Source organism: Ceratotherium simum, chromosome X (genome assembly GCF_057802395.1).
Source record: "Ceratotherium simum simum isolate JZ-2026a chromosome X, ASM5780239v1, whole genome shotgun sequence".
NCBI classification, from domain to species: domain Eukaryota; kingdom Metazoa; phylum Chordata; class Mammalia; order Perissodactyla; family Rhinocerotidae; genus Ceratotherium; species Ceratotherium simum.
In genome coordinates this window covers 2,682,311-2,801,096 of record NC_141940.1, presented here as the reverse complement: position 1 = coordinate 2,801,096, position 118,786 = coordinate 2,682,311, and the positions used below count along the sequence as shown (strand labels likewise).

The following is a 118,786-nucleotide window of genomic DNA, read 5'->3' as shown; positions in this document are numbered from 1 at the left end:
GACCATGTGTGACCCAAAATGGGGAGGGGAGAGGTGTCCCCCCATGGCAGGACCACTCCCAGCCCCAGCCCCAGCCCCAACCCCTGCCAACTCAGGCAGCCAACCTGGGAGATCCCCTGAGTGGCAGCCCTAGCCTAGGTGAGGGACGCCTGAAAATGGCTGCCACCTGCACTGGCCTGGGTGACGTTACGTATCATCTCAAGTTTGCCAGCCACCTGGGCCTCCCGAGAGCGGGACACCTATTCACCGACCCCTGGGACAGGCTGCTCCCTGTTCTGGGAACCCTACTTTTCTCTCTGTAGGCCCCGTAGTGGCCCACATGGCCTGGAGTGAGAGGACATTGCCAGCATCCAGCATCCTGGCAAGAGGGTGATCGTGCTGCCCCCAGGAAGGGAGACTATGGCGGGAGGGCTGCAGCATGGGGGGCAGCTGAGGCACCTCATTTGGGACCCCAGGAGGAGGGTTGGGGCCCGAAGACCTACAGGCTGTAGTGGTCATTAGAACTTCCTCTCTGTTTTGTCATTCCCTTCTCTTGAATGGTTTCAGTAAATGGTTCTCTTTAATAAATTTCATTGAATGTTTCAGCTGAGTGTCACCTTTGCTGTGGGCAATTGAGGGAAGGGTCTGTTGGGAGTCAAGTGGGGAGGCCATAAGAGGATTCCTGCTCAGCATCCATGGGAGACGTCTCCAGTGAGAGGCTAGCATAGGCACTTTGGCAGACTAGGACATGATGAGGGCTTTTCTTCCATTTAATAGGTGAATTATAAAGTTTTGGGGTTCTGTTGGTTCTCATCTTGGGATGGTCCTGTCCCATTGGTCTTTTGAAAATGGGTGGGAGTGATCTTGGTTTTCTCCTTAACTGTGGGGAAGGCACCACTGGCATCCAGTGCCCGGGATTCAGGACTGCTAAATGTGGAAGATGCATGGAGTGGGGCCACGCAACAAAGAACTGTCATGCCCAAGAGGCCCCTAGGATCCTTCATGAGAAAGCCAGTATTGGACTGATAGGGTTTTTGAAAAAATCTGAAATGTATTTTAATTTGAGGTATCTTGAAATGTGAAAATATCACCATGGAACAACAATGACAACACTTACTGAGCAACTGTAAATCTCTAGACACTTGTGGGGTTTCTGGGAGAATGGGCACAAAGATATCCATACCACCTCCACCTGCAGACTTGCTCTCAAGCAAAAGAAAAAGACCAGGCTAGTGAGATGCACGATGAAGGAGGACCCACAATAGCTGGGGAAGGGGGAGGAGGTGGTGCTCTATGAAGGGGTAGTGTTGAGGGATGAGGGGAGTCGAGTTTCATGCTAAGGGCAGGGGGAAGGTGTTGGACCTTTTAGGAAGGCCTGGTAGACTCTGCTCATTCCTTCTGTCCTGGGAAGCTGCCACTCTATGAGGCTGAACCCACCTCCAACAAGAAGACCAGAAAACGCCAGGTGTGCGCTCTCCAAGCTTCCCTCACAACTAGGGTGCGGGCACATGACCTACCCCACCATTCAGATGCACCTGCTGCCAACTGAATCTGGGGCCAGAGCTGGGAAGAAGCAGGGGCCACACAGATTCCACTTGGGCGGGCGGGTGGCAGCAGGGGCCGTGAACTCTGCTTTCTGAGGAGCTGTGGCAGCCATGGTTCTCACGGCAGCACTTGCGTCCCACACTGTTGTTCCAAACCACGGTGTTTGTGCCCAGTCGTGGGAGGGAGCCACAGGGGTGCCTTCACCAGTCCAGCACAGTGGTGCGATTCAGACCCTTGTCCCTCTCTGCAAAGCCTCCAAGCCTGGCTCTCCAGCCCTTCCCAAATGCCCGTGAGACACCCGCCATCCTTCACTAATTCCCTTCCTGCTTCCATCGGCCAGTCTGCTGTTGTGTGCAACTAGGAACCGTGACGGCCTAGGTTTCTGCAGTGGCTGTCTGATCTCCCACTGCATTAAGTGCTCCTGGCCTGGGGCTCAGGGATGCCACGTGCTCTTGCAACTTGGCAGCTCTTTACACAGTCCTATTCTGGCTCCTGTTACTCCATCCTTCCTTTAACATTGGTGTTTGTTAATAGTTATGAATATTCAGAAGCTTCATATTACTTGGAAGATAGATCAATAGAAATAATCCATTCTGAGAAACTGAGAGGAAAAAGATTTAAAAAAAAATAAAGAAGAAGAAGAACAGAGCCTCAGTGAGCTGTGGGACAATACAGAAAGGTCCGAGACATGTGTATCCGGGATCCCAGGAGAAAAGAGAGAATGGGGAAGAAAAGCTACTTCAAGAAATAATGACTGACATTTTCAAAATTGGGAGCTAGACGTAATTTACAGATTCAAGAAGTTCTGTGAAGCCCAAGGAGGGTAAATACAAAGAAAAGCCACATGTAGGGGCAGTGTAGTCAAACGACTGAACAAAGTATAAAGAGAAAATCTTGCAGGCGGTCCGAGTTAGACAAAGCACTACATCTAGCAGAACATTGACAAGAATAGTCACTGAAGTCTCATCAGAAAGAATGGAAACCAGAAGACAGGGGAAGGGCATTTTAAAGTGCTGAACGACAATAAGTGAAAACAACTTTCAACCCAGAACTCTCTGTCTCTAACCAGGGAAAAGATCCCTCAAGAATGAAGGGGAAAGAAGGACCTTTTGAGATTTGTGAAAGCTAAGAGAATTCATCAACAGACCTACGCTAAAAGAAATGCCAAAGCAGGTCTTTCAATCAGAAGAAACATGATAGTAGAGGGAAGCCTTGATCTTTGCGTGGAGACGAAGAACCGCAGAAATGGTAAATGTGTGGGTAAATATTCAAGAATACTTATTTGCTCTTAATTTTCTTACAGTACACATGACTATTTTCTAAAATAAAAATTTTAATAGCGTGTTGTAGGTTTTGTAACATCTGTAGGCGTAATACATATGGTGACTACAGCATAAAGGATGGGGTAGATGGGGAATGAATCTGTATGGTGGAAAGGTTCTTACACTTATGTGAAGTGGTACAATATTAACCACAAGTGGACAGTGAAAAGTTAAGGAAATATAATCTCTCGAGCAACCACTACAAACCAATTCAAAGTGATAATTGCCTAAAAAGGCATTAATAAGTTAAAATGGAATTTAAAACGTTTTTGATTATCTCAGGCAGGAAAAGGGGAACACAGGAAGAAAAAGAGATGGACAGACAGTGCTATACTCTGAATGTCTGTGTGCTCCCCCAAATTCACACATTACGTGGTACCCCACAATGTGATGGTATTAGGAGGTGGAGCCTTTGAGGTGATCAGTTCATGGGGGTGGAGCCCTCAGGAATGGGATTAGTGACCTTATAAAAGAGACCCTGGAGAGCTAGCTCCCTGACCCGCTTCTGCCGTGTGAGGACATGGTGAGAAGATGTCTGTCTATGAACTAGGAAGCAGGCTCTCACCAGACACAGAATCCACCAGTACCTTGATTTTGGACTCCTCGGCCTCCAGAACTGTGAGAAATAAATGTTTGCTGTTTATGAAATACCACCCAGTCTATGGTGTTTTTTTTTTTTTTATAGTAGCCTGAACAGACTAAGACAGATGGTAAAAGGGTAGACCTAAATCCAGCCATAATCCAAAATCACACTCGATGTTAACGGGTTAAATACTCCAATTAAAAGGCAGAGATTGTCAGAATGAAGAAAAGAGCAAGGCTTTTGCTGTCTACAGGAGCTGCAATTGAAAAATAAAGACTCAGATGAGTTGATAGTAAGAGGATGCAAAATGGTATACCATAGAAAGAGCAAGCATAAGGAAGTAGGAACCACTGTATTACTAGTGGACAAAGTAGAGTTCAAGACAAAGGCTATTACCCGAGAATCAAGGGAAGAATGATGTAAGGGTCAATGAATCAGGAACCCCCAGATTTCATAAATGTGTTTGCGTCCACTGACAGAGCTTTAAAATACATGAAATAACATTTGACAGGATAAAGGGAGAAACAGACATTTCCACAACTCTAGCTGGAGATTTTAACACTCCTGCCTCAGCAACGGGTCAACTAGATGAGAAATCAGTAAAAATATAGACATCTTTACGACATGACCAGCCACAACAGAAAACAAACTATAAAGAAAACTTGCCCAATTTGCCACAACGGGTGCTCCATGTGCAAGGTTACTCTTGCAAGTCCACTGCCTTGTTGGTAGGCTGTTTCATTGGTGGCACGTCCACAAGCCACGCTTTTTGCTTCCGGACGCTCCAAGCCTTGCGATGACGCCGTGAAGCCTTTACCACTCAGCGCCCCCTCACGTGCTCTTCCGAGCCAATCATCTGCCCTGCACATCTGCCCTGCACAGAGCCGCCTGGAACTTTCTGTCCGCTCTGCCTGGCGGGGGCTTCTGGGAGAAGCGGGAAGCTCACGTGGCCTCAGCACAGAGCGCCTGGGAGCCGTGCCCCACAGTCCCCGGCTGTGCGGCTGAGGCGAGGTCTTCAGCCCCTTCTGAGTGGGACCGCGGAACTGTCCACCGAGTCGGCGAAAGTGAGCAGACGGGCAGGGCTTTGCTGGGCCTGGACTCGGGGGTCGCCTGGAGTCCTGGGTCGGGGCCCCTGAGCGCCCGGGCAGGGGGTGGAGGTGGGCGGCTGGGCTCCCGGCTGCGGGTGTGGGGGCTGCGGGAGTGGAAGGCTCCCAGCTGCGGGGGGCAGGGGGGCTCCCTGGTGAGGGGAGAGCTGAGGGGAGGGCTAACTTTGGGGGTGGGGGTGAGGGGGGGCGAGCGGAGGGCGCCCGGCCAAAGGGAGGGCTGAGGGCAGGGTTCCCCGGTGTGGGGGCTGAGGGGAGGCGGGGTGGGGGGGCGCTGTGGTGTGCGGAGGCCGGAGGGTGGGGCTAGTGGCTCAGCGTGTGTGGGGGGCGTGGGAAGGGCGGGCTCCCTGGTGCCGGAGGCCAGAGGGGAGGGCGCCCAGCTGGGGAGAGGGCTCCTGGCTGAGGAGGGGGCAATGGGAGGAGGACTCCCGGGTGCGGGTGGCGGGAGGGGAGCGACCCGCTGTGCGTGTGAGACGGGGTGGGCAGGGCAGACGCCGCTGGCTGCTCAGGGCAGGGAGGGGGGCTCCGCTCCCTCGCCGCCCCGGGGTGTGGGGAGGTGAGAGGGCGGGCTACCAGCTCTGCGTCTGGGGGCCGCGGGAGGGGAGAGCTCCCGGCTGTGGGCGCTAGGGGGAGGACTCCAGGGCGTGGGCAGGCCGGAGGGGCCGCCACCGACCGTCTAAGCCGGTGCGGGCACGCGCGCTGATGGAGGGGCTACCGCGGAGTGCACCTGGCTTCTGGGGTCACGGGGAAGGGTGACTGGCTGCAGGTGTGGAGGCCGGGGGAGGGGACGGCTCCCCGGTGTGGGGAGGCCAGAGAGGAAGGCTAACGTCCAAGCATCGTGGGGCGCCCTGCTTCCAGGGGCTGGAGCAGAGTGCTCCCAGCTGAGCGGGGTCGCAGAATGGGAGTGCACTCGGCAGGCAGGGGGAGGATGGCACCCGGGTGCGGGGCGGGGGGTGGGCTGGAAGGTAGGGCCGCCGGCTGAGGGTGTGGGGGGTGCGGGAGAGGAGCAGCCTGGCTGCGTGGGGTGCAGATGATGGTGTGGGGGCGCTGGGGCGGCTGTGATCTGCAGGAGGTGTCACCCTGGCCAGTGGAGTGGGGAGGGTTCGGGAGGGCTCTGGCGCCCTGCACGTGGCATCTGAGAGGTTCCAGGTGGCCTCTGTGGAGGGTGGCCTAGGGATCGTAGATGTGGATAGGCAGGGCCTTGGCCTCCACGGAAACTATAGCTTCTCTCGAAGGCTGCTCTGTACCGTCAGCGGGATACACCATACTTCAGGCCTTAAGAAGGTTTCCATCCATTTAAAAGGATTGCACTTTTACAGAATCAGTTCTCTGATCACAGGGGAATTTTATTTGATGTTAATAACGATAACACATCTCTAAATATTTGGAAACACATAGATCAAAGAAGAAATCACAAAGGAACTTAGAAAAGATTTCAAAGTGCATAATAAAAAAGTACAACTTCCCCAAAGTAGTGGGAGGCAGCTCAAGAAGCGATCGGAGGAAAACGTGCTGCTCTACATGCTCACCTTAGGAAAGGAGAAGGAGGTGAAATCAGTGCCCTGATGGCCCATTGAAGGAAGCTAGAAAGAGAAGAGCAGAGGGAACCCAAAGTGGCCCACTGAAGAGACGACAGCGCCCAGAGAGGAGGTCAGTGAGAGACAGCGGGGCAGAGGGACAGAGACAGCTCTCCCCAGGCTCCTCTTACACAGCACAGAACTAGGGATGGAGCCCCGGCAAGAGCGATGCACAAGACAGGGAGGACATGAATCACCTGGGTCGTGTTGGGAGGGAACTAGGGCTGTCACTGCACATCAGACAGACATCCAGAAGAGTGGGAGGGAATATCATGGGAAAATTTGTGCCTCAAATTGGAAAAGGTGACAAATTCCTTGGGGAACCAGGCGACTTCCCTAAAACTGCTGCTAGAAAAATAAAAAATACTACTAGCCCTATATCTTGTGAATAAATGTAATTTATTATCACAAAAGCTTCCTAAAGTCAAACAGAGCAAACAGGGAGAGGAGGTGCTGAAGGCCACGCTGTGAGGGGCACGAGGCTCTGGCTGGGGCTGTGGGGTGGGCTGTGTGGCACAAACACGTCTCTCTCCCTGTTGCACCCGCAGGCCGAGGCCCACACTGCGACAGTCTGTGTACTCCCATCCAGTCGCTTCTCCCCACCCACAGGACCTCAGCAATGGCAATGGCACTGGCAATCCTGCGGGACTGGTGCAAGTGGAGAGGCATGAACGCACAGCGCTCCCTGCTCATCCTGGGCATCCCGGACGACTGCGAGGACCAGGTATTCCAGGAGGCCGTGCGGGCTGCCCTGTGGCCCCTGGGCAGGTACCGAGTGCTGGGCAAGGTCTTCAGAAAGGAGCTGGGGACCAGCGTGGCCCTGGTGGAGTTTGCTGAGTATTTAAATCAAAGTTTGATCCCCCAACAAATACCAGGCAAGGGGGGACCCTGGGATGTGGTCTTCCTGCCCCAGGCCCCTGATTCTGAGTCACAAGATAGACTCAATTTCCCTGCACAGCCTCAGAGGCAAGCAGTGCCTGGCAGGGCAGGTGACGCAGCAGCTGCAGATGTGGCAGGAGCTCCAGGTGAGGAAGGAGCTGCTGGTGAGGAAGGAGCTCCAGGTGAGGGAGGATCTGAAGGTGAGACAGGATGTGAAGGTGAGGAAGGAGCTGCAGGTGAGGAGGGGGATGCTGGTGAGGAAGGCTCTGAAGGTGAGGGAGGATGTGAAGGTGAGGCAGGATGTGAAGGTGAGGGAGGATGTGAAGGTGAGGCAGGATGTGAAGGTGAGGAGGGGGATGCTGGTGAGGAAGGCTCTGAAGGTGAGGGAGGATGTGAAGGTGAGGCAGGATGTGAAGGTGAGGCAGGATCTGCAGGTGAGACAGGATGTGAAGGTGAGGAAGGAACTGCAGATGAGGAGGGAGCGGCAGGTGAGGAGGGAGCCCCACGTGAGGCAGGAGCCCCAGGTGAGGAAGGAGCCCTAGGTGAGGTGGGAGCCTCACGTGAGGCAGGAGGCGCTGGTGAGGAGAGAGCTCCAGGTGAGGAGGGAGCCCCAGGTGAGGTGGGAGCCTCCGGTGAGGAGGGAGCTACAGGTGAGGTAGGAGCCGCAGGTGAGGAAGAAGGTGCAGGTGAGGAGGGAGCCGCAGGTGATGAGAGACCTGCAGATGATGAGAGAGCTGCAGGTGATGAGAGAGCTGCAGGTGAGGCAGGAGCAACAGCTGAGGCTGGAGCTGCAGGTGAGGAGGGAGCTACAGTTGAGGCTGGAGCTGCAGGTGAACAGGGAGCTGCAGGTGAGGAAGAGACTGCAGATACAGCAGGAGCTGCAGGTATGTCAAAATCCCGAGGTGAGGCAGAAGCTGAAGATGTGGCAGGAACTCCAGGTGCGGCAGGAGCCGCAGGTGAGGAAGAAGGTACAGTTGAGGAGGGAGCTGCAGGTGAGGAGGAAGTTGCTGATGTGGCAAGAGCTGCAGGTGAGGAAGAAGCCGCAGGTGAGGAAGAAGCCGCAGGTGAGGAGGGAGCTGCAGGTGAGGAGGGAGCTGCAGGTGAAGAAGAAGCCGAGGGGGAGGTAGGAGCCCCAGGGGAGGCAGGAGCCCTGGGGGAGGCAGGAGCTGAAGATGAAGCAGGAGCGTCAGATGAAGAGGGAGCAGCAGGTGACACAGGAGTTGCAGGTGTGGCAGGATCTGTGACAGTGGCAGGAGCTGCAGGTGAGGCAGAGGCTCCAGGTGAGGAAGAGGCTGCAGGTGTGGCAAGAGCCATGGATGAGGCAGGAGGCTGGACCCAGCAATGGCGGGAGACCTTGCAGCCTCTGCTCGACAGCATGGCCTACCAGGAACTGAGACCCTTTTCTGGGTCGGAAGAGCCACGCTGTGGAGAAGATTCTTTTGAGAGCTGGCTGGACCATACCAACGACATGCTGTACCTGTGGCGCCACATATCGGAATGGGAGAGGAGGAGGAGGCTGGTGGAGAGCTTGGGTGGCCCCGCGCTGGATTTCATGTGCAGCCTCCTGGAAGAAAATCCCGACATCCCTGCACAGGACTGCCTGGCCGCGCTGGTGCAAGCGTTTGGTAACAAGGATGCCCAGATGACCGCACGGCTGAAGTTCCTGACTTGTGCCCAGAGGCCCCAGGAGACTCTCTTTAACTACGTGATGCGCCTGGAGGGCCTGCTGCAGGCAGCCATGGTTAAGGGGGCCATCCAGGCCGCCATCGCAGACCAGCTGCGCACCAGGCAGGTGCTGATGCGGGCCCGCCCCAACGAGACGCTCCAGAACAAGCTGAGGAGGATGCGTCTGGAGAGGAGACCGCCTGGCTTCCTGGGGATGCTGCAGCTCATTCAGGAGACCGAGGCGTGGGAGGCCGCCCCAGGTACAAGTGAGCAGTTCCAAGTGGAAGAAGGGGCCCATGTGGACATTGGAGACCTAGTCGCCTCTCAGGCTGCCCCAGCCTGTGAATATGGTGCCGCGGTCTCCTCAGCCAGTGAAGATGCTGCCCAGGCTTCCCCGGCCCGCGAAGGTGCTGCCCGGGCTGCCCCACCCAGTCAAGGTGCTGCCTGGGCCACCCGCGAAGATGCTGGCCAGGCTGCCCCAGTCAGTGAAGGTGCTGCCAAGGTCTCCCCAGGCCGGGAAGATTCTGCCCAGGGTGCCCCAGCCACTGAAGATGCTGTTCAGGGTGCCCTAGCCAGTGAAGATGCTGCCCAGCGTGGCTCAGCCAACGAGGTCATCGCCGAGTGCACCCCTGCCACTGCAGAAGAAGCCAAGGCCTCCTCAGGTAACAAAGATACCGCCGAAGCTGCCCTTTCCAAGGAATACACTGCAGAGGCCGTCCCGGCCAATGAAGAGGCCGATGAGGCAGTTCCTGGCACAGTCGACCCTGGAGAGACTGCTTCTGACACCCGTGATGCTGCCAGGGCAGCCCCTGACCGTGAGAAGACCACCAAGGCCTCCCCTGCCACTCAGGATGATGAAAATGCTCCCGCCCCTGCCAGCCTAGGTCAGGTGGGACCCTCAGAGGCCCCCAGGGGCCCCACCCTGGCCCAGATGGGCAGTGTTTCTGGGGCAGGCCCAGGAGGTCCTGGCATTGAGCCAGAGGGCATTGCCCCGGCAGGAGACCAGGAGACCCAGGAGGCCCCTGAGGAGGAGTTCAAGCCCATCCAGGAGGAGTCAGGAAACAAGGACGGGGCTGGGGAGATGAGCCCCCCCAAGTCCTCCTTGGGCTAATAGGCTCAGAAGGCCCAGGGCCCTCTCTCCTCTTGGGCAGCAGAGCCCTGGAGGCAGGGGGAGGCCAGGCCAGGGCAGCCACGTAACCCCACATGGGGAGCGGGGCCAAGGAGGGGCCCGCTCAGCCCAAACCCAGCTCCTGGGCCCCCACAATCCCCAAGGGTCCCTGACCACCACTATCAGCCCTTCCAAGTGAGCGAGATGACCATGTGTGACCCCAAATGGGGAGGGGAGAGGTGTCTCCCCATGGCAGGACCACACCCAGCCCCAGCCCCAGCCCCAAACCCTGCTGACTAGGGAAGCCAGCCTGGTGGCTCCCCTGAGCAGTGGGTTTGGGCTAGTTCAGGGACACGTGAAGACGTCTGCCACCTGCACTGGCCTGGCAGATGTTAGGGATCATCTCAAGAGTGCCAGCCACCTGGGCCTCCTGAGAGGGGGACCCATATTCACTGACACCTGGGGCAGGCTGCTCCCTGTTCTGTGAAGCCCACTTGTGTCTCTGCAGGCCCTATGGTGACCCATATGTCAAGTAATCACCTCTCATCCCACACACACACACGCCATCATTTCTGTGCAGCACTGTGAGGCATGCGTGAACCCTGGCTGGCTGTCCTGGCCTATGGGGATAGCTCCCTCTCAGCCCCAGCATGTGCTGTGAGCTTCAGTACCAGCCAAAGCCCTGCTCGCTCTCGGCCAGTGCCATGAGCTCAACTCTGCTTTCTCCGTGTAGATTCAGGCCAACTGCTGCCTGTTCTTGTGGAGATGTGTGTGTGCTTATCTGAGCAGTTCCCCCACTACCCCACCCCAGAGATCCCCGAGCCCAGGCCCAGGAGATGCCGAGAAGGACTGACACAGGAGAGCGTGGCCGGTGCTCACCTCATGACCTCGGGAAGGAAGAACTGGAGAAGGGACACTGAGGGGGGCTGCAGGAGGCTCCACTGGGACTGTGCTCTGATGTGCCAACCTGTTCTTGTGGCTCAGTTTCCCGGGCTTGGTGGAGTGTCCGCTGCTCTGTTTTCCAGCGTCCTGTGACTGTCCTGTGTGGGCCATTGGGCAGGGCCCGGCCCCAGCATGTCAGCCAGAGGGGGAGGGGGATGCCCTGGAGTGAGAGGACGTTGCCAGCATCCATTGTTCTGGCAAGAGGCTGATAGTGGGGCCCCCAAGAAGGGAGGCTATGGGGGGCAGCTGATGCACCTGTTAGGCACTCTGGGATGGGGGGGACCCGAGACCTGTGGGCTGTAGTGGCTGTTACAGGTTTCTCTTTGTGTTGTCATTCCCTTCTCTTCAATGGTTTCAGTAAATGGTTCTCTTTAATAAATTTCATTGACTGTTTCATCTAAGTGTCACCTCTGTTCTGCACAATTGAGGTGCATGTCTGCTGGGGGTGGGAGTGGGGGGGCTGCAGTGACCTGGTACCCCATGTTGGCATTAGGGTAATGTGGCAGCAGGGTCCTAGAGGGACGGTGGCATGTCTTAATTGCAAAAAGTGGTCAGTTCCCAGTCCAGGGAACACTGGCTTATGTACGCAGGAAAGGAACTGAGCTGAGTAGGCTGGATGGTACCCATCAGTAGGACGCTGGTGGGTGCAGGCAATGGCTCGTTGGGTCTCCAGGGCATACCCTGTATGCCCCAGAAATAAGTGGGTAAGAGACTGAAAGGAGAAGAAGGGACAGCAGGCAGGATCGAGTCCTGGGCTGACGCTCCGGCATAGGTATCTTTTTAATAGCTCCCCAGTTTATTGTGATGCCTGTTCAGTGTCCGGAACTATTGTCGTAGATCTTTCACGATCTCCGTGGGGAGCCAGGAGACTCTGGATTGGGAAGAAAGAGGGGTAGGACAGATCCCACTTGTCTTCCAGGGATCTGGGCAGCGGGCGCAGAACATGTGCGCGTGCGCCTGCTCCCGTGCGCCCCCGACTCGCGCGCACCTCGCCGCGTTTGCGCCTAGTCGGGTGTGAGACCGGCCTGTATGCGCCTGCGTGTGTATACCCCGGGCTCGTGCGCACTTGCGTCCGGCGTGTGTGCGCCTGCGCGCGCCGCCATTTCCTGCAGCCGCGAGCTGGGGTCGCAGTGCGTGTCGGGAAATGCGACCGTTTACAGAACGAAATGGCTGATCCGCGTGAGCGGGGCCTCAGCGCCTCTTCTTCTGCGGCCGTGCCCGCGCCTGCCGCCAGATGGCGTTCGAGGATCACAAATGGGCCAGGCTGCTCATTTCTGGCCGCTCCGGGCTCCTGCTGTCCTTCCCCTGCTGGGCCCACTGGCCTTGGGGTGAAGCAGGTCCCCTGACCGCGTTCGGACCATCGCCATAGTCCAGACGCAGGCGGGAGAGAGGAAGGGAGCTGGGTGCTCGCAAGGAGCCGAAAGGGGCTCCTGAGGCCCGAGCCTGTTGGGCAGGGTACCCTGGCCTCAGTCGTGTCTGGACACTGGTCTTCAGAGCTGCCCGAGGGCAGGGCCTGTGGACACCGAGCCCTCCAACCGCGAGGGACCCCCGGGTGGGCCTGCCTGTCCGGGTTCTGGGGCTCCGTGGAGAGGGGCTTAGTTCCTAAGAGTTGGGTGAAGAAGGGTGTGGGGGCTGGGCCGGGAGATCCTGCAGAGCAGTAGAGCCTTACTTTTCCTAGCTCCAGAGATCTTGGAACGTTTCCCTGTTCTGTGGTAGAAACCGAGTGCAAGGAAAATGAGGGGGTTGCACTGGTCACAGAGTTGCAGAATAGGCTTCTTAAGTCTGGTATCTGTGCTCATTATATTACACTATACTGCTTCCAGTTCGTGGGTAGCTCCTGCTGCCAAGGCCTTGGTGTGTCTGGTGGGCATGTTGCTCTGTCAGTGCAAACGTGAGGGAGGGATGGGCTAAGACTGGACGGTTCTCCAAGTGTCTCCTGAACTGTCCTTTTTGTTATCTTACCTCCTGCCTCCCAGAGGCTTGTGATAGTGCTCCAGCTCTTATATTTAGAAATCTGCCATTACTCTTCATGCCCAGAGAGACCCTCTGTATCGTTGAACTAAAGCTCAACTGTGAAACTTGGGGTAACATCATGGTTGTGACTCTCCTGTTATCTCCATCCCGATGGTATCTTCCTGGTCTATTGACACTAAGGCAAGTCGTTTCTGTGCTAGCATTGGTACCAAGCAGCTGATAGGGCCCAATGTCATTTCCCTTTCCAGTCAGGTTCTGCCTTTCAGCCTTATTTGATTTTTATTCTTTCTAGCAAAACCTTTCCCTGATGCAGGCCATTTTGAGGTTTATCTTTCAAGTCCTAAGAGCCTCCATTTCCCACACCACCAGTAGTTCAGGGAGGAGCACTGCACCCAGCCCTTATTCCCCCTAGAAACTGGCCTCTCATTTTCAGCTAGCCTTCCCTCTTCCCCTTGGGCTCCATCTCTGGACAAGCTGGTAAGAAAGCCTGGGTGCTCCATCCGTTGATGCCAGAGGGAAATTCAAACCATGCATGCCCTGCCCACATGTGAGAACTCTCATCTCGGTCACACCTCTTCATCACGGTAAAACCCCAGGCCACTCTCTTCCCTGCTCTCACAAACCATTTTGCAACTGCTTGAGGGTCCTGTCCTGCTCTCCTGAGAAACCTAATTACGTAAGTAATGAAACTTTCCTTGCCCTTTTGGTGTCTGTGTGCTGTCATCAGTCTCGACATCCAAACCAAATTTTAAGTGGGGATCTGTCTCTCTCTTGGGCAACCATAGCATTGGTGAAAGCCATGTGGAAGTCTGTGAAACCGCACCCCACACACACTCACACACAGGAGGCATGGCAGAGATTATGGCCACTCTTAAAGATCTAAGGGATGTAGGGGTGGTGGTCCCCATCATATCTCCATTTGTTTTGCCAGTCTGTTCACTGCAGGAATTGGATGAATTCTGGAGAATGACTGTATACTACCCCAGGCTTCACCAATTTGTAATCCCAGTTGTGGATGCTGTATGCTGGACATGGTATTATTGCTCAAGCAGATTAAGAGGACCTTAGGTACTTAGTATGTGTCCATTGATTTGATGAATGCATTCCTTTCTATTCCATCCAATCAAGAAAAGAGGATAAGATGCAGTTCACAATCATGTGGACAAACATCTTTATTTACAGTTTGTTCCACAACCATGTTAACTCTCCTGGCCTATGTCATACTTGTCCTCTCTCGTAATATAGTACAAAGATATGTGGATCGTCTAGACAGCCCGTAGAACATCACTCAGATCCATTACACTGACACCATCATACTGATTGGACAGGATGAGTAAGAGGCTTCTGTAAGACACCTGTGCTCCAGAGCGTGGGACATAAACCCTATGAAGATTCAGGGACCTGTCAGTTCAATGAAGTTTTTAGGAGTCCAGTAGTCAGAGGCATGCCAGGATGCCCCCTCCAAAATAAAAAAGAAATCATTGCATCTTGAATCCTCCACCACAAAGGAGGAAGTAGTGTACCTGGTAGGCCTCTTTGGGTTCTTGGGACAGAACATCTCACCCCCAGGATTATTGCTCCAGTCCATATATCTGGTAACATGGAAGGCTGAGAGCTATGAGAAAGGCAGGGAGCAAGAGAGGAATCTGCAGCAGGTCCAGGTTGCAGTGCAAGCAGCCACTCGAACCATCTCATCTGACAGACCCCATGGTGTCAGAGGTATCAGTTATGGGCAAGGACACAGTGTAGAGTTCAAGGCCAGCCCCTGTAGGAGAATGACCACACAGGCCCCTGGGGTTCTGAAGTAGGGCCATGCCATCCAGATCAGATAATTATATGCCTCCCTAGAAACAGCTTTTGGTGTGCTTCTAGGCCCTGGTAGAGACAAACTGCTTGACTGTGGGACGCCAAGTGACTGTGATACAGGTCCAAAGCAAGGTTGACATGAGGGAAGCCATATTGTAACTTAGAATAACCTCTAACCAACCCACCCAGCTGTATATGTTTTAACTTACACGTAGCCTAGGTGATAAATAGCTACCCTCCAGGAAATATGCACACTCTGTAGATTTATAATCCTGGCTGTTGCATAGTGATAGATGACAACTTTGTTCTGTTGAGTTTCTTAGGAACATAATGACCTCCTCAGAGAAGAACATCTATGCTGGCATCCATCACTGATGACAACTGAAAGACCTGGTGTGGTGCCTCCAGTCACCGATGCCAGAAAGTCAACATACTTGAGCCCCTCCTTCATAGCCCACTAGCCCTATATGACTGCTTGAACTTTGTGCTTGTTTAAGACGGACTTTGGGATATGAGTCCACCATCTTCCAATTTTTCTGGCTAATCAAATAAATACCTTTCTCGACCACCAACTTGTCTTGTAATTGATTGGCTTTAGTGTTGTGACAAACAGAATGAGCCCTTGCTCGATTACAACTGTGTGTCTGGAGGTTCCCATTATAAGCTGGGTCCTGTCACACTCATCAATTCAAAGTCAGATGGCCCATCAGCAGTTCATTGTAGGATGGAAGTGGTATATCTGGAATACAGCCTGGGCAGGGGCAGGGTGTAAGTAAGCTCTGTGAGCAATAGCCCAGAGCCTCATGTTATCCATCGCAGTTACATCATAGCCCCTCCCTTATCTCACACCTATGGCCACACAGTCCCATATGGTCAGATGAAGGAGGAGGAAAAGGCTTAACCTTGGCTTTTGGATGGATTGGCTTGGTATTTGGGTATAAGTGGGATGGCAGCTGTATTCCAGCCACACCCAGGGATGTCCCTGAAAGACAATGGAGAGGGAAAATCTTCCCAATGGGTGGAGCTACAAGGGAGGTACTTCATTATCCTTTTTGTGGAAGGAGAAGTGGGCAGGGTGAGAATATATACATATTCCTGAGCAGTGGTCAATGGCCTAGCCAGGGGTCTAGAAGGAAAAGGACTGGAAGATTGGCAACAAGGGGGTCTGGGTAGAGGACTATGGATAGACATATGGGAGTGAGAACAAAAGGAGAAAACTTTTATTCACGTACTAATACCCACCAAAAAGCAGCAACAATTGAAGAGGAACCTAATAGCCAAGTAGAAAAAATGACGTGGCAAGTTGATGTTAGCCACTTTTCATCATCAGCCAGTCCAGAACTGACACAATGGGTGTATTAATGGAGTGGCCACAGTAGGAGAGATGGAGAATGCTCATGGGGCCTAACAGCGTGGAATCCTATTTACCAAGGCCTATATTGCTACTGCTGGCTCTGAATGTCCAATCTGCCAGCAACAGAGACCAATGTTGAGATCCCAATATGGCACCATTCCTCCATGTTGACTACATTTGGGCCTCTTCTATCTTGGAAGGGACATTAAGTTCTTTCTTACAAGACCAGACACCTATTCTGAGAATGAGTTTGCCTTTCCTGCTGGCAGAGCTTCAGCCAGCATCACTATCCAGGGGCTTCTAGAGTGCATTATCTGCAGGTCTGGAATCCCTCACAAGATAGTATACTACCAGAGGATATACTTCAGAGTGAAGAATGTGTGTGAGTGGTCCCATAAGCATGGGATCCTCTGATATGACACACTACATCACCCAGAAGCTGCTAGCTTGATAGTGTGTCAGAATGTTCTGCTGAAGGTGCAGCTGAAGTACAAACTTAGGGGCAATACTCTGCAAGGATGGGGTACCATCCTCCAGGATGTGGTATATACACTGAATCTAAGACCTTCATGTGGCACTGTGTCCCCAATAGGAAGAATACACGGATCTGGGAGCCAAGGGGTGGAAGCCAGTGTGGCCCCACTTTCCATCTTTCCTAGTGACCTACTCAGGGATGGACATTGTGCTTCCTATCTTCTCAACTCTAGATTATGCAGGGGTAGAGGCTCTGGTCCCTAAAGAGAGTGCACTCTCACCAGGAGATACAGCCAGAGTCCTATTGTGCTTATAGATATGACTGCTGCCTGGGCATTTTTGGTTCCCTGTATCCAGAGACCAGCAGGCAGGAAGAATCACCATTTTGACAGGGGTAATTGACACTTATCAAGGAAGAGGTAGAGCTGCTATTACAATAGGGGCATGGAGGAATATATGGGGAACCCAGATGATCTGTTTGGGTGACTCTTGGTACTCCCTTGCCTGATTGTGACTGTGAATAGCCAAGTGCAGCAATTCTGGCCTGAGAAAGGTATAGATACCAGGGACTCAGACTCCTCACGGATGAAGAAAAGTCACCAAGACTGCAGAGATGATAGCTGAGGGTGAGAGAAACCTAGAATGGGTAGTGAAGGAGGAAGATAATGAGAACCTGTTGCAACTGCAAGACCAACTGCATCAATGGGGTTGTACTTTGTCCCACCAGCTTCTCTCTTCTAAGTTTGCCCTCAGGAAGAGATGCCCATGGGAACCATGGAGAAACTGCTCCCTGAACATATATGGAGTAGTGGATCTGTGTAGCACAAGGGATGGACTGTGGCAGCTGTGGAAGTTCACCACTTAGATGTCACTTTAAGAGAGGAGTGCAGTCAGCTGACAGCATCCAGGTGCAATGCCTTTAAGATCCATTGCAGCATTTGAGCAGAAACCATGCTATTCCTAGGCAGCTCCCAGTCAATTACTTAGCACAGAAGGGCTACTCGAGTCATTTATACTCAATGTGGGACTCATCTATGGGCCATCTTTGCAGCAGAGCTCCCAGTTGGGCTGACCAAGGCTTTCTCAAAGCTGCACTACAGTCTGAGGCTCTTCCTTCCAGTCCTGTTTTCATCTCCCTCTCCTTTCACAGGCATCAGACCTTCATTGTGGTCTGAAGGCTTTTCTTGCCCTTTCCTGTTCCCTCTCCTCTTTATCTTTCTCAATAAATCTTTTGCACTTCTAACTCCATCTTGGCTTCCTGGAGAACCCGAACTGACACATTTGATTTGGAGGTAGAGAGAACCCTTCCTTCTCCTCCCTCATGGGGATGGTAAGACAAAAGCCAAAACACTCTTTCCTCCTGCAAATTCCCTTTAAAAATCACCTTTGAAATATTTAATCTTCTCTTAAATAGCCTTGATGGGATGGTACTTGCTGAAGTGGCTTTTGCCATATTTTACTAAATTCAGCACTGTAGGGAGTTTGTTTGAGGGATTTAGGGGCTGCTCAAGGAAAAATATACGACCACAAGAGGCAGTCACACACAGCAAGCTTTATTTGGCAGCACTTAGGGTTGCAGGTCCTTCATAGCATGAGACCATCCAGAGGCTTATGGATTGGCTAGGAGGCCACCACCCAGAAGAGGAGGAGGGCAAGGTAACTCCAAAGGGAGAGAGGATCAGAGAAGGACCTTAGGGTTCTTGGTGATGGCAGTCAGCAGCATGGCAGGGAGTCTCTGGATCAGAGAATTTTGAAGGGCAGCAGTGATTTGGGGTCTTATAACCACAGGCTCTATCTTATAAATGGCCAGCAGATGCAGGGTAAGGTGTCCTGGGATATGCAAAGCAGGTAGACCCTAATTGGTTAAAAATCTACTTGTTTGGGCTATTTTTAAAATACAGTCATGCACCCCATAATTACGTCTCAGTCAACAATGGACCACATAACGTCATAGCGCAATACATTACTTACATGTTTGTGATGCTGGTGTAAGCAAACCTACTGTGCTGCCAGTCTTTTAAAAGTATAGCACATACAATTAAGTACAGTACATAATACTTGATAATGACAATAAACTACTATGTTACTGGTTTATGTATTTACTACACTTTTTATTCGTTATTTTGGAGTGTACTCTTTCCACTTATAAAAACAGTTTACTGTAAAACAATATGCCGTGTCATGCCAGCAGCAGCCTCATACATCTTATGTTTACCACATCTCTTGATTGCATCATTTTCTATTGTGCTTGATTTAATCTCGTGTTGTTTTGTTCATCATGGCCCCTAAGTGTACAAATTCCACTGCTAATGTTGCCAGTAAGATGTCACATCCAGCGACTGACCTGGAAACAAAATTGAAAGTGATTAGGAACTATGAAGGTGGAAAACTAGTGAGGGTTACTGCTCACCAGTCAGGCATGTCCCATTCTACCATAGCTATGATCTTGAAGAACAAGAACAAAGTGACGGAAGCCATTAAAGGATCTGCTTCATTTAAGGCAATGAGACTAAGAAAAATTGGAGAAGGGCCACTATCAGACATGGAGAAACTTCTAATGACCTGGATGAAGAAGATCAGACACAGAAGTGTGTCTCTCTCAGCGCCATGACAATCACAGCCAAAGCAAAAAATTTGTTTGCAATGTTGAAAGAAAAGGCTGTATACAGCTATGATGTTGAATTTACTGCTAGCTCTGGGTGGTTTACACGATTCAAGAATCATTATTGATTACATAACGTGAAAGTGAGTGGTGAGTCTGTGAGCGCTGATGTGAAGGCAGCTGAAGAATTTTTGGAAACTCTAGATAAGCTGATTGTGGAAGAAAATTACACGCCAGAGAAAGTATCCAATATAGATGGAGACTTCCTATTCTGGAAACAGATGCTTAAAAGTACTTCATCCATAAGAGACCAAGTCAATGCCAGGTTTCAAGGCTTTTAAGGACGAGATAACAGTCTTGCTTGGGAGCACTGTTGCAGGCTACAAATGGAAACCCTTCATGATGTGGCACAGTGAGAATCTCAGGGCCTTCAAGTATATCAGTTAGCACACACTGCCAGTGTACTACAGGAGCAATAAGAAGACATGGGTGACCCAGCTCCTTTTCCAAGATGCCCTCCTGAATTGCTATGTCAGCAAAATGGAGAAGTACTGTTTGGAAAATAACATACTTTTCAAGATTTTGCTTATTGTTGATAATGCTCCAGGACATACTCTTTTTATTGGTGATCTTCATTCCAATAACAAAGTGGCGTTTCTCCCTCCAAACACCGCCTCTTTGATCCAAACAATGGATCAAAGAGTTATAAGCAGCTTTTAAAGCCTAACACCTGAGGAGGACCTTTGCCCAGGCTACTGCTGCAACTGAGGAAGACATTGTGAAATATGAAACAAAATGGGGTGACTTATGTCCAAGGGCTTTAAAATGGAGCCAAGAGGCCATTAAGGAAATGGGTCTTATGCACATCCTTATTGGGCAGAACATGAACTTTAGAACCAAGTCAAGACACAAATATTCTGAGAACACTGCAAGAACACCTGCAACTCGTCATAGTGATGGACTTTTGTCTCCCTCTAGGGACAGCCTTAGCAATCAATTATTTTTAGCCAAGGTTAGCTTTCTGCCACCAATCCAATTAACACTTTTTTTTTGTAATGCAAACCTCCCTTTTCCTTTAAAAGTCCCTGACTTTTACTCCCTAGCAGGACACTATTTGGGTTTCCACCTGAATCTGTGCTCCCTGAATTGCAATTCTTTGATTCCAAATAATTGCCTCTCTGTCTCTCATTTTAGATCTTTATTTTTAGGTTAACAACACTGAGAAGACACTGATGCAATTCTGGAAGGATTACAACATCTATGACTGTATCAAGAACCTTGCTTGGGCTTGGGGTGATGTCACCAAGGAGTGTATGAATGGCATCTGGAAAAAGACATTCAAGAGGTTCATGTATGGCTTCAAAGCATTTGCCAAGGATGTGGAGGTTGCAAAAATCAACAAGGCTGTGGTTGTGATGGAAAACAACTTTAAGCTGGGTATGGATGAGGATGACATTGAGGAGCTCCTAGAGGTGATTCCTGAGGAAGTGACTAATGAGGAGTTGTTGGAACTGGAACAGGAATGCAAAGCTGAAGAAGAGGCAAGAAAAAAGGAAACTGCAAGAGAAGAAAAACAAGAACATCCTCAGGAAAATTAACAGTGAAGGGTTTAGCAGAAGCTTTTGCAGACCTCAACAAGCTCCTTAAAACGTTTGGAAACATGGACCCCGACACCAAAAGGTTTTCATTAATAGAGAGGAATGTTCATGGTGCCTTATCTGCTTACAAGCAAATCTATCATGGAAAAAAGAAACAAGCCAAGCAAACCACTATGGATATATTTCTGAAAAGAGTGACACCTCCTCAAGAAGAGCCTCAGGCAGGTCCTTCAGGAGGTATTCCAGAAGAAGGCATTGTTATCACAGGAGATGACCGCTCCATGCATGTCACTGCTCCTGAAGACCTGCCAGTGGGACAAGATGTGGAGGTGGAAGACAGTGATACTGATGATCCTGACTCTGTAGGCCTAGGCTAATGTGTGTGTTTGTGTCTTAGTTTTCAACAAAAAAAGTTTAAAAAGTAAAAAAAATTGAAAATAGAAGAAAGCTTATAGAAAAAGGATAAAAAGAAAGAAGATTTTTTTGTACAGCTGTACAATGTGTTTGTGTTTTTAGCTGTGTTATTACAAGAGTCAAAAAGTTTAAAAAATTTTAGAAGTTTATTTAGTGAAAAATTTACAGTAAGATAAGGTTAATTTGTTATTGAAGAAAGAAAAATACTTTTTTATAAATTTAGTGTAGCCTAAATGTCCAGGGTTGATCAAGTCTACAGTCGTGTCCAGTGATGTCCTAGGCCTTCGCATTCACTCACCACTCACTCACTGACTCACCCAGAGCAACTTCCAGTCCTGCAAGGTCGATTCATGGTACGTGAGTGCCCTATACAGATGTACCATTTTTAATGTTTTATACCATATTTTTACTGTACCTTTTCTATGTTTAGATAGGTTTAGATACACAGATACTTACCATAGTGTTACAATTGCCTACGGTATTCAGTACAGTAACATGCTCTACAGTGTTGTAGCCTAGGAGCAATAGGCTATACCATATAGCCTAGGTGTGTAGTAGGCTATACAATTGAGGTTTGTGTAAGTACACTCTATGATGTTCACACAACGACGAAATCACCTAATGATGCATTTCTCAGAATGTATCCCCGTCGTTAAGTGATGCATGACTATAATTAAATGTGTAAAAATTTGAGTTTGGCAACAGTGGGCTTTTGAGCTAATGGGTCTCAGCCTGCAGTGAAGAAATAAAAAACCTAGTGCCAATACACAGAGGCCATCTTAGGCCAATTTATATAACAAGCATTTTGTTGTTTCCATTGAGGCTGGAGGCTGTGCAGAGACTTAGCACCTCCTGTGCTTGTATTTGGGCTAAAATTCTGTGGAAATAGGCAACATTCCATTTAACATTCTGTTACATATTCAATGAATACCGAAGAGCTATGCTGTGCCATGCCTTGCCCCAGGTGGTAGGGATACAATGGCCAGCAAAATCACTGGTGGTTCCTGCTGTCAAGGAGAGCTTTGAATTGCTGAAGGAATTGCACAAATGTAATTACTGTATGTAATTACATTGTTAAGTGCTTAGGAAGGGTGAGTACTACAAGAGTGGTACAAGAGAGTGTTAGAGAAGGACCTAACTCAGATGGGGTGGGGGCGTCAGGCAAGGTGCCCTCGGTGAAGGGGCATGAATGCTGAGACATAAAGGATGAGTAGGAGCTGGCCAGGCAAAGAGTGAGGGAGATCGTGCTCGGGCAAAAACAGCAGAACGTGCAATGGGCACAAAAGTGACCTGTACCTCAGGAACACATCTCCATTCTCACACCCCAGGCTTTGTCACCTTCTGTAACTGCCCCATATCAGGAATCAGTGATTTAAGCATCCCACTCTCTGACCAGAGACTCTCCACTATGATCATTTTCCAACCTCTTTCGGGCCTTCAGACATTGACTCCTTTGTTTCTTCCAATCTATCAGCCCTCTCCTTTTTAACCTAATCTCTTTATTTAAATAATTTTATTCAAGTATAATTGACATGCAAATATTTAAAGTGCATAATTTGATAAATGTCGATATATGTACACACCCGTGAAACTATCATCACAATCAAGATAATAAACATTTCCATCTCCCCAAAGCTTCCTCATACCCTTTTGCAATCCCTCCCTCCTTGTATCCCACAGCCTTGCTAAACTCATTACTTCTAGTAGCCTTTGGGGTAGATTCTATGAGATTTTCTACATAGAAAACATCGTCTGCAGATAAAGAAAGTTTTACTTCTTCTTTTCCGATAATGAATGCCTTTTATTTCTTGCCATGAGACAGTCAAAAACTTCTCTGTCTTAGAAAGGCTTTCTGCTTAGCTCCTTAGCTTGTTACTGCACACAACTTCATAACTCAGCATGGGTCTTAAGGGGAAAGCCAACAGTGTGACAGATTCAATCCTCCGCCTCTTCCTTCTCATTGCAATCTTGGCTCTTTAAGTCTCCATTTTTATCTTCTAGCCCTGTGAAACCGCTGAAAGCTGTGCTGGTTTTTTGGTCCCCAGCTGTGGCTGTCTACCTGGGTGAAGCCTTGATTCTCAGCCTCTTGCCCTGCACCCAGAATTGGAAAATGCCCCCAGGGCAAAATGTCAGGCTAGTGGCGGGAGGGTGGACTAGGACTGAATATAAATGAAGAGGGTCAAGGGGCCTCTGTATCTGAAGCTCACTTGCATGGTGGATTCATGGTGTCAGGTTTTCTATTATTCCTTAAACTGTTAATATACATGATACACATCTTTCTTTGTATATATTTAACAATAAAAACATTTTTAAATAGTAAAAACAAAAAAAGTGACAAAAAGATCAGTATAAAGACATTGAACGGCCACTGAAGTGATCAGGACTTAAGGGGCCAACGTGCAGGGCCTGTCTGGCTGAGGGGAGGGACTCGGTCTGAGGCTCTGGACTCAGGTCAGCTGAGGCAGGATCCCAGGCCCTGGCACGGTGAGGACTGAGGGAACTCCCACCCACACACTCAGCAGGACGCATGGAGCCCAGGCCTGCCCTACCCTTCTGTCAGCCATGGGGAGACCCGGGATCGGGGAATGGATTGATTCTCCCTCACTTCCTCTTCCTGTGTCTTCGGGAGACGAGGCCTTTGCCTAAGGAGGGTGGCCTCAGGTCAACAGAAGGAGTTGTCCCAGGCCCTGCAGGGTGTCAAGGTGAAGACTGAGCAGACCATCCATCCCAGGACACATGGATCCCACAGAGTTTGGCCACCCCTTGTTGTCCCTTGGTGCCTCCTGTTAGCCCTTGGGCAGGTGTGGCCTGATGTGGGGCCCCCTCACTTCCTTCTGTGCAGTCTCAGGGGTGTGTGGTCTCGATCTGAGAGTTTTGTCTCAGGGCAGCAGAGGGATGGGGCCCAGGGACTGCCAGGGGAAAGGTGAGGACCTTGAGTGAGCACACAGGGGACCACGCTCCCCAGAACAGTGGGGACCTCACAGAGTCCGGCCCGCCCCTCCTGTCAGCACTGGGGGCCCAGGGCTCTGCTTGCAGTCTGCACCCTGACGTGCTCCCTTGTTTCCTCTTACAGGAGCTCCAGGAACCTGCAGGTGAAGGCCTTGCTCTGAGGCTCGTGACCTCAGGTCACAGAGCAGAGGAGGCCCAGGCAGCGCCAGGAGTCAAGGTGAGGTACACACCCTGAACGTGGTCCCAGGGTCTCCCCCATGCCAGAACTGAGAAGACCCCGCAGTGCCCAAGCCCACCCCACCCCACTGTTGTCCCCAGAACCTCAGGCTGTGCTGGGTGCACCCTGAAGAGCCGTCTCACTTCCTCCTTCAGGTTCTTAGGTCACAGGCTGCCCAGGAGGACAAAGCCCTGCGAAGCCGAGAGCACCCCTAAAGAGGACACCTGTAAGTCGTCTTTGTCAGAACCGCCAAGGGTGCCTGTAAAAATTAACATGCTCTTGACTGTGAGTACCAAAAATGTGACTCAATGTCAGCCATGTGAGTGAGCCATCTTAGATGTCCAGCACAGTTGAGCCTTCAGATCATTAAATTCCCAGCTCACATCTGCAACCACATGAGAAACTTCAAGAGAGAACTGCTCAGCTAAACCTTCCCCCAATTCCTGACTCACAAAGCTGAGAACAGAATAAAATGGTTGTTGTAAACCAGGACAGGTAATTGGTTTCACAGCAATAGTAACTTAACAGGAAGAAGTATTCAGATTACATAAAGAACTCCTATGAAACATAAAAAAGGAGAAACTTCCCAACTAAGAAATGGGAAAAAAAAACATTATTAAGAATTTCAAACAAAAGAAATCAGAAATGGCCCCCTAAATAAGGTATTAAACCTCATTTATAATCAGAGAAATTCAACATAAATGCACAATGAAATCACAATTGACATCCCTCTGAATTGGCAATGTTTAAGTCACATGATATGAAATATTGGTGATGATGTGGGGATTGGCGGAGGTATAAATTGGTACAGCAACCTGTAAAACAATTTGGCAGTATCTCTTAAAACTGAAGATAGTTTTTGACCCAGCAATGCCACTGTTAGGTACATACCCTAGTGAAACTCTCAAAGAACAGTTAGAGCAGCATTGTTTGTGATAATTAAAAATGGGAAACAGCTTACATATCTGTTAATGGGAAAATTGATAAACAAATTTTGGTACACAAACATACTCCCATAATGGGATACTACACAGAAGTGAAAATTGATGAACTATACTTGCACGTATCAAAATGGTGATTCTGACAAACATAATGATTAGTTAATAAAGCACATGAATATGGAGAATATGATACCATATACATAAAGTTTAAAGCATGAGAACACAATACTACTAATTGTTTAAGGATATATTTATTTGCACTGGAAGTACAAAGAAATGCAAGTGCAGAACAGTGCTTCCCTCTATGGGGCAGAGAATGGGAGACAATTGGGAAGGAGTACACGAAGGAGTTAACTTCTTTGGCAGTGTTTTATGTCTTAGGTACTAAGTATAGAAGTATTGGTTGCACTTTTCTTTATGCCTTTGTGTATGTTAAATATTACAGAATGTATTTTTAAAAGTATTTACTGAAAGTTCTTGTAAAAAATTCCCAGGCTTGTCTCAGACCCATCGGATCAGACTCTCCAGAGGTGGGGCTGAGGAATCTGCCCCCTGGGTGACCCTGACACTACTGGTCTATGCCAGGGGAAGGCCACCCCAGTGGAGGTGGCCTCTTTCATGTTCTTTATGAGTGACGTTTATCCATCAGTTCCCTAATGTTGGTGCCTTTGTGCTAGCTACCATGCAAGGCGAGGGGGACATAAAACAAAATAAGACATTTTTACTGGCTTCAAGGGTCTTCTATTTGAGTGGAGGAGAAAATATTCTTCACTATCCTTTGGGCACAGAGTGGAGGAACCCCTAAACCAGGGAAAAGGTTAACTCCAATTACAAAAGAGTTCAAAAACTTTCAAACTGAACATATTAAAATCTATCAGCTGGTGTCCCCAAATCCTTCTTTCCTGACATCCAGAGCATCCACATATCTGCTTTACTGCACCTGGCTGGAACCTCTACATGCCTCTTCCCAGAGAAATTCTGGGTGCTCCCCTCTGCCTTGGCTACACTGAGCATCTCCACTTGACTTCTCATAACTTTACCATTTACTCACTGTGCAACTTTGGGCTGGTTGTGTCCCTTCTCTGAGCCTCACTTTCTGCCTCTGTAAGTTGAGCAGATGGTTGGGCCCTCAGAAAGACAAAACTGGGACCAGGATGTGGCCCTCCTGATCACTATGCTGTTTCATTGCCTTTCTAAGATCACAAAGAGCTGATTCAGAAGTTAGCAACCAAGTATTTTTATAAAAGAGTTGGATTCTGAGTAACCTCTTTGTTGTTTTTCAGGAAAAAGACACACATGGTAGACTTTCAAAGCACTCCTGACAAGGTTCTATTCCATATGCCATGGAAAGTGAATCACTACTTTTGGAGGAAGACACCTTTAGAGAATTTTGCCATTTCCCCACAAGACTGAGCAGAAGGAAACCTACAAATCTAAAGTTGAGCCAATTTCCTCTCTAGTAAATGTGAGGAGGATTTTTCCTCCTCACAGGGATTGTGAGTGGACAGAAATAAGGGAAGTAATTTGTAATGTGGATAAAGCAATCAGGGGAGAAATGGTCCCAATTCTACTCAAAGGCCTATGGGGATCAATTTAGGATCCAATTTCTGCTCTACCTGCAATAAGGTGCATGACCTTGAACATGTCCCTTAACTTCTCTGAGCCTCATGAGTCAAATAAGGATGTTAATATCCACCTCTCTGGTGAGGGGTAAATGAAATAACCCCTATGAAGACATTGTAGGGTGATAATCCAGTTTGACCTGGGAAAAGCCTTTAGGGGTCACTGCTACTTGGTCCCTGACAACAGGCAGGCAGGCAAGCAGAATGCACCATCACAATGTGGCACAGGAGCACACGTGGACAGTTCTATGTCACACCCAGTACAAAGTGGCTTCCCAGACCTGTCTTGGTGGGTGAGCCCCGCCTGCGCATCAACCACAAGCCCCTCCTTGTGTGGCTGGGGAGAATTCAGCCTACAGGAGGTGAGGATGTAGTTGGCAGAGCAGGCGGGAGCACACAGACCACCCGGCCTGAAGGGCAGTCATTCCCTCCCTCCTTCCCATACCGCCTGGGACCCGACTGATACAGCTCAACCCACACAGCCCACTGCCCACAGGGAAAGGCAAGGCCTGGGGATTGTACTCCAAGTGGAGAAAGCAGTTTCTCCAGAAACTGGACTTGCAGCGTGTAAAACAGGAAAGGCCTGGGAAAACCTGGAGACTGGGTCACCCTCTTTGGGGTTGACCACTAGCACTGGGGCAGCGAAGTACCTTGGCGCTTTGTGCACCATCAGCAGCCAAGGCCTATGGACCGCGACCACAAAATGAGTTGTGGGCAGTGCCAGGCATGATGTGTATGAGCACGCATGTGGCTTGTGGCATCTACTCCACGAAATCGCACCTGGATGAGGTGCTTCTCGCCTAGCCTTGGGATAGGACCAGCCCTGGGTGGAGAGAGTGATGGGGAGAGCAGGTGAAGAAGCTCCAGAGGGCCCCTCCACACACCCCTGGTCCCCATGGCTGGTCAGAACGCAGCGCCGGCGGGCGCAACTCCGGCCTGTCCAGCTGCTGTCCAGTGGGCACCCCACGGTGTAGACCCCTCGCCACGCTGGTGCCCCAAGGGCACGTTCCAGGAGAGGCGGAGGACAAGGCAGGGTCCCAGATGGGGGCACTGATTCACGGACCCCAGGGGTCCCCACCTGTGCCAGTGCCCCCTCGGGGGCGGGGGAAGGAGCGGGTGACGTCACCCGCGGTCCCCGGGCGCCCGCGGCGGCGGCGACAGCCTGGCCGCGTGACCCGCCCGCACCAATGGACTGGCGGTCTCCGGGGCGACGCGCAGGGTCTGCGCTCTGCCGCCACTACGCCCCCGCCCCGAGTCCGCACTGCAGAGACCGGTGGCGAGCAGGCGCCGGCGCGCTGGCCCACGTGCCGCGCTGAGAGAGGGACAGGGAGAGAAAGGGGAAGAGGAGAGGGAGCGAGAGCGTGCAGGGGGAAAGAGGGGCGCCCGACCCCGCGGCCGCTCCGCGAAGCCCCGCGCGCCTCCTGCTGGGACCTCGACCAGAAAGCATCCCGACCCAGAAGGAGGTACCAGACCCGGGGAGAGTGCGCTTGGCCCCGGGAGACCCCGCCGCCCTCTGCCCGCCCTGGCAGGACTGCTGCTGCCCGCGGGGTCGGGGGCGGTGTGGGGAGGGGGCCGCAGCCCCCGGGAGCCGGCGGGGGGCGGGGCGCGGGTCGAGCCTGGGCCCTGGACTGCAGAGGCGCCGCTGGAGGAGGGGCAGCTGGTGGTGGGCAGGCGGGGGGTCGGCATTAACCTCACTCTCGCCCGTTCCCATTCACAGGCTCTGGAGACCTGCTCCCGCCCTAATTCATCCCCGCCCCCCCCCCCCGCCGTCCCCTGGCAGCCTGGTCTGTGCCAGGATCCGTTTCCTGCCCCTGGTGTTAGATCCGCACCAGAGGAAATAGCGGGCGATGGCGGTGACGATGCTGCAGGACTGGTGCAGGTGGATGGGCGTCAGCGCTCGCAAGGGACTGCTCATCCTGGGCATCCCAGAGGACTGTGATGAAGCCGAACTCCAAGAGTCTCTGGAGGCTGCCCTGTGGCCCATGGGCCACTTTACTGTGCTGGGCAAAGTGTTTCGAGAGGAGGATAATGCCACTGCGGCCCTGGTCGAGCTGGGACCAGGTGACCTGGGAAGTCAGCTATGCTTTGGTCCCCAGGGAAATCTCAGGCACCGGGGGTCCCTGGAACATGGTCTTTGTGCCCCATTGCTCAGGTGAGGAGTTTCTCGGTCATGTGTTCCACTTCCTGGAGCAACAGGGGCAGACGGTGGAGAGCGTGGACGGCGCCCTGGGGCTGGGGCTGCGCAGGGTGTGCTGGCTCTGATTGGTCATTCAGGCGGTCCGGCCTTGGGTGGAGACCATGGGATACCAGCGCCTGGGCGTGTTTTCCGGGAGGGACCAGGCGGCCCCCGGGGGGAAGAGTCCTTTGAGGCCTGGCTCGACCACACGGCTGACATGCTGCATGTGTGGCAGGGGGTCTCTGAAAGGGAGAGGAGGAGGAGGCTGATGGAAGGCCTTGAGGGACTGCCCTGCAGCTCGTGCAGGGCCTCCTGGCGGAGAATCCTGCCAGGACAGCACAGGACTGCCTGGCGGCCCTGATCCAGGTGTTTGTAGACAGCGAGTCCCAGGCGACCATCCAGGTGAAGTGTCTGACCGCTCAGCAGCGGTCAGGCGAGCGTCTCTCTGCTTTCGTGTTGAGGCTGGGAGTCCTGCTGCAGAAAGCCATCGAGAAAGGGCCTGGCCGGGCCTCAGCCGACCACGTGCGCCTGAGGCAGGTGCTCACCAGGGCCAACCTTATTGAGCTGCTGGATGAAGCGCTGAGGAAGCTGAGAATGGTTGGGAGGTCTCCAAGTTTCCTGGAGATGCTGGGGCTCGTTCGGGACTCTGAGGCATCAGAGGCCAGTCTAGCCAGGAGCAAGAGAGCCCAGGCAGAGGAAGGGGCTGGTGCCCGGGCCAATGCCCAGGCTGATGCTGGAGCCAATGCTAAGGCAGAGGATGACAAGGTGGAGGAGAAGGAGCAGGAGGAGCCGGAGGAGGAGGACGGTGACAACCATGACCCCGCCCCTTCAGGCCTACCTCAGGCAGGACCCTCAGAGGCCCCCGGGGGCCCCACCCCCACCCAGATGGGCAGTGCTTCCGGGGCGGGCCCAGGAGGTCCTGGCAGTGAGCCAGAGGGCCGCACCCAGGCAGGAGAACAGGAGGCCAAGAAGCCCCCCGAGGAGGGGCTCAAGCCCATCCAGGAGGAGTTGGGAAGCAAGGACGGGGCTGGGGAGATGAGCCCCTCCAAGTCCTCTCCTCTTACAATGCCTTTGTCTGTTTTTTGTATAGGGCTAATGTTTGACTCATAGATTGCCAAGGTACAATGTATTTGGAACAAACTATTATCTGTTAGGTCAATTAAGAATCAGAAATATAAAAGGTTTTTATTTTACATTCACACTCAGAACTACATTAAGAAGCATTGGAGCATAAAGAGCATTGGAAAAGGACATTTCTTTCAAGGCAGGTCTACTGGGAACAAATTCCTTCAATTTTTGTTTGTCTGAGAAAGTCTTTATCTCTCCTTCACTTTTGAAGGACAATTTCACAGGGTACAGAATTCTAGGTTGATGGGTTTTTTCTCTCAACACTTTAAATATTTCACTCCACTGTCTTCTTGCTTGCATGGTTTCTGAGCAGAAGTCAGTTGTAATTCTTATCTTTGCTCCTCCATAGGTTGTTTTTTTTTCCTCTGGCTTCTTTCAGGAGTCTGTCTTTATTTTTGATTTTCTGTAATTTTAAAGTGATATGCCTAGTTATGGTTTTGTTTTGTTTGTCTATTTTACCTTTAGCCTGCTTGATGTTCTCTGAGTTTCCTCAATCTGTGGTGAGATGTCTGACATTAATTTGGGGCAAGAAAAGAAAACTACAGACCTAACCCATCATCTATGTAGAAAATCTGAAAAAATTGGAGAAAAAGAAAAAGAAAAACCCTGGAATTAATAAGCGATTAATGCAAGGTTGCAGGATACAAGCTGTTACACAAAAGTCAATTGCTTTCCTATATACCAATGATGAACAAGTAGAATTTGAAATTACAAACACGACACCATTTACATTAGCACACTCGCCCCCCAAAAAGAGATACTTAGGTATAAATCTTAACAAAATATATACAAGATCTATATGAGGAAAACTACCAGACTCTCATGAACAAAATCAAAGAACTACTAAATACATGCAGAGATTTTCAATGTTCGTGGATAGGAAGACTCAACATTGTCAAGATGTCGTGAGGGCCGTGCCTACATCCTCCTTAGTCCGATGGGGCTTGGCTGATCCTCCAGGTGTGTCTCACTGTGCTGTGGGCTACTGCGGTTGCAAGGATAGCTGCTGCTCTAGGGCTCCCTTCCACTCTACGGTTGACCTGGCCGCGTCTGAACTGGGCCTTCAACAGACACTGAGGTAGTTTGGGTTTCATGCCATGGGGTCAAGGACCATGTTGCATCTTGAGTAGGGCAAGAGTGGCTCCACTGTGGGATGCTTGGGCTGGTCCCCCCAGTATTTCCTCCCCACTGGCAAGGCATAAGCACTGTGGAAACCTCACCTGGCCCACCCTCCATCCCTTAGCCATCACACACCCCCAGGTCCCCAAAAGTCCCTCAGTGGCTAGACAGAGGCCGGCCACTTGTTGGCTGGCAGGGGTAGGCTGATCATGGGTGGGTGGGCAAACACCCCTGACCCCGGACTTCTGCACCCAGTTCCTGGCAGGGGCGTCTGACCTCACGCCCGGGCCCTTCTGTGGCCGGCTGGTCTCCGGGATGGCACATGTGACCACTCTGACCCACCCGAGCTCCTATGGCGTTGCCAGGGATCCTGGAGCCTTAGACCCTGCATGTTGTCCATCCCCCTCCCTTCAAAGTCTGACCTAATTATTCCTGAGGGCACAGGGAGTTTCCTGGGGACCCAACCAGCCACTGTCCATGCTCACAAGTTCCTGTCACCTGGCTCCATTGAGCCCAGGGGACCACACAGCCCCTCTTGGACCCTGCCCTGATCATACCCCAAGGCCGACTCCGGAACCAGGCCACTGTTGCCCCCCAACCCACACCCCCAGCACACCCTTCCCTCAAATGCCCACAGCAGAGGCAACACTCAGCTGAAACAGTCAATGAAATTTATTGAAGAGAATCCTTTACTGAAACCATTGAAGAGAAGTGAATGACAACACAGAGAGGAACTTGTAACGGCCTAAACAGTCCATAGGTCTCGGAGCCACCCCCATCCCGGGGTCACTAACAGGTGCATCAGCTACCCTGCAGGCTTCGGCCCTCCCACCATAGTCTCCCTTTTTGGGGGCCACACGATCAGCCTCTTGCCAGGACGATGGATGCTGGCAATGTCCTCTCACTCCAGGGCACCCCCTCCCACTCTGGCTGACATGCTGGGGCGGGGCCCTGCCCTATGGCCCATGCCGGACAGTCACAGGACGCTGGAAAACACGGTAGGGGACACTCCACCAAGCCCAGGAAACTGAGCTACAAGAACAACAGGTTGGCACATCAGAGCACAGTCCCAGTGGAGCCTCCTACAGCCTCCCTCCGTGCCCCTGCTCCTTTTCTTCCTTCCCGAAGTCACGGGGTGAGCGCCGGCAGAGCCCTCCTCTGTCCATCCTTCCCGGCATCTCCTGGGCCTGGGCTCGGGGGTCTCTGGGGTGGGGTGGTGGGGGAACTGCTCAGATAAGCACACACACATCTCCACGAGAACAAGCAGCGGTTGGCCTGAATCTACACCAAGAAAGCAGAGTTGAGCTCACGGCACTGGACGAGAGCGCACAGGGCCTTGGCAGGCACTGAAGCTCACAGCACGTGCTGGGGCTGAGAGGGGGCTGGCCCAGTAGGCCAGGACACCCAGCCCAGGTTCACGCACGCCTCACAGTGCTGCACAGAAATGATGGCGAGTGTTGGGATGGGGGTGTCGGAGGGGATTACTTGTCACCTGGCTCACCAGAGGGTGGTGAGCCCAGAGACACAAGTGGGCTACCCAGAACAGGGAGCAGCCTGCCCCAGGGGACGGTGAATAGGGGTCTCCCTCTCGGGAGGCCCAGGTGGCTGGCACCCTTGAGATGACCCCTAACGTCTCCTAGGCCAGTGCAGATGGCAGTCGTCTTCAGGTGCTCCTCACCTAACCCAGGGCCGCCGCTCGGGGGATCTTCCAGGCCAGGTGCCTGAGTTGGCAGGGGTTGGGGTTGGGGCTGGGGCTGGAAGTGGTCCTGCCATGGGGGGACACCTCTCCCCTCCCCATTTGGGGTCACACATGGTCATCTAGCTCACTTGGAATGGCTGATAGTGGTGGTCAGGGACCCTTGGGGATTGTTGGGGGCCGGGGGCTTGGTTTGGGCGGAGCGGGCCCCTCCCTTGGCCCCGCTCCCCATGTAGGGTACTGTGGCTGCCCTGGCCTGGCCTCCCCCTGCCTCCAGGGCTCTGCTGCCCAAGAGGAGAGAGGGCCCTGGGCCTTCTGAGCCTATCAGCCCAAGGAGGACTTGGAGGGGCTCATCTCCCCAGCCCCGTCCTTGCTTCCCAACTCCTCCTGGATGGGCTTGAGCCCCTCCTCGGGGGGCTTCTTGGCCTCCTGTTCTCCTGCCTGGGTGCGGCCCTCTGGCTCACTGCCAGGACCTCCTGGGCCCGCCCCGGAAGCACTGCCCATCTGGGTGGGGGTGGGGCCCCCGGGGGCCTCTGAGGGTCCTGCCTGAGGTAGGCCTGAAGGGGCGGGGTCATGGTTGTCACCGTCCTCCTCCTCCGGCTCCTCCTGCTCCTTCTCCTCCACCTTGTCATCCTCTGCCTTAGCATTGGCTCCAGCATCAGCCTGGGCATTGGCCCGGGCACCAGCCCCTTCCTCTGCCTGGGCTCTCTTGCTCCTGGCTAGACTGGCCTCTGATGCCTCAGAGTCCCGAACGAGCCCCAGCATCTCCAGGAAACTTGGAGACCTCCCAACCATTCTCAGCTTCCTCAGCGCTTCATCCAGCAGCTCAATAAGGTTGGCCCTGGTGAGCACCTGCCTCAGGCGCACGTGGTCGGCTGAGGCTCCGGCCAGGCCCCCTTTCTCGATGGCTTTCTGCAGCAGGACTTCCAGCCTCAACACGAAAGCAGAGAGACGCTCGCCTGACCGCTGCTGAGCGGTCAGACACTTCACCTGGATGGTCGCCTGGGACTCGCTGTCTACAAACACCTGGATCAGGGCCGCCAGGCAGTCCTGTGCTGTCCTGGCAGGATTCTCCGCCAGGAGGCCCTGCACGAGCTGCAGGGCAGTCCCTCGAAGGCCTTCCATCAGCCTCCTCCTCCTCTCCCTTTCAGAGACCCCCTGCCACACATGCAGCATGTCAGCCGTGTGGTCGAGCCAGGCCTCAAAGGACTCTTCCCCCCGGGGGCCGCCTGGTCCCTCCCGGAAAACACGCCCAGGCGCTGGTATCCCATGGTCTCCACCCAAGGCCGGACCGCCTGAATGACCAATCAGAGCCAGCACACCCTGCGCAGCCCCAGCCCCAGGGCGCCGTCCACGCTCTCCACCGTCTGCCCCTGTTGCTCCAGGAAGTGGAACACATGACCGAGAAACTCCTCACCTGAGCAATGGGGCACAAAGACCATGTTCCAGGGACCCCCGGTGCCTGAGATTTCCCTGGGGACCAAAGCATAGCTGACTTCCCAGGTCACCTGGTCCCAGCTCGACCAGGGCCGCAGTGGCATTATCCTCCTCTCGAAACACTTTGCCCAGCACAGTAAAGTGGCCCATGGGCCACAGGGCAGCCTCCAGAGACTCTTGGAGTTCGGCTTCATCACAGTCCTCTGGGATGCCCAGGATGAGCAGTCCCTTGCGAGCGCTGACGCCCATCCACCTGCACCAGTCCTGCAGCATCGTCACCGCCATCGCCCGCTATTTCCTCTGGTGCGGATCTAACACCAGGGGCAGGAAACGGATCCTGGCACAGACCAGGCTGCCAGGGGACGGCGGGGGGCGGGGGGGGGGGCGGGGATGAATTAGGGCGGGAGCAGGTCTCCAGAGCCTGTGAATGGGAACGGGCGAGAGTGAGGTTAATGCCGACCCCCCGCCTGCCCACCACCAGCTGCCCCTCCTCCAGCGGCGCCTCTGCAGTCCAGGGCCCAGGCTCGACCCGCGCCCTGCCCTCTGCCGGCTCACAGGGGCTGCGGCCCCCTCCCCACACCGCCCCCGACCCCCGCGGGCAGCAGCAGTCCTGCCAGGGCGGGCAGAGGGCGGCGGGGTCTCCCGGGGCCAAGCGCACTCTCCCCGGGTCTGGTACCTCCTTCTGGGTCGGGATGCTTTCTGGTCGAGGTCCCAGCAGGAGGCGCGCGGGGCTTCGCGGAGCGGCCGCGGGGTCGGGCGCCCCTCTTTCCCCCTGCACGCTCTCGCTCCCTCTCCTCTTCCCCTTTCTCTCCCTGTCCCTCTCTCAGCGCGGCACGTGGGCCAGCGCGCCGGCGCCTGCTCGCCACCGGTCTCTGCAGTGCGGACTCGGGGCGGGGGCGTAGTGGCGGCAGAGCGCAGCCCCTGCGCGCCGCCCCGGAGCCCGCCAGTCCATTGGTGCGGGCGGGCCACGCGGCCAGGCTGTCGCCGCCGCCGCGGGCGCCCGGGGACCGCGGGTGACGTCACCCGCTCCTTCCCCCGCCCCCGAGGGGGCACTGGCACAGGTGGGGACCCCTGGGGTCCGTGAATCAGTGCCCCCATCTGGGACCCTGCCTTGTCCTCCGCCTCTCCTGGAACGTGCCCTTGGGGCACCAGCGTGGCGAGGGGTCTACACCGTGGGGTGCCCACTGGACAGCAGCTGGACAGGCCGGAGTTGCGCCCGCCGGCGCTGCGTTCTGACCAGCCATGGGGACCAGGGGTGTGTGGAGGGGCCCTCTGGAGCTTCTTCACCTGCTCTCCCCATCACTCTCTCCACTCAGGGCTGGTCCTATCCCAAGGCTAGGCGAGAAGCACCTCATCCAGGTGCGATTTCGTGGAGTAGATGCCACAAACGCACATGCGCGCTCACACACACACCACCCAAATGGCGGTGTGCAATCCCCATGCTGCCCGCTGGGCTGGCGACGGAGGAGGGAGCCGGGAGCCGCAGGCCTTGCCCGCCTGGGTGCAGGACAGGCCAAGACACTTCGCTGCCTCAGTACTAGTGGCCACCCCCAAGGAGGGTGCCAGGGCCTTTCCCGTTTTGCTGGCTGCAAGCCCCAATCCCAAGAATGGGCTTCTGCTACTTAGAGCTCAACCCTTTGGACCTGTATCTTACTGTATGTCCTTGGGCAAGTCCTTGCCCCTTCTCCTGGCCTCAGTGGAAGGACAGAATTGAGGTCTCTACCTGAGGTTGTGTATGGGAGAGCTGGTCTGCTGGGAGTGGGGTGCTCAATGTGTCCCCTGCCCCCTGTGCCCCTGCCATCCTTATGGGCTCTGGGACATTGCTCTCTTGGCCCCTGAAGGCAGCATGGGTGTTGTGCCTCCCCAGAGACCTCCACCTGTCTGGCCCCGAGTCAGCCTTCTTCCATAGGTCCTTTCCCCCTCCTCTGCCACCTAGGCTAGACACTGCACCAGGGCACTGCTGCCTCCCATTGAAACAGAGCTCCAGTCCCTGTGGGTCTCACCACCCTGCTCTTGTCCCATTACAGGAGTCTGGGGCCATGTGGACAGCCTCTCCACCAGTCAAATGGCAAGCAGTTTCCCTCAGGGTCGCACCTCCGGCTGTTGTTGCCTGCCCGGCCCTTCTCTTTCCTTGCCTGGCATCCGACCAGAGATCCTCTTCTGCGGCCTGCTTTTCCCACTTGAGCTTTACTGGTCAAGGTTTCCCTCGCTCATGCTCCTTGTTGAATCACAGCCCCAGTTTATTTGTCTGTGACCCTATGGATGGGCATTCGGGCTCTTCCCAGGCTCTGCCCATTACAGACACTGCTGACACCAGCACCCTGCGCGTGCCTGTCTGAGCCGCCGTTGGCATGACAGGCTCTGGCACGTATACCAAGAAGTGGTTTTGCTGGGACTTGAGCTGTGCCCATCGCTGCCATGACCAGGTGTTGCTAATCTGTTATCTCCCTTGAGAGGCTGAACCCTTGTTCACTCCCACCAGCAGCATGGAAGCAGTCCTGTGTGTCCCACAGCCTGAGCAGCCTTTGGTCTTGTCCAGCCTTGACCATCTGCCCACCCCATGGGGAGATGCCCTACCTTGTCACTGTGTGCCTTGCATTTCCCTGGTCTGCAGTGAGGTTGGGCATCCTCTCGTAAGTTTGTCGGCCGTTCCTGATTCCTCTTCTGTGAGTCTCCTTTGCTCATTTCCTCCCCACCGCTGAGAAGCGTTGTTGGCCTGTTTCTAGGAGAAAGTTCCCAGCCTCGAGGTCAAAGCCACTCTCACTTTTTTTTGCACTCATCCATCGCCCAGAAGCAGGCCACATTGGAGTTGGTCTCACAGGTGGACCTTGGCTTGCCCGTATAGTCTTACTCTCCCAGCTTTCCTTCCTCCCAGGTGGTAAACACTGGATAAATGAAGAAACACGGATGGTCTGTCACAAACCAGCTTGCCCAGTTGACCTCATGCGTGGACTCCCTCCCCTTCTCCCCGTTGAGGGCCAAGACTACCTGTTCTAATACAGGCGAACTGCTGCTCCTAACACCCACCGGGAGAATTTCTGTCCACCGAACCTCTGCATTAGTCCTGCTATAGCTTGCACCCAATGTTGTCCTCTTTCTTGGTTTCCGCCATGATTTGTCAGAGAGGGCGCTCTCTGGGGAATATGTGTGAGTCCCGTGTTGCCAACTGGCCAGCTGGCCTGCAGGCCAACTGTCAACTCATTTCCCTTGTTTTCAGCCTCACCTCTTCCTACTCCTCTCCTTCCTGCTGACTTCAAGCCCAGGACTCTCCGGCTCTGCCTTGGGGCACCCATTCCACCCTCTGCCAGGGCTGGGCTGTGATGCCTCGACTGCCTTTCCTTTGTCACCTCTCGGCCCTCATTTTGCTCCACCTCTCAGCACAGTTGACCCTCCTTCCTTCTCAAAACCCTTTCCTTTTTTGGCTTCTGTAACTCCTCCACCTTCGGGCTGACCTCCTTCCTCTCTGCCTGCCTATCCTTGGAACTCCCTCCTCCTCCTCCTTTGCTCAAGCTCAGCATGGTGGAGGTGGGCTCTCTTGGTGCACTCTCTGATGCCACACTCATCCGAGGTCCTCTCATCCGAGGGATGAGTTATCTGCCTGCTGATGTCTCCAAGGGTCCAATCTCTTGGTGAGACCTCTTCCCCGAGCTCCACACGTGCTCATCAAACTACTCACTGGGATGCCCCATGGGAATTTCAGAAGGAAGGTGTCCAAACCAGAGCAATTCATCCTCCTCAGCATGCTTGCTTCTTCCCCAGGCTTCCCCCAAAGGCTCCCTCCGCCTTCCACCTGGTTGCTCAAGCAAAGATGCCAAGATTCTTTCCCCCCTCTCCTTTGATCCTCTCCCCATAGTCTAACCCATCTTTGGGTTTTATCGACTCTAGTTGGTGACTGCTGCCCCTCTCCACGTCTCCATGGTCCCTGGCCCCATCTCCTGCTCTCCCTGCCTCCACTCTGGCCCTTCTCTCTAACCCATTCCCACTCCCACGGCAGCTAGGGCAAATTCTTTGCAACACCACCAGACCCCACTTCTCCCCGGTGACAGGTCCTCTCTGTGGCTCCCCATCTCCTTAGAGTATATTCCAAAGTTCCCTCCCTGGCCAATAGGGTCCCCCTGGGAGCTGACTTCCTCTTCTGCTCTTCTTCCTGTGCCACCTGCCCCGCCCCTGGCCCCTCTCACCAGACTCCTGCTGCATTGGCCTTCTCTGCTGGCCCCAGAGCACACCCAGCCCGTTCCCACCTATGGCCTTTGACTTCCCACCTCCTCTGTGTGGGACAACCCACCCGAAGAACTTCCCGTGGTGGCCTCCTCCTCCTCCTCCTCATTCAAATCTCAGCTGAAACGTCCCCTCCTCCTGGGGGCCTCCTCTGCCTGGCCACCCACATCAAAAGTAGACCCCAGAAAACACTCTGTTTATGTTCACATTAGCGGCATTAATTTATATGTCATCACATGATAGATGCTGGTTTGAGTCCTTGCTTTTGGGCATCAGTGCCTCTCTCCCCAGATGATAAGCCCCCGAGGTGGAGGGGCCTTGCCCATGTTTCTCACCCCGGGATCTCCAGTACCTAGAACAGACCATGGCCCAGTGGAGGCCCTTGGTGCCTTCTTTCGAGCAAGCACCTGCATCTGTCAGCCTGCTCCCATCTGCCAGGGGTCTGGGACCTTTATCCTGAGGGCTGTGGGTAGGCCTGATGGGTTTGAAGCTAAGGGATAGCAAGGATCAGACCTGCTGTGTGGTGAACTGAGCGGCAGGGAGGCAAGCCTGGAGCAGAGAGGGCCTTCTGCGGTAGTCCAGGCCAGACGGTGGTGGTCTGGGCCTCCTCTGGCAGAAGAGTTTAAGAGAAAGGGGAAGATACAGGCTCCAGAGAGGGAGAAGGCACAGGGAGTGCTCAAGCAGGGTCCCAGGCTTCTCATTTGTGTGTGGACTCAGAGGATGGGAGGGCTCCTCTCTGACACGGGAATTGCACCAGCAGTTGTCTTTCCTCTCGCCTTTTGTGAGAGGAGGTGTTGAGAAGTGGGGTGACAGGGGTGGGCATGAGTTTCTGTGGCCACGTTTGCATTTAAGAGTCCTGTGTGACACTCAGCTAGATACACACTCTGCCCTCTTCCTCCCTCCAACCCCCAGCACCCCAGCACCACCCCCACCCCCACCCAGGCCCTGTGGGCAGCTAGGCTCCCTGGTAGAGGTAAAGGAATTGTAATTGTGCCACCTGCTTGGTTCAGCCCCCATGGTCTTCTGTCTTTTGGCTTAGGCCCCCTGATTGCCAGCACTGTGCCCCACACAGAGGCGGCGCTTGGCAGATGTTGACCACACGGAGGAATAAACACAGAAGCACTTCACTGTGAGGTGGTGCGGAGATGCTTCAGTCAAGTTTCACAGAGGCCCTGGCCCGCCAGGTGATGGGACGCTTCCATAGCACACCTCCTCTAGTACTAGCTGTTAGGAATAAAGTCCGGAGGACAGCCAGCCTAGCTGAGCACATAGAACAAGGGCATGGCAGCAGAGGGGGAGCCTCAGTGTTTCTCTCCACTTGGCTGCCTCCTAGCTGAGTGACCTCGGCTAAGTGTCCCTTAACCTCCATGGGTTGAGTGGGAGCATTGTCTGCTCACAACCCAGGAAGGGCTTCTCTGCTTTGCACCAGAATCACCGAGGGCCCAAGCTCTGCACAGACAGACAGGCCCCTCCTGTCTCCTCCAGGGAGAGCCTAGCGCTCCCGCCTACCTTCCTACCAGGCAGTGCCTGCTCATACTTCCTAAATTGTGGCTGCAGACCAGCTCCCCACCAGCCACAGCCTGCTCTGGCTGCTCAACAGCCCTCTTCCTCCACTGCCCCCTCTGCTCCTGCTGTCAGCCTCCGAGAGCTCCCAGCCCTGCCCCAAACCCTCCACAGGTCCTTGGGCGGCCAGGTGGGCTCCCTCCTCTCCTTTGTGAACCTGCCATTCCCTCACTGGCCGCTCCTACCAGGGGAACAGTACCTCCTTAGTTTCTTCCTGGCTGCCAGCCCCCTCTGCATGCACCTGCCCACTGCAACCTCACAGGTGCAGGTGGCTCCTTTCAGGCTCACATGGCCTTTCTGAGCATCACTCCAACACAGCACTCATGTTTCCCTGATTTGGGGTCCTGCTGGACTGGGTAAGTGTCAGCATGTCCTCGATCGGTCCTTTGCAGACCTGGTTGCCTGTAGCACACTCCCTAACTCATGGCAGTCCCTCTGGAGGAGCTGGGTGGCGGTGAGCTCGGTACAGATGTGGGACTCGGGGTGTGGCCTAATAGGTAGCCGGCCTTTCTTTGCCTTGGGTCGGGGTCGGGATGGTCCTCATGTCGAGAATTGCTGACGGGAGTGTAAATTGTCACAACAGCTTTGGACATCTGCCTGGAGTCGTTTTAAATAAATCATCCACCTACCTTGTGACCCAGCCTTGGCACTCTTACTTATATACCCAAGAGGATGGAACACACATATCCACAAAGAGACTCACTCAAGGACATTCCCAACAGCTTTCATCATAATATCCCCACACAGGAACCAACCCAAGTGCCCATCAGCAGGAGAAGGGATGAGGGACTTGCTGTGACTCCCTACCCTGTAGCGATCCTACACAGCAGTGAAAACCAGTGGACAGCTGACCCTCGCAACCACATGGGTGTGTCTCACAGACAATATGCTAAGTGAGAGAAGTTAGAGAGCAGAGTGTGACACCGTATGAGTCCATTGGCATGGAATGCAAGAGCAGACAAAACGAGTCTGTGGTGAAGGAGATTCAGAGGGCAGCTGTCTCCAGGGAGGTAGGAGCGACTGGCAAGGGGGTCGAGGGTACCTTCTGGGAAGATGTAAGTGTTTTGTATCTCGACAGGGGGCTGGGTTAGTTACTGGGTGGGTGCAATTTTCAAAATGCATTGAACTGTACACTCTGAACAGAGGCGGCATTGAAATGAACCATGTTCTCTGAGGCTCTGTTATGGAGCACCTGGTCCTATGGACTGAATTTTGTCTCCTCAACATTCGTATGCTGAAGCCCTAACCCCCAATGTGACTGTATTTGGAGATAAGGCCTATAAGGAGGTAGTTAAGATTAAATGTCCTTCTGAGAAGAGGCACCAGAGAGCTGTCTCTTGCACTCTCTCTCTCCCTCCCTCCCCTCCCCTACCCCAAACGCACAAAGAAGAGGTTGCAAGTGAGCACACAAATAGATGGCAGCCACCTACAAGTCGGGAAGAGTGCTCTCGACAGAAACCGACCATGCTGGCACCCTGATCTCCGACTTCCAGGCTCCAGAACTGTGAGAAAATCAAGGTCTGTTGTTTAAGCCGCCCAGTCTGTGGTATTTTGTTATGGCAGCCTGAACTGACTAAGACGCTGGGTTCCATTGTGTTTGCCTGGGGAAGTCGCTCTTCCTTGGAGAACCCCTATTTCCTCATCTGTCAGCTGTCTGCCTGGCTCACTGGGAGGCCGTGAGAATCCCCTGTGGGAGTATATGTGGTAGTGTTTGGAAGATTCCAAGTTCCAGCATTCTCCTGAGGTGATATTGTGTTTCCTGCCATGATGAGTACAGCACCCCTATCCAGGCTCTGCCTCCTGTAAGGTGCAGGATGAGCGGTCAGGGTGAGAGTCCCAGTGAGGGAGGGGATAGTGGAAACTCAGGAGCCTTTAGTCATGAAGACTCTGGGAATGGTAGTTTCCAGGCTGCGGAGTTGGGCTACTGCAAGGCAGGCCTGGCCTGGTGTTCTCCGGCTTGATCTTCCTCTCCCAGCCCTGCCTCTTCCAAACCTAGCCATTTCCATTTCCTAGGAGCAAAGTCCAAGAGAGGAGGGCAGGTCTGTCTCTCCTGACCTGCCACCTCCTTGCCTGGAATAAGGGTGTGTCTTGGCCTATAACACCTTGACCCTGGTGACTGAGTCCACTTCCTCCCTCAGGAGCCCAGCCCAGCCTGGTCCAATGGGCGCTCAGTGAGCTCTGAAGGCTCTGCTTGTCTACTTGTCTATGGATCTCCTTCCTGGGCCCTCTCTCTCCTGACTGACCTCCAGCCCTCTCCAAATGCAAGTGCTCCTTTAGCCTCCACAGGGGCAGGTGTGAAGGGGATTTCCTGTCCCTCTCCCTTGGGAAGGAAAGATATGCTTTATCTTTTCTCTCCTCCCTCCCCACAAGATAGGAAATTCCACCCCTTTGAACTTGGGGAGCTCCCAAGGCCTTCGCCAGACAAAATGAGGACCTTCTTTAATTCACCTAACAAAGAATTAAGCTGTACCCACCATGTTCCACTCATTATAGTATGTGCTGAGCCTACGCCTGTGGGCCAGAGCAGAAATAGACCCTGTCCTAACTCAGTGCATGGTCTAAGGGGGGATCACAGACTGTAAGGAAATTACCCTTCAAGCAAATGCTGCAGGATAAACTCTGCCATATCCATCAAGGGGATCCACTGCACCCCACCCCAGTGTCCTAGCATCCATTCAGGTGGCAGCAAAAGCTCTTTATGTGCGTTTTCTGCCAGGAATGTATGGTACAGAGATGCAAAGGACCAACCAATATTCACTGGGTGCTTGTTTCAAATTAAGTACAGGTCTAAAGTTCAGGGATCTGAGCAGTGAGCACAATAGGAAAAGTCCAAAGAGAACAAAGGGTGTAACTCTTGGCTTTTTTTTTTACTTCTGTGGAGCCTAGCAAAGACAATCCTCATGAAAATCATGAGTCTTGGTTGTCGGAGCCAGGTGCTTGAAACAGAAAAGTGTCCCCTTTTAGTGTCAAGAGTCGTCAAGTGTGAAGAACTCAGACCATGGACAGTGCCCTGGAAACTAGTGTGGGGAGGAAGCGAGGGAGGCCAAGGAGCTGTTCTCTCATTCAAAAGTAACCGAGAGTTTGACCTGTGGATGGGATGGGAATGCATGTGGAGGGGCTGGAATTTTGATTTTTTTTTTTAAATCACTCCCGAGTCTTTGTGGATCTTCTTTAAGTATCAACCTGATAATACATATAAAATGGCAAATATGACCAGTGCTATGAAGGAAAGGAACACAGTGCTATGTGAGAACTCTCTAGGGGGATAAGAATTAGTCTGGAAAGTCAAACAAGTCTTTCCTAAGGAAATGGCACTGGTGCTGAGACCTGAAAGACATGTAGGAGATACCTACAGGAAGGAGGAAGGCAAGAGCATTCCAGGCCAAGGGTACAGCAATGCTCAAACGTCCAGTGGTGGGGACAATATTACCTAAGAGAGACTGAATACGGCAGATCAAGCAAGGGTGGAAGGCTGCTTAGAGATCATCGTTATTGGCAGACACGTATCAGACCTCTCAGGCTGTGTAAACCAGGTTAAGGATTTTAGCCCTAATTCAAAGCACGATGGCAAGTCATTGAAGGATTTCTAAGCAAGGGATTAATGTGATCAGATTTGCATCTTAAGAGATCACTCTTGCTGCAGTGTGGAGAAAGTTTTGGAAGGGGCAGGGTGGTCTTTCGGAAGACCAGTGAGTGGGCTACTGCAGAATCCTAGCCGGCAGAGGAGGACAGCTTAGATGTAGTCTAAGTAGTCAGTTTTTGTTCAAAAACCCCCTAAAATAATTCTGAGAAACTCTGTATCCCCTCACACACGGAAGTTGACATCTAAAACATTTCACTTTAAGTAGTTGTAAATAGGTCATTTGTGCTATATTGTAAATGTTGAAATTTTAAAATAAAACTTTAACACCACTATTTTGATGGTATTCAATGAAATCTAAATACCCTGCCAATTTGATACCCATCATCATCTATTTAAAAATACATGAAAAAGCTCTCCTTTAAGTTGGAAAATCGGCATCCGTGTTTCATCTCCTTGAACTCGTATTTACATCCCTCTTCCCCCACATAATTTTATCTGAATGTGATCTATCTTTTATCCTCGACGTCTTTTATGGAACCCCATGGTGTTTCTCTGCAACAAAAATATATAAACAAATCGAAATCCTATGTTATTCATTGTGATCCAAAGACTCTAAATTTTTAAAACTTTCTATCACTACAATTATTAATCGTAGTGCCCAGTTGCTCAGAATAACAAAGATCATAAAATTTTTGATAAATAATTATTCAACATGAAAAGTAAAATTTGGTTGGAAATGAATCTTTAGAAGAGATGAATGAGATTCCCCCCTGCCCCCACGAATTAGTGTTTTCATGGACAACACCGAGGTGTGCAAATATGAGGCAGGATCCTGCTTTAATTGTAATCCTACTTACCTTTTTTTATCTAAAGAAGCAGATGGGAGCAAAAAGAAGATTTAATATAGTACGTCATCTCCTTCTTTGAATTCCTTCCATGAGGTCTGCCAACAATGACACAATGATCTCTCATCAAAAATTGTATTTAAGGACCTATCATTCAGCTGACAACTCAATGAAGTCCCTTTGCAAAGCACTGGTAACCACCTGACCTGCAAAAGGATTGGTCCCCCACTCATTAGAGTCCTTTGTTTCGCAATTTCTGAGAAATATACCAAAACGTCTTTGCAAAGACATGGCTATGAAGTCTATCTCTTACTCTTTCACTTAGAAGTACTCTGTTTCATCTTATTTACTCGGAAAAGTCTGGGCATACTGAATATTAATTTAAACACAATTTTGACAACAATAGTTTTGGATAAAAATGCTCTTACCTGATCCATGTCTTCAACGTATTGCCGTCAAAACCTTAAAGTTGCAGATCTAGCTCATTCAATATATGGGAAATATGTGCCATGAAACTTTACAGGGAAAAGCCCTCATCGTTGTCACACCGATGAGGCAAATCAGGCTTAATTTCTGTCAGAACAATCTGACTTGGTTTTTCAAATTAAATAATTATGTTACTATGTAGTGGGAAGAATATATTTTTTAAACCACTAAGAAATACATGATAGGATACTTCTTTGAACATAGATATTATTAGAAACATCAATATAGAGATTTAAATGCTATAGAGGTAATATACCTTATCCATTTTTTAATCAATTGTAAAATGGGATAATAAGGCTATTTCTCATCACCCAGTTTATTATAAGCCTATATGATTTGTAACTTAAATTTTATGTTGTCAAATAAAGCATTACAATAGAAAGCATGGCATGCATCCTGCATGTATTCCGCTCTAGTGTTGGTCTTTGGGGAATAAATAGATCACAATCAGGTAAATCTCAGAAATAAACCCATTAATTTTATTAGACATTATTGTCCACCTTTCCTCATGTCATGAAGAAAGAGAAAAGAATATACTGCTAAAAATTAATTCTTCTGGCAGCTAGTACCATGCTTAGTGCCATGTGAACCATAATCTTTGAGGCTGCATCATGAAGCACCAGGTGCTATGGGCTGAATTGTGTTCCCCCCAAAATTTGTACGGAGAAGTCCTAACCCCTAGTTCCTCAGAAGGTGAACTTATTTAGAAACAGGGTCCTTGCAGATGTAATTTGTTAAGATCGAGTAGAGTGGGCCCCTAATCCAATATGACTGGTGTCCTTATAAAAAGGGGCAATTTGGACACAGAAACATACAAACAGAGAGAATGCCACGTAAAGATTGGATTTCCGCTGCCACAATCCAAGGCTACCAGAAGCTAGATTCTCCCTCACAGCCTCCAGAAGGAACCAACTCTGCCAACACCTTGATTTCAGACTTCTGGCCTCCAGAACTGTAAGACAATAAATTTATCTTTTTTGAGAGATTGCCACCCAGTCCGTGGTAACTTCTACTGCAGTCCCAGGAGCCTAATACACCTGAGAAAGTTTGGATTCCCCTAGAATTCATGTCCTGTCCAAGGGAATAGCTTGGCTTTCTCCTTCGGCACTGGCTCTGAAGCCTTTGCAGGGCTCGTCCACATACCGTGGGACGGTTGGGACCCTGATTGCCAAGGAAACCCTGTGGTTTGGCTGGAGTTGGCCATGTACATTTGCTGTGCTGTATTGCTCTGTCACCCGCCTCCAAATTGGGCTTCCGAGGTCAGGCCCTTCCTCTGTGTCCTTAGTGGTGGCTCTATGGAAAGTGATTTCCCCAATGGTCTAGTTAGCCACAAGAGAAACCGGCCTATGATTCCTCCAAATCATGAGTGTGTGTGTGAGGGGGGCAGTGATCAGAATCCCTGGAAGGGATGCCACAAGAAATGTTCCCTGTAATCAGAGAGGTTGCGAGCAATCCGGTAGGACACTTGTGACCAGGAGTGACAGATGACTCCAAACAAGATGCCTGGTTTCAATTGGGATGACCTATGAGGGCAGAGCTGGGCCAAATCGGGCCTGCTTGAGTTCATGGTCCTCACACCCTCCTTGGAAGAACTGAGCCTTTTCAGGGTCAACTGGGAGGAGAGAAGGCAGCCAGCGGCACATGGCCTCCAGGCAGAACCCAGGCCCTCCCTTTTGGGACAGGGAGTGCCCTCATGGATAGCCTGTAGCTTTGGGTTAGAGGGAAGGGGGCACTAGCTAAGAAAGACAGTTGCCTCTGGCGACTGGGAGACGGCCAGGCAAAATGCTCGCTTCCTATGGAGACGTTTGGCCCAGGTCTGCAAAAAGACCCTGTCCAACAGGAATCTGCTTGACTCCCAGCTTTGGTGTTCCTCCAACCTCAGCAGATGAGAACCCTCAGTGGCCTCTGGATTCACTCACTACTTGGACCTCTGTAGCCACTTCTGGCGTGACACAAATACTCCCTCTAGTCCCTCCCCATCACTGCTTCCTCACCGACCTTTCTAGTTCACAGACATGAGCAGGTCATTCCTCTCCTTCACAAACCTCTGGGGCAGAGATGCTACCCTGGAGATTCTGGTGGCCTGCTGCACATCTGGGGCAGAAGTCCAAAGTTCTTAGCATGGGTACCACAAGCCCTTCATGGCCCCATCTGACCTCCCTGTGGATCTGCTCCCTCTCCTTGCCCCTCCATCCACCGCCCTGGGCCCCATCCACACTAACCTTCTCTCCGGGCCCCAAATATCTTCTGACCATTCGACTCCATCCACTGCAGGGTGAGTGCCTCGACTGTGGGGAGTTTGCCGGGACTGTGAGGCCTGACAGAAAGGCAAACTATCAAGGTGGGGCCAAATATCAGCACAGCTATTGGCGTGGAGGTACTTTCCAGTCCATGGCAAAGGGAGGGGGAATCCAAGCAGCATGTGGCAGTCTTGCTGAGTGGTGGAGTCGAGTGCTACTTCATTCTGCAAGCAGTATACTGGAGACAAGGGAACTTGGCGTAGAAAGAGCTCCAGAGTACCACACAAAGTTCTCGCTGGGTCTATGGCTGCCTACTAACTCTGCATGCTCAGATTGAGACACCACAAGGTTGGGCACAGAACACCTCCCAGGAGCTGTGAGCTGGAGAACTACTAGAGCTTACACAGTGTTCCCACCAGCCAGAGTCGAGAGACCACATTGATGTCCCCAGATATCCATAACAGAACCCAGAAAGGCCACACATTAGGAGGAAGGCTCAAGGAGCTCTATGAGACCTACATTAACAAAGCTTAAAAACAAGCATTGAAAGGCTCATGCTGGTCTGTAAGTAAACAAACTGCCTGCTGCAACAAAACTCGACACAGAAATAAGGGAAACAACAAAACCAAGACACTTAAGAACATAAGTTAAAATGTCCAGCCTCCTACCTCTTTCTAGAAGTCTTCCCTGACTCCCAACCACTGCCCCCTCATCTTCCTCCAGTCTTTATTGAATTGGATGTGAGTGCTACACAGCTAGATAATAAGCTCTATGAGGCCAGGGCCCAGCCTACTCTAAATTTTAAAAGAAGTCCTTACAATTGATTTTTTAAAATGTTATTCAATTAGTAATGTTACTCTCTTTTCTATATCTCTCTTCCTACCTGTCTGTTTTTTTTAAAAAAATTGTTTTAGAGATAGTTGTAGGTTGACATGCAGTTGTAAAAATTAATACAGAGAGATCCCTGTGCACCTAGCCCAGGTTCCTCCAATGGTAACATTTTTCAAAACTATACTATAATATCACAACCAGGACATTGACATTGATACAATCCACTGATCTTGTTCAGATTTCCCTAGTTTCACTTGCGTGTGCGTGTGCGTGTGTATGTGTGTGTGTGTGTAAGTTCTATACCATTTTATCAACTGGGTAGGTTTGTGTATCCAACCACAATAGTTAAGGCACTGAACAGTTGCAACACCACAAGGATCCCTAGTGTTTTCCTTTTGTAACTACCTGTCTTTCCCCTCCCTCCACCTCCAAAGCCCTGGCAGCCAGTAATATGTCCTCCATTTCTAAAATTCATCATTTCAAAAAGTGTTATATAAATTGAATTGGAATCATAGCCTTGTAATCTTTTGGGGTTGACTCTCTTCACTTAGCACAATTCCCTGGAGATCCATCCCAGTTGTTGAGTGTATCCATAGTTGGTTCCTGCTTACTGCTGGGGAGTAGTCCAAGGTGTGAATGTACCAGGGTTTGTGTAACCATTCACCTGTTGAATGACATCCAGTTTTTAGCTATTACAAATAAACCTGCTGTGAACATGTGTGTGCAAAAAACAATGTCCAGCCTCCATGCAAAACTTTTTAGACATGGGAAGGATGAAAACGTGACCCATAACCAAGGGGAAAATGTGCCAATAGGTCCAGAAATGGCAAAGGATTAACAAGTGAGAACTTAAAGGCAGCTATTGGAAATAAATGTGTTCCAGAATTGAAAGGGAAACATGAATATAATGAAGGAACCAATGAGGAATAATCTCAACAGAAAACGACAACTATAATGAAGAACCAAATGGAGAACTGAAAAATACAGAAGAGAGAATATGGAACACTGTAATAGACCCACAGGTACACAGTCAACTGATTTTTGACCAACACCCCAAATAAAATCAGTGCCAAAATGAAAATTTTTCAAATGCACCTTAACCCCACACCTCTCCCCAAATACAAAAATTAATTTAGGTACACTGTAGGACCTAAATGCAAAAGCTAAAACTACAGAGCTTCTAGAAGAAAACATAGGGCAATATCTTTGCAAATGTGGGCCAGGCAAAGATCTCTTAGGCAGGACCCAGAAAGTAGTCACTACAAAGGAAAACAAATGATGCAATGGACCTCATCATAGTTAAATCCATCTTCTCATGAACAGACACCACTAAGAACATGCATAGGGAATACACAACTGGGAGAAAATATTCCCAACATACATATCTGACAAAGGACTTGTATCCAGAGTATTTTGACAAGTTGCACAACTCAGCAATAAAAAAGTCAAGGACTGCAGCTGAAAACTGGCCAAGAGACCTGAACAGGTACTTCACTGAGGAAGACAGATAGCTAATAAGCACACAAAAAAGTGCTCCATATCATTAGTCATCACAGAAATGCAAATTAATATCATGAGTCACCGACTAGAATAGCTGAAAGTTCAAAGATGACAACACAAACTTTCTTGAGAACCCCAAGAAACGGGCACTGGTGATGGGAGTATAAATTGTCATAACAGCTTTGGAAATCTGTGTGGAGTTTCTCATAACGTTAAACATAGCCCTACCCTGTGGCCCAGCCATTCCACTCCTAGGTATTTGCCCAGGAGAAAGGAAAACAAACATCCACAAAAAGACTCATACATGGATGTTCACATAGGCTTTGATCGCACGACAACAGTAGTAACACACAGGATAGTAGGACCTTGAAAACAGGAACGTGCCAGGGTCCGCAAATGGATGACTGCATAGCAGGCCCAGCTGTAGGGCTCAGCAGCCCGGCACCAACAGAAGTCTTGCTACTGTTTTGTGAAGAAGCGACAAGTGCCTCGCTCTGTCTTCTTCCCAGCTCTCTTATTTGATTCCTCAAACAAATAAAAAAACCACCAACTGGGGCCGGCCTGGTGGCATAGTGGTCTGCTTCGGCAGCCCAGGGTTCACGGGTTCAGATCCAGGGTGCGGACCTGCGCACCGCTTATCAGGCCATGCTGTGGCAGGCGTCCCCCATATAAAGTAGAGGAAGACGGGCACGGATGTTTAGCCCAGGGCCAGTCTTCCTCAGCAAAAAGAGGAGGAGTGGCAACAGATGTTAGCTCAGGGCTAATCTTCCTCACAAATAAAATAAAATAAAATAAAATAAAATAAAATAAAATAAAAAACTTCAACCATCTAACAAATGCACTCACAGAAAAACTCACACAACGTCTCACACATTCACTCACACGCTAACACACATATACTCCTCCATTAGCACACATTCACTCACACTCAGACACACGCTAACTCAGACATACTGACAAACTCATACATACTCACACACCAGACGCGTCCACTCATGAACAAATTTACATACACTCACATGCATTCACTGACACACGTATCTGCTTATACACACGAAGACACGTAAGCATACACTTCCACACCCACACACTCACAGTCACACACAGTCAGGCACACACTAACCCACACACTCACACCCTAAACACATTCACTCATGTACACATTCACACACACACACATTCACTGACACACACACCCTTTGATAGACACTAAAACGCATTACAAACATACATCCACACACCTACACACTCACACACAGTCACTCACACACAACACACTCATGTGCACACAAACTAATACATACTCAAAAATGTCCACACTCATAAACACATTTACACACATTCACTAACACATTCACACAGTCTTATGTATTTACTCACATATTCACACGCATTCACTGACACACATACTGACACACATTCACAAACTCACTCATACATACTTTCACACACTTACACACACTCACACATACACTGACACAGGCTGGCTTGGTTTTGATGCCCCAGGTCTTGATGCCCTGAGCCCCAATGAGATGGTGAGGGATCCTGGGGCCTCTGGCTCCTGCCTGCTGTCCCTTCCTCTCCCTTACCCCTGGGGAGCTCCATGAGCTAGCTCCCTGGGAGTCCACGCAGCCACTGCCTGTTCCCACCATGGGTAGCATGGCATGTATGCTTTTGTGTATTTCTTTCTAGTGTTGGTCTTTGTGGAATAAATAAATCACTATTAAGTAAACTTCAGGAATATATCCATTAATTTTATTAGACATTATAGTCAACCTTTCCTCATGCCATCAAGAAAGAGAAATGTATATACTGCTGAAAAATAATTGGTCTGGTAGTTAGCCTTTTTTTGTTAAAAGGAGTAGAAAATATAAAATATTTTACCAGGTAAAATAATTTTAACTGGAATAGTTCATGGTGTGATTTGGTAAAAGTAGTTATTTATAGTATGGAGTATATCTTATGTCAAAAAAAATCATGTAAAATTTTTATCTGTGGTTTTTATTCCGTGTATCTTGAATATTTGGTAACATCAGAAAATACTCCTGATAATCTGAAAACAATGAGTATTCTAACCTGATTCAGTTTTTTGATTGTGTCTTTTTCCCCAGCTATTGACATGTCCAAGCTGTGATCATGAAGAACAATGTGGCAAAAAATTAATATGGGGAAAAGACAGGAGTCAGTTCCTTATGAAATATAAATTATTTAATAATGTTGTGGCATATTAGATGTCAAATCATCCCCATGCCCCAGTCTACAATATATCTGAATTCATAATATCTCAACACAGGCTAAAATACTGAGGTTTTAGAATGATGCATCACTCCCAGCAGAAATATAGTGTGTGCGCAATAGGAAAAGTCAAGCCCTAAGCAAGCTCCTGATGATTTGATTCATCATTGAAGGAGGTTCCCCCGAACCAATAGTTGGAGTTGTCCCTTTGTTTGCCAGTTCCCTCTCTAGTTGTTAAATCCTGGGACAACATATTTCAGTCATCAGTATGAATATTTCAGCATGAATAATGGGTACGCTTTTCTTTTGTAAAGTGGGAGAAATGTGATTGTGGAGATGGAGAGCCTGCATGAATAAGCTGTCAGATTTCAAGCACCTGAATGTAAAACACCTGGAATTAAAAATAGCCTTACCCACCTAACCCTTGGAAAGTTTGAACTTTCCCAGAAGCACACGAACTCCATTTTTGTTGACCCCTGGCTTGGAATATAGTGTTAGTGACAGAAGCGCGGAGATGTAAACGAATTTGCAAGATATTTTGAAGGTAGAGGAGTCAATAGAATTTTGCACTGGTCTGGATAGAGTTTGGAAGTCTTGAGGAAGATGATTGGTGTAACTCATATTTGCCCTTCACCTTCACCTGGCTAAATTATATTGTTCCTTATAGTAGTGCTTTGGTCCATGCAGGTGGTCCATAGACCCTGAACCGAATCCGGCTCTGTGGAAGTGAGGCTCGGATAGATCAGGCATTGCCCAGGTTGAAGATACCCTGCTGGGCCCCGTCTCTCCCGTTGCTGTGGTCTGGCGGTTGCCTCCCCTACTCAGTAGCTTCCTGCATCCTTGCAACTGGACCCACTGCTGCGTAATTGCTGAACTCCCCGAGGGCAAAGCCTCTGCTTCTCTGGGTTCCCTGCTCTCCCATGCCTGGCCCAGTGCCTGACCCATGGAAGGCACTCAACGCAGACCTGTGGCAGGAGTTAATCTTCGCGATCCTCACTGTTTCCTGCAGTCCACAGGAACACCACGTGCCTGTCTAGTACCCACACTGTCCCCTTCCCTACCACGACACATATGGCTGCAGGCGTATTAGCAGGCAGCTTGGCTGCAGGAGCCCTCAGCCAGGTCGCTGGGCACTAGCTCATCGCCGAGGTCCTCGTCCTCGAGGTCCTCGCCACTGACGCCACTGCCTCACCTCCCGCCACTGGCGGAGAGGCGGCGCCCGTGTAGACCCTTCCTGTGCCCAGGCCGCGGACTACAACTCCCAGTATGCTTTGGAAGGGCTCGAGCGCCTCCGTGTGCCCCTGGGAGCCAGCGGTGACTAACAGCCCCTTCCGAAGAGTCACGACGCGGAGGCTGCGACCCGGGAAAGGCGGCCGCGGGTCCAGGAGGAACTTGGAAGGTGGTGATGGCGGTGGCACTGGCCTCGGTGCGGAACGCATGCGCCTTGTGGACCCGTGGCATGCTTGGCGGCCTTCCTGAACAGCTGTCGACTGGTGAAAGCTGCAGGTTTGCCCGCGGCCTTGCTGTTGAGTGACTGTGGCGTCCTGTGAGGCGGAGTTTCTATGGTAACGGCTATGCCTTGGAGCATTTGACAGCTGGAGGAGGGCTTGCTAGAGAAGATCAGTGAGGCTGGGCGCTGGGGGTAAGCTGGCTGAACTCTCCGCGGGCGTGGCAGGCTCCCTGGTGTCCCCACGGGTCGCCCCTCCGCCCCAATGCTCAGAACCTGAAGGGCTCGGTGTTGGAACTCTAGTGGACGGAAGGGTTGGTGTGGAGCCCATTCCTCAGGTGGGAAGGAAGAGTGACCATGGAGGAACCAACTTAGATAGTGGGACAGAGAAGCGAGACCCCCAGGCTGCGACAGAAGGAAGTGGGGGTCAGCCCTTAGATCGATGGAGGAGGAGACATTTCCAACGGAAACATAATGTGAGCTGCTTTTTAAATCTTCTAGTAGCCATATTTAGAAGTCAAAAGAAACTGGTGAAATTAACTTTAGCGATGTGTTTTATTTAAGCCAATATATCTGAAAATATTATCATTCCAACATGTGATCAGTAAAAGAATTTATCAATGAGATATTTTACATTCTTTTTTTTTTTTCACTAACTCTTTAAAATCTAGTAGGTATTTGACCTGTACAGCACATCTCAATTCAGACTGGCCACATTTCAAGTGCCCAGAGTCACATGTGACTCCATGACTACCTTATTGGATAGCACAGCCCAAGGGTATTCTCTTAGCTGCTCCCTCAAGGTGGCTGGGGTATAGAGGAGTAGCTCAGATGTCACCTACTGCCTAGTGTAAACCCTGCATTGCCAAGGTTTTTGCCACCCAGGCTTTCAATCACTGCTTTCATTCTGGCTTCCGCTTAGCAAAGCACTGCCATGTCTCTTATCTCATTTTCAACTCCAGTGCCTGAGGCACGTAGGACAGGTGATAGTGTCATTTCACAGGTGAGAAGTACCCAATCAGTGTGGACATTTTTAGATTAGGAGTGTGCTTGCTGCAGGGCAGGACCAGAAACTCTCATGGTTTCTTCCTTCTCCCCCAGCACTACCTTTCCAGGACTCTGCTCTTCCCCCAAAAGTGTGACCCAGAAGAAGAGGGCAAGGTGATGGGCTCCTGACAGTCTGTTCAGAGGTGACCTGGGATTCCTTTTTCCTCTCTGAAAGTCTCCCTCAAGTCTTAGAGAGGGAATGCATCATCCTCTCTGCCCCAGAGTGTCTCTGCTGAGCCAGTTTCTCTCCAAGAGCTTGATCCTCAAACTCCTCACAGATTGCCCATCTTGGAAGAAGATAGAACCCATAGGACACCCTTCTGCAGTTTTCTCCCCTCTACCTACCATTTGTTCATAGATCACACCTCTGAGACCTGCTCTGCATCTCAAAGTTCTCTATTATGCCAAGTGTGAGACCCAGTCCTGGGCATCAAGGAACTTAGGATCTGTTGGAGGAGAGAGCAGGACAAGATCTGAACATGAAATGGCGAAATAACAAGAAACTGCATGATTAACTGCCCATATCAGAAGTTTGAACAGGAAGTTCTATGGGGAACAAAAGGAGAAATTTAAGCTGCATTTGGAGACTTAGAAATGATAAGTGGGGGGTTTTCAGGCTAGAGGAGAGAAAGATAAAGGCTCAGGAACATAAAGGAACACAGTTTTTTCAAGGGCTACTGAGAAGACAGGCTAGAGTAGAAGGTGTGTCAGGGAAGAGGTTGAGGTTTATGTATAAGAATAAACCCAGATGCTGTCTACACTGTTTTTTAAAAATTTATTGTGGTAAAATATATATATAACAAAATTTACCATTTTAACCATTTTTAAGTGTACGGTTCAGTGGCATTAAGTACATTCACGTTGTTGTGCAGCCATCACCACCATCCATCTCCAGAACTCTCTTCATGTTCCCAAACGGAAACTGTCCCCACTAAGCACTAACTCCCCATCCCCCTCCCCCAGCCCCTGGCACCCACCATTTGACTCTCTGTCTCTGTCACTTTGCTCTAATAAGCGGAATCTATAGTACTTGTCTTTTTTTGTGTGTGTGTGAGGAAGATCAGCCCTGAACTAACATCCATGCTAATCCTCCTCTTTTTGCTGAGGAAGACCAGCTCTGAGCTAACATCTATTGCCAATCCTCCTCCTTTTTTTTCCCCAAAGCCCCAATAGATAGTTGTATGTCATAGTTGCACATCCTTCTAGTTGCTGTTTGTGGGACGCGGCCTCAGCATGGCCAGAGAAGTGGTGCATCAGTGCGCACCCGGGATCCGAACCCCGGCCGCCAGCAGCGGAGCGCGCCCACTTAACCGCTAAGCCACGGGGCCGGCTCTATAGTATTTGTCTTTTTGTGTCATCCTTCTTTCATTCAGCATGATGTCCTCAAGGTTGGTGTCTACACTCTTGGCAGTCAGCTTCACTGGACCTTATTGTGTAGGCATTGGGAAGCAGGAAAAAGTTTAGGATGAAGATTGCTCTGTCACAGGTGGTATTTTAGGACAAGCCTGTAGGGTGTGTGGAGGAGGGAAGACCCAAAGTGACCTGATGTTTTTTTTTTTCTTTGAAAGACTGGCAGAATTAAAGTCCTTGTATTACGTAAGTGTGAAACCATTAGTAGGCCTCAGGGAACCCTCTAAGAATCCGTCATTTTACACATAGGGAAGGTTTCAAAGATATAATTTACTATACCTTGCCAATGTGTAAAAGAAAAAAGATAAAAAAGCCCCCACTTTTTCCTGGTCAGTTAGCTCAGGTTGTGACTCGTGGGTTCCTGGAGGGTTTCCTGTGGCCCTGTAAAGGGACACGGCCTGGTCAGGCCTGTGCAGAGACTCCCAGAGGAACTAGTTGGTTGGCCCTTGGTGCCAGCTAGTTGTTAAACATGATTTACACACCTGAGACACAGAATTTGCGAGAGAAACGGCTTAAAGGAATCAGCTCTTCCAGAAATATGAGAGTAAATGGTGTTCAGTGGCATTTGATGGACTAGTCAGAGCATAAACCTCTTTAGTCTTTATTGTCCCCATTATATAAAATTGTGTTGTTGATTGCATTTAGAATGTGATGTGAAAATTTGGTTGTGTGGTGTAAACATGTTAGCCACTATCAACCTCGCAGCACCAGCCTTAGTCTTCCCTCTTGGGGACTGCTTTGTTTTGTTTTTCTTATTGGCTTTTGGGGGCACAAGGACTGAGAGCTGCTCTGTTTGCCTGTGGGTACTGGGCTTGCCAAACCCTGGCCTGCTTGCTTGTCTGCCCTGTCAGCCCCTGTAGACATGCCTGGGACTCAACAGTGCAGCCTCTGACAAAGCAAGCTCCCCTAGAAGCTCCACTTTGAAGACTCTCTTTCCTCTGGGAACACTGAACATCCAGATTCTCTGCCGCTCTGTTGGTGGGGGGCATCAACCCCTGCAGTGGCTTGGCTGTCTGAGCCAAGATCCCTGGCCTCTGGCTGCTCCTCAAGGAAATGTCCATATATTTTCATTCTCTTATTTGTAAAAAATTGTTTATAGAGTTTAATGATTGGTTTTTGGTATTTCAAGATCTTCCTACATTGTGTTTTAAAGATCTTGCTTTTATTATTTTATCTTTTTAAAAATTATAACAAATGATCACCTTTTAAGACTTTTAATCCTAATTCTTAACTTTGTTAAACTGGCTTTTAGATCACATCAGTGGATACGGGGGAGCAGACAGCTAGGAACCCATCAAACCAATTCCTTTTTAGTTTACAGTCAAAAGAAATTGTTTTAATGCTATTATAACAACATTAAGAAAAACTAACCAAAATCATCCTGAAATCACCCAGGAGCTTTCCGATGTGATCAGATTTTATTTGTCTGTGTTCCATTTCAGGTTGCTCAGAAGTATACACAGGCACTTGCTAGCTCTATCACTTACAAGCTGGGTGCTAGGCAACTTCTAGAACCACTCTGAATGTATTTCCATGGTGAAAGGGTATAATAAGAGGTATGTACCTTAAGGCTTGTTGTGAAGGTTTCATGGCCTACCATAATGTAAACTTCTGACCATGGTGCCTAGCATGTGTAGGCACTCAACAACTATTATTTTCCTTCCTCCCTTCCCCTCATCCTCAGAAACGTCTGCTATTCCCAAAGGACTAACAGGCTCCTTTGGAATTCATTATTCTCCCATCACCAGGAATATGGCCCTGGTAACTGTGCAGCAAAACTGGTGTGTTCTCAAGTACCAGCCATGTAGAGGACAATTCCAGGCACCAAATACAATAAGATTGTCTCTTGTCTAGGAGTTGTCTGACTTCCATCCCTTTGTCTGTACTCCAGGAGCCAACCCATTCTGGCCCGTGACCCCCCTTTTATAGGCAGCAGTCTTGGTTGTCTGTCTGGATCCCAAGCCTCCTGCTCTTTCTAGCTGTTGTGATGTGGTTCAAGCCATTCCCTCCTACTGTTTACTCACGCCTCTTCTCTTCCATGATAGCATCTGTGGTAAATCTAGCCCACTCTGCTCTTTCACTGGAATCATTGTCTTGAAAGCAAATTCTTTACCTTAAAGCCTTGATATCATTTGGTATATTAATGCTTTCTGGTTTCTTTAATTATTAAAAAATATGTTATAGCAAGACTAAAACATTTCTTCTTATAGAAGAAAAAGAAACTGTTCATAACTCTATTACCCAACAAGACTGATTCCAAATTTGTGTATTTCCATCTAGCCTTGTCCATTTGCATATCTGTCTTTTTCATCATATCTCCTTTTTCACTTATGCATGCAATTATGAGGTTCTAGATGTTTTAAATTCCCAAGGAGACAGGATTTTTTAGGATCAGATGGTAATTTCCTTTGAACTTGAATGTGTTCAAGAACAAGTACCAAAGCATTGGAGATGTAAAAGAGCATAATATGTTCAGGGAACAGTGAAAAGGACAGTTTCCCCGAGCATGGGGTCCATGTGGGCAGGAGTAGGAGGAGATGAGGCTGAACAGGTAGATCAGGTCCAGGTTGAGAAAGGTCTAGAATATCACTTGAAGGAATGTGGTTTCATCCTAGTAGGAGTGCTTGCAGAGGATTTTAAAAAGAAGCCTGCCATGCCTAGGTTTGCATTTCAGAATGTCTATCCTGGTGTAGACAATGGCATGGTAGAACATGAGATTGGAGGTGGCAGGAAGAGCAGTTATGAGACAGTTACAGTAATCCAGCAGAAGACCATGGCAGTGAGGATGCCTCCCTGCAAAAACAATGGGAGTTGAAGGGGCTTGAATCCCTGCTGTAAGGACTCTTGCTGCCATGGGCCAAAAGTGTGAAGTCTCCCATCCAAGTCTCACCCTCCCTTAAAGACCGCTTCCCTTATAAAGCCACTCTCACTTATCCAGCATCACTACCCCCGCCCCCCACTTGTCTCCCTTCTCTGCTGCTCCAGCTGGCTGTATGCTCTCTACAATAAAACTATTCATTTGACTTTGTACTCATGGCTTTCATTCTCAAATTGCTTTAATCATTCACCTGACAAATGTTTATTGATCAGGCAGAGAGCTAGGGCTTAAGGGGGTTGGAATTGGGAGTGCCCAGCATATACTGAGGGCCAAATCAGGCCAGTTCCTTGCCGCTGAGAGAATTTCCCATCCCCACCAAGCCCAACATGTAGGGACTCACTGGAATCTGCTTTAACTCTTTTCTTCCTAATAATATGACTTTCTTCTCAAGAACAGAGATGTGTCTACTCCTTTTTTTTTTTAAAGTGATCTTTTATTTGGTTGATAACAAGAACAGTATGGATACATATAACTATTATAAGTAGTATCCATCTTTTTACTGGTGTCGTAATAGTTTATAACATTGTGAAATTTCAGTTGTACATTATTATTTGTCAGTCACCATATATATGTGCCCCTTTACCCCTTATGTCCACTCCCTAACCCCCTTTCCCTCTGGTAACCATTAATCTGTTCTCTTTGTCCATGTATTTGTTTATCTTCCACATATGAGTGAAATCATATGGTGTTTGTCTTTCTCTCTCTGGCTTATCTCATGTAACATAATACCCTCAAGGTCCATCCATGTTGTTGCAAATGGGACTATTTTGTCTTTTTTATGGCTGAGTAGTATTCCATTGTACATGTATATACCACATCTTCTTTATCCATTCATCAGTCGATGGGCACTTGGGTTGCTTCCACGTCTTGGCTATTGTGAAGAGTGCTGCAAGGAACATAGGGGTGCATAAGTTTCTTTGAATTGTTGATTTGAAGTTCTTTGGATAAATACACAGTAGTGGGATAGCTGGGTCATATGGTATTTTGATTTTTAGTTTTTTGAGAAATTTCCATACTGTTTTCCATAGTGGCTGTACCAGTTTGCATTCCCACCAATAGTATATGAGGGTCCCTTTTTATCCACATCCTTTCCAACATTTGTTGTTTTTTGTCCTGGTAATTATAGCCATTCTAATACGTGTAAGGTGATATCTCATTGTAGTTTTGAATTGCATTTCCCTTATGACTAGTGATATTGAACATCTTTTCATGTGCCTGTTGGCCATCTGTATATCTTCTTTGGAAAAGTGTCTGTTCATATCCTCTGCCCATTTTTTGACTGATGTTGTTTGTTTTTTTGCTGTTGAGTTGTATGAGTTCTTTATATATTTTGGAGATTAATCCCTTGCTGGATATATGATTTGCAAACATTTTTTCCCAGTTGGGGGGTTGTCTGTTTGTTTTGTTCATAGTTTCCTTTGTCTCGCAGAAGCTCTTTAGTCTGATGAAGTCCCACTTGTTTATTTTTCTTTTGTTTCCCTTGCTCGATTAGATATGGCTTTCAAAAAGATCCTTCTAAGACTGATGTCAAAGAGTGTTCTGCCTATATTTTCTTCTAAGAGTTTTATGGTTTCACATCTTACCTTCAAGTCTTTAATCCATTTTGAGTTAATTTTTATGTATAGTGAAAGATAATGGTCTACTTTCATTATTTTTCATGTGGCTTTCCAGTTTTCCCAACACCATTAATTGAAGAGATTTTCCTTTCTCCATTGTGTGTTCTTAGCTCCTTTGTTGAAGATTAGCTGTCCGTATATGTGTGGTTTTATTTCTGGGCTTTCAATTCTGTTCCATTGATCTGTGTGTCTGTTTTTGTGCCAGTACCATGCTGTTTTGATTACTATAGCTTTGTACTATATTTTGAAGTCAGGGATTGTGATGCCTCCAGCTTTGTTATTTTTTCTCATGATTGCTTTAGCTCTTTGGGGTCTTTTGTTGCCCCATATGAATTTTAGGATTCTATGTTCTATTTCCATGAAGAATGTCATTGGGAGTCTGATTGGGACTGCATTGAATCTGTAGATTGCTTTAGGTAATATGGACATTTTAACTATGTTTATTCTTCCAATCCATATGCGTGGAATATCTTTCCATTTCTTTATGTCATCACTGATTTCTTTCAATAATGTCTTATATTTTTCATTGTATAGGTCTTTCACGTCCTTGGTTAAATTTATTCCTAGATATTTTATTATTTTTGTTGTGATTGTAAATGAGATTGTATTCTTGAGTTCTCTTTCTGTTAGTTCATTTTTAAAGTATAGAAATGCAACTGATTTTTGTAAGGTGATTTTGTACCCTGAAACTTTGCTGTAACTATTGATTATTTCTAATAGTTTTACAATGGATTCTTTAGGGTTATCTATATATAAAATCATATCATCTGCAAGCAGTGAAAGTTTCACTTCCTCCTTACCTATTTGGATACTTTTTATTTCTTTTTCTTGCCTAATTGCTCTGGCCAAAACCTCTAGGACTATGTTGAATAAGAGTGGTCTACGCCTTTTTGTAGCTTCCATGGAGTAAAGCACTCAGCTAAACACATACTAGGTGTCCAGTAGCCATCAGACTTTGAGCAGAGGAGATCTTGAATACTGTTGGATCACTTCCTGTCCATCTTCTCTTCCTACAATGCTGCCAACTCCAGCTCTCCCCGAGGAGGCTCAGGGTAAGTAGGAACAGTTTGAGTCTTTTAGGAGTCTGTGATATTCACAGATGTGCCCTCAGACTTCTGCCAGGAGGATGAGGGGTAGCCGGACCCAGCTCAGAGGGATGTAGGTAAGGATTGGATGCTGGCAAAGTACAGGACACTGATCTCTCAGGGTAAGGACAGCATTCCTTCTCATGGACCCTCTGAGCTGGGACTGGACAGCCAGGGGTCATATTTGTGTTTTCTTGGGAGCCAAAAACAGATCATATCTGTTTTTCTTTTCTGTTGAAAGCCTCATGGCAAACGGAGTTGTCGATAAACTTACTTAAGCTGCTTCAGAGGCTTTGGTCTCTCTGTCTTCTGATCTAGGCTAGAGGTTTTCCTATCAGGCTCCACTGGAGATGACTCGAGATTACCATTCTATCTGGGAGAGCAAAGCCAGTTGTTCCTTGCAGCTGAGTTTCCCACCCCCACTCCTATGCCCACCCCCCTTCTCTTCATCCAGCCCTTCTTGGAAATCACTTTGCACCCTGTGGAGATATTCTTGGTACCATTTGTGTGGTCTCCTAGAATACCCTTTCTTCCTGAAGGCCAAGTAATTAGAATGGAACTCTGGGATACCACTGTGTCCTCAGCACAAATAACTAAGTCTGCTTTCTTTTTCAAAAACCAGGGATTCCAATTACCAAATCAGACATGATCTTCCAGTTAGAGTCAACAGAGGAACTGTGGATGCTGGAAAGAGAAGTGCCACAAGGCTCCTGTCCAGGTGAGTGAGTGAAAGCCAGGTAAGTTGATGTCCTGGTCAGTGAAGGAGTGCATGGCCTCTTTCAATTTCTGGTAGTGACAGCAGTTTTCTATTTATTTTGTATCATCCATGGGAGGCAGTCATACCTGATCCATTCACAGAAAGAGTGAAAACTGACAATTTGGAGGCCCTGGATTGAACTGGGCTTTGCAATTCTAGTTCTAAGGAGAAAAAGGAACATTTTAAGAATTCTAAATGTTGTTGGGCTTTATGTTGGCCTCTGGTACCTACCCACATTCAGCCTTCATAATTATCTGTGAGATGTTCCCAACTACATTCTCCTTCACAGGACATTTACTTTCCTGTCAAAAGAATAGCATGTTTAATAATGGCAGCTTAACCATAAAGAAAGGAGTGGGAGGAGGGCAACAAAGGAAACCATCTGTTGTGTTTTGTGATTCTTTTAAAGACATTCATTCATTTAACAAATGAATTTTATTTTACCCAATCAGATTTGCTTTATTACAAAGGTAATATGTGCTCATTCTAGAAATTTAAAAAAATATAGAAAGACATAAAGAAGAAAATACAAATGTCTTGAAATCCTACCTCCCAGAGACAACCATAAACCTTTGTATGAGCATTCTTCCAATCATGTCTCTCTACACAATTATGTGTGGCGATATGGATACTTTGAGGTATGTGCTGTGATCCTTGACCTGCCATTTTGCCCTCAATAGTGCATTGTGGACAGCTTTGCAGCTCAGTGAATATATAGGTGTACACAAATACTTACCTTCTTTAATAGCTGCATAGCATTCCACTTTACCAACATATCATAATCTATTTAACCCAGTCCACTATTGATAGCTATTTAGGTTGTTTCTATGTTTTCATTACTCTAAGCAACACAAAAATTAACAACCTTATACTACATCTTTGCAAACTTGTCAGGCTATCTCCTATGGATAAATTCCTTGGAGTAGGATTGATGGGGCAAATGGAGAAGTGCAAGATATCTAAAATACATTATGTCTTTTAAACTCACAACACTCCTGGGTCATTTTTAACTAAATGCAAAATAAAGTTGAATTGGTCTTAAAAAATTAATTGACAACGTTTTCTAAAAAGTTCCCCAGGCCTGTGAGGAAGATCGATGATATTGGGTGGGGGGGTTTCCCTTTAACTTCCTCATCTTCACCCAAGTCTGTAATTTATTGTTTCTACTTCTCTGGGGCCTCCCTGACAGATTGAAGGTTTTCTCCACTTCAGAAGTGAGCTCCCTAGCATTCACTATTTGTATTTCAGGTCATCCTGAATCAGTATGTAGGTAATGGGAACAAATAATAACAGCAGCAAACACTTGTATAGCATTTAGAGTGTGCTAGGCATGCAGAGTTATATGTACTTTGAAAATATCACTCATTTCATCTTCCAAAAAGCCTTAGGTAGCATCATCTTCATTTTATCAATGAAGAAACTGAGACCCTGAGAGGGTAAATAAGTTGTCCAAGTTCACACAGCAAGTACATGGTTGTGCCAGGAGTCAAACCCTTGCGGTTTGGCTCCAGAGGCTCATAGGTGCATCTAAGCCAATAGGCCTTCCCTCGCCAGCTCACATGGGTGATAGACACAGGTGCTTCACTCTCTATCTAGTCAGCTTCTGTGAGCAGCCAGTTGAATTAAGATGTGGCAGTTACCTGTGTTCATTTGATAGGACATATGCCTTTTCTTGCGTGTGAATGAACACTTCAGGGCTGATATGTGATCCCTGTTTCCACATCTCTTTCTCTTCTCCCTTGTCCAAGGCTGAGTTCACCCCACTCCTTCTGGGAACAAAGGTCTCCTCTGGTTCTCTATTCAAGGCAGTGGGGAATTTAACATAGGAGCTGGATTCTTTTGTGCAGTCCTGAGCTTCAGGGCTGGAGGACACTGGGATTTCCCCTACCTAGTTTGTAAATAATGTCTCTTGTTGGTGAGGTTTGTTTTAATCATAAAAGTATATGTTTTGGTTGCAAAAAAAATTTAAAAGGCAAACAAGTGTAAAGAAGCAAATAAAATCACTTGTTAGAGAAAAGTACTATTAACGTTTTGGTGTATTTCCTTCCACTATTTCTTCACACACATATATATGTATATATAGTTATACATTACAACTATAAACCGATTACAGTCATGTGCTTGGATATCATTTTGTATACTGATTTTTGTTTAATTTTATATCATAACTATTTTCACAAATCATTAAAAATTCTTCAAAATCATGATCTTCAATGACTGTGGAGTATTTCATGATCTAGATATATAATTTATTTAATCATTTCCCTGTTGTTGGACATTTTAATTTTCCCCTTTTCTCAGTGTTGTGAACTCACACTGTTGTAAACATACTTGCATTTATTTTTTTTTCACTTTTTTTATTGCAGTCACATTGGTTTGTAAAATTGTATACATTTCAGGTGTACATTATTATACTTCTGTTTCTGCATAGATTACATCATGTTCACCACCCAAATACTAATTACAGTCCATAACCACACACATGTGCCTAATCATCCCTTTCACCTTCCTCCCTCCCCCCCTTCCCCTCTGGTAACCACCAATCCAATCTCTGTCTCTGTATGTTTGTTTATTGTTGTTTTTATCTTCTGCTTATGGGTGAGATCGTACAGTATTTGACCTTCTCCCTCTGACTCATTTTGCTTAGCCAATGTTGTCACAAATGGATGGATTTCATCGTTTCTTATGGCTGAGAAGTATTCCATTGTGTATATATACCACATCTTCTTTATCCATTTGTCCTTTGATGGGCACTTAGGTTGCTTCCAAGTCCTGGCTATTGTGAATTATGCTGCAATGAACATAGGCGTGCGTGTATCTTTACGCATTGGTGTCTTCATGTTCTTTGGATAAATACCCAGCAGTGGAATAGCTGGATCATATGGTAGTTCTATTCTTAACTTTTTGAGGAATCTCCATACTGTTTTCCATAGTGGCTGCAACAGTTTGCACTCCCACCAGCAGTGTATGAGAGTTCCCTTCTCTCCACATCCTCTCCAACACATGTTGTTTCCTGTCTTGTTAATTATAGCCATTCCAACGGGCGCGAGGTGATGTCTCATTGTAGTTTTGATTTACATTTCTCTGATAGTTAATGATGTTGAACATCTTTTCATGTGCCTGTTCACCATGTCTATATCTGCTTCGGAGAAATGTCTGTTCAGGTATTTTGCCCATTTTTTAATTGGGTTGGTAGTTTTTTTGTTGTTGAGATGTATGAGTTCTTTATATATTTTGGATATTAACCCCTTATCAGATATATGATTTGCAAATATATTCTCCCAATTGTTAGGTTGTCTTTTCGTTTTGTTGATGGTTTCCTTTGCTGTGCAGAAGCTTTTTAGTTTGATGTAGTCCCATTTGTTTAGTTTTTCTATTCTTTCTCTTGCCCGGTCAGACATGGTGCTTGAAAATATGTTGCTAAGACCGATGTTGAAGAGTGTACTTCCTATGTTTTCTTACAGAAGTTTCATGGTTTCAGGTCTTACATTCAAGTCTTTAATCCATTTTGAGTTAATTTTTGTGTATGGTATAAGATAATGGTCTACATTCATTTTTTTGCATGTGGCTATCCAGTTTTCCAAGCACCATTTGTTGAAGAGGCTTTCCTTTCTCTATTGTATGTTCTTGGCTCCCTTGTCTAAAATTAGCTCTCCATAGGTGTGTGGGTTTATTTCTGGGCTCTCGATTCTATTCCATTGATCTCTGTGTCTGTTTTTGTGCCAGTACCATGCTGTTTTGGTTACTATAGATTTGTAGCATATTTTGAAATCAGGGAGTATGATACCTCCAGCTTTGTTCTTTTTTCTCAGGATTCCTTTACCTCTTCGGGGTCTTTTGTTGTTCCATATAAATTTTAGATTCTTTGTTCTATTACTTGGAAAAAATTTTTTGGGACTTTGATAGGGATTGCATTGAATCTGTAGATTTCTCTAGGAAGTATGTACATTTTAACTGTGTTAATTCTTCCAATCCAAGAGCACGGAACATCTTTCCTTTTCTTTGTGTCTTCTTCAATTTCTTTCAGCAATGTTTTATAGTTTTCAATGTACAGATCTTTCACCTCTTTGGTTAAGTTTATTCCTAGGTATTTTATTCTTTCTGTTGCGATTGTAAATGGGACTGTATTCTTAATTTCTCTTTCTGCTGCATCATTGTTAGTGTATAGAAATGCAACTGATTTTTGTATGTTGATTTTGTATCCTGCAACTTTACCATATTCATTTATAATTTCTAAAAGGTTTTTGGTGGATTCTTTAGGGCTTTCTATATACAAAATCATGTCATCTGCAAATAGTGACAGTTACACTTCTTCCATTCCAATTTGGATACCTTTAATTTCTTTTTCTTGCCTGATTACTCTGGCTAGGACTTCCAATATTATGTTAAATATGAGTGGTGACAGTGGGCATACTTGTCTGGTTCCTGTTCTTAGATAGATAGCTTTCAGTTTTTCACTATTGAGGATGATATTAGCTGTGGGTTTCTCATATATGGTCTTTATTATGTTGAGGTACTTTCCTTCTATACCCATTTTATTCAGAGTTTTTATCATAAATAGATGCTGGATCTTGTCAAATGCTTTCTCTGCATCTATTGAGATGATCATGTGATTTTTTTTCTTCATTTTATTAATGAGGTGTATCACACTGATTGATTTGTGAATGTTGAACTATCCCTGCATCCCTGGAATAAATCCCACCTGATCATGGTGTATGATCTTTTTAATGTATTGTTGTATGCAATTTGATACTATTTTGTTTAGGATTTTTGCATCGATGTTCATCATGATATTGGTCTGTAATTTTCTTTTTGTGTTGTCCTTGTCTGGTTTTGGTATCAGGGTAATGTTGGCTTCATAGAATGAGTTAGGTAGCTTCCCCTCCTCTTCAATTTTTTGGAAGAATTTGAGAAGGATAGATATTAAGTCTTCTTTGAATGTCTGGTAGAATTCACCAGGGAAGCCGTCTGGTCCTGGACTTTCATTTTTGAGGAGGTTTTTGATTACTGTTTTGATCTCCTCACTGGTGACTGATCTATTAACATTCTCTATTTTTTCTTGATTCAGTTTTGGAAGGTTGTATGATTCTAAGAATTTATCCATTTCTTCTAGATTATCCAGTTTGTTGGCATACAGTTTTTCGTGTTATTCTCTTATAATCTTTTGTATTTCTGAGGTGTCTGTTGTGATTTCTCCTCTTTCATTTCTGATTTTACTTATTTGAGCCTTCTCTCTTTTTTCTGGTGAGTCTAGCTAAAGGTTTGTCAATTTTCTTTATCTTTTCAGAGAACCATCACTTGGTTTCATTAATTTTTTCTGTTGTTTTTTTAGTCTGTATTTCATTTATTTCTGCTCTGATTTTCATTATTTCCCTCCTTCTACTGATTTTGGGCTTTGTTTGTGCCTCTTTTTCCATTTCCTTTAGGTGCACTGTTAGATTGTTTATTTGAGATTTTTCTTGTTTGTTGAGATAGGCCTGCATTGGTATAAACTTAACACCCGACATTTAAATCTCTCTGCACAGCTCTGTTTTTTCCTTCTAGTATAACTACAACAGGAATTTTCAAGGCACTTGGTCCATTTTATGAATTGCTTACCAAAAAGCTTTCCAGTTTACATTCCTGCAGCAGTGTATGAGAATACCTATTTCACCATAGCCTGCCAGCATGTACTGGTGTTTTTAAAACTTCCTACCAATTTGAAAAAGTGTAAATAGTTGATTTAATATAAATTGGTGTTATTATTATTATTAATTTATTTTTTATTGAGGTAACACTGGTTTATAACATTATATAGACTTCAGGTATGCATCATTAGATTTTGACTTCTGTATAGACTGCATTGTGTTCACCACCAGAAGTCTACTTGCCATCTGTCACTGCACAGAGGTGCCCCTTTACCCTTTTCACCTTCCCCCTACTCCTATTCCCCTCTGGTAATCGCCAGTCTGTTCTCTGCATCTATGTGTATGTTTGTTGTTGTTTTTTCTAGCTTCCACATATGAGTGAAATCATATGCTATTTGTCTTTCTCTACCTTATTTCACTTACCATAATACCCACAAGATCCTACCATGTTGTCACAAATGGCAAGATTTCCTCTTTTTTCTGGCTAAGTAGTATTCTGTTGCATATACATACCACATATTCTTTATGCATTCATCCACTGATGGGCACTTAGGTTGTTTCCAACTCTTGACTATTGTGAATAATGCTGCAATGAATATAGGGGTGCATATATCTTTTTAAATTAGTGTTTTCATATTTTTTGGATAAATACCCAAAAGTGGAATAGCTGGGTAATATTTTTAATTTTTTTGTGAAACCTCCATACTGTTTTCCATAGTGGCTGCACCAACTTACATTCCCACCAGCAGTGTACAAGGGTTCGCTTTTCTCCACATTCTCTCCAACACTTGTTATTTCCTTTATTTTTAACAATATTCATTCTTTTGGGCATGAGGTGATATCTTGTTGTGGCTTTGATTTGCATTTCCCTAATAATTAGTGATGTTGAACATCTTCTCATGTGCCTATTGGCTGTCTATATGTCTTCTTTGAGAAAATGTCTGTTCAGATCCTCTGCCCATTTTTTAATCAGGTTGTTTGTCTTTTTCTTGTTGAGTTGTATGAGTTCTTTATATAGTTTGGATATTAACCCCTTATTGAGTGTATGGTTACAAATATCTTCTTCCAGTTGGTAGATTATCTTTTCGTTTTGTTGATGGTTTTTTGTTGTTGTTATGGAGAAGCTTTTTAGTTTGATGTAGTCTCACTTGTTTTTTTTCTTTCTTTCGCTTTTCCCATGCTATTTTCCCTTTTTCTTTCTTTCCCTTGCCTGAGGAGACATATTCAAAAATATATTGCTAAGACTGATGTTAAAGAATGTACTGCCTATGTTTTCTTCTAGGAGTTTTATGGTTTCAGGTCTTACATTCATGTCTTTAATCTATTTTGAGTTAATTTTTGTGTATGGTGTAAGATGGTGGTCTACTTTCATTCTTTTGCATCTGGCTGTCCAGTTTTCCCAACACTGCTTATTAAAGAGACTTTCATTTCTCCTTTGCATATTCTTGGCTTCTTTGTCTAAAATTAGCTGTTCACATATGGATAGGTTTGTTTCTGGGCTGTCAATTCTCTTCCACTGATCTGTGCATCTGTTTTTCTGCCAGTACCATGCTGTTTTGTTTACTATAGCTTTGTAGTATATTTTGAAATCAGGGAGTGTGATACCTCCAGCTTTGTTCTTTTTTCTCAGTATTCCTTTGGTTATTTGGGGTCTTTTGTGGTTCCATATAAATCTTAGGATTCTTTGTTCTATTTCTGTGAAAAATGTTTTTTGGGTTTTTGATAGAGATTGTAGTGAAGCTGTAGATTGCTTTAGGTAATATGGACATTTTAACTATGTTAATTCTTCCAATCCATGAGCATTCAGTATCGTTCCACTTCTTTGTGTCCTCTTCAATTTCTTTCAATGTCTTATAGTTTTCAGTGTATAGGTCTTTCACCTCCTTGGTTAAGTTTACTCCTAGGTATTTTATTCTTTTGTTGTGATTGTAAATGGGATTGTATTCTTGATTTCTCTTTATGCTAGTTCGTTTTTTGTGTGTAGAAATACAACTGATTTTTTGTATATTCATTTTGTACGCTGCAACTTTACTGTATTTGTTTATTATTTCTAATAGATTTTTGGTGGATGCTTTAGGGTTTTCTATGTATAAAATCATGTCATCCACAAATAGTGGCAGTTTCACTTCTTCTTTCCAATTTAGATACCTTTTATTTCATTTTCTTGCCTAATTGCTCTGGCTAGGACTTCCCATACTATGTTGAATGAGTGGCAAAAGTGGCAAGTTTTATTCCTATTCTTAGGATAGCTTTCAATTTTTCACCATTGGATATAATGTTAGCTGTCGGTTTGTCATATATGGCCTTTATTATGTTGAAATATTTTCCTTCTATACCCATTTTATTGGAGGTTTTTATCATAAATGGATGCTGTATCTTGTCAAATGATTTCTCTGCATCTATTGAGATGATCATGTGATTTTTATTCTTCATTTTGTTAATGTGGTGTATCACATTGATTGATTTGTGGATGTTGAACCATCTTTGCATCTCTGGAATAAATCCCACTTGATTGTGGTGTATGATTCTTTTAACGTATTGTTGCAATTGATTTGCTACTATTTTGTTTAGGATTTTTGCATCGATGTTCATCAGTAATATTGGTCTGTAATTTTCTTTTTTTGTGTCATCCTTGTCTGGTTTTGGTATCAGGGTAATGTTGGCCTTGAAAAATGAGTTAGGAAGCATCCCGTTCTCTTCAATTTTTTGGAGAAGTTTGAGAAGGATAGGTATTAAATCTTCTTTCAGTGTTTTGTAGAATTCACCAGAGAAGCCATTTGGTCCTGGAGTTTTGTTTTTTGGGAGGTTTTTGATTATTGTTTCAATCTCTTTACTAGAGGTTGGTCTATTCAAATTCTCTATTTCTTCTTGATTCAGTTTTGGGAGGTTGTATGATTCTATGAATTTATCCATTTCTTCTAGGTTATCCAGTTTGTTGGCATATAGCTTTTCACAGTATTCTCTTATAATCCTTTGTATTTCTGTGGTATCCATTGTAATTTCTACTCTTTCATTTCTGATTTTATTTATTGGAGCCTTCTCTCTTTTTTTCTTAGTGAGTCTAGCTAGGGGTTTGTCAATTTTGTTTATCTTTTTGAAGAACCAGCTCCTATTTTCATTGATCTTTTCTATTGTCTTTTTAGTCTGTATTTCCTTTATTTCCATTCTGATTTGGACTTCAATTGTTCTTTTTCTAGTTCTTTTAGGTGTGGTGATAGATTGTTTATTGAGATTTTTTTTTGTTTCTTGAGGTAGGCCTGTATTGCTATATACTTCCCTCTTAGTATTGCTTTTGCTGCATCCTATAGATTTTGGTATGGTGTGTTTTCATTTTCATTTGTCTCCAGGTATATTTTGATTTCTTCTTTGATTTCTTCCTTGATCCAATAGTCATTCAGTAGCATGTTGTTTAGTCTCCACATGCGACTTTTCCAGCTTTCTTCTTGTAGTTGATTTCTAGTTTCATACCATTGTGGTTGGAAAAGATGCTTGATATGATTTCAATCTTCTTAAATTTATTAAGTCTTGTTTTATTTCTCAACATATGATCTATCTTTGAGAATGTCCATATGCACTTGAGAAGAATATGTAGTTTGCTGCTTCCAGATGAAATGTTTTATATATATCTATTAAGTCCATCTGGTCTAATGTTTCACTTAATACCAATGTTTCCTTGTTGATTTTCTGTCTGGATGATCTACCCATTGATGTAAGTGGGGTGTTAAATTTGCCTACTATTATTGTGTTGCTGTCAATTTCTGCCTTTAGGTCTGTTGATAATTGCCTTATATACTTCGGTGCTCCTATTTTAGGTGCATATGTGTTAATAAATGTTATGTCTTCTTGATGGATTGACTTTTTATCATTTTATAATGTCAATCTTTGCCTCTTGTTATATTTTTTGACTTGAAGTCTATTTTGTCTGATATATGTATAGATACACCTGCTTTCTTTTGGTTGCCATTTGCTTGTAGTATAATTTTCCATCCCTTCACTTTGAGCCTGTGTTTGTCTTTAGAGCTGAGATGGGTCTCCTGGAGGCAGCATATTGTTGAGTCTTGGTTTTTAATCCATTCAGCCAGTCTGTGTCTTTTGATTGCTGAATTCAATTTATTTACATTTAGAGTGATTACTGATATATGAGGGCTTAATACTGCCATCTACTCTTTTGTTTTCTGGTTGTTCTATATTTCCATTTTTTCTTTTTCCTTTTGTTTCTGTCTGCCATTTCAGTTTGGTGGTTTTCTGTGATATGTTTGTCAGTTTCCTCTTTTATTATGTTTCATGACTCTGTTCTGAATTTTTGTTTTGTGGCTACCATGAGGTTTGTATAAAAGATCTCATAGATGGGACACTCCTTTTTCTGCTGATAGCGTCTTATCTCCATTAGCCTATACAGGTTCTGTCCTTTTCCTCTTTCTCTTGTATGTTTTTGTTGTCAGAAATTATCCCTTTTTGTATTGTGAGTTTGTTACCAAATTGAGGTAGTTATAGTTATTTTTCATGCTTTTTTTCCCTTTCACCTTTATGTTAAAATTAAGTATTTACTAACCTATTCTGGTATAGAGTTGCAATTTTCTGATTCTGTCTATTTATCATGTTGCTCAAAGCTTAGTATACCTTTGCTTTTTTGTTTTAGGTAGGAGGGCTGTCTTCATCATTTCTTGTAAGGCAGGTCTAGCAGAGATGAACTCCCTCAGCTTTTGTTTGTCTTGGAAAGCCTTTATTTCTTCTTCATATCTGAAAAATAACTTTGCTGGATAGAGTCTTGTTGGCTGACAGTTTTGATCTTTCAATATTTTGAATACATCATTCCTCTCTCTCTTGGCCTGTAGAGTTTCTGCTGAGAAATTCACTGGTAGCCTGATGGGGGTTCATTTGTAAGTTAATTTCTTCTCTCTGACCGCCCTTAATATTCTTTCTTTGTCATTGACTTTTGACAGTTTTAATATAATGTGCCTTCGACAAGGTCTTTTTGCATTGAGAAAATTAGGAATTCTATTAACTTCATGTACTTGTATATCCAGTCCTTCCCCAGGTTTGGGAAGTTCTCACCTTTTATTTCTTTAAATAAGCTCTTTGCTGCCTTCTCCATCTCTTCTCCTTCTGGGATACCTGTTATCCTTATGTTGCTTCCTAGTTGAGTCAGATATTTCTTGTAGAATTTCTCCATTTTTAAAAATCTTAGTTCTCTCTCCTCTTCTACCTGCATCATTTCTAGTTTTCTATCTTCAAGCTCACTAATTATCTCTTCCATATAGTCTGCTCTATTTCCAATGCTTTCTAATGCATTCTTCATCCCATTTATTGAGTTCTTCAGGTCCAGAATTTTTGTTTGTTTCTCTTTTAGAGTTTCAATCTCTTTGGTAAAGTATTCTTTTGGTTCATTGATTTTATTCCTGAGCTCATTGAACTGCCTTCTGGGTTTCCTGGTAGCTCATTGTTTCTTTATGACAGCTATTTTGAATTCTTTATCAGTTAGCTCACAATCTTCCATGACTTTATGTTTGCTTTCTGGAGAATTGTTATTTTCCTTTTGTGATGCTGTATTACCATGGCTTTTCATGGTGCTTGCTGAGTTATTCCTCTGCTGGGGTATTGTCGTAGCAAACACTTTTCTTATTTAGGTATAGCTTTGTTTGTTTTGATTCAAACTTTTCAATTGTTTGGAAATTAGAGGACTTTCTTTTGTTTTTCAGTAGGTGGCTCTATAGCACTAGTTTTTGATTTCTGTTACCTGAGCTGCCTCTGGCTATATTTGAGAATCAGCACGTTCCGCCCTCCACTGCCTCTATTAGGGGTGTCACCAGTACTCTCGCTGTTGTCACCTGTGCCCGTGGGGGTCACAGATGCCTTGCTGTTGCGGCAGCAGTCACTGGCTTTGCCACCAGGGGTACAGAGATGGTTAATGCCTCTGCTATGTCTGTGATCACCTGGGTCTCAAGCTCCACTGCCATAGCTGGGGGTGGGAGGGTGGGGAGGAAGTTGAGTTCACAGGGCACCGCTTCTGCTGTTGTCCATTTCCTTGTGGCCCCAGGTGCTTCCACAGTTGGGAGGTTGGAGTTGTGCGTGCACCTCTGCTGCTGGTACCAGGCTCTGAGCTGTGGCCAGGGACCCAGGATTGTGGGGCTCCACCTCCACTGCTGCTCCGCTCTCTGTGGCAACAAGTGCTGCTGCGACAGAGATGCAGGAGTCAGATACGTGCCTCCACTGTTGCCCACCAGGCTCTTCGGGGCTGGAGGTGGCTGGCTCAGGCACCGTGGCTGGGGTCCAGGATTGCGGGAACCACCTCTGCTATTCTCTTGGTTGACCTCTCTTATGTGCTCCAATCCACTCACCTGCCTGTGTACCAATGTATGGATCTCTTCAGTGTCCTGGTGTTTTGTGCCATGTAGCCTTTGTTGGGTTATGAATGTTTCACTCACTGTAGATTGAAGGGGAGAGACAAAGGGATCCTCTCATGCTCCCACGATGATGATGTCTCCTCAGAAATAGTTTTAATTTTGAAATTTTTTCAAGTGTTTATTGGCCATTTCTTTTTTTATTATTTCCCTCCCCCAGGTACCCCTTTTAATAACAGGGGCCCTGGAGGACCTTAGACCCTTAACCTGGACATCTAGACTCTCCTACACCTTCTAGTTTACTCTTTGAAGCATGCCCTCTACTTGCACTCTGGAGCCCATCCTTAATTCCTCCTCAGACTCTTGCTCCCATAATTATTCTGTCTTCTCTCCCTTTGTCAACTTCATCTATCTCTCCTGAAGTCATGCCTGCTCTGCCTCCCATCAAAATCAGAACTTGATGCTCACTCCCATTTCTTCTCCGGAATAATATGAAGTGTCTTCCTTGAATTTGAAAAATTCCTCCAATGTGTACTCAACATGTGACCTCCACCCCTGAAGGAGGTCCCCATTGGTCAGCACTCACCCTTGTTCTCTTGCTACTCTCTGCTATGTTGGACTGTGCAGATTTTCTTCAAAATGCGCAGTTTGTCACATCATGCTATATTCCCTGTAACTTTCCCTACTTCTGGGCCTCTTCCAAATGCTCCTTGGTCCCTTTCCCTTCACTCGCCATGCCAGTCACACCGCTGCTACCCATTTGGTTTACTTTAGAAGACACATAGGCCTTTTAGTGATAGCCTTGTAATAATCAAATGTTGTCACCAGTGGGGCAGCTTAGTAAATACTGGCAGCTGTGGCCCTCAGATTTGTACGTTGTAGGGAGGGAGTTCCTACATCCTTGCCAAGGTTAAGTTTCCTTGCCAAAATGTGGTAGAAAACTGAGCTCTATTCATTAAAGCAAATTAGAACTTAGGTAGTATCACAATCTATACTTAGGTTATCTTCACAACAAACTTGGTATTTAAAAATTGTTTTTCATATACTTCTGCCCATGGCTCACTTGATGTCAGAATTTCACATTTCTACCAGTGCTATAAGGTATAACTCTAGACTGTAGATTAACCAAGTCATTGTGCCATCAAAATAAAAAAATGAGTGGATCATAAAGAGACTACATGTGGGATACACATGCACATGTATGTACAATATAAATAAAGGAAACAGCAATCATCACTATGGAAGGATGATTAAAAGATGGTACCAGAACATTTAGCTATTTGAAGGAAAAATCAGTGTAGATCCTTAACATATGCAAAACTCTGAAATATGTATCAAAAGGATTAAAGGCTAAGTGTAAAGAAAAGGAATAAAATACCAATGAATAATTACATTCTTTCTGCATAGAAAAGAATATTCTGAGCTTAAAAGTAATGAAAGAAATTACAGAGAGGGGAAGTCAAGGTGTCGGCATAAGCAGACTCGGAACTCACCTCCTCCCGTGGACACAGCCAATTTACAACTACTCTTGGAAAGATTACCCCTGAGACAGAACTGAAAACTGCATAAGAGGAACTCCTGCAACAACGGACAATCCTAACTGAGGTGGAAGAGGCAGAGACTCCCTTCTGGAGAGGAAAAACGCCGCCTTCAGAAGCCGCCAGCTTCACGGCTGCAGGGAGCAGCTCACAGGTACGCAGCCCTCCCTGGAGGCACAGGGCCCTGAGCCGGGGAGCGCCCCCGCTGTGGGCATTTTGTGGACCCAGCGCAATCGAGACCAGCGGCATAATATCTGACTTTGTCTGCTACTAAAACATTGGGTAGCACCCCCAGAAAACCCGGTTCACAAAGAAACTAAAACCGGCTCTTAAAGGGCCCGTGAGCAAACTCACCCGCTTCAGAAAGCATCCAAAAATCACCAGAAAGAAAGGTGCACAGTGCTGTGGTGAAAAGAGACTCACCTAATAGGCCCTGAGTGCATCTCGGTGAGAGGTGAGACCTCTCCAGGGACTGGGACATTGGCGGCCGCCATTGTGGCCTGGTGTGGGCAAGCTGACACAGACTCCATTGGAGTTCTCCCTGAGGCCTGCTAGCCCAGGGTCTGCCCCACCTGCTATAGCACCAATTTAATCCAGCTCAGCCAGGGCAGGCAGCCCACCCTAGAGACTGGCCCCACCCAACAACAAGCCCTCAGGCAACTTGTGGGCCTGCATAGATTGGTGACTGGATTCTCTGCAGCCTGGCAACTGAGCTGACTTTAGCGGGGCAGGGTGTGCACAAGGAGCAGGTGGAGAGTGTGGGGCGGTGGGAGAGTGTGTGGGGCTCCCGCCGTGGAGAGACTGGGTCCACTTGTGGAGGTCGGAGTGCTCACACGGGGCAGGACTGTGTTGACTGTGTGTGTAGACCTATGGGCGGCAGGGCTTGTCAGCTGCAGAAGACTTGTGCTTCTCAAAGACCCACATAGGGGGTTTGCCCCACCTTCCAAAGCCTGAAACAATTGGGTGGTCCTGTGCCTGAGGTCAGCCCCACCCAGCTGCAATCCTCAGAGAGCTGACAAGAGACCTAATAGGCTAGAGGCTTACAGCAATTGTAAGGCCCTGAGCCTAACAACCTGCCACGCTGGGGGCCTACTCACTTAAAAGAAATATTGCAGCACAAATGTGGTTTTAGAACTTGCAGCCAACTGTGCTGGGGTTCCCCACACCTGATAAAGAGACTGAAGGGCCCACAACAGCTACAAGCAGCTGAGCATTACAACAGCTGGACAGGAGCATAACTCGGCCTCCGTGGGTGCCTACAGGAAGAGTAAACAGGCCACAACAGAAGGACACACGTAGCCCACATAGGGGTCAACCCTGGAACATTGAGAACTGAGGGAAGCACACTGGAAGCCTCCTAAGGCATCACTTACATAAGGTCACCTATCCAAGAGCAGGAGACATAGCTGACCTACCTAATACGTAGACACAAGCACAGGGAAAGAGGCAAAATGAGGAGGCAAAAGAATACATTCCAAGTAAGGGAACAGGACAAAACCCCAGAAAAGGAACTAAGTGAAACAGAAATGAGCAACCTACCCGACAGAGAGTTCAAACAAAGAGTGTTAAGGATGCTCACTGATCTGGGGAGAAGACTAGATGAACTCAGTGAGAATGTCAACAAAGAAATGGAAGATATAAAAAAGAACCAATCAGAAATGAAGAATACAATACTGGAAATGAAAAATTCATTAGAGGGACTCAAAAGCAGAGTAGAGGATACAGAAGAATGGATCTGCGAGCTGGATGAAAGACTAGAAGAAATTACCCAAGGTGAACAGGTAAAAGAGAAAAGAATTAAAAAGAGTGAGGACAATCTAAGGGACCTCTGGGACAACATCAAGCACACTAACATCCGTGTTATAGATGTCCCAGAAGGAGTAGAGCGAGACAAGGGGGCAGAGAATCTATTTCAAGAAATAATAGATGAAAACTTCCCTAACCTAAGGAAGGAAACAGACATCCAGGTACAGGAAGCACAGAGAGCCCCAAACAAGATAAACCCAAAGAGGCCCACACCAAGACACATCATAATCAAAATGTCCAGAATTAATGATAAAGAGAGAATCCTAAAAGCCACAAGAGAAAGACAAGTTACATACAAAGGGAACCCCATAAGGCTATCAGGTGACTTCTCAGCAGAAACCTTACAGGCTAGAAGAGAATGGCACAATATATTTGAAGTGCTAAAAGGAAAAATTACAGCCAAGAATACTCTACCCAGCAAAGTTATCATTCAAAATGGAAGGAGAGATCAAAAATTTCCCAGACAAGCAAAAATTAAAGGAGTTTGTCACCAAGAAACCAGTGCTACAAGAAATGGTAAAGGGACTGATTTAAGGGGAAAAGAGAAGACCACAAATAGGAAAAATTATCTAGTTCCATGATAAGAGGGTAATGGATACAAATGCACAAAAAAGAGGTTAGATATGATATCAAAAACATAAAAGGAGGGAGGAGGGGAGTTAAAGTGTACAGCTTTCAGACAGAAGTCAAACTAAAGTGACCATAAATTCTGTATAGAAGAAGAAAGGAACAGAGAAGGACTACTAAAACACTGAGAAAAAAAAAAGTTAAAAAATGGCAGTAAGTACATACTTATCAATAGCTACTTTAAATGTCAATGGACTAAATGCTCCAATTAAAAGGCATAGGGTGGCTGCCTGGATAAAAAAACAAGACCCATATATATGCTGCATCCAAGAGACACACTTCAGACCTAAAGACACTCACAAACTGAAAGTGAAGGGATGGAAAAAGATACTCCATGCAAATGGCAATGAAAAGAAAGCTGGGGTAGCAGTACTCAAAATAGACTTTAAAACAAAAACTGTAAAAAGAGACAAAGAAGGGCATTACATAATGATCAAGGGAACAATCCAACAAGAGGATATAACACTTGTAAATATCTACACACCCAATGTAGGTGCACCTAAATATATAAAGCAATTATTAACAGACATAAAAACAGAAATAGACAGTAACACAATAATAGTAGGGGACTTTAACACTCCACTTACACCAACGGATAGATCATCCAAACAGAAGATGAATAAGGAAACATTGGCCTTAAATGACACACTAGAACAGATGGACCTAGTAGATATATACAGAGCATTCCATCCAAAAACCGAAGAATACACGTTCTTTTCAAATGCACATGGAACATTCTCCAGGATTGATGACATATTAGGCCACAAAACAAGTCTCCACAAATTTAAGAAGATTGAAATAATACCAAGCATCTTTTCTGACCACAATGGTATGAAACTAGAAATCAACTATAGGAAGAAAATCAGAAAAGCCACAAATACGTGGAGATTAAACAAAATGCTACTGAACAACGACTGGGTTAATGAAGAAATCAAAGAAGAAATCAAAAAATACCTGGAGACAAATGAAAATGAAAATACAACATGCCAGAATTCATGGGATACAGCAAAAGCAGTTCTAAGAGGGAAGTTTATAGCGATACAGGCCTATCTCAACAAAGAAGAAAAATCTCAAATAAACAATCTAACAATGCACCTAAAGGAAGTGGGAAAAGAAGAACAAACAAAGCCCCAAATCAGTAGAAGAAGGGAAATAATAAAAATCAGAGCAGAAATAAATGAAATAGAGACCACAAAAACAATAGAAAAAATTAATAAAACCAAGAGCTGGTTCTTTGAAAAGATAAACAAAATTGACAAACCTTTAGCTAGATTCACCAAGAAAAAAAGAGAGAAGGCACAAATAAGTAAAATCAGAAATGAAAGAGGAGAGGTTACAACAGACATCTCGGAAATACAAAAGATTACAAGAGAATACTATGAAAAGCTATATGCCAACCAATTCGACAATCTAGAAGAAATGAATAAATTCTTAGAATCATACAACCTTCCAAAACTAGATCAAGAAGTAGAGAATTTGAATAGCCCAATCACCAGTAAGGAGATCGAAACAGTAATCACAAACCTCCCCAAAAATAAAAGTCCAGGACCAGACGGCTTCCCTGGTGAATTCTAGCAAACATTCAAAGAAGACTTAATACCTATCCTTCTCAAACTCTTCCAAAAAATTGAGAAGGGGGGGAAGCTCCCTAACTCATTCTATGAAGCTGACATTACCCTGATACCAAAACCAGACAAGGACAACACAAAAAAAGAAAATTACAGGCCAATATCACCGATAAACATCGATGCAAAAATCCTCAACAAAATACTAGCAAATCGCATACAACAATACGTTAAAAAGATTATACACCATGATCAAGTGGGATTTATTCCAGGGATGCAGGCATGGTTTAACATTCGCAAATCAATCAACGTAATACACCACATTAATAAAATGAAGAATAAAAATCACATGATCATCTCAATCGATGCAGAGAAAGCATTTGACAAGATCCAGCATCCATTTATGATAAAAACTCTGAATAAAATGGGTATAGAAGGAAAGGATCTCAACATAATAAAGACCATATATGAGAAACCCACAGCTAATATCATCCTCAATGGTGAAAAACTGAAAGCCATCCCTCTAAGAACAGGAACCAGACAAGGATGCCCACTGTCACCACTCCTATTTAACATAGTACTGGAAGTCCTAGCCGGAGCAATAAGGCAAGAGAAAGAAATAAAAGGGATCCAAATTGGAAAGGAAGAAGTGAAACTGTCACTATTTGCAGATGACATGATTTTATATATAGAAAACCCTAAAGAATCCACCAGAAAACTTTTAGAAGTAATAAACGAATATGGTAAAGTTGCAGGATACAAAATCAACATACAAAAATCAGTTGCATTTCTGTACACTAACAACGAAGTAGCAGAAAGAGAAATTAAGAATACCATCCCATTTACAACTGCAACAAAAAGAATAAAATACCTAGGAATAAGCTTAACCAAAGAGGTGAAAGATCTGTACACCAAAAACTGTAAAACATTTCTGAAAGAAATTGAAGAAGACACAAAGAAAAGGAAAGATGTTCTGTGCTCTTGGATTGGAAGAATTAACATAGTTAAGATGTCCATATTTCCTAAAGCCATCTATAGATTCAATGCAATCCCTATCAAAGTTCCAACAACATTTTTCACAGAAATAGAACAAAGAATCCTAAAATTTATATGGAACAACAAAAGACCCCGAAGAGGTAAAGGAATCCTGAGAAAAAAGAACAAAGCTGGAGGTATCACACTCCCTGATTTCAAAATATACTACAAAGCTATAGTAACCAAAACAGCATGGTACTGGCACAAAAACAGACACACAGATCAATGGAATAGAATTGAATGCCCAGAAAAAAAAACCCACACATCTATAGACAGCTAATCTTTGACAAAGGAGCCAAGAACATACAATAGAGAAAAGAAAGTCTCTTCAACAAATGGTGTTGGGAAAACTGGATAGCCACACGCAAAAAAGTGAAAGTAGACCCTTACCTTACACCATACACAAAAATTAACTCCAAATGGATTAAAGACTTGAATGTAAGACCTGAAACTGTGAAACTTCTAGAAGAAGACATAGGCAGTATGCTCTTCGACATCGGTCTTAGCAACATCTTTTCAAACACCACGTCTGACCGGGCAAGAGAAACAATAGAAAAAATAAACAAATGGGACTACATCAAACTAAAAAGCTTCTGCACAGCAAAGGAAACCATCAACAAAACGAAAAGACAACCTAACAATTCGGAGAAGATATTTGCAAACCATACATCTGATAAGGGCTTAATCTCCAAAATATATAAAGAACTCATGCATCTCAACAACAAAAAAACTACCAACCCAATTAAAAAATGGGCAAAGGACCTGAACAGACATCTCTCCAAAGAAGATATACAGATGGCCAACAGACACAAGAAAAGATGTTTAAAATCACTATCAGGGAAATGCAAATCAAAACTACAATGAGATAGCACCTCGCGCCTGTCAGAATGGCTATAATTAACAAGACAGGAAACAACATGTGTTGGAGAGGATGTGGAGAGAAGGGAACTCTCATACACTGCTGGTGGGAGTTCAAACTGGTGCAGCCACTATGGAAAACAGTATGGAGATTCCTCAAAAAATCAAGGACAGAACTACCATATGATCCAGCTATTCCACTGTGGGGTATTTACCCAAAGAACTTGAAAACACCAATTTGTAAAGATACATGCACCCCTGTGTTCATTGCAGCGTTATTCACAATAGCCAAGACTTGGAAGCAACCTAAGTGCCCATCAAGGGACGAATGGATAAAGAAGACGTGGTATATATACACAATGGAATACTACTCAGCCATAAGAAACGATGAAATCCAGCCATTTGTGACAACATGGATGGACATTGAGGGTATGATGCAAAGTGAAATAAGTCAGAGGGAGAAGGTCAAATACCGTATGATTTCCTTCATTAAGTAGTAGATAATAACAACAATAAACAAACACATAGGGACAGAGATTGGATTGGTGGTTACCAGAGGGGAAGGGGGGAGGGAGGAGGGTGAAGGGGATAATTCAGTACATGTGTGTGGTGAGGGGTTGTAATTAGTATTTTGGTGGTGAACATGATGTAATCTATGCAGAAATAGAAGTATAATGATGTACATCTGAAATTTTTACAATGTTATAAACCAATGTTACTGCAATAAACAAAAAATTTAAAAAAAAAGAAATTACAGAGGAAAAATCTTAAGAAATGCAACAATATAAAAAAATGTTTAAATCTTTACATCAAGCATCATAAGCACAACTAAAGTATAAGTGACAGCAAATTTAGTGGACAAAAGATTAATATATGAATCAGTCTTAAAATTTGAGAATAAAAATACTAAGTCTCCAACAACTAAGTGAGAAATTGATAGATACAGTCAATTCACCAAAGGAAAAATACAAATAGAGGCCAGCCCAGTGGTGTGGTGGTTAAGTTTGCCTGCTCTGCTTCAGCGGCCTGGGGTTCACGGGTTCAGATCCCCGGTGCGGACCTACACACCACTCATCAAGCCATGCTGTGGAGGCATCTCACATACCAAATACAGTAAGAGTGGCACATATGTTAGCTCAGTGAAAATCTTCAAGCAAAAAGAGGAAGATTGGCAACAAGTGTTATCTCAGGGCCAATCTTCCTCACCAAAAAAAAAAAGGAAGAAAGAAAGCAAATTGGTATTTCTTGCTCAAAGGCCTGCTAAAAAAGACGTATCAACAGTCTTAATATCCTCTGACCCTCCAGTGATATTTCTAAGAGATCATCGGAAATGCAAATAAATATTCATGCAAAAAGATAATTAAAACATTAAAAAGCATTATATTGTGGTAGATATGATAGCATATTACAGACTATACCAATCATGCAAAAATGAGTTAAAGAACAAGGGTACATAGTTAATATTTTGCTAATGAAAAAATCAAAACATAAAATTGTGTACATATATAGCATAACCTTAATTATGAAAAAACAGCTAAAAGTAACACAAATTCTTATTATGTGCCAGGCAGGGGCTGAGCAACTGGGCCTGCACCCTCCCGACGAGTCCTCTGAGGAGCCCTCGGGGGAGGAGGGCACAGTAACGACCCCTCTTCTTCAGATGAGGACACCGGGCACAGGAAGGTGCAGGGACTTGCCCAAAGTCTCACAGCTCTGCAGTGGAGCCGCTGGGATTCCAGGCCAGGCCAGCTGACCGCACAGCCCGGGCCCTGGAAACACGGCTGAAGGACACCTGAGGTGTGTGGCTAGCAGTGACAGTCCCAGAAACACAGCCGAGGGACACATGGCAGATTATTAACGGTGACAGTCCCGGGAAACAGCCCAAGGAACGACCCAGGGTGTGTGGGTAACAGTGACCAACGCTCTCTCTCGGTGGTGAACATGTGTTGCTTCCGCAGTCGGGACAAAAATCTCAGTGACGTTGATGTCTTTTTAAAGCCTCCAACAAAGAGATCAGATGGACACATGCCACACGTTCACAGTGACTGCCTGTGCACAGGGACACGATGACCGAGAGTTCTCAGCTTCTCTCTCCTCTTATGCAGTCTGGAATTGTCTTCGGGAGGCTGCGCTCCTAGAGGCGGTGGCAAAAGAGCCCCGGGGAGGGGAGGCCCTGGTCTTCCGCTCCCACCTGCTCCCGGCAGGGCCCCGTTGCCGGCCCTCTGCCAGGGCAGATGTTGGGGTGTCTCTCTGGCGTCCCCTGGGCTGCTACCCTTCCCCGTCCTCCGGGCCCCGCTGGGTATCTCAATGTGCGCCATTTCTCTGTGCACACGGCCAGGCTCACTCTCAGCCAGCCACGGACACCTGGAGCCGTGGTCCAAGCTTCATGACAACAAGGTGGCCATGTCCTGCCGAAAATGGAAAGGAAGAGAGTGACAGAGGGGCTAAGGCAAAACTGGAACAGGTCATTGAACTCACCTTACCAAGTCCCTGTTCCAGAAAGTGCACCAGACGCCAGAGAGGGGCCTGCAGACGTGGGCCCTAACCCCGCCTGACCTTGGGGGCCTCCTCTGCCCCCGGGGCCCGCGGTCTGGTGTCGCGGCTGCCCTCGGGCCATGAGATGTGGGGACCAGCGCCAGGGCTCTGGGGAGGCCCAAGGCAAGATGGGACACAGTGAGGGGAGGGCAGATCAGTGATGTGGGTGGGGAAGACTAGGGCCCCCATCTCCACCCCCACCCCCACCGGGAGTGAGGCTCCCGGGTAGAGGCCAAGGAGCAGGACTGAAGGGGCCTGGCATAGCCTTGTACTTGGAGGGGGCCTGGGACACGTGGGGAGGGGGCAAGATGAGGCTGCACAGAAAGGCGGAGAGCCCCCTGCGGGGCCAGAGGGGCTGAGCTTGGCTGAGGGGACGCCTTTGACCTCCTCATCCCAGAGCCTCTGGGGTCCTTCCCAGGATGGGAACGGTCCCTAGGGGAGGCCTGGGGAAGGCCCCAGACAGGCAACAGTGCCTTGGGGTGAGCAGGGCCGGGCCACAGCCTGCACGTGCACTCCAGACCGACCCTGTGGCCCCTGCCAGGTGGGGGGTTGCAGCCATGGACCTCTCGCTTCCCCAGCTCAACCTGCAGCATCTGTAAGGTTTGAAATAAGGAGGTCCTCTCCCCTTAGGCTGCACTTGGTATTCCCAGGGCCATGGTTCCTTGACCTAGAGCCAAGCACATTGCCTGTGTTGGAGGCCCTCAACAGTTGTCGGGCACAGCCCCCAGGACAGGCACCCCCCCTGCCCCTGCCCCCTCCCCTGCATCCATGGCGGCTCTGGGACAGCTCCTCCCTCTCCTGGGGCTCCAGCTGGGGCGCCAGCTGGGGCTCACCAGCTCAGACCACGTCCCTGTCTCTCCTCTCTCCAGGATTTTCCGAGGGACATTAGGCCCTTAGTGCTATCCCCAGGCCTAGCTTGGTGCACACACCCCCCCCCCCCCGCCACGTGCATGTGGGGGAAAGGGTCTTCCATTTCTCTGTTATTCATGTATGGAGGGGTGGAGGCAGCATGCACACTGCCCTAGCTCAGAGGGCAGTGTCCCACTGAGTCTGTCCAGCCCCACCTCGACCTGGGCTGAGGCTCCCCTTTTGTGTCGCCATTGCCCCCACAGAGAGCCCAAGTGCCCCCCTTCTGTTGTGCAGGCTCAGGGGTACAGGGGCCATCGGGCACTGGGGGCGGGTGTCCCCCTAAGGCCACAGAGAAGCGAGCTGGGCCTCGGGACCTCCTCCAGGCAGCCCTTGCCACTAGCAGGAAGGGTCCCCCTTCCTTCCCAACATGGACCTAGCTTTCTCCTCCCTCACTTCTTCCTCTCCAGCCCCTTTGGGCCTGATGCTTCCTCCAGGACCCTCACTCTGCGCGCAGTGTCCAGTCCTCTCCCTTCTCTCCAGTCTCTCTGTTTTTGCTGCAGCCCTCAGCTGGGTGACTCAGGACTAGTAGTGAGATCAGGGGAGGCAAGCACTCCAGAGGGAAGGCAGAGGACTTGGTAGTGGGACAGAGAACACTCATATTTCATTTCTACATAAACTTGCCCCATCTCCCCCAAGCTACACACACACAAGTGCAGTAGTTTACCCTCTAGTGAGTACTTACATCAAGCACTTTTCACCCTGTCACTGATGCCACCTTCCCCTTTCTTTCAGAGCTGTTTCTAGAAGCCCTCCTCTGGACCAGGCCTTGCACCAGACTCTGGGAATTCTGTAGTGAATACCGTATCACGGCCTGCTCCAATGGTCCTTACAATCTATGGGGGGAATGGATAATAACTCGAGGAAGGAAAATATATATACAGTTACAAATAATGGTCAATGTTAAGACAAAAGGATGAAAAGTAAGTGTTGAGGTGGGATGCTTACTGTAGACAGGGTGGTTTAAAAAGCTGCTGTTAGAAGATGAGAGAAGAATGAGAAGGAGCCCCAGTTTGGGAAGGACTGGGAAAAAGTGAGCCCAGGCAAGTGAAGGTGTTTTCAAGAAATGGAAAGGCATGTGCACCTTGCCTGGAGTAGAAGCAGTAAAAGGGAGACGAGTAGGAGCTGTGCTAGGAGGACTAGTCAGGGGCCTCATAAGCCAGGGACAGGGATCTGGTAGCCAATGGAGGGTTCTAAGCCAAGCAGTGATGTGATAGGATGGGCATTTTAGAATGACCCCCAGACTTCTGTGTGGAGGATGGGTGCTGAAGAAGCCCAGGCAAGGAGATAGTGGTTGAGAGCATAGTGAGTTGTCCAGGCTAAATATGACAGTGGCACCGAGAGAGGCAGTGGCCATGGAACAATGCAGAAGTACTCCAGTGAGGCATGGATGCTTGGGCCCCAAGCTGCACACTATAGCTCCCTTTCACAAAGGTGCAAGAGCTGCTTTTCATGGACATTCGCTTTTTTCCCACTTCAAAATGAATATTTTGGTACATTTTTTATTAAAGAAAAAGAGTGAGGCCCTTAAAAATGGATTAGAACTGATTGAAGCTCTGTGTGTATCGGTTTCGGGGAGCCTTACTCACTGGAGGGCATGGTTGTGGGGCGACAAGGAGGTGAACTGACTTTTTTATGGTGTATTTCCTCATGGCTAGTGCCTGCAGGTCTTTTCTCTTGAGCTGGTTTTCTTTTTTTCCTCCATGGAGAAATCCCTTTTCATCTTTTGCCTGAGAGATATTCACCTGGTTGCCAGTGGTCTGGGAGCTGGGTGGGAAATGGAGCTGGGTATCTCACTGTTCATCTATCTAGACTTTCACTTCCTTCTCTAGTTTTGGGTAAGAGCTTCTTCCCTGAGGCATTCATCAGTGTTTGCTGCAATACTGCTGTATAACAACCAGTCCCCAGACCTCAGTAGTTTACAACATATATTTCTCATGCACTGGCCTTTGGGTTGGTTGTGGTGGTTGTGCATCAGGTTGTGGGCATGTCTTCTCATTTTGGGACCCAGATGGAAGGAGCAATGGCTACCTGAGTGAGGCAAGCTCTCCTGATGTTCCAGGGAAGGAGCAGAAGAGTGCAAGCCAAACCATGCAAGCACATTAAAGCCTCTGCCTGTACATAGTGTACCTCATGTTCATTCACATTTCATTGGTCAATGCAAGTCATGGACCAAAGGCCAAAGGCAATGGGGCATGGAAATGTATTCCACCTACAGTCAACCAGGGAGGGAAGGGAGACTTGTAACCAAACAAATCTTTCTACCACATCTGCTGAGGCAGTGGTAGTGGATGGAGAACTGAGGGACGGAGAGGTGTTGGCGATCTGAAGAGGAAGAACACTGCCAGAAGAAAGAATAGCACATCAGAGCTTGGTATGTCCTTGGAACTGGGAGGTCTAAGTGGCTGGAGCAGAGTGAGTGGAATCAGCATGAGGTGAGGTCAGATGGCCACTTGGGGCAGTGAGGCAGGTCCTTGAAGGCCATGGGAAGGAGTTGGGATTTATTTCCAAGGGTGATAGGAAGCCCCTGCCTGGTATATTTTCAGAGAGGGATGTGATAGGCTTGGATTTACTTTTTAAAAGATCTCTCTGGATGCTTTGGTAAAGAGGGATGGAGGGGAAAATAGAGGCCACAGGAGGACCAGATAGAAGGCAAATGCAGCCAGTACTTTAGGCTAGAGATGGTGGCAGCTTGGACTTGTGGGGCAGCTATGGAGATAGAGAGAAGTGGGTAGATTTGGAAGACTGCTGGAAGGTGAATGGACAGAATTTGGTGACAGAGTAAATGTGGGTGAATGAGAGAGAGAAGGAAGTATGAGGAATTAGTCCTAGGTGCATAGCTTGGACTACCACAGGGATATGGTACCATTTAGAGAGAGAGAGAGAGAGAGAGGGAAAGGGAGAGAGAGAGGGCTATCAAGATCATAAGGCCTAGAGGAAGGGTCATTTTTAAACTGAGGAGTCTTACTGGGACATAGTCAGGTCCCTCAGGACAAAACTACCCCAAAGGCCATTCCGTGAGCAATAAAAGGGAGCCAAATGGTGAGTCTGGCAGAGCAAGCCCTCAGCCTGAGACGGGCTGCCCAGGCTGTCCACAAGGAAGGCTCTGCCCATGGAGTTACTGCTAAGGGCATGCCGGAAAGCCACCCCGTCCAAAGGCTTCTGTGCCTGTGCCTCGGGCTCCGTAAAGAGGAGCCAGGTGAAATGCTCTTAGGTAAGGCAGGAGACATGACTCCTGACTGCCATGGGCAACTCAATGACTCAGTCCTCGATGACATCCCTCATGCCTCTTGTGACATTTGCCAGAGTCTGTCTATGGCCAGCACAGAGCACAGAGCTTGGTTCCCAGCAAGTGCTCTTACCCTACTGAGACAGAGTCTTCTGTGGGGTGGGGGCAGGGGGAGAGCCTGGAGGCATCCTAAGGGAATCTTTTTTTCACATTAGAAGTGGGATGTAATGACAGTCTTCTCACTTAAAAGTTGAAATAACCAAAAAGATCACTTTGAATGCATTGAAAACCACCCTTAATCCCACCACTCTACAACAAAATGATTTTGTTTTTGATTTTTGCTTTGTATTGATTTATTGGAGGTCTTTATGGGTTGTCTCTTTTTAAAACTGAGGTAAAATTCATATACCATAAGATCCATGCTTTTAAAGTGTACTATTCAGTGGTTTTTATTACATTCCCCAAGTGAATATCATGCTCTCTGGAGTTCCATGCAGACTGGCCCAAGGCAAGTTCACCTCCAGGGCAAATGAGAGTCTGAGAAAGTGCTGCAAACTCTCCAAAGGCAGTTCAGTGGAGTGTGACTCTTTTTGTCATCATTGACAGTGGGTACTGCTGAGAAGAGCAATACAACGTGTGGGATTACAAGAGGGCCACCATGTACTGTTATATTTTACTCAGTATAAATCTGGACTGTTTGAATTCTTGTACATCCAGTATTTCTTGTCATTACTTGTGAGACAAAAACCATAAAGACCACAAAAGAAGTCACTATAATTATTAAAGGCCGCCTGGGATATTTGAGAACTAGGAAAATGAACATGTTCTAGTTATGGCTATGCAGTACCATCACTGTGGGACATAGGGCAAGTCCATTTCCTCCCTGGGTCCTCAGTTTCAACATCTGTACAATGAGGGAATGTCACTGCATCCTGCCAGCTCCAAAAGCCTGGGACTCTGTGAGCCTAAGGCTATCTTCATGGGGCCTGTGTGCCTCCTCTTCCTCTAGTGCATCTTCATCCCCTCCACCACTCCCAGGAGTTCAAATGGTCCCCATGGAGTGAGTGGAGGAGGAATAGCAAAACTGTGCAGATGACTTTATCAAAGAGTTTTGCTGAGAAGGGGCGCAGAGACCCAAGGTTGTCACTAGAAGGAAATGTAGAGACAAAAGAGAGCCTTCTAAGGATGTGAAATAAAGGGCATGGGTGTATGCTGATGGGAGAGATTTGATAAATAGAGAGGAGATGATGATGCAGAGAAAGGGAGGGGACAAGGGCATGAGCATTTGCCTCTAGGAGGTGAGAAGAGATGGAAGTTGGCCTTAGGTAGGGGCAGAGGCAGCTCATCCATCATCACCAGACTAAGGCTGAGAATAGGGATACAGACACAGGCAGTGGGTAGGTTTGATGGTGAGAGGATGACATGATTCTTGGCTGATTGCACCTGTCTTCTCAGTGAAGTACGGGGCAAGGTCATCAGCTGGGAGGTTGGAAATTTGAGGAGAGGAGAAGGCGTGCAAGAGTAATTTAGAGAGAGGGACTATGATTATAATACCAGGGAAGTGGCCATCAAGCTTAAGCCAGTCAACAATGGAGAGAGATGTCCCTCAAAAACATTCAGCTGTTCAGGTGCAGCTGGGAAGTAGGCTTGTCCTGGGATTCAGGGAGGCATGGTGTTTTAGACAAGCAAGGGCGCCGGAAGGAGACAGGAACAAAAAAACTAAGGATGTTGGCAAGGGACCAGTTATGGGGCTGGACCACAGCATCTAACTGGGTAAACCGGGAAATGAGGGCATGGAGTATGTATGTGGGAGCAGATGAATGTGTGTGTGTGTGTGTGTGTGTGTGTGTGTGTGTGTGTGTGTGTACACATGTGTTTGTGCTGGGGATGATGGATAGTGAAAAGGGGGTTGGATCAATGGATTGGGGAACCTAGGGGCTAAAGGATTGTTGGACTGGTGACACCAGTGTTAACAAGCTAAAAGGCAGGAGGCAGTGATCAGAGAATGGAATGCTTAAAACTGAGGATTAGGAGGCGCTGCTGTTATTGGTGGTAACGAGGTGATGACAAGGGTGTGACCTTGGGAATGAGTGGCTGAGGTGGGCTTCAGGAGATTAACTGAGATGGTCAGGGCACTGAGAGGTCAGGTGGGGAATGGGAATCCACGTGGAGAATGAAATTGCCAAAAGTAACAACAGACATAGAGGTAGAGAGAAAGACAGGGAGCCAGAGCCTATAACCTTCTATAAATGGGAGTGGGGGGTGACAAGGGCAGGTTTTAGAAGATGTTTGCAACTGAGAGGGGAAGGGAATGGGAGAGTCCGATGTATTTACAAGGAGCTGGGAATTTATCATCATACACAAGAAGAGTGGTTGGGAGACAGCTGGCCATGAAGAACAACTCAGCCAGTGAGCTCCCCTCTGTTAGACAGTGGTCGCAGAGGAGGTGCTGATGACAGTGGGAACGTGCCAGCCCACAGAGCAGATCTTCAGAACCTCTTGCCCAAGATGTTGTGGGCTCTGGGAATGAGAATAGTTTGTCTGCTAAGTGGCTTTTTCCCAGCCTAACTGGCTATACACCCACTGATATGTGTCATGGGAATCTTATATTTTTTCAAACATTTATTGACTACCTTCTATGTGATAGCTCTACAAAGAGTAACTATACAATTTATTGTCCAAACCAGGAAACTTTGGAGAGTGCTAGAAGGCTAAACCAGGTGGGACTCCAGGACAACCAGAGTAAACCAGGGCTGTGCCGGGCAAACTGTAATGTGTGCTGACCACCAAATGACTGCATATATGAGCTCCTCTGAGATCAGTGTCGTTACCCTCCATTTGATGAGGGGGATAAATCAAAAGAAAATATAATTTTAGGTTTAGTCAACATTGAGAATGAAAAATGATGGATCCCAGAAATACACTGTTGCACTAATTACATAAATTTATTTATTTTTATTGACTAAAATAGCTTCTGAACATCCTTCAAAAAACTTTTTGTTTTGAAATAATTTTAGGTTTATAGAACCATTGCAAAGATAGTATAGAGAGTTCCCATATATTCTTCATTCAGCCTCCCCTAAGATTGTTCACTTTTAACTCTAAATAAATTATGCAATTCTAAGCTGAACAACGGACAGAACAAATGTTCAAAAGAAAAACAATACACTACGTCACCGAAAACCCATGCCTTCCAGTTTGTTCTGTTCTTTCTACTAGTTTGACACTCTCCATTTCTTCTTGGCTGGTAAGCAGTCAAAATACTGTACTCACTCTACTTTACTAGTTACTCGCTCTCTTTATTTTACTTTGTCGTCTTCTTTATTTTACCTCAGAGCAACCAGTCTTGGCTAAGTTCTGTCCTGGCATCTAGAAGAGCCCTACTCAAAGAGAGTTCCCCAGACTACTATCAGTCTACATACTCTTTGTTACCAGTCCATGGCAAGATAAATACAGAAACAGAGAGTAAGCATTTGGAAACTTTTATGGCAGTCTGACATTACTGCAACATCCTTATTGTGTTTTAGAAAAAGTTCCCCATAGATTTGAAATGAAAAGCCTTAGTGGCTTGATATCTAGAGGAGAGTGTAGAAGCAGGGAAGCCAGTTGCCTAAACCATTTTGCAGTAGTGAAAAATGAGCAGGGCCTGACCTGTGGCATTGGGACTGCAGAGGAGGGGCCTGCGGTGAGACTGGTGCGCGGTTGGCAAAGGCAAATAAAGAAAAGAAAGAATCCAAGATGACCATTAGCAATTCCACCCATGCCTGGCTCTGCCCTCACTCAGGCTCCTGTCTGTTTGAAATTCCCCTTCTGCCCTGCCCCAAACCCCAACACAAGTGCATGCATATGTGTGCACAGGCACACACGCACACGTTCTCTCACATACACTCTACATATATTCTCACGCACATTCTCACACATTCACACACACGTTGTCTATAACACATATTTTCACATGCATATTTTTGCAAACATTCTTATACATTTACTCACACATACTTACTCACATGCATATATGCCTGCCCATAAACACCCACCCACATGCACTCTCACACACATGCCCTCATATACATGCACTCACACCACTGATATGCATTCTCTCACACACACACTCACACTCTTATTTGCATACATATGCCTGCACATATACACATAGTGCATACATTCACATATAATGCGCCCTTACATACATGCACTCACACACACATGCATAATACTCATGCACACATATTCTCTCAGGCACGCTCACAAACACCTCTTTCTTTCACATACACTCGTATTCATTCTCTCACATAAAACATTCTCACACATATTCATACTCACATACACACTTACACATACCCCTATCCACCCTTCTAGGCCCAATTCAAATGTCACTTCCTCTGTGAAGCTTTCTTTGATCTACTGATCTCTCCCAAGTAGATTCAGCCCCTCATGTTTTTCAGAGTACCTAACTTGGCACTGTACTATAGTTACTTGGCTACATATCTCCTCCCTCCCTGACATACACAAACACACACATACATTAGATGGAGCAGGGCTATTTATTTTTCATTTTTGTTTCTCCTTGGTCAGGTATACAAGAGGCAGCCAGTACAGGTTTGGGACTGAATTGGATGGAGTGTGACACTGTAGTGGATGCTTGATACATATTTGTTGGGTTAAATTAAATTTGAAGCAATGCCAGCAATGGAGATGCACAGTTGTGAAGCATGCAGAGGAGAGGCAGAGTTAGGATGTTTACTTTTTTGGAAGAGATTCCAATGTAGTGAAGGAAATAATGTCTAATGGTTAAATTTGGAGACACTGAAAATGAGATGCCCATGAAATTTTCAGTAGTCCTAGAAATTTCCATCTAAAGCTTGGGAGAGTGGTAGAAGCTAGAGGTAAAGATTTGGAAGACATCATTAGGTGTAGTTGAAGCCAGGAAGTGATTATTCAGGGAAAGTATAGACTGAAGTGAACACAGGGCAGAGAAAGGAAACTTGGGAGCTGTAACACTTCAGGGTCAGGAGAGGAAGGGGACCTGAAGAGGAAAGATAAACAGCAGGTAGAGAAGAGGGGACAGCCATTCCCCTTCATGGCTTGAAGAGGAGAATGAACATTCATCCAGGAGCTACAGTCTGCAGGGAAAGAGGAGGACTGACCTGGAGTCAGTCAATGATTGCAGCAAGGAAGGGTAGAAGCTAGCAGAGTCTGATGACATGATAGTCAAAGTTTGGTGTTTTTAGTGAGGAGGGGAGGAGAATGATCTATAAGTGACAATGAGTATCAGATCCAGGAGAACATTTGTCTCACATCTTTGTACAAGGTACATGTTTTAACTCTTAATCCCCATGAACCTAGATCCCAGTATGATTCTCATTATTCAGGTGAGGTAAGGAGGCGAGAGAGTGAAAACTATAAATGGAGAAGCTAGAACAGAAGCCCAGGCAGTCTTGTGCCAGAGCCTGGACTGTTAACCACCATGCATATTGCCCCTTGAGAGAAGAAAAGGAAGCCATCCTGAACTAAGAAACAATTTCCATTGTCTATTAACCATACAAACGATGTCACCAATAGATATTCAAAGCTATAATGAACATAGAAATCACTAGCCCTGTGAGACCAGATGCCCAACATTACAGACTATGGGGATTGGTCAGAGTAGGACAGGCTATGCTGCAAAACTGACAGCCTCCAATCCCAGTGGCTTATCATGACAAAACCTTACTTTTTTGCCCATGCTGCATGATCATCACAGGTCAGCAGGTGCCTTGGCTCCATAGAGTCATTCAAGGACCCACTCTAATGGAGAATCCCCACTTTGTTGCTTAATCCTCTAGAACACATGATCTCCTCATACTCAAAGAACAAAGTACACTAGGTATTAAATGCTTTGGTTTAGAAACACACACATCATTCCAATTTACAGCCCGCATGCCAGCACTAATCACATGGCTCTTCCTAACTTCATGAGATCAAGACAGCAAGGGTAGGGACTGGGAAACATAGAGGAGCAAAGACAATATTTGATGAGCACTACTGTGTGAACCACAGGTACCTTTTACTAGAGGGGCTTGGATGACTTGTTTCACATATAGGTTAAAAAGTCCTTGGGAGTTTGTTTTGTTAGGAAATTTTATGGCTGTTTTTGTTTTGTTTTTGTCAGTCATAGTTCATTTGAGAGTTAAGTATCCCCACTATTTCTCTAGTTTACTCTTACCATTTCATTCAATCACACACTCATTTATTCAACAAGTATTTATTGAACACCTACTACGGGGCAAAAACCTCTGTCCTCATAGAGATGCTATCCCAATGGGAGTGAACAATTGACACAATAAACATGTGAGGCCTGGCAAGTGGTGAAAGAAACATAAAGGAGGGAGGGGATACGGAGTGCCAGGCCTGGGGGCTGCAGTTTTCCATAGGCAGTCAGGGAAAGCCTCAGTGTGAAGTGCCAGTTAGCAATGACCTGAAGGGATTAAGACAGCAAGCTGTGAACCTTTCTGAGGGAAGAAAGTGTTTTATAAGATTTAAAGATTCTTTTGATGGTGGGACACTCAGATAGATGAAAGGCAGAACTCTTTGTTACAGCACCAAATGAGAGAAGGCTGTCAGGCAGACCATACAGGGGCTTATAGCTGGGGACAGGGTAACAGCAAGCTAGAGCTTTAGGAGCAGCTACGTATGGCAAGCAGGGTGCAGTTAGCTAGGTTTTATGAGATCCTGTGGATTGGCTAATTTGAATAATTTCCTGGGTTCCAGAGCATAGGGGCTGCCCCTAGTTATCTGGTACCTGGCTGCAGGATGATTAGGGCAGGTGCATAGTGGCCCGGAGTGTCAAAGCATGATAAGGGAAGTAGTTGGAGTGCAGACTTAATAGGCTGGTCAAGAAAGGGAACTGACTGGCCTCTAGCCAAGGTCTCAAAACCGAATCAAGATAGCATTTTGGGGGAAAAGAAAACCCAACAACTATATTACAGAGGGTTCCAGAAAAAGGCCCGGAAGAAAGAGGGCGTGTGATATGTTACAGCAAAAGCAACGAGGCCAGTGAGACTGAAGTAGAGGGAGTGTAGGTGAGAGTGGGAGGAGGTGAGTTCAAGAGCTTCCCAGGGGCCATGATGTAGTGAGCCTTCTACAGCATTGTAAAGGCCTCATTTGACTCAGCAAATGAGTACAGCATTTAACTCATAGCCAGAGGGGAAGCCCCTGGAGTGTTTTGAGCAGATGAGTGACACAATCTGCCATAATGTTTTAAGAGAATCCCTTCCCTTAAGCTATTGTGAGGAGGGTGTGTTGAGGAGTAAAACAGAACCAGGGCCACCAGTCTGGATTCTCTTGCAATAATCCAGGAGAAAGGTGATGGTGACTTGGACAAGGCGGAGTGGTCATGGAGGGGGTAAGGGGTGGTCAGATTCTGAAGATATTCTGAAGATAGAGCTGACAGGATTCACTGATAGATCAGGTGATGGGGTGTGAGATAATGAGTCAAGGATGACCTTAAAGTTTTTGGTCTGAGCAACTGGAAAGATAGAATTGACAAAACTGAGATGGGGAAGATGTGGGAGGAACAGGTTTGGGGGACAAAATAGGTTTTGATTTGTTAAGTTTAAGATGTCTATCATACACTCAAGTGGAAACGCCAAGCTTGCAGTTGTATATGAGTCTGTTGCTCAGGTGGAATGGAGATATAAAGTTGGGAGAAGTCAGTGTACGTATTTGTGTATATAAATCCATGACACAGGGCGTAATCACCCAGAGAGTGAGAGGAAGTGTAGGTGGGTCTAAGGACTCTGCTTTGGGGATATTAGGAAAAACCAGCAAAGGAGACTGAAGGAGCTGTTAGGGAGTGGGAGGAAAACCAAGAGTGAGTAATGTTCTGGTGGCCAAGGAAGAGAAAATGAGCCACATGCCACTATTTGACATTATAAGTGTACCATTCTTTCTTCTTTTGCTTATGTCTTTGTCGTAGCATTGCTCATAAGAATGCCCCTAGCTCAGCCAAACTGATTCCCTAGGTGCACACCCCACTTTTTTACTTGAGTATTCATAGCTATAGAATCAGAATTCTCCCAGTGTAGAGTAGACTCTCCCATCCTTCATGTGGCCGATTCTCTTCTAGACTTGTTAACTATGGAGTCACAACCATTTTCTCAGAACATTTTCATTCAAAGATTTATTATATTCTAGGTATTGTGGAATAACTGGTGTGAATGTAATATAGCTTCTGTCCTCCAGGATAATATAATGTAAGGTAGGCAGTGATGAATCTCATAAGAGAGTTACAAAGGGGTTTGAGAGTTTATAAGAGGCAAAGATCACTTTCAATTGGAGGGAGTGGGGTAGCATCAGGGAAGGTTTATGGCAGAGGAAGGTAGGATGGCTTGACTATATAAAGTCACAAACTTTGTCATCTTTTCCCACTATTACTAATTCAAAGTTAAGTTAGTTACTTTTTTCTGATATTTCCATCACTTTCACATCCCCAAGGTCTCACTTCTATTAATGAATCTCCCTGAGCAAATCTCAGTTGATGTTAAACCTTATTCACGTAAACAATTTCAGTTTAATTGTCTTTGTCCCCTTTACTTTATGTATTATACATAGGCGGCTGAAGACTTCAGATGGATCTTGAGATGCTACTCCTATCTTGTCACTTGAAAATAACTGGACAGTATTTCTCCAAGTCACATATCTTGTTCACCATAGTATTTGGTTTTACCAATGATTATGTTTTTCTTCTTGAATCCCTTCAAAATTAAATTCTTTATCAGTTTGATGAATCTCCTGTAAAACACATTTTAAATGTCATTCCCAGATAAGCTTTCTGTCCTTTGCCAACAGATGTCCATCCTAGTATTATAAAGCATGTTCCAAAAATTTTATCAGCAAAGTCACAGCATCTTTCTGCTTCCTGTGTACTCCCTTTTCAGACAAAGATAACTATCAACTAGAATAAGAGATGAAAATACTACCTGTACCCCTGAGTTTTTAGTTTCCTACCTGACAATATGCAAGATTTATTGAGATAGGGAGAGACTGGAAGGAAGGAGACCAGCTAAGAGGCCATTAGATGATCAAAGCAATTAGAGATAACAATGCAGAAGGGACACTGCCGTGCACGGTCATATCTCCTGGTCCTCCAAGGCTGAGTTCTGAGATCATCTTATGTTGTTCCTCACTATCTTCAGCCCTTCTTTACAGCCTTTCCCATGGCTTTCTTTACCAGTTGCCCTCTGGCCTAGCCAGGTTCTCTGTTTCAGTCTATTTGGGCTGCTATAACAAAATACCATAGACTGGGTGGCTTATAAACAACAGAAATTTATTTCTTAAAGTTCTAGAGGCTGGAAGTCCAAGATCAGGCTGCAAGCTCGGTTGAGTTCTGGTAAAGGCCATCTTCTGAGTTGCAGACGGCTGACTTTGGCTGTGTCCTCATATGGTAGAAGGAGCAAGCTAGCTCTTTTGGGACTCTTTTATAAAGGCACTAATCCTACTCATGAGGGCTCTACCCTCATGACCTAATCACCTCCCAGAAGCCCTACCTCCTAATACCATCACTTTGGGGATTAGGTTTCTACATATGAATTTTGGGGGGATACAAACATTCAGACCATAACATTCTCCTTGTTGTTCATTTCTCATGCACCACTTGTGTTACCTGTTGTGTTGCCTGCCTGTCTACCTCTATTCTAATCCCCTCTTGAAATTACAGAGCTGACTCTGAGAATTGTTGACACCATGTGTGCCTCAGAGGCACTGTTTTCCATCACATGGCCCTGGCCCAACCCCCACTTTTGTATTTTCTTTCAGATTGGAGAACCAGACCTGAGACTAAGGAATCAACTCCCCAGCAGGACATTTCTGAAGAAGACTCACTCCAGGGAACTGACAAGGAATGGACCCTGGGACTCTATGTTGTGTGAGACTTGGGGATGTGAGAGCCACTTAGAGAGACATTCAGGACAAGTAGCAATATTGCACAAGAGAAACTCCAGAGAGAGTGCTGCCTATGAATGCAGTGCTTTTAAGGGAAGCTTCAGTCTGCAGTCAATCCTTGTTTCACAACAGGGAATTCTACAGGAGAGAATCTCTTTACATGTGACACACACGTAGGGAACCTGGTGTCAAATTTAGACCTGATTACTCAGCAGCGCTTCTGTGAGGAAAAGAAATCTTGGCAATGTAGTGAATGTGGGAAGTCCTTCTGTGACCATTCCATCTTCATTGGGCATCAGGGAATTCACACTGGAGAAAAACTCTTTATATGTAAAGACTGTGGGAAAGCCTTCAGCCAGAGCTCATCCCTTCCAAAGCATCAGAGATCTCACACAGGAGAGAAACCCTTTAAATGTAGTGAGTGTAAGAAAGCTTTCACCAGAGCTCATCACTCATTGACCACCAGAGAATCCACACAGGGGAGAAGCTCTATCAATGCAGTGAGTGCAGGAAGGCCTTCAACAAGAGCATGAACCTGACCCAGCATGCATGCATCCATGCTGGGGAAAAACCCTATGAGTGCCATGAGTGTGGGAAGGCCTTTAAAGATGCCTCCTCCCTCACTTGTCACATATTGATTCACACAGGAGAGAAGCCCTATAAATGTCCTGACTGTGGGAAAGGCTTCAACGGCCTTTCAGGGCTTGTTCAGCATAAGAAAATTCATGCCGGAGAGAAACCTTATGCATGCCAAGAGTGTGTGAAAGCCTTCAGCCAGAGCTCATCTCTGATAAAACACCTGAGATTTCATACAGGAGAGAAACCCTTTAAATGTAGCAAGTGTGAGAAAGCCTTCAGCCAGAGCTCATCTCTCATTTACCATCAGGCAGCTCGTACTGGAGAGAAGCCCTTCCGATGTGGAAAAGCCTTCAGCCGTGGCATACACCTGACTGAACACCTTCAAATTCACACTGGAGAGAAGCTGTATGAGTGCAATGAATGTGGGAAAGCATTTACTCGGAGCTCATTTCTTATTGACCACCAGCGGATCCACACTGGAGAGAAACCCTATGAATGCAACATCTGTGGGAAGGCCTTCATCAAGAGGTCCTCCCTCACCAAGCACCTGAGGACTCACTGTGGAGAGAAGCCGTATAGCTGTCCATATCGCTGAGTGTGGGAAGGCCTCCAGCAAGCGCTCATCTCTTAACCAGAACCTGAAGACTCACACAGGAGGAGAAGCCCTATGAGTGTGGTGAGTGCAGGAAGGCTTTCAACAAGAGCACACACCTGACCCAGAACACATGCATCCACACTGGGGAGAAGCCTTATGAGTGCTGTGAGTGTGAGAAGACCTTCAGCCACAACACACACTTGACCCAGCATCGCAGGATTCACACTGGAGAGAGACTCTATAAATGCAATGAATGTGGGAAGGCCTTTGCTGATACCTCGTCCCTTTCTAGACACCTCTTTGTTCACACTGAAGAGAAACCCTATAGATGTAATGAATGTGGAAAAGGCTTTAGTGGCCCCTCAGTGGCCTTTAGTGGCTTATTCAGCATCAAAGGACACACATGGAAGGGGAAGCCCTATGAATGCACAGAATGTGGAAAATCCTTTTGCAGAAGTGCACACCTTAGTGAACATCAGGGAATTCACACTGGAGAGAAACCCCACAAATGTAAAGAATGTGGGAAAGCCTTCAGCCAGAGCTCACACCTCACAAAACATCTGAGAACACACACTGGAGAGAAACCCTATAAATGTAAGGAATGTGAGAAAGCCTTCAGCCAGAGTGCATCCCTTATGCATCATCAGAAAATTCATACTAGAGAAAAGTCCTATGTATATTATAATTCCTTCACTGAATCCTCAGCCTTTATTCAGCACCAGAGTATTCACACTGGAGAGAGAGACTATGAATAAATGGAAATGCTCAATGGGGCCATTGGATGTGGGGATTGCTGCAGATTAACCTTTAACATCCCTTCCCACCCTGAGATGTGGTTGTAGGAAATGTTGGGGTCCTTCTCTTTGCCTATGATTGTGTTGGGTACTGTGTGGGTAAGACACCATTGGAAATATCTCTCTCTCCTCTGTAAATTAGAGTGGATTGAATGTTAATTTCTTGTTGGAGCTTTGAAATCAAAGATGGGTTTAAATGTAAATGTTGAGTATTAAATTATTGTTTGAACCTTTATATAAAAAGCAGTTGGTAGTTTTCAGGGCATGATGGTCTTATATGTTATTATGTGTTTGTACTTCTGAGTCCCTAGAAAAGTCCCACAATGACTGCCACTTGAGGATTGAGGATGTCTAGGCTGGGACAGATGGAGTCATGCTGACAGTGGGTAGAGTTGTGCAATGTGAAAAAGGTCAGTAAGGAACACTGAGAATTCTGGAACGAGAGAGAAAAAGAGGGAGAAGGAGAGAGAGCTATGGGGTTGGAAGGTTATTTGGGGTCATCCAGTCTAAGACTTTTCAAATGTTATGAAGTTACATACTGTTTACATATATATTTTTTAGTACATGGAAACTTGGTCACATGGTAAAGTTTCAAATCAGTCAATATTAGGGTGGCAAATTAGGGGTTGGGGGTTGTAATACAAGTTGTTGCTCTTGTCTTTCTTCCTTATCTAAATAATAGTCAAATAGGTGTACCAACTTTTTCTTGTATTCCAGATTTATTCTTATCAAGTTAAATACATACAAGTCAAATTCCACATGTATTCTTTTGAAAATACCTTTTGAGTAAATTATTCTGTGAATCCCTCACACAAGTCAGGTCCCTCTTTTACTTGATGTCCAAGGCAGTCAGTCTTGTCTATATCCCAATGTCAATTTAACACTTTATCAGTTGTGGTTCTGCTTTTCATTCTGACTTTGTGTTTCCCCTTGGCCTCCTGCTAGATTTCAGTTGTCAGAATCCAAGAGCTATACTTGAAGGACTTTACCAAAGAAGTACACGTGTTGAGCTGCAGGTCAGAGCTGGGAGAAAATGGAACTGACGCCAGTATTTAAGAACTTGCAAAGTCATTTTAATGTTAAGAGTGCCTAAATAGTGCTGAACAGCATAAAGGAGAACAAGAGCTTCCTCCATATTCAGACTCATCAGGTTTTGTAAGGAGTGACATAGTGCTCCTCAACAACCCTTGTGCTTCAGGGTTAGCTGGGGAGCCTTAATAAAAAATGCAGATCCCTGGGCCCACTCCAGTGCTGCCAAGTCAGAATCTCCAGGGCTGGGCTCACCCATAGAAGTGTACTTTGAAAAATCTCCCAGGGCAATTCTGCTGCACAGACAGCACTGAGAAAGCCATGTCATAAGATACTGTGGCAATTCCTCATGCAGCCTTAAAAATCCTTGATGTAGGAAATAATGTGTACAATGTTCTCTCTTCTGCTTCTGAAGGAATTTCTCCCATAAATTTTCCTTCTGTTGTATCTAGCTCCTATCTTATTTCCATGAAGATAGATAAGGGGGGGGGCCGGTGGCATAGTGGTTAAGTTTGCTCGTTCTGCTTCGGCGGCCCGGGGTTCACGGGTTCAGATCCTGGGTGCAGAACTATACACCGCTCATTAAGCCATGCTGTGGAGGCATCCCACATACAAAATAGAGGAAGATTGGCACAGATGTTAGCTCAGGGCCACTCTTCCTCACCAAAAAGAAAGAGGGGGGGACACAAATTAACATTTCTATGCCTCTTAGACTGTCAGCCCCATATTTCCCTACTTTCATTCAGAGGAAAGTATTTTCTGTATTTTCTACTTTTCTCTATGTGCAGTAGATGTGGTAGATGTCCAAACAACATCTGTTCTCTCACCTTCCTCAGAGAACTCCAATTTTGCCCAAGTATCCACCCTTTTCCACAAGGCTAGTGGGTTTCAGGGGAATGTGGGATCATCTCCAGCTCTAGAAGGTAGGTCCCCATTCTTATGATGTGAGACATGCAGGGGGTGTTGAGGGAAGGGTTCCTGTTCCTCCTTCATTGGTTGGACATTGTCATGTCTATCTGTTAAAAAGGACCACAGCAATCATCTTGTCACCATAAAGGAAACAGGTCAAGGACAAAGGTTGCTCATTGAGGGTTGCGTAACAGAAGGATGGAAGGAACTTGGCCACTGATGGCCTCAAGGGTACGATGCATTAACAATCCCAGAGCTCCCACCTCAGGACCTCTGGAGACATGAGATAACAGACCTTCCATATGGCTGGGACCACCTGGAAGTGGGCTTTCAGTTACTTGCAGTGGAAATTCAGAGCATGCCAATCTCTCTTCCAATCCCTCTCCTCCATCTAATCTTCAACTGGCACTATCACTTTTGCCATTCAACCTGAGATTACATGATCAGCTCAACAGAGTTTATGGAAGTGCCCCAGCAACCACGGTTTTGCTTCAAATTCCCGTGGGAGGAGCTGACCATTGCAACAAGGCCTCCTTGGACTCTGGGGTCAGATAAGGAGGAGAACACGTATCTCCTGGACCTGCTGTGACCACCTTGGAAACATCAGCCACCACCTTCCAAATCCATTTTATGCCCTAACTTGGTAGAGGAGCCTCAGGACCAAATATATGTGTAGATGTTTGGGGGATTGAGATGGGTACTCTGTGCTCCTAATATGAACCCCAGAACCTACTGCTCTCCTTCCTCGTGGGACTCCTGATGAAAGGGCTGATGGTTTACCTACCAAGTCTGCTGTCCCCAGAGCTTCAACCAGTTACTCCAAGCTTGTAGAGCCTCCCACTTGCCCCTGCCAGCACATGGATTCTGGGACTAATCCTGTATCTGGTCTGGGAAAGGATAGGGAGCCTGGTCAGCCTGGGCCTGTTCATTCCACTTCTAGGAATAACAATAATACCAGCTACTCTTTTATTAAGCATGTCTGTGTGTCAGGCACTGTGCCAAACATACGGAATATTTTCTCATTTGTTTCTCCTAACACCTCTATCTCAGAACGTACCATTATTTCCATTTCATAGATGAGGAAACTGGGGTTTAGAGGGGTGTCATAAGTTGCCAAGGTCACATGGCTAATAAGTGATAGAACTTGGATTCAAGCCCAAGTTGGACAGAACCCAGGCTCTGGAGTCTTGACTTGTTTCTGGAGACCTGGTCCCCACCCTATTCTGGCCAGCTCCAGTGATAGACCCTGTCTCAGTGCCTGGTGAGTCTGGATCCTCTATGCTGAGCCTAGCATCTCCTCCCAGTCCTTGCTAGCACTGGAAATCCATCAGCAACACTCAAGCGTCCAGACCACAGTTTGTTCCCATCAGCCAGGCTGTCCAGTTACCAGTTGTATGAGTTTCTTATGACAGCCATAACAAATTACCACAAACTGAGTGGCTTAAACAATGCAAAGTTATTGTCTTACAGTTCTGGAGGTCAGGAGTCTGAAATGGGTCTCACTGGGCTAAAATCAAGGTGTTGACCAGGCTGTGTTCTTTCTGGAGGCTCTAGTGGAGGATCCATTCCCTTGCCTTTTCTAGCTTCTAGAGTCCACCTGCACTCCTTGGTTTGTGGCCCCTTCCTTCATCTTCATCAGCATAGCATCTTCTAATCTCTCTCTTACTCTGCTTCCATCATCACAGCTCCTACTCTGACTCTGACGTCTGCCTCTCTCTTATAAGGACACTTGTGGTTACATCAGGCCCACCTGGATAATCCAGGATGTCATCTCAAGGTCCTTAACTTAATTATATCAGCAAAATCCCTTTTACCATGTAAGGTAACATATTTACAGTTTCCAGGGTTTAAGACATGGACATCTTGGAGGGAGGGAGCATTATTCTGTCTACTACATCACTGAGCCTTGCCAGTACTTATCCACTACTTAGGCCACCTCACTCTCATATGGTGCTGACAGCCCCTTTATCCCTCCCTCTATGATGTAGACTCTGACCCAGTAGATAGGTCTTTTTCAAGTCAGTTCTCTGACACTGCAAGTTAGAATGGGCAGCCTGGGCAGTTCACCGCCCCCCCCACACACACACACAAAGGGAAAGAAAACACAGGTTCTCGATAAATGGTTAACAGCAGGTATAAGACTTATACCAAATGATCTCTCACCCCTCCCACTGTCATAGTGCACAACTTGGCCAGTTCCTGAGGTGCAGTAAGGTGGTGATGGGGCATCCTTGGCTTCCATGTTCTCAGGACTTGGTAGGGGTGGTGGGTAGGTGTTTTTTTCCCATCTGAAGATGGAGGGGAATAAGCATATAAAGCAGATACCAGGAAAGTTGTCCTATGAAATACAGTGCTCTGGACCTGGCAGAGGCTGTGTGTGGCAAAAAAGGCATCACAAGTTTGCTCCCTGCTCTCAGAGCTCTTAGAGAGTAGGGGGTAGAGAGGGCAGGGAGCCTCATTTCTATCTTGGTGCTCTTCCATTTCCCCTCTGACCTATTATAACTTTCATTTTGAAGTTGGTTGTACCTAATTAGAAACAAATGGTTTCCATAGCCCCTTTCCTTCAAAAACCGTTTATTCTCTCAGCTGCACAATGCCCATGCCTAGCCCTGTGAAAGGCATGACCTCTACTTAGGAAGTCCTGCAGTCTTTAAGACTTCCTAAAAGCTCAACTCTAAAGCCTAGTTTAAAGGGTTTCCTTTTGGTCCCAGACAGTGGGGAGCAGAAGGTCAGGAAGACACACTTGGAGGCTTGGGGGGACTGGCAGCAAAATCCAGGTCCTTAACCTCCTTCTCTTCAAGTAGGTTTGAGCAGTTGTAAAAAGCTTCTGTTCATAGGGCCTGGGCCTGGAGCACAAGCTTTGATGCCTTTAGATATCCCTTTCCAATATCAAGGTTCAGCAACTTTCCTGTGGTCATGTGGCTGGTCATTAGCAGAGCTGTGGCCAGAACCAGGATGCGTGCCTCCCAAGATGTAGTTTCTTCCATCATACCAGGCCAGGTCCATACCCTGCACAGACTCCCAAGACCTCTAGAATAGTCGAGATAGCAGAGCCTGGGAAATGGAAACTTCATAGCCCAGTGCTTCTGCTCATGTACCAGTCAGATTCTGTGTGTGGGGCAACTAAATGAAGCAGACCCAGACTCTGCTGTGAAAGCTAGTGTTCCCTGTTAACTCACCCCCAGAAATTTGTGGGGTGCTCCTAGAAACAGTAGGGTCTGTTTTGAGGAAAATATTGAGGAGAAGTTCAAGCCGGAGAAATGCTACAGAATACTGCCAAAGTGCCTCTGTTTCTGTCCCCTGGATAGAGTGAGTTGTGGGTAGATATAGGGAGCCTCAAGTCATGGAGAAAGAAATAGAGGTACACAGTAGCCAAGTTACCTATTCATGGTCAAACCGTTGGGCCCAGAATAGAAATGAGGGCTCCAAAATCCCAACCTGTGGACTCATAACTAGACCACTTTATTTTTCTGATTGTAATTTTACCTCTCTCCTATCCGGGAAGATTTCTCCTCTCAAGAAAACCAGCAAATTGATCCCATGTAGTGCAGCAGCTCTCAAATTTTTTGGTCTCATGACCCCTTTAGACTCTTCAAGATTATTGAAGAAGGACACTTTGGTTTATATGTATTATATCCATCAATATTTACTGTATTCAGAATTGATGCTGAGACAATTTTTAAATATTTGTTTATTACTTTAATTAAAAATAATCCGATTACACATTAGCATAAATAACCTTATGAAAAATAAATATTCAAAAACAAAAAATTTAGTGAGAAGAGTGGTATTATTTTACATTTTTACAAATTTCTTTAATATCTGGTTTCATAGAAGACAGCTGGATTCTCCTATCTGCTTCTGCATTTAATCTTTTGAGATGTGTTGTTTTGGTGGAAGTACATGAGGAAAATTGGGCATTACACAGATATGTCATTGGAAAAGGGAGAAGTATTTTAATAGCTTTAATTTTTTTAAATTCACTTCAAAGACGATTTAAAAGACAGTGAAATTTTTCAGGGCAAAATTTTCAAAGAAATACTATGAACAATTAAGCCCAGTATTTGAGTCACTTTTCTCTAAAGATGTCCATTAATTCTAGGATAAGTGGTTGAGCCTTTTCAGATAATTGTGGACATTCTTCTTTAGTACTATATAAAATTCAACACAGGCCCGGCCTAGTGGCATAGTGGTTAAGTTTGCATGTTCTGCTTCAGTGGCCCAGGGTTCCCCAGTTCGGATTCTGGGTGCGAACCTACTCACCGCTCATCAAGCCATGCTGAGGCGGCATCCCATATAAAAGAGCTACAATCCTACAACTACAATGCACAACTATGTACTGGGGCTTTGGGGAGAAAAAAGAAAAAGAGGAAGAATGGCAGCAGATGTTAGCACAGGCTCAATCTTCCTCAAAAAAAAAATCTTTAAAATTCAACAACTAATTTCTTTAACTTTAGTTACAATGTGGAATCTGAAACATTATTGTTGAACTTTTCATACTTTGTTACAATAAAATCCACTGGTCTATCTTGCACTTTGAATGGCTCTTTTACCCATGCATGATTTTGTAACATCATACATTGGTTATTTGGAACAAACTGGATCACTGATCTGGCAGACATATCCTCAGGTGACTCCCAAAGAGTCACACTGTTGGATAATTCTCCTCCCCTTGAGTGCAGGCGAAATCTGTGACTTACTTCTAAACAGAATGTGACAAAAGTGACAGAATTTTGCAAATGTAACTAAAGTCCCTAATCAATTAACTTTAAGTTAATCAGAAGGGCGATTATCCTGGCTGATCCTTCCAGGGCTCCTGCTCCCCTTCCGTCAAGTACCAAATCCTTATCATGGCCCCCAAGGCTCTCCCTCAGGCCCCCATTTTACCTTCCCTTAGCATCTTATACTTTCTCTCATTGGACTTGGCCCAGTTTGTAACTGGAAACCTGTGTGATTTTTGGATCAATGTGTGTTTTCCATCCCTGAGACTCACAGCCTTGCAGAGGGATTTGAGTTCGGCATTGTCTCCCAGATCCTGGTAGGTATTCAATAAATATTTGTTGAATGCATGATTTGGAAATCTTCATCTCTATCCCTGACACGTAAACTACACACCTGTCCTTTATTTGCATCTCCAGAGAAAGAGCCAAAACCTTGCCATATCCCTGTTGCTTCGCCTCCTGGGGTTGAGAGAAATGTAAAAGCTCACAAGGAGCTTTGCCTTCCTTCTTCAATAACTGCCCTTAGGCAATAGGTGGCATCTGGTGATCTCTAACCAAACACATATCTTTTATTCATAACCTGGGACTATAGACACATTAATAACGTTAAATCATTTTTATTACTGAAAGTAATAATGAATGGTTCCTGGCCAGCTCTTTTGGACACTATCCACAACTCTCTCTCTCTGTTCCCAGAAGGAACGGGCTGGTTCCTTTCTCTTGACCCCTTTTTCTGGGCCCCAAGAAAGCTCCTGCTACAACTTCTACCGATTGCTTTGAGGCAGGGAAGTGCCAGAAACTGGGAACACTTTATTGTTTTTCAAGTCTCCCTTTCCTGGCCATCCTTCAAGTGTCTGGGGAAATCTAAGGATGTTAAAGACACATTCATTGCCCTACAGCATCTGGCTGCTTAAATGTGTAGACAAAATATGCTGTGTGCATCTTCCTCTTCCTTCCCACTTCCTGCTGGATGCCCTCTTTGCTCCAAACAGCTATACCATTTGTCCCTTTCCCTTCCCATCACCAGTGAAACGGAGGCCTTTGCATTTCTGGTTTTGTCAGAAAAAGACCCCTGGCTGGATTTCTTTAAATAAGCTTTCTGCCCCATTCTCTCTCTGTTCTCTTTCTGGAAGTCCCATAATGGTATCCCATAATTCCCATGGGCTTTCTTCACTCTTTCTCATTCTTTTTAATTTTTTCTCCTCTGACTGGATAATTTCTAAGGACCTCTCTTCAAATTCACAGATTCTTTGTTCTGCTTCATGAAGTCTGCTGTTGGTGGTCTCTGTTGAAATTTTTAATTTTATTTTTTGTTTTTCTCTACTGCATTTTTTCATTTCATTCATTGTATTCTTCAGCTCCAGAATTTGGTTCTATTTTATGATTTCTATCTCTCTGTTGAACCTCTCATTTTATTCATGTACTGTTTTCCTAATTTCATTGAGTTGTCCATCTGTGTTCTCTTGTAGATTGCTGAGCTTCCTTAAAACAGTTGTTTTGAATTCTTTATCAGAAATTCTTAGATCTCGTGTTTCCTTGATTTTCCACGTTCTTTGAAGTCTTGCATTTCTGTCTTCCCATTTGAAGAAACAGTCACCTCCTCCAATCTTTACTGACTGGATTTGGGAGAGAAACATCTTTACCAGTTAGTCTGGCTAGGGATTCTGACGCTTCCTCAGACCTTTTCTATGGATGTACCTGCTCCACACTTCTTGTTCCCTTTTGGGAAGGAATTCTTAAGATTGTATCCCTTCTCTCAATCCTGCAAAGCCAGGCAGGGTGCTAAGAGCCTCCTGTTTGTTTTCCCAACGATGATGCCCTGAAATACTCAAGTTTGTGAGCTTTCCTCCAATCCCACAGAGTTAGGCCAGCGTTCTGTATGTGCTCACTAGCTGTCTGCAAAGCTCTCACTTGCTGTCCATGGGAGTGCACTCCAGGAGCTGGCCACCGGGGGGGGGGATGGGTGAGGTACGCAGGGCATTGGGGGTGCCTGTGGGCCAATTGGGGGGTATCTGCAGATGAAGTGTCCCCAATGTCTCATGGGCATGCTTCCTGATGTAGTCCATGAAGTGGTCATAGAATGAACCGTGAAGCAGTACATAATGTCCCTTTGATGAGTTCCAAGCCCTGATTGCTGTTCTCCCAGCCTCTCTCCAACCTCTCAGCCATATAGATCACCTCACTATTCCATGGGAGATGAGAAAGAAGTGGACATCTTGGGTGGCATCCCACACAGCTGTGGAAGCTGGGTGCTAACTCACATGCTCTTACTTACCCTATGGGAGAAATCATGGGCTGAGGGACTCTCTTGGCACTGAGCTGTGCCACCTTGGGGGGAGAAGTGACACAGGTAAAGTGAAACTGTTCTTATTACCCTCTTCAATGTGGATATTGTCATAATTTTTTTTGCTCCAATGTTGTGCAAGAACTTCTCTGCTGGACTCTTGAACTCTCAACAAAGATACTCTCGTGTGTGCGTGATTGTCAAAATTGATGTTCTGTGTGGGGGCAGGGATTATGGTAGAAAACTCCTATTCTGCCATTTCCTGGCATCAAATGATTATTCTAGTTATTTATAGTTATCCCACAATAACAATTTACCTAGGCCAGCATTAATCATCTGTAATATTAATCTCTTATTCCAACAAGAAATAAAAATTTAGAGTTGAGAAAACATGATTTTCAGGCTTGGTCTTTATTTATTCTAATTATATCTAGTAATTTCTATTTATCTAATTATGTGAAAATACATAGTTATGTAAAACTAACTCATTAATTAAAAAAGAAAAAAATACATTTGAGAAGAATATGTTTCCAATTCCTGGCTTCTACTTGTTCTTCAAGTTATCTCTAGGGAACTATTTGCCTAGGTACCACACTTATCTATAGTACTAATCCATTATTCCAATGATAAATAAAAATTTACTGTTGAGAAGTGATTTCTAGAATCCTGCTTTTGACTAGTCACTCTAGTTATCTTTAGTCATTTCTAGTTAATTAATTTCCTAAGTTCCACTAGGTATATATGATACGAACACATTATAAAATAAGAAATAAGTATTTATGATTTAGAAAAATCTAATATTTCAGCTTTTAGACTTCATCAGGTATTCTAATTTTCTCTAGTTTTGTCTAGTTAATATTTAGCTAGATCTCAAAGATATTTAGAGAAATAACTCATGATTCCAACAGAAATAAGGATTTAGGCTTTGGGAGAGTGTGTTTTCTATTTCCTGTCTTCTTACATATATATTCTAGTTATTTCTAGTCATAGCTAGTTAATTAGTTTCCTAGATAACACCACTTATCTGTAGTACTAGATCAATAACACAACAAGAAATAAGAATTCAGAATTGAGACGAACATGCTTTTCAGCTTTCTGACTTCACAAAGTTATTTTGGTTATAGTCATTATTTCTATTTAAATCTTATGTAATTAGTTAGTTTTCCATAACAGTAAATCTATATTTTAAAAAGAAATAGGTATTTAACATTGAAAATAATATTTTTTCACTGCCTAGATTTGGCCAGGTTTTTTTTTACTTATGTTTAGCAAACTAGTTACCTAGGTACCACTAATTATCTATAGTACTAATGCTTTATTTATTTTGTGTGTGTGTGTGTGTGTGAGGAAGATCAGCCCTGCAATAACATCCATGCTAATCCTCCTCTTTTTGCTGAGGAAGACCAGATCTGAGCTATCTATTGCCAATCCTCCTCCTTTTATTTCCCCAAAGCCCCAGTAGATAGTTGTATGTCATAGTTGCACATCCTTCTAGTTGCTGTATGTGGGATGCGACCTCAGCATGGCCGGAGAAGTGGTGCATCGGTGCGCGCCCAGAATCCGAACCTGGGCCGCCAGTAGCGGAGCACACGCACTTAACCGCTAAGCCACGGGGCCGGCCCTAATGCTTTATTTCAACAAGAAATTCAGTGCTAGAAGTGAGAGGAATGTGTTTTATACTGCCTGGCTTCTACTAGTAATCTCTAATTATCTCTACTTAATTACTTATCTGGGTACCAGTATTTTTCTCTAGTACTAACATATAATTCCAAAAGAAATAAGAATTTAGATTTTAATAAAATGGGTTTTCAATATCCAAGTTATTTTTCTAGATATTTTTAGTTATATGTAGTAAACTAGGTACCACTACATTTCTATATAACTAACACAATATTTCAACAATAAAGGAATTATTGGATGTGACAGGAATGTGTATTCCAGCTACTTGAGATGTGTTTTTCTAGAAAAGTAGTTACATAGGTACAATGAGTTATCTATATAACTAACATCCCTTGCAACAATATATCAGAAGTTAGAGGTCAGAAATATATATTTCCAATTCCTGCATGAAGTTTTTACTTATTTCTAATTAACTTAACTAAATTGCTATCTGGTGACCAGTAGTTATCTATAGTATTAACATATTTTTCATTCACACAGTTAGAACAGAAGTAACATATTTCAACTATGGATAAGCATTTAGAATTGAGAAAACGGTCTCTCAACCTCCTAAATTCAACCTGTTTCCTAGTTATCTCTAATTATCTCTGCTAAACTATTTTTTTGGGTATTACTAGTTATCTATAATAAAAATGCATTATTTTAAAAGGAATCAGATTTTACATGAATCGTTTTTTCAGATTCCTGACTAAAACATAATTCTGATTATGTCTATATTTCTCTAGATAAGTAATTACCTACGTATCACTAACTATCTATATAACTAATGCCTCATGTCAACAAACAATAAAATGGTGCAGTTAAGAAGTACATGTTTTCCACTTCCTGGAATCCATTATTTACTTCTCTCTAGCTAAGTCTAGATACATTGATATGCATGAAACAATAGTTCCCTATAATATTAACTCATTATTCCTAAGTGAAATAAAATTTTAGGTTGAAAAAGATGTTAGCATCATTTTTGCATCAAATATTTATTCTAGTGGCCAATTCTTATGTCTACTTAAATATTTATCCAGGTACCACTATTTGTCTATAGATATAATTCATTATTCCAAAATGAAATAAAAATTTAGAGTTGAGAAGAATGTAATTTTTAGCTTCCTGGCTTCAGCTAATAATTCTTGTTCTATATAGATATCTCTGTTTAAATCTTCCCTAGGTATATCGGGTTATCTATGGTACCAACTCAGTGTACTTAAAAGATATATGAATTTAGATTGGAAAAGAATGTGTTTTTCAACTTCGTGTGTTCAGTCAGGTTTCCTAGTAATCACTTGTTATGTCTACCTAACTAACTTCGTAGGTACCACTATATATCTGTATTACTCACATTATTTGGGCAAAAAAGAAGTTAATGTTGAAAAGAATGGGTCTTCTAGTTCCCAAAGTCTTATTGTTGTTTCTGGTTATCTCTAGTTAACTAGTCACTTGGAAAACAGTAGATATCCCCTGAACTAGCTAATATTTCCAACCAGAGATATGAATTCTTAGTTGAAATAATGATTATTCAAATTCCTTGGATTCAACCAGTTTGCTTCAGCTTATGGTCCTCAACTACTTGCTCTGGATATTTCTGGTTATCTCTAAGTTGCTAATTATTAGTTACCACTTGATATTTGTAGTAATAATGCATTATTCCAATAAGAACAAGGAACTTAGAAGTATTTTTTTCTACATCCTGGCATCAAATAGTTATTCTAATATTTGTAGTTATCTCTTGTTAACTATTTACCTAGGTAACACTAACCATCAATAACACTAAGTTCTCATTCCAACAAGAAATTATAATTTTGAGTTGAGAAGAATATGATCTTCAGCTTCCTGGCTTCGACCAGTCATTCTAGATGTCTCTTACTAGTGATCCTTAACTAATTTCCTCAGAACATCTTGTTATATAGAACTAATTCATTAATTCAACAAGAAAAAAAGAATTTATATTTGTGAAAAATATGTTTTAGACTACTTATCCTAGATATCTCTAGTGTACTACTTACTTAGATACCTCTATTTACTTACGGAAATAATTTATTATTGCATCAAACAATGAGAGTTAAATGTTGCTTTTAAAAAGTGATTTTTTAAATTCCTTTCTTCTATTAGTCATTCTAGTCATCATTAATTATCTCTTTTTAACTAATTTTCTAGGTAATCCCAGGTATATATAATACTGTCCCACTATCCAACAAGAAATAAGATTTTACAGTTGAGAAGAATCTAATATTTCATCTTTCAGACGTCACTTTTTATTATAATTATCTCTATTTATGTTTAGTTAATGGTTTACCTAGGCCCCACAAGATTTCTATAGTGTTAATTCGTTATTCCAACAAAAACTAACAAGTTTGATTTGGTGAGATGCGTTTTCCCCTTACTGTCTTCACATATTTATTCAAGTTATTTCTAGTCTTTTCTGATTAACTAGTATCCTAGGTAAAAATACTTTTCTGTAGTACTAATTCAATAATCCAATAAGAAATAAAGATTTCGAGTTAGAAAGAAAATGATTTTCAGTTTTCTGCTTTCTATTGGGTATTATAATTATATTAATTTATCTGTATTTAAATTATAACTAGGAAACTCTAGGTATCTATTGTACTAACACAAGACTCTAAAATAATATAGGAATTTAGATTTGAGAAGAATGTTTTTACAATGCCTGGATTCAATCAGTTTTTTAAATTCTGTCTAGTAAACTAGTTTTTTGAGTTGTGTGTGATAAACTGTAACTTAGGTATCAATAATTATGCCTAGTATTAACACACTATTTCAATAAGAATTAAGAAGCTAAATTTAATGTGTTTTCTACTACCTGGCTTCAATAGTTATCTGTAGTTATCTCTAAATAACTAGTTGCATGAATACAAGTATTTATCTATAGTATGAACACATTATTCCACCAAGCAATAATAACTTGGAGTTGAGAAAAATTATTTTTCAACTTCCTGGATTCAATCTTATTTCCTAGATATCAGTAGTTATCTCTAATAAACTACTAGTAGTTATCTCTAGTAAACCTAATTACCTAGGTACCATAATTATCTGGAGTATTAATACATTAAGAAATAAGAATTTATAACTGGAAAGCATACAATAGTTCAGCTTGCCAACTTTACCTACTAATTTATATTATATATAGTTATGTCTATTTAACTATTTAAAATATATTGAGTATTAACACATTATTAAATTATGAATTCAGATTTAGAGTATATAATTTTGCCTTTTACCCTTACTCTTTTTAACTATCTATTGTAATTTTTTCTAATCAGAGGGGAGCTAACACTGAATTTATCAAAGATGACAGTGCCTCCCTCACCATTACGTTCCTTATTTCAGTAGTGTCTTCTCCACCCTCTCAGGGAATAGAATTCAGAGGTAGGACTCCTGGTCTCACAAAGTAAATGATTTGTAATAACTCTCTTCCCTGGACTTTCTCACGAATTCCACATTACATTGCAAAGGAAATTTCCATATCTCCATCTGTAGGCTGTTGTCCAGGCTTAAAGATGCCAATCTAGCAGCATATTAAGCCAATCTTAGGACACGGAACCCCAAGACACAGCTCTGTGCTCACATGTCAATAAGTTCTCCCCTATATGGACTTATATTTTGTCCCCTGTCTTGCTGATTCAACATCCTCAAAATCCATTGGCACATATATTACCCTAGCTCATGCAAGTACATATGAGCCAGATCCTGCATTTCCTTCTGAATATGAAGTATTTCCCATTCAAACAGAAACTGTATTTTCTTGCTTGTACTGTGATGTGCTGTGATTCTACCTAGTCACGTCTACCCTTGTTATTAGTCTGATAGCAATGAAAATTAGCAGGAGGGATGTTGAATGATACAAGCAACAACATTTAAGATAGCTTCCTTAGAAGAATCTTTGCAGACATCCAGGAACAAGGAAGCTGCTCTCCAGTAGCAAAGGTTAAGAGATTGCTAATGCCAGGCTGAAAGAGTACAGGAGATTTTAGATTACGATTCTCATGTTCATCACCTTTCCAGGTCTCAGGGTTCTACTCTTTCCTTGGAAGATCCATGCATAGATATAGAGACATGTAAGTGCTGTGCATGCTATCCCTGTGTAGCTCTGCTTCCAACAATTAGGATCAGGGCCTGATGTTCAGTGCCTGCATTAAATTTTCTCTAAATGAAACTATATGGCCCATATAGAGATTGAACTAGGAACCTTTGTTTCACATATGCATCATTCTTATCACAGATTTTAAATTAAATTCCTAGTGTCATTCTCCCTCTGTTTCTTTAAGGACAAACAAAATAGTTTACATATCTTGAGTCTGGAAAAAAGGAAACTGAGAGCATATGATCAAAATGTATCAGGTTATGAAGGTTATGGGAAGAGGAAGAGTGGAATCACTCACCAAGGTCCCAAATACTCCAACTATGAAGACGCAGTTGAAACCTGAAAGATGAAGACAGACAAAAATAATATTCTGTATAACAATTTATAAACTTAGGGACTTCATTGTTAATGGGTCCAAGATATTTTAAATTGGTTTTGAAAAGGCTTAAAAATTCAAGAGAGATGGATATTGGGGCTATGGTGTGGGTATATCCTTAACTCCCCAGGCTGTTCTCTTAGAGGGCAGTTTACAATGCTGCCTGTGTGTGCAGTATGACAGCACAGTAGGTAAAGCATGCGCTCCAGAGTTCAAGACCCACTGCTGCCACTACCTAGGTGTGTAACTTTGGGCAAATGACCCCATTGAAAACTAAACAAAGGACTTGAATAGACATTTCTCCAAAAAAGATTTACAAATGTATTATCAGAGGAGTAACAACTAGTTTGAATCACCAATACTTTAATACCCATGAGTTCATTACAATACTAAGAAAAAATTTCCCAAACGATTCTTGTTCACTTTAAGAGATTGGAAGACAGCAAGCATCACACTGAAAGGGAAAGAATAAAGCAATAATTCTGCCTTTCTTGTGTGGATTATATTTCAGGAAAACCAAATAGCCAGTAGCTATTCTTTATGGTAGAATTCTAGCCAGTAAATTCAGAAAGAATGATCAAATTAGAAAATCACCATTTTTGCAACAGCTAATCAAATAATGGATCTAGACAATAATCCTCAATGGCTGTTAAATCCAGTAGGTGAAAGGTTCATATATGGGGTGATCATATACCATGGTTTTCCTGGGGCGAGTCCTGGTTTACACTGGTTGTCCTATACCACACCCTCCTTCACTTTCAAATGTGTCTCCATCTGGATGATAAATTATATCATCGCCCTAGTGACGGGGAGCTTTGTCGAGAATGGGGCAGGCTAATAACACCTGAACACACATCACAAAAACGAGACAGAGTCTATAAGTATCTCCTGATGGGATGTGGAAGAAAATTGAAATACAAAGTAATATCTATGATATATTCTTATCAAAAAGTCTAACCTGAATCTGTTGAAGCCTATCAATTTACAGTAAATAACTGTGGCTAGAAGAACATGTTAAGAAACACGAGAGGGATGCCATCAGCCAAATCCAGGATTTCTGAAGTTTTAGGAGACAATGACCTAATTTCTCCAACAAACAACCAGCAGGAAAAAGCAAGAGGAGAAAGACTGATAGAGATGAAAATAAACAAATAAAACATGCCAAAGAAATGCGGTGTGCAGACCTTGTTTGAATCCTGATTTAAACAAACTGATAGTAAAAAAACATTTATGAAATAATCCAGGAGATTTAAATATTGACTAGATATTAGATAATGTTAGGAATTATTGATGATTTGTTATGTCTGGCCATAATATTGTTATTTTAAGAAACAGATATTTATGAATAAAAAGATATCTAGGATTTGCTTTAAAATAACTGAACGGGGATGGGGCAGTGACAGAGTTGGAAAGGGCAATATGTGAAATAGAATGAACTGTACCTTGATAATTGATGAAGCTGGGTGATGAATACATGGGAATCATTATACTGTTCTTTCCACTTTCGTGCATGTTGGACAAGTTTCAAAAAACACTCATAATTTCCTTATTCCAGAAAACCTCTCAGTCCTTCCTGGCTCTTTTTGACCATATAATGTACTGGGGAATGTATGGGCTTTGGAGTCAGACAAACTTAGATGCCAATACTAGGTGATCTGGAACACATTACTCAACTTTGCTGGTCCTCAGTGTCCTGTTCTGTAAAATAAGATAACCCCATTTACCTTGCAGAATTGGTGTAAAGATTAGATATACAAGTTGCTGATTAATGATAGTTATTATTATCCTTTGATTAGTCCCTAGTCTAGTGCCTAGCACCATGGTGGGAGCTCAATAAATCTTTCTTGAGGGATTTAATTAATTCATTATGAATGAATTATTGTCAGATTTAACATTGAATTCACCCTTAGTTCTTCACCTTTTACGGCCATTACTCTCATCTGCTATGGATTTCAACCAAACTTCTCAGTCTATGTAAAATTCAAGATTATCTATCTGTTTACTAATCTAGCACCTTCTCTTACTACTCTCCCAAAAGGATCCTCAACTCTATTCCTCCTCTTACCTGTCTGCACTTATCCCCACTTCCCCAGTCCTGTGTCTGTCTACTCTCCCAAAGGCCCTTAAACTACATAATCCTCAAGACAGCAGAGTGTGGAGATAGAAGGTGATCATAAAAGGTACTCAGTCAAAAAGAAGGTAGGAAAAGAGAGAAAAAAGGACAAATAACAGAAGAGACCACTAGAAAACAAATACATCATTTCTTCAAGGATTGGCTAATATACCTCTTCCTTCACCTGAGATTCCCCTAGGGAGAAATGAAAGGACACAAAACGACCTGTCTCCAGTCATGATTTTCCAACATTTTGCACTGAAAATACGCCTTCTCCGAATATTTATTTTTCAGTGTTATTGCAGCCTTTGCGTATAAACAAGCTTTGTTTTATACCAAGCACACTCATTAGATCGTTGGTATCTCAAGGATGCAAATATAAGAAAGTGGACAAGCATGGTATTCATGAATTTGTAACAAGGCACCACTTTGATTCTATAGTTCCTAAAATTTAAATGATTGTCTTGAGCCCCTGGAAGGACAACAAGGTGAGCACAGAAGGGCACTGGTTTGGGGGAACAGGGACTTCAAGTGAAGGAGTGGGGGCTGAGGAGCGGGTGTGTGTTAGGTGAGCATAAGAAAAGAGTCTTGGAGAGAGTCAGTGGGAAAGAAGAGGAAGAGCTTGGGTGGGATCTTCTCACCTTGAAACTGCCTCTGGACCTGGGTTGACAGGAGGCCTTCCCTTTCTTCCTCCCTTTGTTGCTTGGGGTCAGTTCTTCAGTCACTGTGCTAGTAGCTTGTGGTTTCTGGGTCACCGTGACCATGTCATAGCCTCCCAGTGGTCTACCCCAGGCCTCACGGCCTTCCTTTACTTACCTTTCCTGAGGACAATGAGCATCCACACACTTAGGCATTGACTGGCCGGCAAGGCACCCTTCTAGCCAATGGTAGCCCAGGGGAGGGGCTTAGACATCACAAAGCAGTAAGGCAGTCTATGGGGGAGGAGGATGCTGGGTCCTCGAGATTCTCTGGTTGCAGAAAGGGGGCATTTCTTTAGCACCCCTACAGGGCCCTCCAAACTTTGAGGATTACTAGTATAATCATTGAGAAACAGGTGCTTATAAAACTGCCCAAAGGTCATCTCAGGCTAGGCTAATGAGTCCATTAGTCCTTGTGCCAGGAAGGATGAGGATCGGTGTGTTCAATCCCCAGCATACAAAGTAACTGACTGTTGGTCAATCCCACAGCCTTGGCGCTGGCATGGGGTAAGAGCACACAGGCCCCTTGGCTTGCAGTGGCAGACACAACCCCTCCACACTGTGAGGCTCAAGGTGGACATAGGACTGGGGCAGTGATCTTGATATTCCTTCTAGGACCAGAGGAGCCTCAGGGTGGTTACAGGACTGGGGCAGTGGCCTTGGTAGGTCCTCTAGGGCATGGAGGGAGGCTGGGTGGATATGGGACTGGGGCAGTGACCTTGATAGCCCTCTGTGGCCCAGAAGAGTCTCGAGGTGGACATGGGATTGATAAGGACGTGGGAGGTGATGGAGAGATGCAGAGGGGCTTGCCTCTGGGTCAGACTGGGTCCCATTCCCCTGGAGCCATGTCCCCACAGTGGGGCATCAGGGCAGGTAAGTGGGGTGTATAGCCAAGGCCAGTGAGAGGCCAAGGAGCATTGAACTGGCTCTCAGAGATGCCCAGGTCACCCTTAGGGCCCCAGACAGTAACTTTCTA

At 45.9% G+C, this 118,786-nt stretch overlaps 3 protein-coding genes and 1 pseudogene across 4 annotated transcripts; 3 read left to right on the top strand and 1 right to left on the bottom strand.

Annotated features, from left to right (window-relative positions):
* The first annotated feature begins 4,353 nt into the window (after positions 1 to 4,353).
* Positions 4,354 to 11,087, top strand: LOC147911703 (uncharacterized). 2 transcript variants are annotated; one of them, XM_087427576.1, is made up of 3 exons: positions 4,354 to 4,493; positions 5,931 to 6,182; positions 6,658 to 11,087. In XM_087427576.1, the coding sequence occupies exon 3, from the start codon at positions 6,729 to 6,731 to the stop codon at positions 9,762 to 9,764; it is 3,036 nt and encodes a 1,011-aa protein (XP_087283702.1). In that variant the 5' UTR covers positions 4,354 to 4,493; positions 5,931 to 6,182; positions 6,658 to 6,728; the 3' UTR covers positions 9,765 to 11,087. The 2 variants fall into 2 exon arrangements, with proteins under 2 accessions (XP_087283702.1, XP_087283703.1); XM_087427577.1 differs by lacking the exon at positions 5,931 to 6,182.
* A 17,352-nt stretch (positions 11,088 to 28,439) lies between these two features.
* On the top strand, positions 28,440 to 30,304 carry LOC147911702 (paraneoplastic antigen-like protein 6B; annotated as a pseudogene).
* Positions 30,305 to 31,688: 1,384 nt separating this feature from the next.
* On the bottom strand, positions 31,689 to 35,065 carry LOC101404619 (paraneoplastic antigen-like protein 6B). Its single transcript, XM_087427579.1, is given in 4 exon segments — positions 31,689 to 33,991; positions 33,994 to 34,287; positions 34,289 to 34,631; positions 34,887 to 35,065. Coding segments are annotated over 3 exon segments (1,395 nt in total). The 5' UTR covers positions 34,496 to 34,631; positions 34,887 to 35,065; the 3' UTR covers positions 31,689 to 33,097.
* LOC101406515 (uncharacterized) lies at positions 34,663 to 99,228 on the top strand. The gene is given in 4 exon segments (XM_014797651.2): positions 34,663 to 34,882; positions 35,038 to 35,271; positions 98,072 to 98,374; positions 98,377 to 99,228. Coding segments are annotated over 4 exon segments (1,494 nt in total). The 3' UTR covers positions 99,114 to 99,228.
* The last annotated feature ends 19,558 nt before the right edge of the window (positions 99,229 to 118,786 follow it).

Excerpts from the sequence above, each read along its gene's own strand:
- LOC147911703 (XM_087427577.1), top strand. The coding sequence starts at position 6,729 with ATGGCAATGGCACTGGCAATCCTGCGGGACTGGTGCAAGTGGAGAGGC.